The 121,896-nt window shown below is 39.1% G+C and overlaps 5 protein-coding genes, 2 non-coding genes and 1 pseudogene across 8 annotated transcripts; 5 read left to right on the top strand and 3 right to left on the bottom strand.

Annotated features, from left to right (window-relative positions):
* The first annotated feature begins 493 nt into the window (after positions 1-493).
* On the top strand, positions 494-21,190 carry LOC145217465 (growth factor receptor-bound protein 14-like). Its single transcript, XM_080084736.1, has 18 exons — positions 494-728; positions 1,309-1,403; positions 6,524-6,622; positions 9,308-9,434; positions 10,311-10,413; positions 10,818-10,865; positions 13,045-13,210; positions 13,984-14,105; positions 14,653-14,742; positions 15,281-15,415; positions 16,525-16,638; positions 16,926-17,021; positions 17,401-17,490; positions 17,897-18,044; positions 18,644-18,709; positions 18,769-18,856; positions 19,240-19,333; positions 20,175-21,190. The coding sequence occupies exons 2-18, from the start codon at positions 1,349-1,351 to the stop codon at positions 20,319-20,321; spliced, it is 1,788 nt and encodes a 595-aa protein (XP_079940862.1). The 5' UTR covers positions 494-728; positions 1,309-1,348; the 3' UTR covers positions 20,322-21,190.
* Positions 19,721-19,794, bottom strand: Trnas-gga (transfer RNA serine (anticodon GGA)). Its single transcript has one exon. It is a non-coding gene; the product is annotated as a tRNA-Ser (tRNA).
* Positions 21,191-21,848: 658 nt separating the features above from the next.
* Positions 21,849-27,643, top strand: LOC145217466 (MKI67 FHA domain-interacting nucleolar phosphoprotein-like). Its single transcript, XM_080084737.1, has 7 exons — positions 21,849-23,294; positions 23,743-23,889; positions 24,953-25,061; positions 25,619-25,746; positions 26,023-26,112; positions 26,314-26,365; positions 27,177-27,643. The coding sequence occupies exons 1-7, from the start codon at positions 23,064-23,066 to the stop codon at positions 27,608-27,610; spliced, it is 1,191 nt and encodes a 396-aa protein (XP_079940863.1). The 5' UTR covers positions 21,849-23,063; the 3' UTR covers positions 27,611-27,643.
* A 2,071-nt stretch (positions 27,644-29,714) lies between these two features.
* LOC145218595 (protein S100-B-like) lies at positions 29,715-31,297 on the top strand. The gene is made up of 3 exons (XM_080086001.1): positions 29,715-30,423; positions 30,690-30,783; positions 31,041-31,297. Exons 1-3 carry the CDS (start codon positions 30,365-30,367, stop codon positions 31,191-31,193), a joined length of 306 nt encoding a protein of 101 aa, XP_079942127.1. The 5' UTR covers positions 29,715-30,364; the 3' UTR covers positions 31,194-31,297.
* Positions 31,298-32,098: 801 nt separating this feature from the next.
* On the top strand, positions 32,099-69,669 carry LOC145218681 (uncharacterized). The gene is made up of 16 exons (XM_080086088.1): positions 32,099-32,257; positions 33,447-33,551; positions 35,465-35,548; positions 36,075-36,238; positions 36,837-36,978; positions 37,559-37,679; positions 39,225-39,397; positions 39,745-39,894; positions 40,929-41,015; positions 41,167-41,801; positions 41,860-41,993; positions 43,040-43,125; positions 43,629-43,844; positions 67,748-67,877; positions 68,247-68,393; positions 69,201-69,669. Exons 1-16 carry the CDS (start codon positions 32,185-32,187, stop codon positions 69,394-69,396), a joined length of 2,643 nt encoding a protein of 880 aa, XP_079942214.1. The 5' UTR covers positions 32,099-32,184; the 3' UTR covers positions 69,397-69,669.
* Positions 69,670-69,934: 265 nt separating this feature from the next.
* LOC145218682 (E3 ubiquitin-protein ligase RNF181-like) lies at positions 69,935-71,881 on the bottom strand. The gene has a single exon (XM_080086089.1). It carries the CDS (start codon positions 71,822-71,824, stop codon positions 71,372-71,374), a length of 453 nt encoding a protein of 150 aa, XP_079942215.1. The 5' UTR covers positions 71,825-71,881; the 3' UTR covers positions 69,935-71,371.
* A 32,673-nt stretch (positions 71,882-104,554) lies between these two features.
* Positions 104,555-109,360, top strand: LOC145218920 (uncharacterized; annotated as a pseudogene). The gene is made up of 2 exons (XR_013857787.1): positions 104,555-105,756; positions 106,126-109,360. The product of XR_013857787.1 is annotated as an uncharacterized LOC145218920 (transcript).
* Positions 109,361-114,407: 5,047 nt separating this feature from the next.
* Trnas-gga (transfer RNA serine (anticodon GGA)) lies at positions 114,408-114,481 on the bottom strand. Its single transcript has one exon. It is a non-coding gene; the product is annotated as a tRNA-Ser (tRNA).
* Between the last annotated feature and the right edge of the window lie 7,415 nt (positions 114,482-121,896).

Below are 121,896 nucleotides of genomic sequence, written 5' to 3'. Positions count from 1 at the left end.
TTACAATTGAGAGTGGCTTATAATGGAGAACGTTTGCAATCAGGTAAATACAGTATATATGTGATTGTTTTTACAAATTAATAAAATTTAGAACAATTGGCTATCAGTAAACTACTTCTTAATTTGCTTTTTTCTCACAATATCACCTTTAAAACTGTTTATAAGTCAACAGGATATCTGAATTAAGCCTTTTTAGGGTCTGGACAATTGGTGATGTGAAAAATTGATGTTTTTTGGGGGGAAAGTTTAGAAACTAAATGAGTTTAAATAATTGCATGTTGTTACAATTTGCAGATTTTCTTGATAGAACGTGTGTATTTTTCACAACATGATACAGGCAGTAGTATGTTTTTTTGTTGTTGTTTAGAAATATGTTTTTATCTAACTTTTATATCCTTAGATTTCAAATTATCCTGGAATATTCTGTACTGAAACTGTTATTTATATCAAGGTAATTATCAAAGCATCTATTATTTGTTTTTGCAGAATATAGATAGATTATTGTTATTTCAATCTTGTGTAAAAATTTGTTATTTCAACTGATGCAAGTTCTTGTTAAAAAACCTGAAGCTTCATTGCTTGAATTTTTGTCCAGTATTTCACCAATGACTTTCTTCGCCTAAGGCCTTTCTTTTAAGGATTTAATTGTGGGTTTTCATTATTGTGTGGGCTGTTTATCGTTCATCAAAGTGCTTAAACGGCGACGACACTACGCCGCACTATACACGGTGAGTAGCGATTAACAAAACCTGATTATTATGTCACGAAAATTACCTCTTATGCTTTGTACTATAGCAGGTCATTAAAATATTGCTGTAATTTTGTGTTAAATAATAATTATGTAGAAAGGCAAATTTTAACTAGCGTCAGTTTATGCCAAAGTTTGAATTGTTGTTTATGTTTTTGTATATTTATATTAGCCTCTTACATTCAGGTTCATATATATGCATAATGGGAGATTTTCTGCAAAAATGTCTGTTTAATTAAAAGGTTTTGAGCAAAATAAAAACTTTTTGGTGCATTAAACATTAAGATTAAAGTTTCAATTAATTTACAGTTGCCCGTATTTCAGTGATGGTCAAACTTAAAAAAAAAAGTTGTTGCCCACATCATATATATATATACTGTATCTTTGCAAACTTTTGTTAAGTTAGGAAGGTAATGTAATGTGTTGTTACAACTCGTGTGAATATAAAGTGAACAAGGTGATAATGACTTAACCGTGACCCAACAAATAACTTCATCTTTGCAAACTTATGCCAAACTGTATCTTGCAATATAACAAACATTGAGTTTTATACTTAACAGGTTAAGTGTAATCGAAGCAGAGTGACATTGTGGTGGTAAAATGGAGCCATGCTTGGTTGTTCGTAAAGAAGACATCAATACTCTTGGAGTGAAAGGTAAGTGGGTATTGACGTAAATCATTCGGTGTCGAAACACTCTTGTCAATGACCCAAGTTGTTTGGTAAACAATACACTGTTATTCTCACTACTGTTCAGCCCTGTTTCTATTCATTGTCACTTCAGCAGTTGTGATTTGAAGTGAAGTGGTTTTTGGTTGTAAACGGTAGAGTGCACTTTTTAGCCGACAAAACAAAAGGTCTGTATAAACAATACTCTGACTGTAACAATTTTTATTGGTTACATAAAAAAATGGAAAGCTGCATTTTCATCTTAATTATGGAATAAATAATAACTACAGAACCGCATTTAGTTGAGTTTTAGGGTCTGGGAAAACCATATTTATTAGCCTATACCTTACCATATGTGGGAATGCTTTGGAGACCGGCTTGACAGTATGGTGCCTTTAATCGGCCTGTTGTATTATGATTTCTATATGAGTGTGCTGTGATCGCTGGTCTGCATGAACACTTCAAAGTTGGTCCCAGTTGGGTCATTCCATGTCAACTGCCCAGGCCAGTTAACCCACCCCCTCAGATTTTTATGAAATTTAAAATGTAAATGCAGCTAGTTACACTGATTTCAACAACAAAATTTTTTTTGAAAACTATCAATGTTTCACGAAGTTATGACTTTTTGAAAATATGTCAAAAATGTGATCACTGCAGTGACGCGCATCAATGATTTTTAAAATGCTGTGTTTAAAATGTCATATTTCTTTCTAAATTGTGTATTGTGGTCATTTTGGTAGGTTAGGTGAACCTTTAGGTCATTCTCAATCACCTCATTATAGTTATGGGTTTTTCCGTCTAACGCGGTTTTGTTCCCACGTTTTGGTCAAGAAAGAATGGTTCAAACTTTTTCAAATTTACACACATTACAGATGTTGGTCTAAAGATGGTCCATGTGAATTTTGACCCCGTTTGATCCCTCGGTTCACCCACAGCCCCCCAAAACGTGAAATTTTTAGCGCGGATTTGTTCCCACGTTTTGGTCAAGAAAGAATAGTTCAAACTTTTTCAAATTTACACACATTGCAGATATTGGTCTAAAGATGGTCCATGTGAATTTTGACCCCGTTTGATCTCTCAGTTCACCCACAGCCCCCCAAAACGTGAAATTTTTAGCGCGGCTGTTGTTCCCACGTTATGGTCAAGAAAGAATGGTTCAAACTTTTTCAAATTTACACACATTACAGATATTGGTCTAAAGATGGTCCATGTGAATTGACCCCGTATGACCCAGAGGTTCACTCACAAGCCCCCGAAACGTAAATGTGTCTAACGCTCGTTTGGTCAAGAAAGACACTGTAGGCAGAAGTACCAAGAGAGTAACTCACTGGTTTACGATAGCGGGAGGGCTCAGCTTGACGTCGGACAGACGTTTTACGAGACGTCGTTTCAGTGATTAGAAATCAGCTGTTTTGCACAGCAATACTATGTCGTTTTATTAAGTTATCACTCACATTTTTAGTTTTGGCGAAGGTTTCACACCTATGACGTGATTTAAACCTAATAACCGTGCTTCGGTTTCGTATATGTCAAGAAAAACTTTGTTAATAAAAGTTAAGATGGAAATATTAACTTGACGTTTTTGCCAAATACATGTTTTTATATGCTCGTTGTCAGGTTAACCGCCGCATAATCAAGGGTTACTTAAGGTCAACTAGTCGGTATTACAAACACAGCTCAGAACTTTCTTCATAACGTAGCGTTTTTTGACAATCAATTTAGGAGTCAATACTCAAGGCATGTATAAATTAGGCTTAACAGTATTGTTGAACACGAATGACGGCGTGCTATTGAAAACGGTGTCAAAAGGTCAAACAGTCGTTTGGCGTGTGCACCCTGAGAGGTTACTACAGGTCAATGGTACTCGTTTTGCGAAACAAAGTTAAATGAAAAACAATTTGTTATGTATACACTTGTAGCAAATTGCTTTTTAATTTAAAGTGTCTGTAACACAACTGTTACAGCTTTCTAAAAAAAATTGTGTTCAAAACTTGACCTTGGACAACAATATCTGGGTCAAAGCAAGAGATTAGATTTAAGCCTTTGTTACGTTTTTTTAATGTTTTTGTAATTACATGACAATAATAGTGCAAAAAGAATACGAACAATTTTTTTTATTGTTGGGTTAATGCTTTCTAAAAATTTGTCCTTAAGAATCTGAAAATCACCGCAACATTTGTTTACTGTAAATCCGCACAAACGCGCGTGTGGGTACCCATTAGTTTTTGTTTACAAAAACAATCATATGTGTAGATCAAATGATGTGTATAGTAAATTGGTAAATATCGTATAGAATAAATAAAATGGAAGTATATCAGAAAGCCACTCTTCTAGTTTTTCATGTTTTTGAAATATGGGTCAGTAATTAAAGGGGGTTCAGTTTGGGGGTATGCGAATGTGCATTCATGCGTAACGACAACTTTAAAAGCTCATATCTTGAAGTGCACACTAGCTAGAAAGTTAAGTAATGGCTCAAATGAAAGCTCTTGCTGAGTACTTTACTTGTTCTTAATTTTGTGATGCTTTTCTGTAATTTGTTTGAAGCAGGGTCATAATAAAACACAGGTTCATTTTTCGGATATTTTTGTGATACTGCTTCTATTATCTATACTTTATGTGCCCTAATTTGTGATTAAAAGTTGTTAAGATGCAAAAGTTTAGTGTAGGTGTCTCACTGGATACTTAATGCCACAAAAAGACATATCCAACACAAAACAAGGTATTTTACCAATTGACTCTCTAACAGATGAAGAGCAAATGCTTCTGAATATTCGAGTTGCTGCTGATAAGGGTAATGAATGTTGTTTGGAGAACGGATGTATTTTCCACAAGTACAATTACATTGGTTGGTACCCTTCCTTGCAGAAGAAGTGTTGTGAGAATGTGTCCTTTTCAAGTCCACACCAAACCAGTTGAAAACCGTAGTATACGTTCTATCACTTGGGAATGTTACCAAAAATATAAAAATTACAATTTGAACATTGTACCGGGAAATAAGGTGTGTGTCAACTGCAGTACAAGACTTAAAGAAACTCTCCCACAAAATGTATCATCAAATGAAGAAGCTTCGAGTTCGACTGACAGTGATATATATAACATTGCATCTACTGTTGAAGAAAACGAATCTTTCAGCAGACTTAATAAAAGTTTACAGAGCGTTGAGGTGATTACCTGTGAAGTTGCACAGTGTGCCTTCAAGAAGTAAAATTTTCTATGGGAAAAGAAAATTATGTCAAATTCATGATACCTTTCATGCAAAGAGTCCATTTTTTTTAATGTCAGTGACGTAGACCTATAGCAAGACCAACCTGACACTAAAGATGAAGACAAAATGAAAATAAAATCTTTTGACAACATTATCTCTAAAATGAAAAAAATTAAGAACAGTGGCAGTACGATAGCAGAAAAAATACAAGTCCCCACAATGATACCCAAGCAACTGGTCAAGAGAAAAGACTACCTCAAACGGAAAATCACACCTTTTTTCACTGTACAATGTTTAAATTGTAATTTTTATATTTTTGGTAATATTCCCAAGTGATAGGACGTATATTACGATTTTTGACTGGTTAACTGTGAACTTGAAAAGGATCACAACACTTCTGCAAGGAAGGGTACCAACCAATGTAATTGTACTTGTGGAAAATACATCCGTTCTCCAAACAACATTCATTGCCCTTATCAGCAGCAACTCGAATATTCAGAAGCATTTGCTCTTCATCTGTTAGAGAGTCAATTGGTAAAATACCTTGTTTTTGTGTTGGATATGTCTTTTTGTGGCATTAAGTATCCAGTGAGACACCTACACTAAACTTTTGCATCTTAACAACTTTTAATCACAAATTAGGGCACATAAAGTATAGATAATAGAAGCAGTATCACAAAAATATCCGAAAAATGAACCTGTGTATTATTATGACCCTGCTTCAAACAAATTACAGAAAAGCATCACAAAATTAAGAACAAGGAAAGTACTTAGCAAGAGCTTTCATTTGAGCCATTACTTAACTTTCTAGCTAGTGTGCACTTCAAGATATGAGCTTTTAAAGTTGTCGTTACGCATGAATGCACATTCGCATACCCCCAAACTGAACCCCCTTTAATTAATGACCCATATTTCAAAAACATGAAAACCTGTAATAAGGTGATTGAGAATGACCTAAAGGTTCACCTAACCTACCAAAATGACCACAATATACAAATTAGAAAGAAATACAACATTTTAAACACAGTATTATCGAAAAGCATTGATGCGCGTCGCTGCAGTGATCACATATTTGACATATTTTCAAAATGTCATAACTTCGCGAAACATTGATAGATTTCAACAAATTGTTTTTTGTTGAAATCAGTGTAACTAGCTGCATGAACATATAAAATTTGATAAAAATCTGAGAGGGTGGGTTAACTTTTGCCATTTTTCTGGGACGTTTGACATGGAATGACCCAGTTTATGAATTTGTCATCATCTTGGGGGCCCCTTACCTAAAGGGAAGTCAAAAACATGAATTTGGTCAAGAAAAAGTGACTCAAACTTATTCAAATTTGCACACATGTTAGTTAGTCATCCAAAGTTGATCCCAAAACAAGAAAATTTAAAAACATCTGTGCTTACTAAAACCTTTTTAAGCTTGAGTTGATGCTTTGTACTGATTTGTCCTCAAGAATATAAAAACTTTGCACCATCTTTATACTGTAACCAATTCGCTTAGCATGTGTGTGGGGGCCCATTACATTTTGCGTCAAAAACAATCATGTGTGTATATTATATCAGTTAAATGTGATATAGAACCAGTGGTGGGATTCAGCCGGTTCGCACCAGTTCTATAGAACCGTCTCACAAAATTTTAATGAGATCAGCGAACCGGTTAGCGTTAGCATTACTGGTTACTGTTAATGGACCTTTTGTAACAGAACCGTCTGAAAAATATAAGACTTTTGTGATAGAACCGGCTGAAAAATATAACTTTTGTCATAGAACCGGCTGACAAAAAAATTAAATCCCACCACTGTATAGAACATATAAAGGAAAGCCACCTGTCTAGTTACTTGTTGTTTTTTGCCTAAAATGAAGGTATATTGTTTGACAACAATCCTTTCTCTTTCAGCTGAAGATGATGTTGACCTTGAAACGCTGATGCAGCAAATCGACTGTGGAAATGATGAGTCATCAACGACAGACATGAGCAGTTCATCGGGAGGGGGAGGTGAGTTACAATGTTACAAAGAAACTTAAAAACTGGCTCGGTCTAAACCAGATGACGTTTAATTTTAGTTTGTTACAGTCCTTCAAAGAAAACTGTTAAATTATTAAAATTAAAAAGTAGCTTGAGATAAACCAATGGTTCTTAACCTTTGGTTAGTTACAATAGTTCAAAGTAAACTGAATTAAAATGTAGCTCAATATAAAAAAATGTTGCACACCCCTGGTTTACATTGACAAAAGGAACTCTGAACAAACATTTTATTCACTAGTTTGCAGATTTTCTCCCAACTGCTGTAATATTATTTCAATCATGCTTTTTATGGGACTCATGTTGATTTTACTCGATTTTTTTTTTGTTTGTTTGTTTTCTTTTTTTTTTTTTCTGTTTTTTTCTAACCTGAAGTTTGTCCACCCTCTTTTGCCATGAAATCTTTGATGGATTTGAATGAAACTTTCACAGATGGTAGATATAGTTATGTAGATGTGCCATCTGCCTTGTTTCACTTGATAGCCCCAGTATTTACCCCGCCAGCCCCCAAAGTGTAAAACGTTTTTGTATGTTGCTGCGCACCACAAACAGAAAATTTCTGTGGTGTAATAGTATATTAAAGGCAACATAACATACCTTGCTTGTGTTTGTGCAATACTTGGTGGACGATTTTGCACATACCAACCAGAGGGGTGTTAACAGCCTTATGACGTCAGAAGTGTTAACGAATGTTGCTAATGACACCTCTAGTGGTCAGAATTTTAAACATTGGCCGATTTGGATGAAATTTTACATGATTGTTGATTGGGTCATTGTAATTTCATATTTTATACTTTTGGGTGTAGAACCCCATTAGTTGCCCCACTCACCCCCTAAAATGGGTGAGTTTTTTAAACAGTGTCGGAATTACATGAAATTGGACACCTTGCGGGAAGACTTGGTGGACGTTCCTGCACATGTCAGTCAGAGGGGTGTTAACAGCCTTGTGACGTCAGAAATGTTACAAATGTTGCTAATAACACCTCTAGTGGTCAGAATTTTAAACATTGGCCGATTTGGATCAAATTTTACAGGACTGTTGTTTGGGTCAATGTGGTTTCATATTTTATATTTTTGGGTGTAGAACCTCATCAGTTACCCCACTAACCCCCTAAAATGGGTGAAATTTTTAAACAGTGTCGGAATTAAATGAAATTTGGACAGCTTGCAGAGTTTGTCATTTATAGGTGTCGATTGTTGTGTTTAACCCTGTAGTCCCAATATTTACCCCTCTTGCCCCCTAAAATGGGTGAATCTTTTAAACAATGTCTGAATTGGATGAAATTTGGATAGTTAATATATTATGTCATTTTTGGGTGTCGATTGTTCGGTTTCACCCTATAGATTTAACATTTACCTAACCAGCCCCCTAAAATAGGTGTTTTTTTGAAACAGTGTCGGAATTGAATGAAATTGGACAGCTTGTACAATTTGCTATTTGTAGGTGTTGATTGTTGTGTTTCACTTTATTTTGCCACTATTTACCCCTTCATTCCTACAAATAGAACACTAAATAGGAAATAGTACAATGTGTGAATTGAATCAGATTTGCATTACTTTTAATAGCATGATTATTTAAGCCAGGAACTGACCACAGTGTTTTCTTAAAGCACCAAACTTACTGATGGTTATCTTATAAAGTGCATTGTTTTTAATTTTGCATGTGTGGGGGACCCATGAGTTTCTGCCTGCAGAAACAAGTAAGGTTATAAAAGTCAGTAGGTGATATGGGACCCAATATAAAATAAGTGTAGGGAGTATATTAACGTTTCAAAATAGGTTAAAGTGTATGTGCAATGGCAATATGTGCTGAGCCACCCTTCTAGTTTAATGAAGTATTTTTGCTAACGTTTCACCCACCAATCATCTTACACAAAAGTGTTGTCACCTCAAGTTATTATCACTTTAAAAGAATTTGCCATGTGGCGTTCACAATGTTGTCGAGTTGACCCCCACATTTAGGTTTTATCGAGTGTTTTTGAATCTAAGAATTTGTATTTTTGCTATTATTTCACTCACCAATATGATGGCTGTTATCAGAGCAGTAATGTACAAACCATTTTGTTACTCATGTACTTATCACTTAATACCATGTAAAGGCCTTTCTCCCAAGCAACATAATATTTACTTTGACATGTTTATGACAAACACAACAGTACAATTACAGGAAAGCATTTGTTTTTGCATCTGTATTTTATCTTAAGCAAAAATGAAAAAGTTTTACAAAATGTATTTTAACCAGATTTATTTTTGTCTGCTTGCCAATTTTATCGTGGTTGATTTCACAATGATATTAAACTGTGTGTATTGGACTGTTAAAAATAGCTGGGTAGTTTAAAATATATGAGGGTTAATGCTCTACAGCTAACTAGTAACATTTGATTTTGCACCTGTTGTAACAATTTTTACTTTATTTTCTGTTTATGAACATGTAGATTGCTTGAAAAAGTAAATTGTATTTTATCTGGATTAATTTGTATCAGCTTAGAATGCTTCAGGGCTGATCCCAGTTATAAATAAATAAAAAGTTGTGTCCAAATTGTCCATGTTCTTTTCTATTTCCAAGTATTAGTGGTTTCATCCAACCAATTATTTTACATTTTTTTGCAAAATTAGAGTTATTCTGTTGTTTATTTTATCGCAATTTTGTGTTATTAGATACTCATGTCCTGCATGCCAGCAATGAATCGATAGCAAGTGAGGAGGAATCCCACACATCGAGCAAAACGAACTTTTTCGAAAAACATTTCCTTAAATCTCTCCCTGTAGCAATCTTAAGTAAACGGTGAGTGATGGGGTTTATCTGTTCACATTGTTTGGTCTGAGGAGTGAATGTCTGGATTATATCACTTGTCAGCTTGGTATGTGTACTCCCATGTGTCTGTTGTCACTTTTCACTGCCATTTTATGTTGTTATGTCAGCTAAACAGCTCAATTATATAGGTACAAGTGCTGCATGTGATTCCAGAATAGCAAAACAATTAAAAAAATACTTGAAAACAGAAAAGACCTGAAAAAATGCTCCAAACTAGCAAAACCTTTAAAAAAGACTTTTAAAGAGCAGCACTTTTACAAAAAGACTTCTACACAACAAAAACTTAAAAAAAGACTTTAAAATAGAAAAACCCTTGATAAAAAAAAGAATTTGAAATAGCAAAACATTTATAAAAAGACACCAAAATAGCAAAAACCATTGCCTTTACAAATTAATAAGAAATGGACATTTTGTTTTTTTAATTAAATTTATGAAGCATGCAAAATGTAAAGTTTTGAGAAAAATCATCAAAAAAATTGGCTCTGCACATGTTGTTTGGCCTTTGTTGTCTATTTAAAATTATCAAACATAACATAAATGACAGAGTTTATGGAGTTTATCTTAGTTTATCTTCTGGCAAATGTATTTTTATTCCGGCGTTTTCATGTTGTGATGTGCGTTTTTCCTTTGTTTATCGTGCTCTGCACTACCGTATTCAGTGTTATTTACCCTGATGAAGGCGACCTGTATAGGACATCAGGATGTCGAAATAATAATACAATTGCCAGAAGAGCTCTATAGACTTCATATTATGCCTGGCAGCTACAGCTTATTTCTAAAAAACAGAACTTGCTTTAAAATGGCCAACCTATGTCACTTGCGTAAACAAGATGTTTTGTTTTGTAGAAAATTATTTGGTTCCCATTCCGACCTTGCATCATCTGCACCCCAGCCTTCATCGCCACTCTCTATTGCCGCTTCGTCCCACCAAAGTTATTCAAAACGAAAGGTAAACACAGAAATTAAGACTAAAAGAGACTGTTTTGTGCAGTGCAGTGCTTTTCCAAATCTGTTCTGTTCCTGCTAAATTTTTTCTCACAAAAGAAACATTTTTCAGCCGGTTCTGTTACAAAAAGTCGATTGACAGTAATCAGTAATGTCAACCGGTTCGCTGATCTCATAAAATGTCGTGACATGGTTCTATAAAACCGGTGCGAACTGGCTGAATCCCACCACTGAATATAAACCTGTTTGGAATATTAACCTCCAATTTTTTCCCCCTTTTTACTGAAAGAAAGACATTAGAAGTTTTTTAATTCCATTTTTTCTGCATTTTCTTTTGAAAAAAATTCCGTTGTATATTAACATGATTTAGGCAATTTAAGTTTAATAACTTTATTCTTTTGTGAACAGAATGAACGAACATTGTCATGCAAAATACAAAGAAATGGAACAAAACAGGTAAAAATAAAAAAAATAAAATAAAAAGCTATTAAAAAGTGTGATGTATGCATGTATAAATTTATCATGAAAAGTTACTGTAAAATTGTACATTATTAAAGATGGACAAAAGTATGTAAAGTATTTACATTTTTAGTTCAGAATAATTTTTATTTTTAAAATGAGACATTTAGCTCAAAGTAAAAAAGATTATTTTGCAGTTTTTTTAATCAGCCCAGAATTGTCTTCTAATCGTGGCCCGAGAAATACGCGTTATTTCTACATCTGATGCATTTAACAAAACAGTCATTTTTTTAAAACGGGTCCATTGCAGAGCAGAACTCTGTAGTAAAATAAGCTTTTACCATCCAATATGAAGATAAAACTTTATAGAAAGGCAGCACTAACCTAGTAGAAGCATTTGGAGAGTTTTTCTGTCTCAAACTGTGTCCTATTGTACACCTGTAGACATTTTGTAAACCCTGTGTTAGACATACCAGATTATTTTGTTGGACAAGAAACTTATATAGGATTGAGGTGGGATTAGAACTCACAGCCTTTTGTGTTTCATGCTTTGTTGACGAATGAATTTTTAACCTGGATTAATAGCCCCCCCTTAGGATGATTTGCAAATTAGTTAGCAGTACAAAGTAATGCAATGCACCAGTACAGAGGTTCCCAACAAGGGAGGAATTTTAAAACTTGAGGGGAGGAATTTACTTTAATATTTACATGTGTTTTATAACTAGACACTTTTGCTCTGGAAGTATAGCCTGTGAAGTTGATAAAAGATTTTTTAAAAGATGTTGTATAGTTTAGCATCTTCTATGTAGTATATTAAGGGAGGAATGAACATTTAAAAGCATGGAGCCAATAAATGATAAGCTGCAGACAGTGGACACTGTACGGCCATTCTCTCATCACCAGCTGCACTAATGAGACCTTTTAGGCAGTGGTGGGATTCAGTCAGTTCGCACCGGTTCTATAGAACCACCTCACAAAATTTTATGAGATCAGCGAACCGGTTAGCATTACTGGTTACTGTCAATGGACTTTTTGTAACAGAATCGGCTGAAAAATATGACTTTTGTGATAGAACCAGCGGTTAAAAAATTGGAATCCCACCACTGCTTATAGGTTGAGTTTATTTCGCTTAATGAAAGAACACCTTATAGAGTGGAAACAGTGTGTACTGTCTGCAGCTTAAGAATGAAAATGTTTGAAAGGAATTTGTCGATAAAAGTTGGGAACCACTGCATCGGACTATGCCTGTTATTTGGACTTTAATACTGAAGAAATCGTTAAGAAAACAGTTTGACAAGCATTAGTTAAGAATGAAGTAGGAAATGGCACAAGTACAAGTATTAACTGTTAAGTGAAATTTCAGTTTTATTGTTTCAAAGTTACAGACAGTTCCAGAAGAATTTCAGATGCAGAGTGAATTTTTCCGTCGGTCGTGCAGATGTGAAAACCATTTTCGACCCATCGCTAGATGGCATCGTTACAAAGTAACTTTACTGCAGAGAGATTTGTAATCGTCAAATTTTAGCTTGAAGCATCACTGGTAGCCACAGAACAGAAATAAATTCTGGTTTATGATAATTTTGACAAGTTTAAGTTTTTTTTGTCAGTGTTACTTTACAGAATCAAGTAATGTTCATTTGTTTGAGAAATTGCCAGTTTTTGTTCTAAGAAAAAACACCTTGAATGTCAGTTAGAAAAAGTTTGTTTTTCTATTAAGTTTACTGAAAAAACGGGGAAAAAATAGAAAGTTAATAGCAAGAAGCTATTACATTATAAGTAAGCTGCAGACAGTACCCACTGTTTGGTCCAATAAGATCTCATCAGTGCAGTTGGTGACAAGACATAGACCATATTGGCAAGTGGAGTCATCCAAAGGTGCTCCAGTTTGTTGGGAGTAACAGGCTGAAAAGCTGTACCTTACCAACCTGTTCGATGCCACAACTGGGCACACAATGGCCAAGCAACTGTTTAGAAACAAATCTATAACTCATACAGCCGCTGTCTTGTCACCAGCTGCACTGATGGGACCCTATGGCTGAATCTGTGTGCACTGTCTGTCAATCAGTTCAAACACCCAATTATTTTGTCTCAAGTGTATAATAAACTACAAATATGATTTGTGGGCTAAACTGTTTTAATGTTACCTCCAAGTAAAACTGTCAATTAATTCTTGTAGGTCTTCTGGAACGTTTGGGTGACTGACTTGGGTGTTTGGAAGGAGGTAGAGCTTCCTCATTCCTCCACATGTGCTATGCTGCTGCACAGCATACTTCTAAAGTTACAGAGAACTCCGGACACCACTACTTGGTCGGTTATAGAACAGAACACAGATGCTATGCTGGGTAAGACTTGCTTAAAAATCTTTGAAGAGTTGGCTGTAAGTTTTTTTCCTGGTCTACAGATTTACACCACATAGGTATGATCCAAATGTGGTTTGTTACGTCACAGACAAGAGCAAAGAATAGTATTTGTGCACAAACAATTACCTTACTTTGTCACTTGTGATCAAATAAAGGAGCTTTAGTTGGTAGATAAGACACTTATCCAGGGTTCCCGACACTTATCAAGGTTATGGAATTTAAATTTGTATTTTTAAGGCCTGGAAAAGTTTTTGGTAAATTGGCTACATATACCAAAGTCTTTTTTCTAGTTTTACTATGGGAATTGCTCGATTTTTTTTGATTAAGGTTATGGAAATTCGGAGATTTTTTCTTAAAAAGTTTTGGAAAGTCATGGAATTTGTAAATAAAAATTCCCTGTTTATAAATTCTTCATAATACTACAATTTGACAGAAGCACCATCTGAATACAAATAAGTTTGTGGAAACGTAAGCACTTGGTCTTCCTGTCAAAACAGCCTTGCAAGTTTTTCCAGTTTTGAAAACGCTGCATCAGGGCTTATAAGCATAATTATTAAAATTATCCAGCCCGTTGTGAAAAAAGGTGAACCTTGGTCAACTCATAAACTTATTGCTGAGCACCTGGCAATATTTCATGAAAAGTCAGATTGAAAATTACTGCAATAAATGTTTTTTTTTCTGAATAATTTCTACAAATTTTACTGCTTAAATAAAATCCAAAATGTTTCTTTAAAAAATTGATGTTTTTGTTTTAGAACGATTTATCGAAGATTATGAAATTATGGATGACGTTACGTTGAATGAAGAAGAAGACACGCTCTGCCGATTATGTCTCAACAAAACACCAGCAAAATACAGCATACTTCAAAACCCAGAGGTACAAACGTTAATCTGAGCACATATAATGACAAATCAGTGTTGTAGTATTGCCGAAGTGTATTTTTAATGTTTGGATTTTTATTGATAACCACATAGTAAATGCAAACGGCAATCTGCTTTGGTTTAAGGGTGAGGGTCTGTCAAAAACTGAGAAAAAATATGTTGGAAAAATGATGTAATAGTGTTACGTGTAAAACAGGGACCTGTGGGGTGACTTTTCCTGGCACGCCAACCGATTTGTGTGTTTATAAATGCTAATTTAACTTGTTACACTGCTTGTTTAACGTTTTTATCATGCCGTTGTTTCAAAATCCAGCACAAAACACTCTTCTTTCTGCTTCTTTTGTTATCAGCTGGCATAAACCTCTATTATTTAGAAAATCATTGGCATGCAAGATCATTAACACATGGAAATAACAAGTAAATGGGCACGTGCCACATGAAAGATGCCAAACCCAGAAATAATTACTGTTTTTGCTTAAAAATTCCAGAGAAGATTTTCAGAACTGCAGTGTAGCAACATTACCATTGTGTGATTGTTTCAGTTATGCCTCCCAGCCGACATGCTGACGTTTCCAGCCAATTCTTGCCCTGCACATGAGACTGCAGACAGCGTCAGGAGACTACAAATGCAGGTGTGACCACTAGAGGGAACCAAACTAATTTCTAGGGATGGGCCAAAACTACAAATGTTCTGTTTGGTCAAGCATTTATCTCATTAAAAAACAATCATTTTTGTTCTTGTATACCCTTTCAAACATAAGTTTCGTATGTTAGCAGGGCATGAATATGCAAATTTAATGCTCGGGTAAGTTTGTGCAACTGCTCGGTCGAGCACCGAGCATCAAAAACAGCGATGCTCGGTGCCGAGTACTCAGGTTCTGGCTCGGCTCAGCCCATCCCTACTAGTTTCTTTAACTGGGATTTTTCCTCAAATTTAGTTGTGCAAAGTTCTTTCTGCATTTTATTTGACCAAAACTATTTGGAATTAAGTGCCTATTTAGTAGTTCGAGAACCTGCACAATAAACTAACCAAATGTATCAATTTAAAGGTCTTGTAAAAAAAATGCTGACAGTTTGGGCTATTATGGTTGATCTGAGGTTTTATGATAATGACAACTATTCAACTCATTCCAATTTTCTGGTGGACATTTTGCCGATTTCTTTTTGCAGCATATTTTGACGAAGACCGCCCCTGAAATGTGTGGATGGCTTCATGTGAGAGAAGTGGGAAAAAGTAGATGGAAAAAAGTGTTTTGTATTTTACGAAACTCTGGACTCTACCATAGTAGCAAAGGCACGAACAAGGTCAGTAATGTAAACCACAATACTCTGCTAATAATGTGTATCTGTTTTAGAAAACTCTTTTTTATTTAATTTCTAAAATATAAATTGGTTGAACGTTTTTTAGCTGACAAGGCAGTCTTTTCTGAAGGGGTTAATCTTCAATTTAAACGTTTGTTTTTGTTTTACTTGTGAATCTGCTTTTATGTCTTGGTTAAGAACTAGACCTTTAAACTTTTTTGCTGTTTTGCTGTATTAAATTTCAAGTTTTCACATGCTGTCGTTAGATATCTAAAATTGTGCGCTATAAATTTTGTCCATGAACGACCCAGATACCCCCAAAATGACCCACCTGCCCCCACAAAAACGTTTACTTAAACAGCTATACTTGCTCAAATACATGGCTGTGAATCTGATTCTATATATTGGCCAAATAAGAGTGGTTCAAATTCTTAAACATTAGGTTATGTTTTGCAGAATTTGACACCAGTAAGCAACTGATAATAGCAAGAGGATTTTTGTTTACCTGTTTAGCATTAGATTGTGTTATGATATACATTGTGTGTTTTTGACAGTAGATATATTTGTGCAACTGTGGATTTTTTTTTCAATCTGTTTCTATATATTGGTCATATAAGAGTGGTTTAAATTCTTTCAAATTTACAGACATGATACATATTATCCTAGAGCTGTTTTCTATAAATTTTGACCCCAAATGTCCCAGAGGTTCACCGACAGGCCCCCAAAAAGGATGTTTTTAAACCTCCAGACATGATAGATATTAATCTGCAGTTGTGTTCTGTAAATTTTGCCCCCTGATGTTCAAAACGTTTCCTAGACAAAGGGAAATATATTACGTCACATTCGATAAAGTACTTGCAAACTGCACCGGTTGTAAAACTCTGGTTTAACTTGTACTTGCCATGTATAGTATAGCAACTTAGGTGGTTTAACACAAACTAGTGAAAAATTTTGTTAAATTCCCAGAAGTATTACATTTTTCTCGGAATCAGTGTGTAGCTAAGGGCCACACTAAGTAGATGCTGGTCAGATTGTGGTCCACGGACTGACGGTTGCACACCCCTGCTTTATCTAATACAACTGTAAAAATTGTTATATGTTTTTTTTTTCAGGACCCTCACAACCTTATTTGTCTTGCTGAAGTTCATTCAGCCCACGTCTGGTTTCCAATCGGTAACAAGAAAATCTGCACCAATTCTCCAACTAATTTTGCCTTCTGCCTTAAAGTGAGTAAATTGTGACCAGAAAAACAGTTAACTTTTTTTGGACTAAAACACATTTTTTGAACAAAACTATTTTTTTCATTATTCTCTTTTTATTTATTTTTTAACTTTTTTTGGACTAAAACACATTTTTTGAACAAAACTATTTTTTTCATTATTCTCTTTTTATTTATTTTTTAACTTTTTTTGGACTAAAACACATTTTTTGAACAAAACTATTTTTTTCATAAATATTTTTTTTGTCTAAAACTCAATTTTTGAGTGTAAAACATTATTTCTGTTATTTTCAGCCCCGTTCTGTTACAAGCGGTGCGCTCATCCGATGGTTTTGTGCCGACACCAGCCACTTGAGGTCAGCATGGATCGCCGGTCTTCGCCTTACCATGGTAACAATAGAAATATTACTATGTGTAGAAATAATACGCTTCGCTTAACGCTAAGTGACGTCACATACACATTATATATGACGTCATAAACGCAAATAGTGACGTCACATATGCATTACATTCGACGTCACACACATTAAATAAGTCAGCATATATTTTCACGGATTTTTTTCGGTGTATTTATTTTTATTTATTTAGGACATTTCTTTAAACATATTTTGAAATCGCCGCTGGAACTGGCATGTTGCTGCTTTAAATTTAAAACCGTATCCCTGAAGAAAATATAATTTAGCAGTTTTGCAGTCCACAGTCTAAATGTTTTTCTGAACTTACATCCATAATTTTTTTGAATTATAATTTAGAATTTTTTCTTTTGTAGAATGGCAGCAGATTTTATGAATCTTACATCAGCGCCCGACGACAAATCCCCTCAAACCTGATGAGGTCATCTAGTGACAGAACTATTAGTGTGAGTGTTTCACTTAAGTATGAGTTAAGTTGTTGGTTGCACTCAAATATTTCGCTGACTCGACAAAACTTTAAACCTTCTTGTGAGTTCTGCTGACTCACCCAAAATATTTCAGACATAGATTTTGCAGAGTCAGCCAAATTTCGGCTTTGATTTGCTGACTCAGCAAAAACTGGGGCTGTTTAATTCGCTGACTCAGCAAAAATTGGGGTTGTAGATTTTGCTGACTCAGCAAAAATTAGGGTTGTAGAATTCGCTGACTCAGCAAAAACTGGGGTTGTTAACGTTGCTGACTCAGCAAAAACTTTAGCTGTAAATTTCGCTGAGTCAGCAAAACTTAAAAACTCACAACACTAACACTTTTGTGACGTCACAAACCTGACAATTCCGCACCCTTGTGTTTTAGCGTCAGGACGGAGGCTACTTGGTACCGATGGATTTCCGGGGGGCGACAGGACGGGTGATAAAAGACCCCAGGGAAGTAGCGATGGTCGAACTCGAACAACAGACATCATGGAGGAGAAAACTGATTAATCGGACATTAGCTTGTTCAGGTGATATGGAAAAACGTGTGTGTAGTGTTTTTGGTAAAACAAACGTCTGTGTAAAACACAAGTTGTCCAACCCATTGTTAAGATATAAATTCCTAACTGGGATCAGCCAAGCATTCATGCAGACCAGCGATCACTGCATATTCATGTATAAATCACAGTACGCCGGGCCTATTAAAGGCGTTATACCAAATCAGCTGATCTCCCAAGCATTTCCATATGGCAAGGCATAGGCTAAAAAAATCTAGCCTGTGATGGGATTCGAACCCACGATAGGAGTCTTTCCGGAACTCGCGCTCTACCAACTGAGCTGTACATATGTTGAAGTCTTGGTGATAGGCAGATTCGGTGTGGCGTCTTCAATGGGCCTGGCGTACTGTGATTGACACACATGTTCACGGCCGCATAAATTCATCTCCGCGACCGCAGGTTTTGCACCCCTGGTCCAAACCAACCTAAACGAAATACCCAAGCGAGGCAAAATGATTTGAATGACAATGTATAAGCCCTAGTTACTCAAAAAAAAAACTTGGAGGAAATGGCAGAATTAGAACCATGAACCTCTAGACTTCGAATCCGATTAACAATTATGTTGTGTTCAGGAATGGACCGAGCCGGTTACGTTGGCAACTCAGCACCACCACGCGAAGCAGCTTGGTTCACTAGAGGTCAGTAAAGGGTTGTTTTTGTAGCGACTTAGTGTCATGATTGGTTTTTATTTTTGCAGCCATCCACCAAACGCAACCGTGGTATTATGGGAAAATTTCGCGTGAAGAAGCAAATGAGGAAATTCAGAGAAACGGAAATATTGACGGGTTAGTACGCATGACTGCATGAAGCTCGTTAGGAAACCCGCTTGTAACAAGCGCTATGGTTGACTGCACGAAGTTCGTTGGGAAACCCGCCTTAAGCTTGTAAAGTCGTACATGTAACAAGCCCTATGGTTGACTGCACGAAGTTCGTTAGGAAATCCGATTTAAGCTTGCAAAAGTCGTGCATGTAACAAGCGCTATGGTTGACTTCATAAAGCTCGTCAGGAAACCCGCTTTAAGCTCGCAAAGTTTTGCATGTAACAAGCGCTATGGTTGACTGCACGAAACTCGTTAGAAACCCGCTTTAAACTTACAAAGTCGTGCATGTAACAAGCGCTATGGTTGACTGCACGAAACTCGTTATGAAACCCGTTTTTTCCTCTTAGAACTTTTCTAATACGTGAGAGCCAGACGATTGCCGGTGGGACCGTCGTTACCCTTTGTCACAATCAAAAACCGAGACACATTCCAATAACCAGGGTAAGTTATAAAAACAGAGAAGTAATGACACAGACTTTCAAACGGAGCTTGATTGGGAACAAATGCAAGGAGAACTTGTATGTAGTTAAACGCATGTTCGACCATGATCGTTTTCAGATATGTTAACTCACTGTTCCAGCAAATCTTACAGTCGCATTTTGTGGATTTTGCTGACTCAGCAAATCCAAGCATTGCCAGTGGTTTTGCTGAGTCATCTTAACTGAGATCGGTTTCAATAAATGGCTTAGCTGGATTTTAATGAGTAATGAATTGTGAGCGCTGATGATAGAAAAAGAGTAGTACACCAGGCCCATTAAAGGCGCCATACCGAATCAGTCGGTTTCTCAAGCATTTCCATATATGGCAAGGTGTAGGCTAAAAAAATCTAGCCTGTGGTGGGATTCGAACCCACGACAGGAGTCTTTCCGGGACTCGTGCTCTACCAACTGAGCTACACAGGCTTGGAAAGACTGCCGTGGGTTCGAATCCCACTGCAGGCTAGATTTTTTTAGCCCACACCTTGCCATATGGTGGTGAAAGCTTGATGACTGGCTGATTCGGTATAACACCTTCAATAGGCCTGGCGTACTGTGATTTATATATGAGTGTGCCGTGATTGCTGGTCTGCATAAACGCTTCAGGGCTGATCCCTGTTATCAATTTATGTTCACCTTAACTAGGCGTTGAAAGTCTGCAAAAACTGAAAATACGAACCAAAAGTTTTATTGACTCATCAAAATCGGACCAACAGGGGTTTACGTTTTGCTGATCCAGCAATCCACATTGCTTCTACAACATGAAATTCCTAACTTTGCAACTAACATTTTATTTTTTTGTTTAGGTTGAAAAGAACGGCCAGTGCTTCTACACAATCGACAATGGGGACACGAGATTTATAGATCTCATACAGTTCGTCGATTTCTACCGTCTAAACCGAGGTTCTCTGCCTTGCCAGCTAATTCACGAATGCACAAGGAGTTATTCGTAAACTTTCCACCTACACCACAACAACTACCTTATTTATTTCACGTCTGCTCGGCGCCAATTTCAAAGTGGTTTGAATTTTTTACGACCAATCACGACTAAGGAGTGACGCATTGTGGGTTAAAAAGTTTGAGATACATGTTTTAAGGTGTTGGCTGATGTTTTTTATCTCTTTTATCCCAGTAAAGTCCGATGTCCTTTTCATTTTTTACATCTACAAACGTTACAAAAAGTATAAAACATATAAGAAAATGTAAAACGGTTGACTTTAAAAAATGTTTACAAGAATTTCATAAAACGTTGTTTTTTGTTGATTTTTAAATCGTGGACACACGAAAAAAACTTTTATGTCGGGATAGCCACTTGGGGGCGCTTTGCCTAGCAACCACTGTCGTCCAACAATCAGCCTCTTTTCATTGAAAAATCTACTAACACCATAACTCGCGGCAGTCGCACATTTCTTTCGATAGGTGGCGCAAAGAGCACAAATCGCTATTGAAAACGGTATATCTCAAAATATGGTGACGGCTATTAGGGTTGGGGTTGAGTATTATCATTAAAAATTCAATTGCTTCCCAACCCCTATTTAGCAGCTGAATAAATAATTCAGCTCCTGCGCCACCTATCGAAAATTAGCTAAATGTGCTGCTGGCGTATGAGTTATGGTGTCAGTAGTTCTGCCTTTTTCGTTGGATCCCACTGTTTTTCAATTTCGCGATGACCCATACAGTGCTTTTCGTTTTTTATTGTATTCCCTCCCTGGAATAAGTGATGATGTAAAAATGACTTTTTGTACGCGAGTTTTGTTCGTATTTCCTCTGCATTGTGCTAAGAAATGAGCAATTGTTCAAAAAAATAAATTTCACAAGTCAAGTGGTCGTCGTACGATCTTCACGCTTCAGTAAACACAAGCGGTTAGTACATAAGTTAAAAAGTGTTTAATTTTACTCAGGCCTGAAAGCGATTTCTATAATTCAAATTTTTTTATTGTTAATTTTTTCTTAAATTCACCTAATTTCATGTCATTCCTTCATTTAGGGCTAAACATCAGCAAAACTTCTGTTTAATAATATTTAATCGACGTTTTGATAACAGCCATAGTCTTACGCCTTTGTAATAATTAAAACGGCTTTAAAATTGTTATATTGGTTTGAAAATCATTCTAGTTTTACAACTGTTCGTTTGGTGATGTATATTGGGCTACTCTAAAATATATCTGAGTCAGATTTGTAAAAACAATAACATCAGAATTCAACATTTAGGTAAGAATATTATACCCAAGATTTAAAAAGCCTAAAAAGTAATTACAATTAACTTTTTGGGCTAATATTTCTTACAAGCTTACGACATGTGGTGTTTAGTAGGCTACCTTCCCAAAGAAATTAAGCCCAAAGGGTATCTGAGATTGATTTACAATTTTACTGTAATTACGAACTCTAAACGTTTCACCTATCAACAGTTTCAAAAGTTTTATCGGTAAATAGCGCATTGATATGTTTGCAAGTTATGACTTAAATCCAGTAAGACTAAGTATTGCTCATCCAGCAGTTTTATTGTAAACAATCGACGTTTCGACGTCCTATACAAGACGCCTTCATCAGGATAATGACATAACTTGCAGGACAAATTTCTTTTAAAGCGACAAAATGCAAACCACACACATGTAAAACAGCGATAACAAGATCACGCGGCTGCAAACTCGCACCACCGTAGCGATAAAACAAGCTCAGTGGTGTAAAAGCGACCGATAATTTATCGGCATTAGAACATCTGTTTTAACGTTCATTGTGTTGGCGCGTGAATGGATGTTCCAAGACTCTAGGAAACTTCGCTTGTGAAAATCAGTTTCCTTCACCAACACTTGAGCAGCAGAAAAGTTAATGCTGTGATGGTGAGTGGTTGCATGGTTTGCCAACGCTGATTTCTTCGCATCCTTCTTGCCCACATCCCTTTCGTGCTCCTTCCGGCGCGTATTTAGACTTCTACCAGTCTCACCGATGTATATTTCGTCACACTCCCCGCACGGTATAGCATACACCACACCCCTAGTTGCAGTAGCATCTAGAGGATCTTTTGGGTGCGACAGCATCTGACGTAGGGTGTTTGCTGGTTTGACCCCAACCGATACTCCGAAATCGGTCAACATACGACGGATTATGTCTGTTAATCTTGGTATGTAAGGTAAGGTGACGAAGGCACGTTCTTTGTACTGGATTTCTTTCCGTGAAATCTTTTTGTGATCACGGAGAATCCAGTTCGGGTAGCCATTTAACCGCAGGGCCTCATGTACCCTGTGCAACATGTCGCTTTTACACCACTGAGCTTGTTTTATCGCTACGGTGGTGCGAGTTTGCAGCCGCGTGATCTTGTTATCGCTGTTTTACATGTGTGTGGTTTGCATTTTGTCGCTTTAAAAGAAATTTGTCCTGCAAGTTATGTCATTATCCTGATGAAGGCGTCTTGTATAGGACGTCGAAACGTCGATTGTTTACAATAAAACTGCTGGATGAGCAATACTTAGTCATACATTATGCCTGGCAGCAATAGCTTATTTCATTAAATCCAGTAAGTTAAAAAACGTGGTTCTCAAGCGGGTCACCCTTTATTACAGACACCTATGAATGTGCACATGATAAAAAAAACTAATTTGTAATTTTTGAGCATTGCGAAACGCAAAGTTCTTTATTTAAAATTTCTTGAAGCTAAAAGAAAATACGTTTCAAACATCCTAAAACATATCATAGAAATGTTACATTTGCACGTGTGCACTTCGCTCATTGGACGAATTTTGGCAGCGTGGAATTTTGCGTCGTGGTTTTTAGTTTATTTGGATTTTCTGATTGAAAAGATATTTGACAAAAACAGAAAAATGACCGAAGCAAAAGGATTAAAAGGAAAAAAGAATTTGGAATTTATAGCTTTGGATCAAACCCAGCAAGATGCCTTGTCAAAAAAGATGAAAAAAATTAAGAAAAAAGTAAAAAAAAAACTAAACATTTTATTTTGACTGCAGAAAACGATTCAATTGATTGGAATACATTTTTAACAATACATTAAATTTAGGCTAAAGTGTATTTAATCTACCATAAAAACATTCTGTTACCAAACTGCAGAAATTTTTAATCTAGTTTGTAAATAAAATCAATACAGATGAAGATATTAGTTCCAAAATCTTGTCGGGAACTTCCATGTTCTGCACCTTTTGTGGTGTGATATCATTTTAATCTGCATTACAAAATTGCTATATTATTACTATTTGACTGATACGGTCTGGTGCACTATGATTTATATCGTTAAGTGTGCCGTGATTGCTGGTCTGCATTGTGGCTTCAGGGCTGATCCCAGTTATGAATGTATTCATCCTAGTTAATAGTATTTTATTTGGAATGCTTAACTTTCACTAAACTTGTGTCTTATTGTCTCAGAAAAAAGAACCAGATGTTTTTGATTCAAATGAGCGGGGTGTAATTTTCATTAAGCGATTACCGCATGGATTTTTTGAGCCGCAACTGAGACGATATTTTGAACAGTTCGGGACCGTCACAAGGCTGCGACTTTCAAGAAGCAAAAGAGTAAGTTTTCTATGTTTGTTAAAATATTCGGACAGCAGTCACATACAGTGGATTGTGCTGTATGCCGTTCCGTTTTTTAAAACTGGTTTGTACTTTACTAAAACAAAAATGCCTGTGGTGTTAGCAGAGTCATTGTGTTAATGTGATGTGCTGACAAAACAGTTTTCACCAGAAATGTGCTAAAGCAAAAACTATTACCTTTACCATTTAAACCATTGTAGTGAAACTTTTGCTGGTTAATTTGTGGCAATCAAACTCAAATTTTATGTAAAACACGAGTTGTTCAACCATTGTTACATGGTAAACCCTTCATTGGCCTTATGGACACTAAATGACACAGCGGGACCCCAAAGTTTGAACCAATCAAATTGACGGTGAGGCTCTCCAGTTTGCAAAAATCTCCCTAGTTCATAAAAATCGGACAATTTTTGTGTTTTTACACTATACCCACAGTAATATTTTGGTCACAAATGGGCTCCAAAAGGCTCTATTGCATAACAGTGGGTTGGACAACTTGTGTTTTTTACAGAATTTGATATATCCAATTTTGTTACTGTAATTTGTTACTGTAGTAAATAAATAATAAGTTACAGCGGTAAATGTACAACGCCCATGTATTAAACAAATTTGTAGCAGCGTGACTGTAGTTTTTAGGAATGTGCCAAAACTGCAAAGGTTCTGTTTGGTAGAGCACGCTCGGTGTATTATGACGTCACAAAAAATCCCCTTTCTACGTTTTAGCTCTACTAGGCCTGTTACGTCACCGGCGATGTTTTGTTAAGCTGTACATGCCCATAAAGTACGCGTTTTTCCACCATCTAGTGCATTTGAATCATTCGTTTTTGTTCATAGACACCCTTTAGAACACTAGTTACGTATGTTAGCTGGTCATGAATATGCAAATTTAACGCTCGGGTCAGTTTGTGCAACTGCTCAGCCGAGCACCGAGCATTAAAACAGCAGTGCTCGGTACCGAGTACTTGGGTTCTGGCTGGGCTCAGCCCATTCCTACTAGTTTTCTTTACCACACAAAAGTAATAACCTTACTTTGTTTCCGGTACAGACTGGTAGATCAAAATGTTATGCCTACATTGAATTTGAATGCAAGGCAGTTGCAAAAGTTGCTGCAGAAACCATGAACAACTATCTTATGTTTGAACACATCCTGAAGTGTAAGTGTTGTTGTTTTTATTATTGGCATGTTGCCATAAACCTTATTTAAGCTATTGCTGCCAGGAATAATATCAAGTTTATAGAGCTTTGCTGGCCAATGTATTTTTATTCTGATGTTTCGACGTCCTATACAGGTCGCGGTAAATAACACTGAATGTGCCTAGTACAGTGCACGATAAACTTGCCATAACCTTGTTGAGATCAGTTAAGTCTTATCTTTTACAATACCTTCAGAAATATTTTGTAAAATTGATTTTTGAAAAAGTGTACAAATAAAATGTATGAATATCTTGTATGCAGTAGGAGAATGCATTTAGTTTTGTTTTTGTTTTTATGATGACCTGATTGTTACAAAAAGTTTTGGTTGCTATGCTTTATTGCAAAGAATAAAACTTATAAACATTAATTGTTGCATTTTATTGCTATACAATTGCCAGAAGAGCTCTAAAAACTTGATATTATGCCTGACAGCAATAGCTTATATGTTTTAGCCATTTAGTTCCAGGTAATACAGACACGGACACATTGCCATAATCTAGTTTATTTTTGCTTTTAGGCGAGCTGCTTTCCGAGAGTGATCTACACCCCGAAACTTTCAAAGGTTGTGATCGAGTATTTTACAAACCCTGCACAAGAAAGAGAGCTATCATTGCATACAACACGCCAAACATGGACCCAAAAAATGTGAGGAAAACTAAATAAAACTAAAAAAACTGCTTTTTTGTAACAACTACTGTGGTTGACTGCGGCACGAAGCTCGTTAGGAAACCCGCTTTAAGCTTGCAAAGTCGTGCATGTAACAAGCTCTATGGTGGCTGCACGAAGCTCATTAGGAAACCGACTTTAAGCTTGCAAAGTCGTGCATGTAACAAGTGCTATGCCAAGTATTACTTGCCACAAATTTGCGTGATCAACTTGATTTTTTGATTGATGTACTGATAGTTTCAACTTACAATGCAGGTTCACAAACGAGAATTAAGAAAAAAGAAGTCTCTCAACAAACTGAAAAATAAACTACACAATTTGGGAGTTGACCTTGACTTTTCAAATGTAAGTTACTTAAGAATATTTCCCCTGAAAAATATTCTGGGCCAGCTCGGTCTCTAAGATGACGCAGTGGTTAGTGTAACCGCCTTAAAATCGTAAGGTTGGTGGTTCTAACCCCAACCCAGCCTCTAAAACCGTCCAGTGCTGTACCTCTATTTTTTAAGTTTTACGTTTTTGTCAAATTTTTCCAATTTTGTTTTATAGTTTGGAGTCAAGAAAGATTGGGTAGCACCAAAACGAAAACTTGCAAAAACAGGTAAAATATTTAAATTAAAACAAATAAATTGCAATATTTACATTATGTTGTATTGTTGTTCTGTTACTAGTACAACAAATTTAGTCACACTTCGTTTGTGGCATGCTGCCAACTGAAAAACGTGGCATGCTGCCAACTAACGAATGAATATTATTTCAAATAATACAGCCAGTGAAAGTTGGTGTGTGTAAAACTAAAAATGTTTCATTTGCATCCCCTGGATAATTTCAAACTTTCCTATAAAGTTAAGTATGAATGAAATGAATCAGCCAGACACCAAGTATTCTATATTTTTCTAGCCTACTCCTTGCCATATGTGAAAATGTTTGGTGACCAGCTGATTCTGTATAAGGCCTGGCGTTCTGTGATTTCTTAGTATTTTTTGGCGAATTTTTAAAACAAAAATTTTGTGAAAGTGCTAGGCTATTTAAAGCTACTTGCACCATAACTTACGTCAGCCGCACATTTAGCTAATTTTCGATAGGTGGCACAGAAGCTGAATTATTTATTTAGCGGCTAAATAGGGGTAACGTTGGGAAGTAAGTTTTTGAAAATTTTACATTAGGAATAAATTTTTGGGTTATATTCATTTAAATTTAATTATAATACCTAACCACAACCATAATAGCCGTCAGCATATTTTGAGATATACCGTTTTCAATAGGATCTGTGCTCATTGCGCCACCTATCGAAAATTAGATAAATGTGCAGCTGACGTGAGTTAATGTTTTATTTAATTTTTCTAAAAATAATTCCTGCATAACTGCTAATTCAAAAACCTGTGCTCTTTACGCCACCTATTGTATTTTAGGTGAAAAAACTCTTAACAAAACTGAACCGCTAGATGTCAGCACAGAGATGCTTGTCGATCTTGATGATGACGAAATCAAGTTTAAAACCCCGCCAAAATCGGCCAAGGTCAGAACAAGGTCAGTGCATTTGTCCAAGAGAGACCAGTCGGCCAATCACCATGGAGACCAAGCTAAGTCCACCAATCAAAATAAAGAAACTGAAGTTTCAACCAATGAAAAGAAAGAAGAAAAATCTTTAACCAATCACGTCAAAGTAAAAGGAGTATCAACTAATCAGATTAAAGAGGAATCCATTTCGACCAATCAGAGCGGGTTATTGGGTGCAACGCCTAAACGTAAAAGAAAAATTGAAAGTGTTTCAAAATCAGTAAAAAAATCGTCTAGAAAATCTCTACTTGAAAAAAGACGGGCTCTAATGAATAAAACTTTGTAAATTTTGCTGCAATAAACATAAAAAATACGAGAAGATTGTTTTTTTTGTAAATATTAGTGCTTTTTTGGAACTTTTATCGGACGTAGAAAAAGCCCTGAAGGGTTTTTCAAAAGTGAGTTAGGTTAAATTGTAATAGAGCTCTATTCACTGTTTGTTAAGAAGTAACAAACAAATCTAAGTTTTGTGGTACCCTCTCTGAAAGTGATATCAATATCCAAGGTTGCTATACCGTCCTTATTTCTAAGAAATGTCCTTATTTTTGGCCTGAATCCTTATTTTGTCTTATTTTCAACACTTACTATAGTCAAATCCCTATTACAAGTAAAAGTAAACCTAGACCTGTCGTGAGATGCACGAAGTATTTTCTATGAACAAGGAGTTGCTGCAACAGATTGTTTCTGGCAAAATATATGGCATGTGATCAGTGGTGGGACTCGAGCTTTTGTCAGCCAGTTCTATCACAAAAGTCATATTTTCACCCGGTTCTATCACAAAAGTCATATTTTTCAGCCGGTTCTATCACACAAGTCATATTTTTCAGCCGGTTCTGTTACAAAAAGTCCATTGACAGTAACAAATAATGCTAACCGGCTCGCTGATCTCATAAAATTTCGTGAGACGGTTCTGTAGAACCGGTGCGAACCGGTTGAATCCCACCGCTGAATGTGGTATGTTATGGCTCGAAAAATGTAAAGATTTATTCAAACGTTTCGTGAGAAATGTAATTTTTCAGTTGTCCTTTTTATCCATGTCGATGGCAACCCTGGCAATATCTAATTTAGACTGAAAACCTTTAGTCGTTGATAGGCACTAATCACATAATTGTTACCAGAGTAATTATTATGTGGCTAGTCACCACAACTACCATGACAGATGCGAATAAAATATTAATGTTCCCTTTCACAAACCCGAGTCTAACCACGTATTTGTTGCCTAGGTCGCAAATCCGAACACACAATCCATGAATAATTAATTCAATTATGCGCTTTGTGTTAAAAATAGCTACCAGGTGCCGGTAGGTTGTGAAAAAGTTGCGGTTTTCTTTAACCCAGCGCCACGATATTTAACACAGTTATACGTTGTTGGTGAACGGTAGGTGAAACTGTGTTAGGCAAAGCTTAGCATTAACCAGTGGTTCCCAACCGGGGAGGAATTTACTTTAATTTTTACATGTGGTTTGTAACTAGACACTTAGCTTTGAAAATATAACCTGTGAAGTTGACAAAAAAAGAAATTTTAAACGAACGTTGTATGGTTTAGCATCTACTATATGTAGTCTATTAGGGAGGAATAAAAGTGATTTAAAATGTTAGGTAAGGAATTTGTCGAAAAAGGTTGGGAACCATTGCTTCAAGCAGTGGCTATAGTAAAGTTTTATTGAACAATAATGATATATAGAGGGAAGTAGAGTTTATTTCGCTTGGTGAAAGAAAACATAGCGACACAATTGCACTAAAACAATCACCAAGCCGGAAATAGCTGCGCAACGTTAAGACGTTATGAAGCGCAATTGGTGGATAATGACGGAACGCGGTGCGGCTACACCGTATTATAAAGCATATACCTTCAAAGATATATATTAAACAATCTGGCCAAACTTGTGTATTGGATACATACGTGCTTTTATACAGCTTAAAATAGGCAAAGAAATAGTTTGAAAGCAATAATAATATTAAGGAATATAGCTTATAATTTAGAAATAAAAGCCCTAACAGAAAAGCGCTTAACCCTTTCAAACACATTTCCGCGTTTTAATGTGTTATGTATCGCAATAAATAAATGAATAAATATTCTCTACATGTTTTGCGCAGTGCGGCCTTTATGCATGGTTTCATTTAACAAATTCGAAATAAATTGATTATTTTTTCTTCTGACAAAAAATTAGAAACCAAAGCTATAATCAGTTAAATTCGTTTTCCTGTTTTTAAATAAATCTTTGAATAAATAAGCCAATGATCTGCGAATATAATTTTTGCACAATGCGTCATTTAATCTTTGGTGCGTTAGGATTCATACAAATCGGAAACCAATGCTTTTTTTGTAATTACAAACACTATATATCAGTTAAAAAATTAAATCAATTGAATCACTAATAATGGTACACATTTTTGCTGTAAAATGCGACTATGGTGAAGTCTTTTATCGCGGTCTTTTACATTCAAACCTCTATTTGTGGTTGAAATTTACCCAATTTATCAATTTGCGCACTGATGTATGGGGCCGAAATACAAAAATCGATAAATTATTTGCGACAAAAGACGCTGCGGCTTAAATGATTGATAAGTTGCTTTTGAAAAACAGTTCAATAAATTTTAAACTGCAAAAGAAATAAAAGGTATATTTTTGTTTCAGTAGAGAGTTTGTTTTATTTTATCCTCGGTGGGCGGGCAACGTCTGAATGCGTCATGCTCACAATGAGTCCGCCGTCGAGCTGCCTGTTTTATTGCAAGTCCGTTGAAATTTTTATTTAATTGATTTTTCGACTTGGGCAGTTGTTGTATTCAATTTAGTTCAACCCACTGGGTTTGGAGCAACTTCGCTGAAGTTTCTTGCTCAAGAAATCACAAACGAACCAGCCAGGATTAGAACTCATGACATGACGTTGTGAGCACAATACGGTTGCACTTACCACATTTGTTATACAATTGCTTTATTGTATTTTATCTCATTAAACTGAAATTAAATAAAATCGTTTCACGACTTTTCAGGCTTTTTGTAATTTTGTGATAAAATCGATTTTGCTTTTTCCGCAAGATGTCGCAATATACCAAGACCGAACAAGCTCTGATTCTTTTGGCCAAAACCTTTTTCGAGTAAGTGCTTATTGTGACGTTGAATTTATCTATTGTTGCGCCACAAGCCGGTTTATTTTATTAAATAACCTCTCTGTTACATATAAACAAGCACTATTTAAAAGTTTTAGTGACATAATAAGACTACATCGTGACGTAGATATGCCAAACACGTGACTTGTTTACCATCAGTTTTGCAGTAAGTAGAAATCCAAGCACTACATGAAAAAGTTTTAGTGACGTAACAAAAGTATTTAGTGACGTAACAAGAGTATATTGTGACGTAGATATGCTGGCAAGAGTGACGATGGGAATGACGAAGAACTCGAACAAGGAGAAATGGAAGAACTTTTAAACAACGAGCTGAAAAACTTTAGAGGGGTTTGTAAAGTTTGAGTTGGGACGAGCTGGGATTAGAACCACCAACCTTACGACTGCAAAGCGGTTGCACTAACCACTGGGTCATCTTAGACTTAGAGGCTGAGCTGGGATTAGAACCACCAACCTTACGATTGCAAAGCGGTTGAACTAACCACTGGGTCATCTTAGAGGCTGAGCTGGGATTAGAACCACCAACCTTATGATTGTATTAATCAATAGTCTTAACACGGAGATTAATTAGTTATTATTTGTTGCAGAAGTCGAATGCTTTGGACTTTAAACAATTTGATCAAGACCAAAGCGGATCAGTGACCTTCAACGAGTTCATGCGCCATCTAGCGGCAGTCAGCCAGGAGTTCAAGGGCACTGTGAAGCAAGCAGCCAAAAGCGGTTGCGATGCTGCTCAATGAAATGTTTGCGCATTAATATGTCGTGCATTTATTATTTGGACGTAATTTGGCATTGTTTTGCTCTAAATCAAACACTACGCAAATATACGTTTTGACAAATACAAAAACAATGTTGTAAGTTATTTGATTTGCTAAAACACTTTTTATGTAAGAAATACAATAGAAAACAATAGAATGCAAAAAATATTTTAAATGTTTGGACTTTTACATAAAAAAAACGGTTAAAACCTTAAATCCTTTTTTTAAACCAACAGAAATATAGATTTCGCCTTAAATAGACGTGGCCCCCTTGGAGGGTATTTTGGGTCTCGTGGCCCCCTTTAAATAACAAAGTAAGATCTCTGGCCTCCAGCAAAAATGTAAATGGCAAATCGTTTTGAACTTCGGTAATACCTTCTGCTTTAAACTAGTCGAATAGAGTAAACAACAAACTGTAATGCTGACAAACCTCAATATGGATAAAGAGTGTAAGGGAATTAAGATATTTGCAGCATACACTCAATTCCGCCCTTTAGAAAAGAAAATAACTCACTTATTTTTAGTGGGTGTTTCTGGTCAGCCTAGCCCCCCCTACGGCCCCCTGGAATACTTCACGTGGCCCCACTGTGGGACCATGGGCCCCGGTTAGGAACCACTGGTCCACTACATGTTTGCTTTTGCAGAAATACACCTGTCTAAACAAGGCGAAATAGAAATTTCTGTTGGTTTAAAGAAAATATTCATGCTTTGTATCTGTTTTTTTTTTTATAAAACTGTTCAAATATTCATTATATTTAAATTATCCGAACCTGTGAAACTAAAAAAAGTAAAATCGAGTTTGAAAACGTGAGCTTTGGTATGATCATTTGCATATGAAATCTCGAAAAATAATAGTGAAAAACTTTTCGGGTAAAAACGTTTCGGTGATGGGATAATTTTTCGCTCGGGTTCATCGTCTGAAAAAACGTAACATGACTGACTAAAAGCGAAAACTGGATTATTTTGTCAAAAAATGCAACACGAAAGAAGAGAAAGAAAAACACACAGAAGAAAAGAGGGCGGGCACCACAGGAGTCACAGGCAAGGTGAAAAAACCTTCAGATTGCTACAGAATAATAAAGTTTTCGACCTTTATCGTTATGACAAATTTGATTAAAATGCATAAAACAGACAATTTTGTTTGTTGATTTTAAATTGTGTAATGAGGTAGTGCAGCTCTAAAATGTGAGCAATTTGCAATTGAAACTATTAAAATTGTTGGTGGTCATGGCAAATATAGTTGGGGTAAGGGTTTGTAATTGCAATACCATTATAATTCAATCTCAAATAGCCAATTTGAATTTCATAAAAATCCACATTTTCCGACATGCCGTATCATGAGGTGTTTAATACAGTAAACAGAAAAAGTGGTTTGGTTTGCATAAAAGACTAAAGTAAAACGCATTTAAAGTCTGAGCATTGCATTTATATTTAAAATATGGCGTTTAAGTATATTTAAATAATGGCATACATAGAATGTGTCGATATTTTAGCCCTGTGTGGTATTGTATAGTTTGTTTCATATTTATCATTAGTGATCAGACAACAGCGAATGCGTTATGCTCTTGGTAATTTAAGTGTTTAACTGCCTGTTTTATTGCATTCTTTTTATTTATAAGAGGTGACTTAAATTTAGTTAACCAGATTTTCCTAGATTGCTTAGGTTTTTTTTGCACCTCACTTGCAAGATTAATAAAGCAATATAGGTTTAAAGTTTAAAAATTAAACTGTTTTTTCAACCTTTTTTGAGCAACGAAACACTTTTCACATAAAAACAATCTTGTAGAACACCAAACGAAATTGTATAATGATGCATTAAAGTAAACAAGCTCACACTTACAACTGTATTGTACCTAAGCAGCAACTGGACCATTTCTGTAAGCCCAAAGAGTTTTGTTGGTCTGTAATGTAAATTTCCTGTTTTCAAATATTGCACCCTGAAATGTAGCCAGCTGCACCCCCAGAAAAAGAAATTTATAAAATACAATCCTTAAAGTGAAATAATTAATTATTTCATACGACTACCAACACGGTTCCCAAAAATTGTGGTTATTTTATGTGTGAAAATTTTTAGAAACTCTTTTACAAATAAAGATGTGTTAGAAAAGTGGGTGTAATGCCATTTTCAGGATTCAAGTTTAACATACAATTATCTTCTAGTTGAAAACTGAAAAATCCAACTGTTCATTATTTCAACAATTTTTTGGAACTCTAGTTGAAAACATGCTTTTTTAGATGTGAAACACAGAAAGCAATCAACACCTATTCGCAATAAGCTGGCAGCCGCAGCTGTATTGGTTATAATTGCTGGTGGGATTGGAGCATTTCTTGTTCTTTACTGTGAGTTATAAGTGTTTATCTGCAATATTTGTCAGTATGGGCATACTTAATACATTTTTACTTAAAAATAGTTTTTGAAATAAAGCTTATCATGAAAGATTTCACTTAATTGCAATTCTGTCAATACCAACTTTGTGTAAATGCATCCTGAATCCCAAACTGAATATATTCCAGTTTATTGCATACTAAATTTTAAACTACAGCCATTTTAACTTTAAACTACAGCCTATCATTAGTTGAGAATATATTCCAGTTTATTGCATACTGAATTTTAAACTACAGCCATTTTAACTTTAAACTACAGTCTATCATTAGTTGAGAATATATTCCAGTTTATTGCATACTGAATTCCAAACTATAGCCTGTCATTAGTTAAGAATATACTCAGTTTATTGCATACTGAATCCCAAACTATAGCCTATCATTAGTTAAGAATATACTCAGTTTATTGCATACTGAATTCCAAACTATAGCCCATAGGTGGGCAACCTTTTTGCATGCGCCATGAACCATGAACATGCAATAACATAGCAGTGCTAGACAAAGTCCCACACTCAATGATTTTGTCTTTGTACGTAACCATGCCTATTCTCAGTAATACACTAATAACTCTCAACGTTTAATGTAACAACCCTTTGGTATAAAAATGGTATTTAACACATATATATATTCCGTCCGGCCGATCAAAATAAAATACTAGTCGCGGGCCGCTCAAAAGTTGCTCGCGGGCCGGATGCGGCCCGCGGGCCGTAGGTTGCCCGCCCCTGCTATAGCCTATCATTAGTTAAGAATATATTCCAGTTTATTGCATACTGAATCTCAAACTATAGCCTGTCATTAATTAAGAATATATTCCAGTTTATTGCATACTGAATCGCAAACTATAACCTATCATTAGTTGAGAATATATTCCAGTTTATTGCATACTGGATCTCAAACTATAGCTTGTCATTAATTAAGAATATATTCCAGTTTATTGCATACTGAATCTCAAACTATAGCCTGTCATTAATTAAGAATATATTCCAGTTTATTGCATACTGAATCGCAAACTATAGCCTATCATTAGTTGAGAATATATTCCAGTTTATTGCATACTGAATCTCAAACTATAGCCTGTCATTAATTAAGAATATATTCCAGTTTATTGCATACTGAATCTCAAACTATAGCCTATCATTAGTTAAGAATATATTCCAGTTTATTGCATACTGAATCTCAAACTATAGCCTATCATTAGTTAAGAATATATTCCAGTTTATTGCATACTGAATCTCAAACTATAGCCTGTCATTAATTAAGAATATATTCCAGTTTATTGCATACTGAATCTCAAACTATAGCCTATCATCAGTTAAGAATATATTCCAGTTTATTGCATACTGAATCTCAAACTATAGCTTATCATCAGTTAAGAATATATTCCAGTTTATTGCATACTGAATCTCAAACTATAGCCTGTCATTAATTAAGAATGTATTCCAGTTTATTGCATACTGAATCTCAAACTATAGCCTGTCATTAATTAAGAATATATATATTCCAGTTTATTGCATACTGAATCTCAAACTATAGCTTATCATTAGTTAAGAATGTATTCCAGTTTATTGCATACTGAATCTCAAACTATAGCCTGTCATTAATTAAGAATATATTCCAGTTTATTGCATACTGAATCTCAAACTATAGCTTATCATTAGTTAAGAATATATTCCAGTTTATTGCATACTGAATTCCAAACTATAGCCTGTCATTAATTAAGAATGTATTCCAGTTTATTGCATACTGAATCCCAAACTATAGCTTATCAAAACCATGCGCTCATAATGGCTAAACCAAGTATAAACTGTACAAAACTGTTCAAATAGATGTTGTGTGACAACAAATGCATGTAAATATACTTTGCACTTTAGCGCCCTCTGGTGAGGAATCAAGTTGTGGCACAAATCAGAACGTACCCAACTTTACAGATGTGATTGATTTGAATGATTGTTTATGTAAGTGTTTGAATATTTTAGTTAAATTTTTCAAGATAAGCGGAATATTATTGAATCAACAATTGCTAACAATTAAACTGTGATGTAAACGAAAAATTTACAAATGAAATTTTATTTGAATTTATAAACACTTGTGTCATTGACAATTAAATGTGAAGTTTATTTTGCTTGGTGTAAGACAGCATAGCGATACAATTGCACTGAAACAATCACCAAGCCTGAAATAGCTGGTCAACGATAAAACATAATTGCGGAAAAATGATGAGCACAATTGGTGGATCATTGCTTAACGCACTGCAGCTACACCCTGTTATGAAGTATTATGTCATATAATGATACGAAAAGCATTTTGATTTATATAAGCTATTGCTGCCAGTAGCTCTCTTCTACCAAATGTAATTTTATTTCGACATTTCGGCGTTCTATACAGGTCGCCTTCATCAGGTTAAATAACACTGAATGTGACCTGTATAGGACGTCGAAACGTCGGAATAAAGTATTTTATTGTTACAAATAATTTTTTCAGCAAAGTCATGCACATTTGATGTTTCTTCCTGTGCTTTTCCCTGCCCCTTTGGATTTCAGCAAGATGAAACTGACCAATGCCCGATAAATTGTGAATGCGCTGAAAGTGGCACAAATGAAGGGGACATGTTTTTTACTCAAAGCGAACTACCCCATCTTCTCGAAGTAAGACACATTTTTAAATTTACAAGTCAGTTTTCTCTGTAGTATATGCTAGTGGGATGAGTGCCCGGTACTCGGTATCGATTGATTTCAGTGGTATCGATACTCATACTCGGTATCCAAATATTTTACCTCAGTTTTCGATACCAACATTAGATACTAAAGGCTGGTTTACACTATTTTGGACAGCACAGTTCTTCCAGACTAGGTATATTGTTTAAGCTATCATGTGGAGATCACATTTTTTACATGTATGTACCCTGGCCATGACAGATATATCTAGTAAAATACAACTAAGTACAACACTTTATTTAAGTACTCGGTACTCGGTATCGAAGGATATACACGTGGTACTTGTACTGGGTATCAGTATTCGCTTTAAAACCTGGTATCGTCCCATCACTAGTATATGCCCAGTTGTGGCTTCGAACATCTTTATGAAAAAAAAAATCTTATGAAATGTTTAGGCTTGAAAAAAGGCGTGCATGAGGCTCTATTATGTAACAATGGGTTAGACAACTTGTGTTTTATTCAGACGTTGTTCCAATCCACTAAGCTCTTTGGAGTAATACAGATGATTAATAAAATGTTCTTGTTTCAGAGCTACGGGCTAGCAGACAAATCAGACGACCCTTTTTCCCTCTTTTCTCACAGCACGGTTACAAAACGTAAAAAGGATTTGTGGCACCACAAGCTTCAAGGCGGACGTTACAAGATCAAATACAAAGTTCAATCGGGTCTAGGTAACTATAGTATGGCTGGATGGCCTATTGAAAGCGTTTTACTGAATCAAGCCGGTCACCAAGGCAAGGCATGTGCTAGAAAAATATCGCACTCTACCAACTGAGCTACACAGACTCAGTGGAGAACCCGCCGAAAGCCAAATCACAAGCACCGTTGCCTGTCTTATATGCTGCACTTTGTAGTAGGCGACCACAAATCAGCTAAGATTAACATACATTTATCACCAGAAACACTACACAGTCATATATAAATCAAAGTACGCCAGGTATATAAATACGCTTCAAGAACAGCATAATCGGCAGAAACGTTTCGACTGACCAAAACTTCGGTGCATTGCCTCTTTTTACTTTTTTATAGTTGTTACAAAGCGCAAGTTCTCACTAAAGATGAAAACAAATCTTTAAACCTACAGGTGTTTTTAGTCTGAAAATGTTGCACAGAACAAAAATATGGTTAGTTGGTGTATTGCATGCTGAAAATGTAACAAGCAATGTTGTGCAATTTAAAACATTAGGCATTGTTACACTCCAGTCAAATTTTCAAACTTTAGTTTCGACACAACTTTTCATTATTTTTCAGACCCGAGCAATGTGAAGATATTGAAAGAAGTGTCGGACACTGTTAGGAAGGTTACTTGTGTTGATGTGGATCGGGATGATCGGAATTATGATTTTGTTGTCCAATCAGGGCCTGGATGCACGTGAGTTGTTTGTTTTTCTTGCAGAACAAAATTCTACAATCAAAGGCGCTTTAGTCAATATAGAATTACTGGTCCTTGTTTTTATATGATTATTATTTCTTATTCGAATAGAATCATCGTTCCTTATTCAAATAGAATCATCAATCCTTATTCAAATAGAATCATCAATCCTTATTCAAATAGAATCATCAATCCTTATTCAAATAGAATCATCAATCTTTGTTTCAATATAATTATTATTCCTTATTCAAATAGAACGGCCACTCCCATTGAAACATAATTATCAGTTTTTTTTTTCATCATTGTACGCCAGGCCTATTAAAGGCGTCATACCGAATCAGCTGGTCACCAAGCATTCACCATTATATGGCAAGGCACAGGCTAGAAAAATGTAGCCTGCGGTGGGATTCGAACCCACGACAAGAGTCTTTCCTAGATTTGGTTTTGGATCAAATTATAGCACCTCAGGCCCATTGAACCTTGAATCAGACGGTCTCTCTGGCATTCACCATCTATGACAGGGAAAATCTAGCCCGTGGTGGGATTCGAACTCACGACAGGAGTCTTTCCGAGACTCGCGCTCTACCAACTGAGTTACACAGACTCAGTGGAGAATCCGCCGAATGTCGAATCACAAGCACCATTGCCTGCCTTGTATGCTGCACATGTCAGCTTTGTTGTAGGGAATCGCTAGATTTTCCAGTAATCAGTTAAGATAAACATATATTTATACCTGGGATCTGTCCTGAAGCGTCTACACCAGCAGTGGTTCTCAACTCGTTTCAGGCCATGGACCACCTCCCCAGTAAAAATAATATCGTGGACCATTTTCTGTTTGAACAAGATCGAACTACGCATACAAAACTACTATTTGGACATAATTGTTTAAAATCGACTTTCAAGAAGTGAGATACAATTATTATTAGCTAACATTTGGTACTTAACATGTAATATGCAATCATCTCTAGTTTATTAACAAATTTAGTGGACCACCTAAAAAGTCATCATGGACCACCAGTTGAGAACCACTGGTCTACACCAGTGCTCTTCAACCTGGAAACCCTCAAGGTGGTTTGTCAAACTTTGCGGAACCCCCATAAAATAATTTTAACCAATGTAATAGGATACACCAAAGAAAAAACATGCATTTTTAACACACCCCAAGCACACAATATAAGTTGACTTCAATTAAACGATTCACTGAAACGCATTGCCATGTTACTTGTAGCCGTCGTTTCTTTACTTATCTGGCAATTTTGCCTGAGGGAATTAAGGCTGTGTTTATTACGTCACAATTGATCAATGGTGCAACCAAGGTTAACTACTAGATTGTACGGGCGAGCATTGCTGTTCGCAACAGCGATATTGTTATGATTCATATTTGTACAACAAACCGCTACGAACCCCTGAGCAACCCTTCAAGATCACGGAACCCCTGTAAGGTTAGTACGGAACCCTAGGGTTCCGCGGAACCCCGGTTGAAGAGCCCTGGTCTACACAGTTGTCTTTCAAATACAATTTTCTTTATTTTCTGTTTGTTTTCAGAGCATCTGTTGGCAAAACCGATGGTTGGGATTCAAAGATGTCTTTGTCGAAATACTGTAATGCCCACGTGCTAATACTCCACGAGCTCATGCATATTCTAGGATTCTGGCACGAACAATCATCACCTGCACGAGATGATTACGTAACAATCAATTGGCAATATATTGATAAAGGTATGTTTGAATAGCATAAACTTTCATAGTTGCACTAACAACTGGGTCATCTTAGAGGCTGATCTGGGATTAGAACCACCGACCTTACGATTGCAAGGGTGTTTCACTAACCACTGGGTCATCTTAGAGACCGAGCTGGGATTAGAACCACCAACCTTAAAATTGCAAGGCCGTTGCACTAACCACTGGGTCATCTTAGTGGCCGAGCTGGGATTAGAACCACCAACCTTACGATTGCAAGGCGGTGCACTAACCACTGGGTCATCTTAGAGGCCGAGCTGGGATTAGAACCACCAACGTTTTGTCCACTTTGATGTAAAACAATCCATGTTGGTTTTCTTTTTCAGCCAAGGTACACAACTTCAAAAAAAGAGTCTCCGATTATTTCTGGAAAGGCACAGCAGAGTACAGCGCCGATTCTATTATGCATTACACCTCATACTCTTTCACGACGCTTGTAAACGGCAAACCAATGATGACCATCGTAAAGAAGGACGGTAGGAACTTTAACACTTAAACTCAAAGAGAGTTTAGTTGAGTATAGTGAAGCTAAATAAAAAAAATTTGAGATATTAGGTTTCGTGAGTTAAGTTGAGTTAAGTTAAGTTTGGTGGGGTTAAGTTGAGTTTATTCAGGTCAGATTGCCATAAGTACAGTTTGATTGAGTCAGGTAAAATTAATTTAAGTCGAGTCGAGTGAACTTGTGTGAAGTTGAGTAGAGTAAAGATGATTTTAATTGAGTTGAACAAAGTTGAGACGAGTTGAGGGAATTTGAGGTGAGTAGAGTGTAGTCAAGTCAGGTTAAGGCGGGTCGAGTGAGGTTGATTTAAGTTGATATAAGTTAAAAATAGATCACATGTGAAATGAGTTGGGTTAGAGAAGTATCATTGAGTTTAGTTGATTCGGGTAAAGTTAAAATAAATAAAAATTTAGTTGAGTAAATTTGAGACAGTTTAAGTGATGTTAAATTAAGTTTGTGAAATTGAGTAGAGTTAAGTCGATATTAGTACAAATTTAAGTTGAAATTAGAGTTTAAGTAAAGTCATTTGAAGTTGAATTCAGTTAAGTAGGGTTAAGTTAAGTGGAGTAAAGTTAATTTGGATTGGGTTGAGTTGAGACGAGTTGAGTCAGGTTGAGTTGAGTAAAATGAGGTTAAGTGAATTTGAGTTAAGTCGAGTCAAGTAAAATTGAGTAAAGATTGAGTTGAGTTGAAACTTAAGTTTGCTTTGATTGGCGGAAGAGTACACAGTAAAGTAAAAGCGATACCTGAAATAAGTTTTTGTGGAGCTCTTAGTTAGTTTAAATGAGCTGCACCGTCTTTTATCACATAAAATGGGTTTAGTGCAATTTTTCGCAAATACAACTGGAGGTTGGATTGCTAAAGAAAAGAATACTACTAAATGATGCACAAACCAACTTTTTTCTGCATTCTTACTAAGGCTATATATTTTTGTCACAGTTTTGCACAGAATGTGTTCGAATGGCTGAGTTGTTTTTGTTGCTAGCTTGCATTTGATAGTTTATTTCGCAGGTGGAAAAATCGGCCGCTCACAAGATATAGATGTGGCTTTCCATAAAACCGACAGACAAGACATCAATGACCTTTATCCGTGCTCGGGTAAGTAAACCACATATCCCATATTTTGCCCAAACTCCATCATGGGAGATTATTGAACAATTATTTTGATGTGTTATAACAGTCACTGTGATGTTGTTCGTTCTGCTGAATCATAACACTGAATTTATCCTGTTTAAACACTGTTTCACAGGTTCAAAACAAACTACAGGGTCAACTGGTTCGTCAGGTTACTCGGGGTCAACTGGTTCGTCAGGTTACTCAGGGTCAACAGGTTCGTCAGGTTACTCGGGGACAACAGGTTCGTCAGGTTACTCGGGGTCAACTGGATCGACGGGTTACACTGGGTCAACAGGTTACTCGGGTTCATCTGGATCGACAAGTTATAAGGGGTCAACAAGTTACACTGGGTCAACAGGTTACACGGGGTCAACAGGTTACACGGGGTCAACAGGTTACACTGGGTCAACGGGTTACACGGGGTCAACAGGCTACACCGGATCAACAGGTTACACTGGGTCAACGGGTTACACAGGGTCAACGGGTTACACGGGGGCAACGAGTTACAAGGGATCAACAGGTTACACTGGGTCATCGGGTTACACTGGGTCAACGGGGTCATCGGGTTACACTGGGTCAACAGGCTACACCGGGTCAACGAGTTACAAGGGATCAACGGGTTATACTGGGTCATCGGGTTACACGGGGTCAACTGGCTACTCTACAACGGCAAGAACAAATTGGGGTACCTGGGGAAAATGGAGTTCTTGTTGGAAAACGTGCGGAACTGCCGGCACAAGGAGTAGATATCGTTCCTGTCAAACACGGGTACGGAGTTTCCTTCACCTAATAGTTGCGTTGTAACCTCAGTAAATAAATGTTGCAGGGTTGCCCAGGCAAGTGGTCACAAACAGTGAGTTGTCCATCGCTTAGTCCTTGCACCACTGCCTTGCTATCATGGAGTTCCTGGGTGGATTACGGATCCTGTACAAAAACATGCGGCAGTGGCTGGCAGTATAGGTGGGTTTGAGGAATAATGTTTTTGTTGTTTCTGTTTAGTTTGTTTTTCAATTAAACTTAATTATCAAGTTTGTAGAGCTCTTCTGGCAAGCATATTTTTATTTTGACGTTTCGACATCCTATACAGGTCGCCTTCATCATGGTAAATAACACTGAATTCGTGTAGTACAGTGCACGATAAACAAATGTATTCAGTATTATTTACCCTGATGAAGGCGACCTGTATAGGACGTCGAAACGTCGGAATAGAACTACAATTGCCAGAAGAGCTCTATAAACTTGATATTATGCCTGACAACAACAGTTTAAACTTAATTATTTTGTGTTTATTTATGCATTACTGGTTTTATTGCCTGAGAGAGTTTGTGTATGTGGCAACTTGCTAGACCTCTTACTCAGCATGTTTAGTTCAGTGGTTGTTGATTAGACTTATGTGGCTTGCCTATGTAAATTACTTGTATGTTTTTTGTGTATTTACTAAAAACAGAACTACCAGCGATGTAGAATAAAGTGTTTTATTAAGCAAACGTTTCGACAAAAACAATTATCATCATCAGTGGAATTGAATCAGTCGTTTTGCGTTTATTAATAACTTGTTTATTATTCTATTTGAATAAGGTAAATTAACAGTTTTAAAACTTAAACGTACAGATTTGTTTAAACTTGGTTCAGCTACCAAAACAACTTTGAAGGGCTTCAATGCTTTGCACTGCAAAATGGATCAAGTTTATCATTTTTCATTAAACTGACGAATTACAATTGTGTAGATACAATTGTTAAATTGGACATCGAACTTATTGTTACGTCATATATAGACGTGACGTCATAGTAGTATTCGATGCTTGCAGCAAAACTGGGGTAAAACATGAAAAAAGGTTCCAAAAACATGACGAAAAAAGGTCTAAAAACATGACGAAAAAAGGTCTAAAAACACTAACTAATGTTGTTTTGAAACTACAAAAACACGTGCTGGAAAAAATGGTTTTAAAACATGGTGAAAAAATAATCTAAAATTACAGTTTAATTAAAAACATTGCTGTTTTCAGATATCGACGTTGCCCTCAATTTTCTAAATGCGGCTCCGGAAAAACTTTTGCTGCTACAGCTTGTAACACTCAGTCATGTCGGACAGGTGCGGTTTTGTCACAAAATCTGTCTCATATAAAACAATTCCAGTTGTAGGGAGCGAATTTGACCTGGTTTTTAAAATAAATGGTTTTTAGTGCATTTTTGCCTGGATATTCCAGTTTTAAAATGGTTTTGGTTTCTACCTCCTACCGAACCTCCAAACCGGTTTTGTGTAGATTTAACATGTTTTGGGGTAAAAGTTTGTATGTTTTGAGGTTAATACTCTATGGTTTGGGGTAAATTTAATATGGATCGGTCTAACTTTCTATATATAACCGAATATACGATTAAACATTCATTTTGTTGCCAATGTAATATGTTTAAATCACAGCAATTTTCAAATACTGCATTTTGTGTCGACCAACGATTGAAAGCTCGCGCATCTCATACAATCAAACGGAATATGCAAATAAATATATTACAAATTTAATATTATAAATATATTTGGTTTACGATTATAACAATTTGCCATCTGTGTGCAATTAACTGGAATATGCCATTAACCAGAATTGTCTGTGCCAAGTTGGACATCGTACGGATCTTACACCTCCTGTACATTGTCATGCCGTGGCGGTTACCAATATCGGGTGCGGAGATGCAGGAAAGATGGGAAACCTGCCACTGGTTGCCCGGGAAAGAGCTACCAACTCGCCCGATGTAACACCCACCAGTGTCCTGGTGCGCCCTCCAGTGACAGCATCGAATTTGACGATACCATACCAGGTATCTGATGCTGAAATTAATTCAAATTATGTAACATTGGGATTTACAATTTCTGCACAATTGCTCCGTATACATTAGCTGATAATGCTGTGTACTAAACTGTATCAGGAACTCGAACCAGAATTGAACCCGAACCCGCGAACCGGTTTGAGCGGTTAGTTTCATTATACCCGAACCGCTAATTACGATTTTCTGAACTGGAATTGAACCCCATATTTTGTTTGGCGTTGGACCCGAACCGGAACGGAACCAGTAAAAAATGCAGTCTGTTTTATATTTTGTGATTTTTTTAAAACAGCGCAAGTTCTTTTAGAGTTTAATAAGGCCAGGTTAGTTCGAACCTAATTTTACTTTAATTAAACAACTTTAAATGTTTGTGACCTACTGACCCCATAAAAAGTTTGTAATCCCACCCACCGACCCCATGAACTGTTTGTGACCCCACCCACCGACCCCATGAACTGTTTGTGACCCCACCCACCGACCCATGAACTGTTTGTGACCCACCCACCAACCCCATGAACTGTTTGTGACCCCACCCACCGACCCCATGAACTGTTTGTGACCCAACCACCGACCCCATGAACTGTTTGTCACCCCACCCACCGACCCCATGAACTGTTTGTGACCCACCCACCGACCCCATGAACTGTTTGTGACCCACCCACCGACCCCATGAACTGTTTGTGACCCACCCACCGACCCCATGAACTGTTTGTGACCCCACCCACCGACCCCATGAACTGTTTGTGACCCAACCACCGACCCCATGAACTGTTTGTCACCCCACCCACCGACCCCATGAACTGTTTGTGACCCACCCACTGACCTCATGAACTGTTTGTGACCCACCCACCGACCCCATGAACTGTTTGTGACCCACCCACCGACCCATGAACTGTTTGTAATCCCACCCACCGACACATGAATTGTTTGTGACCCACCAACACAATGAACTGTTTGTGACCCCACCCACCGACCCCATGAACTGTTTGTGACCCAACCACCGACCCCATGAACTGTTTGTCACCCACCCACCGACCCCATGAACTGTTTGTGACCCACCCACCGACCCCATGAACTGTTTGTGACCCCACCCACCGACCTCATGAACTGTTTGTGACCCACCCACCGACCCCATGAACTGTTTGTGACCCCACCCACCGACCCCATGAACTGTTTGTGACCCAACCACCGACCCCATGAACTGTTTGTCACCCCACCCACCGACCCCATGAACTGTTTGTGACCCACCCACTGACCTCATGAACTGTTTGTGACCCACCCACCGACCCCATGAACTGTTTGTGACCCACCCACCGACCCATGAACTGTTTGTAATCCCACCCACCGACACATGAATTGTTTGTGACCCACCAACACCATGAACTGTTTGTGACCCCACCCACCGACCCCATGAACTGTTTGTGACCCAACCACCGACCCCATGAACTGTTTGTCACCCCACCCACCGACCCCATGAACTGTTTGTGACCCACCCACCGACCTCATGAACTGTTTGTCACCCCACCCACCGACCCCATGAACTGTTTGTGACCCACCCACCGACCCCATGAACTGTTTGTGACCCCACCCACCGACCCCATGAACTGTTTGTGACCCCACCCACCGACCCATGAACTGTTTGTGACCCACCCACCAACCCCATGAACTGTTTGTGACCCCACCCACCGACCCCATGAACTGTTTCTGACCCAACCACCGACCCCATGAACTGTTTGTCACCCCACCCACCGACCCCATGAACTGTTTGTGACCCACCCACCGACCCCATGAACTGTTTGTGACCCACCCACCGACCCCATGAACTGTTTGTGACCCACCCACCGACCCCATGAACTGTTTGTGACCCCACCCACCGACCTCATGAACTGTTTGTCACCCCACCCACCGACCCCATGAACTGTTTGTGACCCACCCACCGACCCCATGAACTGTTTGTGACCCCACCCACCAACCCCATCAACTGTTTGTAATCCCCATGAACTGTTTGTGACCCACCAACCCCATGAACTGTTTGTAATCCATGAGTTGTTTGTGGCCCACCAACCGACCCCATGAACTGTTTGTGACCCCACCCACCGACCCCGTGAACTGTTTGTAATCCCTGTGAACTGTTTGTGGCCCACCCACCGACCCCATGACCTGTTTGTGGCCCACCCACCGACCCCATGAACTGTTTGTAGCCCCACCCACCGACCCCATGAACTGTTTGTCACCCCACCCACCGACCCCATGAACTGTTTGTAATCCCACCCAACGACCCCATGAACTGTTTGTAGCCCCACCCACCGACCCCATTAACTGTTTGTGACCCCACCCACGGACCCCATGAACTGTTTGTGACCCCACCCACCGACCCATGAACTGTTTGTGACCCCACCCACCGACCCATGAACTGTTTGTGACCCAACCACCGACCCCATGAGCTGTTTGCGGCCCTAAGCCTTTCCATTTTTTCGGTTTTTGGGGCTCAAAAAATCGAAGTAAAATCCGGTTTTGGGTGGGTTTTTGCCGGAATATTCCAGTTTCAAACTGGTTTTGACCGGTTTTAGCCTCCTACCGAACCTCCAAACCGGTTTAAACCGGAATCGAAAATCAACAATTTTGACCTGATTTTTGCAAAAACCCTAAGGCTAGGGGGTGGCCAACCCGCGGCTCGCGAGCCGCATGCGGCTCTTTGCCTGGTTTATGCGGCTCTTGCGTTGTTGTCGAAGTTTGGGGCCACGGTTAATTTTGGTTAGATTGTGGCGATCTGGTTCAAATTCGTTAAATGTAAATTGAACCTATTATAATTTTGCTTTTGAACAAACTTACTATCGGTATGGCCACAAACCTTGCCTGGAAACTGTAACCTGGCAAATGGCCTGATTATGACGACAAATATCCAATTGTTAAACAATGAATGATTGCTCATTGTTGCGTACAATGCGAATGAGACACAACGCAGCAGCAATATTTACAACACCGTGTTCCAAAATATATAATGTTTTAATCTGTTGTTTTTCGGGTTATGACCAACGTTAAATTTTATGGGCAGTTTATTGTCTCCAGGTTTTGGGTCTGAATTGAGCGATTGTTGGTGTTACATGCATTAGTGACGTCGCATTGAACTTAGTTTCCGCACCTTGCATTTTTGAAACATCGACGCCTAAGCTTGGGACACATGCGCGTTAGATGAAAATTCCGCAAAGTTTCTCATCAGGGACGATCTTTTGAGCAAACAATTTCTATTAATTTAGCCTTCAAAATGGCAGAGAAAAAATATTTTAGTACCAAACCATTTTAGTACCAGTTTCAAACTGGTTCTGACCGGTTTTAGCCTCCTACCGAACCTCCAAACCGGTTTAAACCGGAATCGAAAATCAACAATTTTGAACCGATTTTTGCAAAAACCCTAAGGCTATAGCCTTTCCGTTTTTTCGGTTTTCGGGGCTCAAAAAATCGCCGAAAAATCCGGTTTTGGGTGGGTTTTTGTCGAAATATTTCAGTTTCAAACTGGTTCTAGCCGGTTTTAGCCTCCCACCGAACCTCCAAACCGGTTTAAACCGGAATCGAAAACCCAAAATTTTCAACCGATTTTCGAAAAAAAACCTAAGGCTATAGCCTTTTCAGTTTTCGGGGCTAAAAAAATCGAAGAAAAATCCGGTTTTGGGTGGGTTTTTGTCGGAATATTTCAGTTTCAAACTAGTTCTAGCCGGTTTCAGCCTCCTACCGAACCTCCAAACCGGTTTAAACCGGAATCGAAAACCCGAAATTTTGAACCGATTTTTGAAAAAAAACCTAAGGCTATAGCCTTTCCGTTTTTTCGGTTTTCGGGGATCAAAAAATCGACGAAAAATCCGGTTTTGGGTGGGTTTTTGTCGGAATATTTCAGTTTCAAACTGGTTCTAGCCGGTTTTAGCCTCCTACCGAACCTCCAAACCGGTTTAAACCGGAATCGAAAACCCAAAATTTTGAACCGATTTTCGAAAAAACCCTAAGGCTATAGCCTTTCCGTTTTTTTGGTTTTCGGGGTTCAAAAAATCGCAGAAAAATCCGGTTTTGGGTGGGTTTTTGTCGGAATATTTCAGTTTCAAACTGGTTCTAGCCGGTTTTAGCCTCCTACCGAACCTCCAAACCGGTTTAAACCGGAATCGAAAACCCAAAATTTTGAACCGATTTTCGAAAAAACCCTAAGGCTATAGCCTTTCCGTTTTTTCGGTTTTCGGGGATCAAAAAATCGCAGAAAAATCCGGTTTTGGGTGGGTTTTTGTCGGAATATTTCAGTTTCAAACTGGTTCTAGCCGGTTTTAGCCTCCTACCGAACCTCCAAACCGGTTTAAACCAGAATCGAAAACCCGAAATTTTGAACCGATTTTCGAAAAAACCCTAAGGCTATAGCCTTTCCGTTTTTTCGGTTTTCGGGGATCAAAAAATTGCAGAAAAATCCGGTTTTGGGTGGGTTTTTGTCGGAATATTTCAGTTTCAAACTGGTTCTAGCCGGTTTTAGCCTCCTACCGAACCTCCAAACCGGTTTAAACCGGAATCGAAAACCCGAAATTTTGAACCGATTTTCGAAAAAAAACCTAAGGCTATAGCCTTTCCGTTTTTTCGGTTTTCGGGGATCAAAAAATCGAAGAAAAATCCGGTTTTGGGTGGGTTTTTGCCGGAATATTTCAGTTTAAACTGGTTCTAGCCAGTTTTAGCCTCCTACCGAACCTCCAAACCGGTTTGAACAGGAATCGAAAATCAACAATTTTGAACCGATTTTCGAAAAAAAACCTAAGGCTATAGCCTTTTCAGTTTTCGGGGCTCAAAAAATCGACGAAAAATCCGGTTTTGGGTGGGTTTTTGCCGGAATATTTCAGTTTAAACTGGTTCTAGCCGGTTTTAGCCTCCTACCGAACCTCCAAACCGGTTTAAACCGGAATCGAAAATCAACAATTTTGAACCGATTTTTGCAAAAACCCTAAGGCTAGGGGGTGGCCAACCCGCGGCTCGCGAGCCGCATGCGGCTCTTTGCCTGGTTTATGCGGCTCTTGCGTTGTTGTCGAAGTTTGGGGCCACGGTTAATTTTGGTTAGATTGTGGCGATCTGGTTCAAATTCGTTAAATGTAAATTGAACCTATTATAATTTTGCTTTTGAACAAACTTACTATCGGTATGGCCACAAACCTTGCCTGGAAACTGTAACCTGGCAAATGGCCTGATTATGACGACAAATATCCAATTGTTAAACAATGAATGATTGCTCATTGTTGCGTACAATGCGAATGAGACACAACGCAGCAGCAATATTTACAACACCGTGTTCCAAAATATATAATGTTTTAATCTGTTGTTTTTCGGGTTATGACCAACGTTAAATTTTATGGGCAGTTTATTGTCTCCAGGTTTTGGGTCTGAATTGAGCGATTGTTGGTGTTACATGCATTAGTGACGTCGCATTGAACTTAGTTTCCGCACCTTGCATTTTTGAAACATCGACGCCTAAGCTTGGGACACATGCGCGTTAGATGAAAATTCCGCAAAGTTTCTCATCAGGGACGATCTTTTGAGCAAACAATTTCTATTAAGTTAGCCTTCAAAATGGCAGAGAAAAAATATTTTAGTACCAAACCATTTTAGTACCAGTTTCAAACTGGTTCTGACCGGTTTTAGCCTCCTACCGAACCTCCAAACCGGTTTAAACCGGAATCGAAAATCAACAATTTTGAACCGATTTTTGCAAAAACCCTAAGGCTATAGCCTTTCCGTTTTTTCGGTTTTCGGGGATCAAAAAATCGCCGAAAAATCCGGTTTTGGGTGGGTTTTTGTCGAAATATTTCAGTTTCAAACTGGTTCTAGCCGGTTTTAGCCTCCTACCGAACCTCCAAACCGGTTTAAACCGGAATCGAAAACCCGAAATTTTGAACCGATTTTTGAAAAAAAACCTAAGGCTATAGCCTTTCCGTTTTTTCGGTTTTCGGGGATCAAAAAATCGCAGAAAAATCCGGTTTTGGGTGGGTTTTTGTCGGAATATTTCAGTTTCAAACTGGTTCTAGCCGGTTTTAGCCTCCTACCGAACCTCCAAACCGGTTTAAACCGGAATCGAAAACCCGAAATTTTGAACCGATTTTCGAAAAAACCCTAAGGCTATAGCCTTTCCGTTTTTTCGGTTTTCGGGGATCAAAAAATTGCAGAAAAATCCGGTTTTGGGTGGGTTTTTGTCGGAATATTTCAGTTTCAAACTGGTTCTAGCCGGTTTTAGCCTCCTACCGAACCTCCAAACCGGTTTAAACCGGAATCGAAAACCCGAAATTTTGAACCGATTTTCGAAAAAAAACCTAAGGCTATAGCCTTTCCGTTTTTTCGGTTTTCGGGGATCAAAAAATCGCAGAAAAATCCGGTTTTGGGTGGGTTTTTGTCGGAATATTTCAGTTTCAAACTGGTTCTAGCCGGTTTTAGCCTCCTACCGAACCGCCAAACCGGTTTAAACCGGAATCGAAAACCCAAAATTTTGAACCGATTTTCGAAAAAACCCTAAGGCTATAGCCTTTCCGTTTTTTCGGTTTTCGGGGATCAAAAAATTGCAGAAAAATCCGGTTTTGGGTGGGTTTTTGTCGGAATATTTCAGTTTCAAACTGGTTCTAGCCGGTTTTAGCCTCCTACCGAACCTCCAAACCGGTTTAAACCGGAATCGAAAACCCGAAATTTTGAACCGATTTTCGAAAAAAAACCTAAGGCTATAGCCTTTCCGTTTTTTCGGTTTTCGGGGATCAAAAAATCGCAGAAAAATCCGGTTTTGGGTGGGTTTTTGTCGGAATATTTCAGTTTCAAACTGGTTCTAGCCGGTTTTAGCCTCCTACCGAACCGCCAAACCGGTTTAAACCGGAATCGAAAACCCAAAATTTTGAACCGATTTTCGAAAAAACCCTAAGGCTATAGCCTTTCCGTTTTTTCGGTTTTCGGGGATCAAAAAATTGCAGAAAAATCCGGTTTTGGGTGGGTTTTTGTCGGAATATTTCAGTTTCAAACTGGTTCTAGCCGGTTTTAGCCTCCTACCGAACCTCCAAACCGGTTTAAACCGGAATCGAAAACCCGAAATTTTGAACCGATTTTCGAAAAAAAACCTAAGGCTATAGCCTTTCCGTTTTTTCGGTTTTCGGGGATCAAAAAATCGCAGAAAAATCCGGTTTTGGGTGGGTTTTTGCCGGAATATTTCAGTTTAAACTGGTTCTAGCCAGTTTTAGCCTCCTACCGAACCTCCAAACCGGTTTGAACAGGAATCGAAAATCAACAATTTTGAACCGATTTTCGAAAAAAAACCTAAGGCTATAGCCTTTTCAGTTTTCGGGGCTCAAAAAATCGACGAAAAATCCGGTTTTGGGTGGGTTTTTGCCGGAATATTTCAGTTTAAACTCGTTCTAGCCGGTTTTAGCCTCCTACCGAACCTCCAAACCGGTTTAAACCGGAATCGAAAATCAACAATTTTGAACCGATTTTTGCAAAAACCCTAAGGCTAGGGGGTGGCCAACCCGCGGCTCGCGAGCCGCATGCGGCTCTTTGCCTGGTTTATGCGGCTCTTGCGTTGTTGTCGAAGTTTGGGGCCACGGTTAATTTTGGTTAGATTGTGGCGATCTGGTTCAAATTCGTTAAATGTAAATAAACCTATTATAATTTTGCTTTTGAACAAACTTACTATCGGTATGGCCACAAACCTTGCCTGGAAACTGTAACCTGGCAAATGGCCTGATTATGACGACAAATATCCAATTGTTAAACAATGAATGATTGTTCATTGTTGCGTACAATGCGAATGAGACACAACGCAGCAGCAATATTTACAACACCGTGTTCCAAAATATATAATGTTTTAATCTGTTGTTTTTCGGGTTATGACCAACGTTAAATTTTATGGGCAGTTTATTGTCTCCAGGTTTTGGGTCTGAATTGAGCGATTGTTGGTGTTACATGCATTAGTGACGTCGCATTGAACTTAGTTTCCGCACCTTGCATTTTTGAAACATCGACGCCTAAGCTTGGGACACATGCGCGTTAGATGAAAATTCCGCAAAGTTTCTCATCAGGGACGATCTTTTGAGCAAACAATTTCTATTAAGTTAGCCTTCAAAATGGCAGAGAAAAAATATTTTAGTACCAAACCATTTTAGTACCAGTTTCAAACTGGTTCTGACCGGTTTTAGCCTCCTACCGAACCTCCAAACCGGTTTAAACCGGAATCGAAAATCAACAATTTTGAACCGATTTTTGCAAAAACCCTAAGGCTATAGCCTTTCCGTTTTTTCGGTTTTCGGGGCTCAAAAAATCGCCGAAAAATCCGGTTTTGGGTGGGTTTTTGTCGAAATATTTCAGTTTCAAACTGGTTCTAGCCGGTTTTAGCCTCCCACCGAACCTCCAAACCGGTTTAAACCGGAATCGAAAACCCAAAATTTTCAACCGATTTTCGAAAAAAAACCTAAGGCTATAGCCTTTTCAGTTTTCGGGGCTAAAAAAATCGAAGAAAAATCCGGTTTTGGGTGGGTTTTTGTCGGAATATTTCAGTTTCAAACTAGTTCTAGCCGGTTTCAGCCTCCTACCGAACCTCCAAACCGGTTTAAACCGGAATCGAAAACCCGAAATTTTGAACCGATTTTTGAAAAAAAACCTAAGGCTATAGCCTTTCCGTTTTTTCGGTTTTCGGGGATCAAAAAATCGACGAAAAATCCGGTTTTGGGTGGGTTTTTGTCGGAATATTTCAGTTTCAAACTGGTTCTAGCCGGTTTTAGCCTCCTACCGAACCTCCAAACCGGTTTAAACCGGAATCGAAAACCCAAAATTTTGAACCGATTTTCGAAAAAACCCTAAGGCTATAGCCTTTCCGTTTTTTTGGTTTTCGGGGTTCAAAAAATCGCAGAAAAATCCGGTTTTGGGTGGGTTTTTGTCGGAATATTTCAGTTTCAAACTGGTTCTAGCCGGTTTTAGCCTCCTACCGAACCTCCAAACCGGTTTAAACCGGAATCGAAAACCCAAAATTTTCAACCGATTTTCGAAAAAACCCTAAGGCTATAGCCTTTCCGTTTTTTCGGTTTTCGGGGATCAAAAAATCGCAGAAAAATCCGGTTTTGGGTGGGTTTTTGCCGGAATATTTCAGTTTAAACTGGTTCTAGCCAGTTTTAGCCTCCTACCGAACCTCCAAACCGGTTTGAACAGGAATCGAAAATCAACAATTTTGAACCGATTTTCGAAAAAAAACCTAAGGCTATAGCCTTTTCAGTTTTCGGGGCTCAAAAAATCGACGAAAAATCCGGTTTTGGGTGGGTTTTTGCCGGAATATTTCAGTTTAAACTCGTTCTAGCCGGTTTTAGCCTCCTACCGAACCTCCAAACCGGTTTAAACCGGAATCGAAAATCAACAATTTTGAACCGATTTTTGCAAAAACCCTAAGGCTAGGGGGTGGCCAACCCGCGGCTCGCGAGCCGCATGCGGCTCTTTGCCTGGTTTATGCGGCTCTTGCGTTGTTGTCGAAGTTTGGGGCCACGGTTAATTTTGGTTAGATTGTGGCGATCTGGTTCAAATTCGTTAAATGTAAATAAACCTATTATAATTTTGCTTTTGAACAAACTTACTATCGGTATGGCCACAAACCTTGCCTGGAAACTGTAACCTGGCAAATGGCCTGATTATGACGACAAATATCCAATTGTTAAACAATGAATGATTGCTCATTGTTGCGTACAATGCGAATGAGACACAACGCAGCAGCAATATTTACAACACCGTGTTCCAAAATATATAATGTTTTAATCTGTTGTTTTTCGGGTTATGACCAACGTTAAATTTTATGGGCAGTTTATTGTCTCCAGGTTTTGGGTCTGAATTGAGCGATTGTTGGTGTTACATGCATTAGTGACGTCGCATTGAACTTAGTTTCCGCACCTTGCATTTTTGAAACATCGACGCCTAAGCTTGGGACACATGCGCGTTAGATGAAAATTCCGCAAAGTTTCTCATCAGGGACGATCTTTTGAGCAAACAATTTCTATTAAGTTAGCCTTCAAAATGGCAGAGAAAAAATATTTTAGTACCAAACCATTTTAGTACCAGTTTCAAACTGGTTCTGACCGGTTTTAGCCTCCTACCGAACCTCCAAACCGGTTTAAACCGGAATCGAAAATCAACAATTTTGAACCGATTTTTGCAAAAACCCTAAGGCTATAGCCTTTCCGTTTTTTCGGTTTTCGGGGATCAAAAAATCGCAGAAAAATCCGGTTTTGGGTGGGTTTTTGTCGGAATATTTCAGTTTCAAACTGATTCTAGCCGGTTTTAGCCTCCTACCGAACCTCCAAACCGGTTTAAACCGGAATCGAAAACCCAAAATTTTGAACCGATTTTCGAAAAAAACCTAAGGCTGTAGCCTTTCCGTTTTTTCGGTTTTCGGGGATCAAAAAATCGAAGAAAAATCCGGTTTTGGGTGGGTTTTTGTCGGAATATTTCAGTTTCAAACTGGTTCTAGCCGGTTTTAGCCTCCCACCGAACCTCCAAACCGGTTTAAACCGGAATCGAAAACCCAAAATTTTCAACCGATTTTCGAAAAAAAACCTAAGGCTATAGCCTTTTCAGTTTTCGGGGCTAAAAAAATCGAAGAAAAATCCGGTTTTGGGTGGGTTTTTGTCGGAATATTTCAGTTTCAAACTAGTTCTAGCCGGTTTCAGCCTCCTACCGAACCTCCAAACCGGTTTAAACCGGAATCGAAAACCCGAAATTTTGAACCGATTTTTGAAAAAAAACCTAAGGCTATAGCCTTTCCGTTTTTTCGGTTTTCGGGGATCAAAAAATCGACGAAAAATCCGGTTTTGGGTGGGTTTTTGTCGGAATATTTCAGTTTCAAACTGGTTCTAGCCGGTTTTAGCCTCCTACCGAACCTCCAAACCGGTTTAAACCGGAATCGAAAACCCAAAATTTTGAACCGATTTTCGAAAAAACCCTAAGGCTATAGCCTTTCCGTTTTTTTGGTTTTCGGGGTTCAAAAAATCGAAGAAAAATCCGGTTTTGGGTGGGTTTTTGTCGGAATATTTCAGTTTCAAACTGGTTCTAGCCGGTTTTAGCCTCCTACCGAACCTCCAAACCGGTTTAAACCGGAATCGAAAACCCAAAATTTTCAACCGATTTTCGAAAAAACCCTAAGGCTATAGCCTTTCCGTTTTTTCGGTTTTCGGGGATCAAAAAATCGCAGAAAAATCCGGTTTTGGGTGGGTTTTTGCCGGAATATTTCAGTTTAAACTGGTTCTAGCCAGTTTTAGCCTCCTACCGAACCTCCAAACCGGTTTGAACAGGAATCGAAAATCAACAATTTTGAACCGATTTTCGAAAAAAAAACTAAGGCTATAGCCTTTTCAGTTTTCGGGGCTCAAAAAATCGACGAAAAATCCGGTTTTGGGTGGGTTTTTGCCGGAATATTTCAGTTTAAACTGGTTCTAGCCGGTTTTAGCCTCCTACCGAACCTCCAAACCGGTTTAAACCGGAATCGAAAATCAACAATTTTGAACCGATTTTTGCAAAAACCCTAAGGCTAGGGGGTGGCCAACCCGCGGCTCGCGAGCCGCATGCGGCTCTTTGCCTGGTTTATGCGGCTCTTGCGTTGTTGTCGAAGTTTGGGGCCACGGTTAATTTTGGTTAGATTGTGGCGATCTGGTTCAAATTCGTTAAATGTAAATAAACCTATTATAATTTTGCTTTTGAACAAACTTACTATCGGTATGGCCACAAACCTTGCCTGGAAACTGTAACCTGGCAAATGGCCTGATTATGACGACAAATATCCAATTGTTAAACAATGAATGATTGCTCATTGTTGCGTACAATGCGAATGAGACACAACGCAGCAGCAATATTTACAACACCGTGTTCCAAAATATATAATGTTTTAATCTGTTGTTTTTCGGGTTATGACCAACGTTAAATTTTATGGGCAGTTTATTGTCTCCAGGTTTTGGGTCTGAATTGAGCGATTGTTGGTGTTACATGCATTAGTGACGTCGCATTGAACTTAGTTTCCGCACCTTGCATTTTTGAAACATCGACGCCTAAGCTTGGGACACATGCGCGTTAGATGAAAATTCCGCAAAGTTTCTCATCAGGGACGATCTTTTGAGCAAACAATTTCTATTAAGTTAGCCTTCAAAATGGCAGAGAAAAAATATTTTAGTACCAAACCATTTTAGTACCAGTTTCAAACTGGTTCTGACCGGTTTTAGCCTCCTACCGAACCTCCAAACCGGTTTAAACCGGAATCGAAAATCAACAATTTTGAACCGATTTTTGCAAAAACCCTAAGGCTATAGCCTTTCCGTTTTTTCGGTTTTCGGGGCTCAAAAAATCGCCGAAAAATCCGGTTTTGGGTGGGTTTTTGTCGAAATATTTCAGTTTCAAACTGGTTCTAGCCGGTTTTAGCCTCCCACCGAACCTCCAAACCGGTTTAAACCGGAATCGAAAACCCAAAATTTTCAACCGATTTTCGAAAAAAAACCTAAGGCTATAGCCTTTTCAGTTTTCGGGGCTAAAAAAATCGAAGAAAAATCCGGTTTTGGGTGGGTTTTTGTCGGAATATTTCAGTTTCAAACTAGTTCTAGCCGGTTTCAGCCTCCTACCGAACCTCCAAACCGGTTTAAACCGGAATCGAAAACCCGAAATTTTGAACCGATTTTTGAAAAAAAACCTAAGGCTATAGCCTTTCCGTTTTTTCGGTTTTCGGGGATCAAAAAATCGCAGAAAAATCCGGTTTTGGGTGGGTTTTTGTCGGAATATTTCAGTTTCAAACTGGTTCTAGCCGGTTTTAGCCTCCTACCGAACCTCCAAACCGGTTTAAACCGGAATCGAAAACCCAAAATTTTCAACCGATTTTCGAAAAAACCCTAAGGCTATAGCCTTTCCGTTTTTTCGGTTTTCGGGGATCAAAAAATCGCAGAAAAATCCGGTTTTGGGTGGGTTTTTGTCGGAATATTTCAGTTTCAAACTGGTTCTAGCCGGTTTTAGCCTCCTACCGAACCTCCAAACCGGTTTAAACCGGAATCGAAAACCCGAAATTTTGAACCGATTTTCGAAAAAACCCTAAGGCTATAGCCTTTCCGTTTTTTCGGTTTTCGGGGATCAAAAAATTGCAGAAAAATCCGGTTTTGGGTGGGTTTTTGTCGGAATATTTCAGTTTCAAACTGGTTCTAGCCGGTTTTAGCCTCCTACCGAACCTCCAAACCGGTTTAAACCGGAATCGAAAACCCGAAATTTTGAACCGATTTTCGAAAAAACCCTAAGGCTATAGCCTTTCCGTTTTTTCGGTTTTCGGGGATCAAAAAATTGCAGAAAAATCCGGTTTTGGGTGGGTTTTTGTCGGAATATTTCAGTTTCAAACTGGTTCTAGCCGGTTTTAGCCTCCTACCGAACCTCCAAACCGGTTTAAACCGGAATCGAAAACCCGAAATTTTGAACCGATTTTCGAAAAAAAACCTAAGGCTATAGCCTTTCCGTTTTTTCGGTTTTCGGGGATCAAAAAATCGCAGAAAAATCCGGTTTTGGGTGGGTTTTTGCCGGAATATTTCAGTTTAAACTGGTTCTAGCCAGTTTTAGCCTCCTACCGAACCTCCAAACCGGTTTGAACAGGAATCGAAAATCAACAATTTTGAACCGATTTTCGAAAAAAAACCTAAGGCTATAGCCTTTTCAGTTTTCGGGGCTCAAAAAATCGACGAAAAATCCGGTTTTGGGTGGGTTTTTGCCGGAATATTTCAGTTTAAACTGGTTCTAGCCGGTTTTAGCCTCCTACCGAACCTCCAAACCGGTTTAAACCGGAATCGAAAATCAACAATTTTGAACCGATTTTTGCAAAAACCCTAAGGCTAGGGGGTGGCCAACCCGCGGCTCGCGAGCCGCATGCGGCTCTTTGCCTGGTTTATGCGGCTCTTGCGTTGTTGTCGAAGTTTGGGGCCACGGTTAATTTTGGTTAGATTGTGGCGATCTGGTTCAAATTCGTTAAATGTAAATAAACCTATTATAATTTTGCTTTTGAACAAACTTACTATCGGTATGGCCACAAACCTTGCCTGGAAACTGTAACCTGGCAAATGGCCTGATTATGACGACAAATATCCAATTGTTAAACAATGAATGATTGCTCATTGTTGCGTACAATGCGAATGAGACACAACGCAGCAGCAATATTTACAACACCGTGTTCCAAAATATATAATGTTTTAATCTGTTGTTTTTCGGGTTATGACCAACGTTAAATTTTATGGGCAGTTTATTGTCTCCAGGTTTTGGGTCTGAATTGAGCGATTGTTGGTGTTACATGCATTAGTGACGTCGCATTGAACTTAGTTTCCGCACCTTGCATTTTTGAAACATCGACGCCTAAGCTTGGGACACATGCGCGTTAGATGAAAATTCCGCAAAGTTTCTCATCAGGGACGATCTTTTGAGCAAACAATTTCTATTAAGTTAGCCTTCAAAATGGCAGAGAAAAAATATTTTAGTACCAAACCATTTTAGTACCAGTTTCAAACTGGTTCTGACCGGTTTTAGCCTCCTACCGAACCTCCAAACCGGTTTAAACCGGAATCGAAAATCAACAATTTTGAACCGATTTTTGCAAAAACCCTAAGGCTATAGCCTTTCCGTTTTTTCGGTTTTCGGGGATCAAAAAATCGCAGAAAAATCCGGTTTTGGGTGGGTTTTTGTCGGAATATTTCAGTTTCAAACTGATTCTAGCCGGTTTTAGCCTCCTACCGAACCTCCAAACCGGTTTAAACCGGAATCGAAAACCCAAAATTTTGAACCGATTTTCGAAAAAAACCTAAGGCTGTAGCCTTTCCGTTTTTTCGGTTTTCGGGGATCAAAAAATCGAAGAAAAATCCGGTTTTGGGTGGGTTTTTGTCGGAATATTTCAGTTTCAAACTGGTTCTAGCCGGTTTTAGCCTCCCACCGAACCTCCAAACCGGTTTAAACCGGAATCGAAAACCCAAAATTTTCAACCGATTTTCGAAAAAAACCCTAAGGCTATAGCCTTTTCAGTTTTCGGGGCTAAAAAAATCGAAGAAAAATCCGGTTTTGGGTGGGTTTTTGTCGGAATATTTCAGTTTCAAACTAGTTCTAGCCGGTTTCAGCCTCCTACCGAACCTCCAAACCGGTTTAAACCGGAATCGAAAACCCGAAATTTTGAACCGATTTTTGAAAAAAAACCTAAGGCTATAGCCTTTCCGTTTTTTCGGTTTTCGGGGATCAAAAAATCGACGAAAAATCCGGTTTTGGGTGGGTTTTTGTCGGAATATTTCAGTTTCAAACTGGTTCTAGCCGGTTTTAGCCTCCTACCGAACCTCCAAACCGGTTTAAACCGGAATCGAAAACCCAAAATTTTGAACCGATTTTCGAAAAAACCCTAAGGCTATAGCCTTTCCGTTTTTTTGGTTTTCGGGGTTCAAAAAATCGCAGAAAAATCCGGTTTTGGGTGGGTTTTTGTCGGAATATTTCAGTTTCAAACTGGTTCTAGCCGGTTTTAGCCTCCTACCGAACCTCCAAACCGGTTTAAACCGGAATCGAAAACCCAAAATTTTCAACCGATTTTCGAAAAAACCCTAAGGCTATAGCCTTTCCGTTTTTTCGGTTTTCGGGGATCAAAAAATCGCAGAAAAATCCGGTTTTGGGTGGGTTTTTGCCGGAATATTTCAGTTTAAACTGGTTCTAGCCAGTTTTAGCCTCCTACCGAACCTCCAAACCGGTTTGAACAGGAATCGAAAATCAACAATTTTGAACCGATTTTCGAAAAAAAACCTAAGGCTATAGCCTTTTCAGTTTTCGGGGCTCAAAAAATCGACGAAAAATCCGGTTTTGGGTGGGTTTTTGCCGGAATATTTCAGTTTAAACTCGTTCTAGCCGGTTTTAGCCTCCTACCGAACCTCCAAACCGGTTTAAACCGGAATCGAAAATCAACAATTTTGAACCGATTTTTGCAAAAACCCTAAGGCTAGGGGGTGGCCAACCCGCGGCTCGCGAGCCGCATGCGGCTCTTTGCCTGGTTTATGCGGCTCTTGCGTTGTTGTCGAAGTTTGGGGCCACGGTTAATTTTGGTTAGATTGTGGCGATCTGGTTCAAATTCGTTAAATGTAAATAAACCTATTATAATTTTGCTTTTGAACAAACTTACTATCGGTATGGCCACAAACCTTGCCTGGAAACTGTAACCTGGCAAATGGCCTGATTATGACGACAAATATCCAATTGTTAAACAATGAATGATTGCTCATTGTTGCGTACAATGCGAATGAGACACAACGCAGCAGCAATATTTACAACACCGTGTTCCAAAATATATAATGTTTTAATCTGTTGTTTTTCGGGTTATGACCAACGTTAAATTTTATGGGCAGTTTATTGTCTCCAGGTTTTGGGTCTGAATTGAGCGATTGTTGGTGTTACATGCATTAGTGACGTCGCATTGAACTTAGTTTCCGCACCTTGCATTTTTGAAACATCGACGCCTAAGCTTGGGACACATGCGCGTTAGATGAAAATTCCGCAAAGTTTCTCATCAGGGACGATCTTTTGAGCAAACAATTTCTATTAAGTTAGCCTTCAAAATGGCAGAGAAAAAATATTTTAGTACCAAACCATTTTAGTACCAGTTTCAAACTGGTTCTGACCGGTTTTAGCCTCCTACCGAACCTCCAAACCGGTTTAAACCGGAATCGAAAATCAACAATTTTGAACCGATTTTTGCAAAAACCCTAAGGCTATAGCCTTTCCGTTTTTTCGGTTTTCGGGGCTCAAAAAATCGCCGAAAAATCCGGTTTTGGGTGGGTTTTTGTCGAAATATTTCAGTTTCAAACTGGTTCTAGCCGGTTTTAGCCTCCCACCGAACCTCCAAACCGGTTTAAACCGGAATCGAAAACCCAAAATTTTCAACCGATTTTCGAAAAAAAACCTAAGGCTATAGCCTTTTCAGTTTTCGGGGCTAAAAAAATCGAAGAAAAATCCGGTTTTGGGTGGGTTTTTGTCGGAATATTTCAGTTTCAAACTAGTTCTAGCCGGTTTCAGCCTCCTACCGAACCTCCAAACCGGTTTAAACCGGAATCGAAAACCCGAAATTTTGAACCGATTTTTGAAAAAAAACCTAAGGCTATAGCCTTTCCGTTTTTTCGGTTTTCGGGGATCAAAAAATCGCAGAAAAATCCGGTTTTGGGTGGGTTTTTGTCGGAATATTTCAGTTTCAAACTGGTTCTAGCCGGTTTTAGCCTCCTACCGAACCTCCAAACCGGTTTAAACCGGAATCGAAAACCCAAAATTTTCAACCGATTTTCGAAAAAACCCTAAGGCTATAGCCTTTCCGTTTTTTCGGTTTTCGGGGATCAAAAAATCGCAGAAAAATCCGGTTTTGGGTGGGTTTTTGTCGGAATATTTCAGTTTCAAACTGGTTCTAGCCGGTTTTAGCCTCCTACCGAACCTCCAAACCGGTTTAAACCGGAATCGAAAACCCGAAATTTTGAACCGATTTTCGAAAAAACCCTAAGGCTATAGCCTTTCCGTTTTTTCGGTTTTCGGGGATCAAAAAATTGCAGAAAAATCCGGTTTTGGGTGGGTTTTTGTCGGAATATTTCAGTTTCAAACTGGTTCTAGCCGGTTTTAGCCTCCTACCGAACCTCCAAACCGGTTTAAACCGGAATCGAAAACCCGAAATTTTGAACCGATTTTCGAAAAAACCCTAAGGCTATAGCCTTTCCGTTTTTTCGGTTTTCGGGGATCAAAAAATTGCAGAAAAATCCGGTTTTGGGTGGGTTTTTGTCGGAATATTTCAGTTTCAAACTGGTTCTAGCCGGTTTTAGCCTCCTACCGAACCTCCAAACCGGTTTAAACCGGAATCGAAAACCCGAAATTTTGAACCGATTTTCGAAAAAAAACCTAAGGCTATAGCCTTTCCGTTTTTTCGGTTTTCGGGGATCAAAAAATCGAAGAAAAATCCGGTTTTGGGTGGGTTTTTGCCGGAATATTTCAGTTTAAACTGGTTCTAGCCAGTTTTAGCCTCCTACCGAACCTCCAAACCGGTTTGAACAGGAATCGAAAATCAACAATTTTGAACCGATTTTCGAAAAAAAACCTAAGGCTATAGCCTTTTCAGTTTTCGGGGCTCAAAAAATCGACGAAAAATCCGGTTTTGGGTGGGTTTTTGCCGGAATATTTCAGTTTAAACTGGTTCTAGCCGGTTTTAGCCTCCTACCGAACCTCCAAACCGGTTTGAACCGGAATCGAAAATCAACAATTTTGAACCGATTTTTGCAAAAACCCTAAGGCTAGGGGGTGGCCAACCCGCGGCTCGCGAGCCGCATGCGGCTCTTTGCCTGGTTTATGCGGCTCTTGCGTTGTTGTCGAAGTTTGGGGCCACGGTTAATTTTGGTTAGATTGTGGCGATCTGGTTCAAATTCGTTAAATGTAAATAAACCTATTATAATTTTGCTTTTGAACAAACTTACTATCGGTATGGCCACAAACCTTGCCTGGAAACTGTAACCTGGCAAATGGCCTGATTATGACGACAAATATCCAATTGTTAAACAATGAATGATTGCTCATTGTTGCGTACAATGCGAATGAGACACAACGCAGCAGCAATATTTACAACACCGTGTTCCAAAATATATAATGTTTTAATCTGTTGTTTTTCGGGTTATGACCAACGTTAAATTTTATGGGCAGTTTATTGTCTCCAGGTTTTGGGTCTGAATTGAGCGATTGTTGGTGTTACATGCATTAGTGACGTCGCATTGAACTTAGTTTCCGCACCTTGCATTTTTGAAACATCGACGCCTAAGCTTGGGACACATGCGCGTTAGATGAAAATTCCGCAAAGTTTCTCATCAGGGACGATCTTTTGAGCAAACAATTTCTATTAAGTTAGCCTTCAAAATGGCAGAGAAAAAATATTTTAGTACCAAACCATTTTAGTACCAGTTTCAAACTGGTTCTGACCGGTTTTAGCCTCCTACCGAACCTCCAAACCGGTTTAAACCGGAATCGAAAATCAACAATTTTGAACCGATTTTTGCAAAAACCCTAAGGCTATAGCCTTTCCGTTTTTTCGGTTTTCGGGGATCAAAAAATCGCAGAAAAATCCGGTTTTGGGTGGGTTTTTGTCGGAATATTTCAGTTTCAAACTGATTCTAGCCGGTTTTAGCCTCCTACCGAACCTCCAAACCGGTTTAAACCGGAATCGAAAACCCAAAATTTTGAACCGATTTTCGAAAAAAACCTAAGGCTGTAGCCTTTCCGTTTTTTCGGTTTTCGGGGATCAAAAAATCGAAGAAAAATCCGGTTTTGGGTGGGTTTTTGTCGGAATATTTCAGTTTCAAACTGGTTCTAGCCGGTTTTAGCCTCCTACCGAACCTCCAAACCGGTTTAAACCGGAATCGAAAACCCAAAATTTTGAACCGATTTTCGAAAAAACCCTAAGGCTATAGCCTTTCCGTTTTTTCGGTTTTCGGGGATCAAAAAATCGAAGAAAAATCCGGTTTTGGGTGGGTTTTTGTCGGAATATTTCAGTTTCAAACTGGTTCTAGCCGGTTTTAGCCTCCCACCGAACCTCCAAACCGGTTTAAACCGGAATCGAAAACCCAAAATTTTGAACCGATTTTTTGAAAAAACCCTAAGGCTATAGCCTTTCGGTTTTCGGGGATCAAAAAATCGAAGAAAAATCCGGTTTTGGGTGGGTTTTTGTCGGAATATTTCAGTTTCAAACTGGTTCTAGCCGGTTTTAGCCTCCTACCGAACCGCCAAACCGGTTTAAACCGGAATCGAAAACCCAAAATTTTGAACCGATTTTCGAAAAAACCCTAAGGCTGTAGCCTTTCCGTTTTTTCGGTTTTCGGGGATCAAAAAATCGCAGAAAAATCCGGTTTTGGGTGGGTTTTTGCCGGAATATTTCAGTTTAAACTGGTTCTAGCCAGTTTTAGCCTCCTACCGAACCTCCAAACCGGTTTGAACAGGAATCGAAAATCAACAATTTTGAACCGATTTTCGAAAAAAAACCTAAGGCTATAGCCTTTTCAGTTTTCGGGGCTCAAAAAATCGACGAAAAATCCGGTTTTGGGTGGGTTTTTGCCGGAATATTTCAGTTTAAACTGGTTCTAGCCGGTTTTAGCCTCCTACCGAACCTCCAAACCGGTTTAAACCGGAATCGAAAATCAACAATTTTGAACCGATTTTTGCAAAAACCCTAAGGCTAGGGGGTGGCCAACCCGCGGCTCGCGAGCCGCATGCGGCTCTTTGCCTGGTTTATGCGGCTCTTGCGTTGTTGTCGAAGTTTGGGGCCACGGTTAATTTTGGTTAGATTGTGGCGATCTGGTTCAAATTCGTTAAATGTAAATAAACCTATTATAATTTTGCTTTTGAACAAACTTACTATCGGTATGGCCACAAACCTTGCCTGGAAACTGTAACCTGGCAAATGGCCTGATTATGACGACAAATATCCAATTGTTAAACAATGAATGATTGCTCATTGTTGCGTACAATGCGAATGAGACACAACGCAGCAGCAATATTTACAACACCGTGTTCCAAAATATATAATGTTTTAATCTGTTGTTTTTCGGGTTATGACCAACGTTAAATTTTATGGGCAGTTTATTGTCTCCAGGTTTTGGGTCTGAATTGAGCGATTGTTGGTTACATGCATTAGTGACGTCGCATTGAACTTAGTTTCCGCACCTTGCATTTTTGAAACATCGACGCCTAAGCTTGGGACACATGCGCGTTAGATGAAAATTCCGCAAAGTTTCTCATCAGGGACGATCTTTTGAGCAAACAATTTCTATTAAGTTAGCCTTCAAAATGGCAGAGAAAAAATATTTTAGTACCAAACCATTTTAGTACCAGTTTCAAACTGGTTCTGACCGGTTTTAGCCTCCTACCGAACCTCCAAACCGGTTTAAACCGGAATCGAAAATCAACAATTTTGAACCGATTTTTGCAAAAACCCTAAGGCTATAGCCTTTCCGTTTTTTCGGTTTTCGGGGATCAAAAAATCGCAGAAAAATCCGGTTTTGGGTGGGTTTTTGTCGGAATATTTCAGTTTCAAACTGATTCTAGCCGGTTTTAGCCTCCTACCGAACCTCCAAACCGGTTTAAACCGGAATCGAAAACCCAAAATTTTGAACCGATTTTCGAAAAAAACCTAAGGCTGTAGCCTTTCCGTTTTTTCGGTTTTCGGGGATCAAAAAATCGAAGAAAAATCCGGTTTTGGGTGGGTTTTTGTCGGAATATTTCAGTTTCAAACTGGTTCTAGCCGGTTTTAGCCTCCTACCGAACCTCCAAACCGGTTTAAACCGGAATCGAAAACCCAAAATTTTCAACCGATTTTCGAAAAAACCCTAAGGCTATAGCCTTTCCGTTTTTTCGGTTTTCGGGGATCAAAAAATCGAAGAAAAATCCGGTTTTGGGTGGGTTTTTGTCGGAATATTTCAGTTTCAAACTGGTTCTAGCCGGTTTTAGCCTCCCACCGAACCTCCAAACCGGTTTAAACCGGAATCGAAAACCCGAAATTTTGAACCGATTTTTGAAAAAACCCTAAGGCTATAGCCTTTCCGTTTTTTCGGTTTTCGGGGATCAAAAAATCGAAGAAAAATCCGGTTTTGGGTGGGTTTTTGTCGGAATATTTCAGTTTCAAACTGGTTCTAGCCGGTTTTAGCCTCCCACCGAACCTCCAAACCGGTTTAAACCGGAATCGAAAACCCAAAATTTTGAACCGATTTTTGCAAAAACCCTAAGGCTATAGCCTTTCCGTTTTTTCGGTTTTCGGGGATCAAAAAATCGCAGAAAAATCCGGTTTTGGGTGGGTTTTTGTCGGAATATTTCAGTTTCAAACTGATTCTAGCCGGTTTTAGCCTCCTACCGAACCTCCAAACCGGTTTAAACCGGAATCGAAAACCCGAAATTTTGAACCGATTTTCGAAAAAAACCTAAGGCTGTAGCCTTTCCGTTTTTTCGGTTTTCGGGGATCAAAAAATCGAAGAAAAATCCGGTTTTGGGTGGGTTTTTGTCGGAATATTTCAGTTTCAAACTGGTTCTAGCCGGTTTTAGCCTCCTACCGAACCTCCAAACCGGTTTAAACCGGAATCGAAAACCCAAAATTTTCAACCGATTTTCGAAAAAACCCTGAGGCTATGGCCTTTCCGTTTTTTCGGTTTTCGGGGATCAAAAAATCGAAGAAAAATCCGGTTTTGGGTGGGTTTTTGTCGGAATATTTCAGTTTCAAACTGGTTCTAGCCGGTTTTAGCCTCCCACCGAACCTCCAAACCGGTTTAAACCGGAATCGAAAACCCGAAATTTTGAACCGATTTTTGAAAAAACCCTAAGGCTATAGCCTTTCCGTTTTTTCGGTTTTCGGGGATCAAAAAATCGAAGAAAAATCCGGTTTTGGGTGGGTTTTTGTCGGAATATTTCAGTTTCAAACTGGTTCTAGCCGGTTTTAGCCTCCCACCGAACCTCCAAACCGGTTTAAACCGGAATCGAAAACCCAAAATTTTGAACCGATTTTCGAAAAAAACCTAAGGCTATGGCCTTTCGGTTTTCGGGGATCAAAAAATCGAAGAAAAATCCGGTTTTGGGTGGGTTTTTGTCGGAATATTTCAGTTTCAAACTGGTTCTAGCCGGTTTTAGCCTCCCACCGAACCTCCAAACCGGTTTAAACCGGAATCGAAAACCTGAAATTTTCAACCGATTTTCGAAAAAACCCTAAGGCTATAGCCTTTCCGTTTTTTCGGTTTTCGGGGATCAAAAAATCGAAGAAAAATCCGGTTTTGGGTGGGTTTTTGTCGGAATATTTTAGTTTCAAACTGGTTCTAGCCGGTTTTAGCCTCCCACCGAACCTCCAAACCGGTTTAAACCGGAATCGAAAACCCGAAATTTTGAACCGATTTTTGCAAAAACCCTAAGGCTATAGCCTTTCTGTTTTTTCGGTTTTCGGGGATCAAAAAATCGAAGAAAAATCCGGTTTTGGGTGGGTTTTTGTCGGAATATTTCAGTTTCAAACTGGTTCTAGCCGGTTTTAGCCTCCCACCGAACCTCCAAACCGGTTTAAACCGGAATCGAAAATCAACAATTTTGAACCGATTTTCGAAAAAAACCTAAGGCTACAGCCTTTCTGTTTTTTCGGTTTTCGGGGATCAAAAAATCGAAGAAAAATCCGGTTTTGGGTGGGTTTTTGTCGGAATATTTCAGTTTCAAACTGGTTCTAGCCGGTTTTAGCCTCCCACCGAACCTCCAAACCGGTTTAAACCGGAATCGAAAATCAACAATTTTGAACCGATTTTCGAAAAAAACCTAAGGCTACAGCCTTTCTGTTTTTTCGGTTTTCGGGGATCAAAAAATCGAAGAAAAATCCGGTTTTGGGTGGGTTTTTGTCGGAATATTTCAGTTTCAAACTGGTTCTTGCCGGTTTTAGCCTCCCACCGAACCTCCAAACCGGTTTAAACCGGAATCGAAAATCAACAATTTTGAACCGATTTTCGAAAAAAACCTAAGGCTACAGCCTTTCTGTTTTTTCGGTTTTCGGGGATCAAAAAATCGAAGAAAAATCCGGTTTTGGGTGGGTTTTTGTCGGAATATTTCAGTTTCAAACTGGTTCTAGCCGGTTTTAGCCTCCCACCGAACCTCCAAACCGGTTTAAACCGGAATCGAAAATCAACAATTTTGAACCGATTTTCGAAAAAAACCTAAGGCTACAGCCTTTCTGTTTTTTCGGTTTTCGGGGATCAAAAAATCGCAGAAAAATCCGGTTTTGGGTGGGTTTTTGTCGAAATATTTCAGTTTCAAACTGGTTCTAGCCGGTTTATCAAGAATTAGTTGAGCTGTAGTTCTGACCAACTTTTGCGTTTTTGCAGCGATGTTCAGTTCGTCAAGGATTTCCATTCCTTCTATTTGTCCTTCATCGCGTAATTCTTGGGTTTTCGGAGATTATAACGCGGATGGAAAAACTGATGTTATGTGCGGATCCGCTGATGGCGGGAAATTGTAAATAAACACCAACGGAAAATACTAATAGTTGCTAAATAATAATGGAAACACTAATATTTGCTAAATATCAATGGAAATACTGATTAATTGAAATACTTATAGTTACTAAATACTGATGGAGATAATGATATAGTTACTTAGTAGTAATGAAAATACTAACAGTTGATAAATAACTAATGAGAAATAGTTGGTAAATTCTGATGGAAATGCTGATAGAAAGTTGTGATTTATTGATTTGCCTTCAATTTAATTTAACCGATCGGGAACCACTGGGTTGAACACAAGGCGGTTGCACTATCCACTCGGCCATCTTATCTTCGTCTTAAACTCAGTCCAAGTTTACCTATCTCAAGTTTTGTTGTGCAGGAAAGTCAGCTTAAGCAGCCCCACTTCACAAGCCAGCGGAGCGAACTCAGAAGCTGACGTAAATGATTGTGCCAGCCTCAATAAAATAGCCGGTGATTTTGATGGGAATGGCTATGATGATTTACTTTGTCTTGATGAAACGAGAGGGTAAGGTGTCGGTCTGTACGTATATTTTGCCGTGTATTTCATGGTTAACAATCTTGGTAAATTGATTCTGAGAACCTTTCCCTGTTCTATTGCCATTGTTGTCACGATTTCCACCTTTCATCAGTTTAAAGGGTTGTAAACACAAATTAATTTCGCTAAAAAGCATCTTCGGTGTCTGTGGAGGACAATAAAAGGGATTATAATAAGAAAAAAAATACCCAACTTTGGTGTATTTCTCAGGGTGGTATTTTTATCCGCCGTTTTGGAACACACTATGAGATATTAACATGTGCATTCGTGTTTTGTTATTACATGCTGTAAACAGTGGTTATGATGAACATATGTATTGTCAGCACACTGAAATTATTTGTATTTAATACCTTTTTAAATATCCCGCTAAACAAAACTAATAATGTGATTAACCAACAGAAAAATATGGAATTACCCATTTATCATGGAAGATAATAATGAACTACCCCAGAAGCAAAAGGAGTTTTATAATCTGTTGTAATGAAAGTACTTTAGTAACTTTCCTCACTTAACAATTCAAATTTTTTTTATTCCTCCCTAATACTACTTATTAGATGCTAAACTGAACCATACAAGATCATTTATAAGTCTTTTATCAACTTCACAGGTTATATTCCCAGAGCTGAAGTGTATATTTACAAACCACATGTAAAAACTCAAGTTTTAAAATTCCTTCCTGGTTGGGAACCACTGATTTAAGGGCTTATACTGGTGCATAGCGATAAACTACCCAATAAATTTAATAAGTTGAAATTTAATAACAGTTTATTTTTGCAGAAAGTTCCAAGTAAAAATATCAGACAATGGCCTACTGCGAACCGGTTTCACTTACACTGGATCATTTTGTTCTTCAAGGGGAGATATGATGTTTGTGTTGGACTCGAACGGTGACAACCTCGACGACATTCTGTGTTTGCATGGAAACAGAGCTCAAACATTTGGAGTTCTTATTAATCAATACATTTTAATATGAAAACAAAAATGCTTTTCACTGGTTTATTTTATTTTTTGAAACACTGATTTAGCAGGAATTTGAACCAAAGTTGTCGTTCTGAAGAATGACTACTAAATAATTTGTTTCTTGCTTTGCTTTTTACATATTTTTTCATTTATCCACATTTTGTTTTTGACACATTTTAAGAGTGCAACATGTATCTAGGATTTGAATAAATTGTAACCACATAATATATCGTACTACAAAGTCTGTTTTGAATAAAATACTTTAAATGGGGTTTGACTAAAAGCCTGACTGCCTGACTGGGCTGACTTTGGCGGCAGTGTTTCACAATATGTTTTCGGACTGACTCTAACACTGACCCCAACCCTAACCGCACACCAATTCTCAATCACCCAAGTCAGGACTTCTGTGTTGCAGTCAGGCCTTTCCCAATCGTCGAAAATCGGAAATATATTTTGTGAAACACTGCCGCCTAAGTCAGGCCGGTCAGCCCAGTCAGGCTTTTAGTCGACCCCCTTTAAATGCAGCATAGAAAAAACTTTAAGAAAGATAATACCTTAAATCGTTTTATTCATAATCTTCAATAAAGTTTACCAACACAAAATAGTATCAATAGTAAAATGTTACGTAAAAAATCAACATAATACAAACACAATGTAAACAAATTACACAAAAAACAACACATTTTGCCAAATTATCAATCAAATTGCATTTTCACGCTAAATAAAAGGTGATTAATTGCTCAGCCGTTTTGTCAAACTTATGAATGCAATCGCCCAGTAACAAACAACCAACATGTGCATTTGAGTTGAGTTTATGAAATGAAAAAATCTGAATAACATGTTTTAATTCAGAAACTTAAAATTCATGAAAGTAATATGTTCACAGTAATTCATTTAGGCTTATAGTGGCAAAGTCTTAAACTAGTTTGGAGGAGTATGAGTTGAGAAATTTGGTTATTTTTCGCTTGGTGAAAGAAAACATAGCGACATTATTGCACTAAAAAATCACCAAGTCGAAAATAGCTGCACACCTTTAAATGTGGGGCCGACTGTGCTACACTGTATCGAGAAGCAATTAGCCGAAATCAGTACAAACTGTTTAAGTTTTTTCATCCCTTTACAATAAACTACAATCTTCTGTATATATATATAGTTCATAAATAAAGGCAATTCTTACAGATAAAACATATTACAAAGTGTTTGTTGATAACAATAAAAAAAACATTAAGAATCTTACCAACAATGGCATAAGATACATGACAGTAGTTCCCAACCTTTCAGTTGCAACAAACTAATTAAGTAAGTTTACTCAGATTGGGGATCCCTACACAAAGTGTACCAAGGGCTATGTTTCAAAAAGATGTGTAAATTTTTGCCTGAATTGACCCTTGAAAATATCCCTTAAACCTCTAGGTTGAAAACCACAGCTTTTTATAGAATGTATAACAAAATAGAATGGAATTGTGTTGACTGATTTTGACACAGAAATACTGATGCTGCATCACTAATGTCAATGACAAAAATATAGTTAAGATATAAATACTATTATAGGAAACGATGTTAAAAATCCTTGCATATATTAGTTTCATTTGCAAGTTGCTTCTCAAATATTTTTATCCGAACATTAACCCCATAAACTTCTAGGTTAGAAACTACTGCTTTTTAAAATGAATAACATTTAAGGATACTTCACTAAAATCAATTTCAAAATGTAGTTTAAGTTAATGGCTTTAGATAAAATACACTATTATAAGTCCATCATGAACAAACTACTGTTAAAAATCCTCAGGAACATGAAAAGCACATGTTGCTCACAAAACCATCGCTTTTTAATAAGTGCTGATGATTCTCTAAATCAGTGCCAGAATATAGTTTAAGGTAATGGACTTAGATATAAGAAATGTTCCTACTATTATAGAAAACCATCATGTACAAACGAATGTTAAAAATCCTAGAAAAAAAAGCATATGTTGCTACTAAAACATTTTTTATCCAAACATTGAATTGTGAAGTTGTTCGACCCGAAATTGTCGGTCTTTTTCCTTTTCTTTCTGTTTCTTATATTCCTCGTACGCAGGGTCATCGGTCAACAATTCATGTCGGCACATGGGGCAGTTGTTGGTCTTCTGTAACCACGGCAACAGACAGCCTTTGTGAAAACAATGCTCGCATGGCATGTCTATTATGACATCATCATAAGGAAGCAGGCACACAGGGCATTTTGTTTGTTCAAGGATTTCTTTTTCGGTGGGTTTTCTTCTGGGGAGTTTGTCGACAATTTGTTTCGACGCTGGGGGAGCCAACTTTTCTCCAAAGGGAAGATGGTCGTCAAATTCATCATTGCTAAGCAACCGTCTGATTAAATCCAATAAGTCTTCTTCCTGAGTGGCAGGGTTTGATTGTGTGGGAACACAATCATGTTCATCAAAGTATGATGTCATTTTATTTATTTTAATTTACTCCATGATTACTTTGAAACACTATGTATGTATCTGTCCATAAGATTTATGATAAAATAATGGCCAACATGCACATAAAAAGTGACATGCTTTATTACTTAAACGTTTCAGGTTTCAGCAAATGTCCCTGCCATCATCAGCGATATGAAGTGCCACATCAGTTACACCCATTATTCAATTCACTGATAATGGCATGAGCATTTGCTGAAACGTCTAAATAATAAAACATGTCGCCTTTTTAGGTCTATTTGGGTCTTTATATTCATCGTTAGTCCATAAGTGTACCTGGCCATCAAAAGCCAATGTATTTTTTATTCAGTTGGTTCTTATATTTGTTTTATGCTTAGTGTAAGAATTCAAAACCTTCACCTACAAAAATTATATTTATATTATGTTTCATTCTTTTTAACTTCAACTAAACCATCGTTTTTGCAAATACCTGTGTTGAACTGAACCTCAATTATTAAACAATCTTTATTTTAAAAACAACTACTGACATTTATTTAAAAATGATAGTACTGCAATTAAGTTGTAGTTAAATGTTATAGTGTGCCCAACGGTCAATAAAAAATCATTCTTTTTTCCTTCCAAAAGCTGATATCAACTAGTTCAGTAATTTAGTGTATAAATTCTGTCTTGTGGTGTGTTCTCTTCGAAACTTAGCTAAAATATTTTACATTTTCCTAACCACATATGACTGCTTTGACTGATGCAATATATTTCGATCTTTCGAGATTTTACAAAACATTGTGACAAAGCAAAAATGAAAATTGCACTTAGAAACGGGAAATGCCCTACCCGTTCCGCTTGGATAATTTTATTTATCCGCTATTATTTCTATTGAAATTTGCATTTAAGCATCATTTTTACACATTAGTTAAGTTTAATTTTAACAAACCTACACACTCAATTTATTTGTCAAAAATTTAACCCTGTATTGGTCATATTTAACATTTTATTTACGTAGCTATAACTACTGTTTGAAACAAATTGTTGCATTGAAACGACTTTTACAATTTTGACATTGTTTATATTTAACATTGATCCGGTTTAAAGTTAAAAAAGTGCGTTACAACATCGAGACCTTCTTACAAATATAGAACGACCACTTCTCTACAGAAACCAAATTAGGTGGGTAAGTTTTGTATTAAAACAGCCACACACAATAAACATGTAAAGGAATCTGTTTATATGAACAATATATTAATCAGTTTTTGAGTTTTTTTGTCTTTTTATTCCATTTTCTCTCTTCCTATTTTTCTTAAATCTCCACCTTCTTTGCGTCTTTCCTCTTTACAACCATGACAACAGTCAGAACGAGAATGATTAAAATTACCAGGCAGAGACTTGTAACGAGAGAAACCTCCATCAGTGTCTCAATGTTTTGGTTGACTTCTGCCAAACAAATATAAAAACAACTTTTTAAACTCCGATAAAACATTCCCAAAATGGCCGAGTGGTTAGTGCAACCGCCTTGTGTTCACAAGGTTCTGGGTTCTAATCAGTGGTTGAATAGAATTTTTTTGTCAGTCGGTTCTATCACAAAAGTCATATTTTTCAGCCGGTTCTATCACAAAAGTCATATTTTTCAGCCGGTTCTATCACAAAAGTCATATGTTTCAGCCGGTTCTGTTACAAAAAGTCCGTTGACAGTAACCAGTAATTGCTAACCGGTTCACTGATCTCATAAAATGTCGTGAGACGGTTCTATAGAACCGGTGCGAACCGGCTGAATCCCACCACTGGTTCTAATCCCAGTTAAGTAGGTCGTTTGTGTTTCGCTGAGCAATCAACTAAATTGAAGTCACCAACTGCCGGAGTTGAAAAAAATTCATTATGACTTGATTCAAGGGACTTGCAATAAAAAAGGCAGCTCGACGGTGGACTCATTGTGAGCATAATACATTCAGGCGTTGCCCTTAAAAATGAAACAAACGAACAAATGCAATAGCGGTGACTTTGCTGGCTGTTTTTTGATAAATCATTTCATGTTCTTCAAATGTATTTTTAAATGTATGGCTAAAATATAAGCAAGTCTTACCAACACAAGTCTTTCCATCTTTTATCAGGAAATATCCTTCAGGACAAATACAGCGAGCTGCACCTGTCGTGTCGATACCACACATGTGAGAGCATCCCAATTCCTCCTAGAAAGCAATTTATGGAGGTTAGACTCAACATATTCACACGTAAAGTAACAATTGAAGTTTTACCTTGTTGCAAACAAGTTGGTCATCACTACCAAGTTCAGGTGCAAGGACGAAAGGTCCGATAGATATTTTCTTTGTTGAGTCATCAGTTTCGTCAGTGATTGATCTTTTGACTGAATGAGCCACTGGTCCCATAGGTGCACAGTCCTTAACAAAGAAAGTTTTAATGTGCAATATATATAATAAGCCACTGCGTTACTGGTCGCATTTAACCTTACGATTCGAATGAGATGTTGTTAAAACATCACTTATTATGTGTTCACAAGTTAATAAAGTAGCAAGCCTGGATATACGCAGTTAACAACACATCAGATGGAAAACTTACTATTTTGCATTCGTTGTCGTCGGTTTTGTCGCAGACTTTCATTTGGCACGTAACCCATATCTTCTGTTCCGAGTGTTCAACATTAGACCAAGTAAATCCCAGGAACGAAAAGAGAAATTTGTGAGAGTCGGTCACGTTGTAGATGACATTCCCGTCCATATCAAGAGGATCAGGTACGGCACAACTGAAACAAAAAACAAGTTGAAGTGGAACTTTCCTCATCCTAAAACACAAGCGCTCACCCTTCGATGACAACAGGATAAACAGTTTCAGTATCGTTTTCATTGTCTTTTACCAAACAGTCTATTCCCTAAACAAGTAATGAGGCAGTGGTTATAATGAAACTGAGTGGGTATTAGAGTGTTTATTTGACATTATACCTGCAAAACCAAGTTGTTCTCGGCTGCTACAATAATCCTAACACCAATGTAAACAGGGGACCCAATTGTTATTGTTTGTTCAGTTTCAATTGTAGCAAAACTGTCCGATTGGTAACGAGCCATTTCCAATTTGATTGACGTCGCTGTTTTGCCCAAATCCATTTTAACTTCGCTGCAAAATTTAGTTTTGCTTGTTAATATTTGACCCACAGTGACAGACAGACCTGCTTGAGGCCTGCCAGACTCAAAAATTATTTAATGGCTTTTGTATATTATTTATATATAAACACTGGTATTCTGCAGACAATGCACACTGTTTCGACCTACAAGGTCTCATCAATGCAGCTAGTGACGAGAGATCGGCCGCATTGGCTAGTGTAGCCATCCAACAGCACTCATTTATTGGCTCTATGCTTTTACATTGATACTGTGACACTGAGCCGACTTCACTGTGGTTCCCAAGCAGTTGCTTGGCCATTGTGAGCCAGTTTCATTTGTGCTGTATGCCCAGTTGTGGCATCGCACAGACTAGGTGATGGGGTTGTACCCTGTGGCATCGCACAGTGATGGGGTTGTACCCCAGTTGTGGCATCGCACATACTAGGTGATGGGGTTGTACCCTGTGGCATCGCACATACTAGGTGATGGGGTTGTACCCTGTTGCTCCCAACAAACTGGAGTGCCGTTGAATGGCTACACTAGCTAATGCGGCCGTTCTCTTGTCACCAGCTGCACTGATGAGACCTTATAGTTAGAAACAATGTGCACTGTCTGCAGCTTATCATTTATTGGCTTGATGCTTTAACATTAACACTGGTAATAATGCCAAAGCGATTATGCCAGTGGTTCTCAAACCTTTTTAGCATGCTGCACATTAAAGAACTAAAATTTTCATGTCAGATTGACCTTAGTAACTTAAAGTGTGTTATATAATATAAGAACTAAACTGGATGTACATATTACGGACCTGATCATTGACACTAGAGGTTGATCCATTGTCGCTATTCCTGTACGGTTGTAGGCGCATTGAAACACCACAACTGACAGTTTAGCAGTGCGAGTTATTATGTGTGGTGACGAACCAGCAGCAACACCAAGCGAGACTTTGTAAGTTACCACAATTTCTGTGTCGCTCTCCTGGAATTGACAATTAATTAGAAAAAGAAAACTCTTTTAAGACCACTATGAGCAGAGTTGCCATTATTTCTAAGATTTGTATCTATTTTGCAGACAGGTCTTCGTAAAATTTATTGCCTATATTTCTAAGAAATGTCCCTGTTTTTGACCTGGGTCTTATTTTTAACAGTTACAAGTCAAATCCCTGCTACAAGTAAAACTAAACCTAGACCTAAGGTGTGGTGAGATGCACAAAGTATTTTCTATGAACAAGGAATTGCTGGAACAGATTGTTTCTGTCAAAAAATATGGCATATGATATGTCATGGCTCGTATAAATGCAAAGATTTGTCCCAAAAAGTTTGCTCCGCTTCGTATCCATGTCGATGGCAACCCAGATTATAATCAACAAATTTGGTTCTTACGTTGATGTTTGCAGCACATTGGCCAATTCCAGGCGGGAATTTCATCTTATATTCGTCAGTCTCGTTGCACTTCACTGCAAAGCAATTGTCAAGTGGTGTCGAATCGTCACCGATCATTTCAAGCTGTTCGCCGGCTCCGGGGAGCAAAGATCGAACGTAACTGCCAAGAAGCCTGCGTGAACATAGAAGATTTGATTCAAGTATTAACAAAGAAAGACCAGTAAAGATGCTGTTATTCGACCCAAGCATAAAAATCTCTTCGCAACTGTTTGCTAAAAAATAATTTTGAAACTAACCTTGCTGAAACTCCGGTCAATGAACAGTTGGTGGTGATCACTGAATCTGAAAACATAGCGTGAAAATGTAAATTACAGCTACAATGGGTTGACTGATCATCTTTTAAACGTTTATAAGATTAATGTTTTAAATCTACTGCCATGTAATCGTAAGGTTGGTGGTTCTAATCTCAGCATGGCCTCTAACATGACCCAGTGGTTAGTGCAGTGGTTCTCAACCTTTGCTGGACCGTGGCCCCCTTCATGTAACCCTGTAATACCTGTGTGTAATACCTACATCCGTGCTCAACATGGCCTTTAAGATGACCCAGTGATTAGTACAACCGCTTTGCGATCGTATGGTTGGTGGTTCTAATCCCAGCTCGGCCTCTAAGATGACCCAGTGGTTAGTGCCAGGTTTTTTTAAGGTTTTGGTTTGGGTGATCGCTAAGTAGTTTTAAGAGACCGCAAGTGTTTCATTTAAATACCAAAAAATAGCCATATTTAACTTTGGGAAACCGCTGCAGAAGTTTCACGGTCCCCCAAAACACCTTAAAAAAACACTGGCTAGTGTAACCGCCTTGTAATCGTAAGGTTGGTGGTTCTAATCCCAGCTCTACTTCCAAATCAAACACTTTCTAACTGCACAAACCTGTTTGCGGACAGTTAGCTTCGTCATCGTCAACATCAGAACAGTCATGAAATCCGTCGCATACATAATGTTCCGGAAGACAGTAACCAGATCTGCATTGATAAAAGCCAGGTCCGCATTCTCCTGTAATGTTTAAATGGAAAATAATTAGTTTAAAATAAAAGCACAACTAATTTAAGTGATTTCACAAGCTACTGAGTCCAACAGATATTGTAAACAGTGTTGGGAATGGGCCGAGCCGAGCCAGAACCCGAGTACTCGGTACCGAGCATCGCTATTTTTGATGCTCGGTGCTCGGCCGAGTAGTTGCACAAACTAAACCGAGCGTTAAATTTGCATATTCATGACCAGCTAAGATACGAAGTAATAATGTGAGATGCTCGGTGTTCGGCCAAACAGAACATCTGCGGTTTTGGCTCATTCCTAAACACTATGTTGCAAAATAAAAAAGAGTATGCAAGTATGGAGCACAGCTAACAACATCTTTGACACAAGTGCGGTTTGACTCTTACTGAAGCAATCCTCGGCCAAACTTGTATGACAAAAAGCTTGATGGCAAGCTTCGTACAAAGGAGTGCACTCATTTTGACAGCTGAAAAGATGCGGGGGGCAACCGTCAATATCTGTCAGTGAAAAATAATGTTGTCAACCACAGCGCTTGTTACATGCATGACTGTGCAAACTTAAAGCGGGTTTTCTAACGAGCTTCATGCAGTCAACCATAGCGCTTGTTACATGCACGACTTGCAAGCTTAAAGCGGGTTTCCTAACGAGCTTCGTGTAGTCAACCATAGCGCTTGTTACATGCACGACTTGCAAGCTTAAAGCGGGTTTTCTAACGAGCTTGCGCAGTCAACCACAGCGCTTGTTACATGCACGACTTTGCAAGCTTAAAGCGGGTTTTCTAACGAGCTTCGTGGAGTCAACCATAGCGCTTGTTACATGCACGACTTTGCAAGCTTAAAGCGGGTTTTCTAACGAGCTTCGTTTAGTCAACCATAGCGCTTGTTACATGCACGACTTTGCAAGCTTAAAGCGGGTTTTCTAACGAGCTTCGTGCAGTCAACCATAGCACTTGTTACATGCACGACTTTGCAAGCTTAAAGCGGGTTTTCTAACGAGCTTCGTGGAGTCAACCATAGCGCTTGTTACATGCACGACTTTGTAAGCTTGAGGCGGGTTTCATAACGAGTTTCGTGCAGACAACCATAGCACTTGTTACATGCACGACTTTGCAAGCTTAAAGCGGGTTTCCTAACTAGCTTCGTGCAGTCAGCCACAGCAACTTACCACTTTGGATTTCATCGCAGTCAGCTTCATCATCAAAATTTTTACAGTCAACACCTCCATCGCATCGATAATGTTGTGGAATGCAGGCTCCAGAATCGCACATAAATTCATCGGGGCCGCAGTTACCTGTGTCGTAATTATCAAATGTCGTTCAAGGGTTACCATAACAGTGTTTACTAAAATATTTTTCGCCAAATAGTTAGTTTGATAAGCCTCATAATCAAATGTCGAACACGTCCAGCAGTTACCATAACAGTGTTTACTAAAATATTTTAACAGAAACGTCGATTTGGTAAGCGTAACAATCAAACGTCGAACACGTCCAGCAGTTACCACAAAAGTGTTCACTAAAAATTTTTTTACCAAATAGTTAGTTTGATAAGCGTTATAATTAAATGTCAAACATGTCCAGCAGTTACCATAACAATGTTTACTAAAATATTTTTACGGAATCGTTAATTTGGTAAGCGCAGCTTAGTTATTGCGAATTATTCCAAAGTATAGTGAACATTCTATTTCAAATTAAACTATTGTTCATTTTGTACACACAATTTTCAAACAGACTTTTTAATTAACCGGTTATTTTAAACCGTACGTTACACAAAGATATACTCGCGTATGCCACCTAGCGGATGACAATAGAGATCTTACCATCGCATGTTGGTTGTTCGTCACCAGCTGGGCAGGGCGAATCGCACATTGTAAGCATCGGTTCGCACGACATAGAGGGAAAGCACTGGAAAGCATGGTATCTGCATTTTTCCGAATCTGTATGAAAGAGTGGACCAAATTAATAATTTGGACCGGATTCCACATCAGTGGTTCTCTAAAAAAAATTCGAAGCAACCAGGTGGACCAAAAGATAACAAAAAGTTGGTTTGTATGACTGAATACATAAAATTTATTGCAGTATTGTCACCACAAATATTTTGGTTATTTTAAAGTGTCTAAGTGCACCCTGGGGCAAAAAAAAATTTGAGAAACACTGGTTTAAACTAACAGCATAACAGTTTAAAAAGTTATTTTTTTACTAAACTACTTTAGATAACAAAACGTACAACATGGTGAAAATTTGCTGCCACAACAGAACGTGGAATGTTAGTATAAAAAGTATTCCGTTTAATTTGTTCCTCTAACCCAAAAAATCCAAATGGTTTTGCAAATATTGTTTCCAAATTGCACATCTACACTGCAGTTATTATCTACACAAAATGTGCATTATTACCTCATAACAGTTAAGATAAACATAATTTCATAATTGGGATCAGCCCTGAAGCGTCGATGCAATCACAGTATATAAATCACAGTACACCAGGCCCATTGAAGGCGCCATAGCGAATCGGTCATATCGTATAAAACTTAATGGGCACTTTTATTCAGTACGATATATTTAAGACTGCGGCTCCTGCAGTCCACTATAATATTGTCATTCTACGATTGTATACAAAGCATTATCGAGCCTCATGTGGTCTGTGTGACGACTGTAGACTAGATTAACTTGTAAATTACTGCAAGTTTATAAATCTCTTCTGGCAAATGTAGCCTTTTGAAATTTACCCGACCTGTATAGGAGGTCGAAACGTCGGAATAAAAATACATTTGCCAGAATATCTCTATGGGTTATGCCAGGCAGCAAACGGTTTATAAATAACATAAAAATGTTGCTTCCGGGCATAATATCATAATTATTGAGCTCTTCTGGCAAAACTCGCGTCTAATTTTCTTTCCTTTGTTTATCGTGCACTGTTCTAGTCGCATTCAGTGTTATTTACCCTGATGAAGGCGACCTGTATAGGACGTCGAAACGTCGGAATAAAATCACATTTGCCAGAAGAGCTCTTTAAATTTGATAATATGCTTATATATTGCAAATTACTTGTACAGTGTTGTTCATCGTCCTCGTCATCACAATCTTGTCGTCGGTTGCATTCCATGTGGGCAGGAATACAAGCTCCAGATTCACATTGAAATTCCTCAGCGGTGCAGTTTTCTGCAACTGTTTGTAGATACGTGTATTATTCTAACTGTTATAAACTACTAAAAAAGCTCAACTCCTGGGCACCATATGAAGAAGCACATAGGAAATACGGCTTAAACCACAGTTACAAGTCGGGCCGGGTTTGGGGTTAGTTTTTTTTTCAAAAAACAGGCTTGATTCAGGCCTGCAGGCCCATGACTTTAAACTAGCTAAGTAGCCAGTTTCTGGACCTGACCTAATGTCAAACAGCCCCAAACCGCTTTGTTTAAGACCAATTGTCTATTGTGTTTGTTGTCTTGTCTTTCCTGAGGTTTTATACGCATGTTAATCAAACTTTCGGGCCTAAACGGGCTTCTCAAAAACGAATCGGGTTTCGGGACCTTCTACAACTTTGATTGTAAGTTATTCAATTATATGATAGTCCATAACATCAGAACACAAGGTTTCAACTTACTGTCGCAATTTTGCTCGTCATTGTCACATTGAGGAGTTCCGTCGCATATTGTGAAGTAAGCAAGACAAGTTTCGTCTCCACATTGAAATTTACTGAACGGGCAAACTCTGTCGATCACTGTCAACAAAAATAGTTTCAGGGGGATCTACTAATATAAAATCTCACACCAGGCAAGGTTTACAGGAAATACAAATGTTATTTTACGGGCAGACTCTGTCAATAAAAAATAGTCTAAGGAGCAACCGTCCTGCAATCGTAAGGTTGGTGGTTCTCATCCCATTTCGGCCTCTAAGATGACCCAGTGGTTAGTGCAACCGCCTTGCAATCGTAAGGTTGGTGGTTCTAATCCAAGCTCGGCCCCTAAGATGACCCAGTGGTTAGTGCAACCGCCTTGCGATCGTAAGGTTGGTGGTTCTAATCCCAGCCCGACCCCTAAGATGACCCAGTGGTTAGGGCAACCGCGTTACAATCGTAAGGTTGGTGGTTCTAATCCCAGCCCGACCTCTAAGATGACCCAGTGGTTAGTGCAACCGCCTTGCAATCGTAAGGTTGGTGGTTCTAATCCAAGCTCGGCCCCTAAGATGACCCAGTGGTTAGTGCAACCGCCTTGCAATCGTAAGGTTGGTGGTTCTAATCCAAGCTCGGCCCCTAAGATGACCCAGTGGTTAGTGCAACCGCCTTGCAATCGTAAGGTTGGTGGTTCTAATCCAAGCTCGGCCCCTAAGATGACCCAGTGGTTAGTGCAACAGCCTTGCAATCGTCAGGTTGGTGGTTCTAATCCCAGCACGGCCTTTAAGATGACCCAGTGGTTAGTGCAACAGCCTTGCAATCGTCAGGTTGGTGGTTCTACCAAGGTGTTGTTGGGCCGTCCCACTCAGCCATTGGTTAAGTCAGTGTTTCTTAACCTTTTTAGCGCTCGTAGCCTTTTAGCTTTCATAAAATTTTCTCGTACCCTCTGTCTAAAACAGCCGACGAAAGTTAATAAAATCGTAATAATTGGAATTAACATAATTTTAATAACAGCTATTTATAAATTGCGTGTTGGATGCATGCATTAAAACAGTATTGTAAGTAGTACAAAACCAACCTGTTTTAGCCACATAACAAAGTAACTTGTTACGCATTCTTCATAAATATGCCTGAATAGCTTATAATTTCACACTGCATGTGTTACCCCCTGCTTTGGTGCTTCGTACCCCCAAGGGGCACACGTACCCCTGGTTAAGAACCCCTGGGTTTAAAATGTAAATACTTTAACAGTTTTGAAACAAACCTTGAACAGGAGTAGTACAATTGCCTTCGTCATCGTCAAAGTGCCAGCAGTCATGAATCCCGTCGCAAACATATTCTTGTGGAAGGCAATAACCAGATTTACATTTATAGAAGCCAGGGTCACATTCTCCTGTGATAAAAGGTACAATGAAATAACTGTAACAGCTATTGCCTGGTGTATAGACCAAGATGTGATTTCACTAGATTGAATACAGCATTAATTTGATGATAAATAAACTAATTGTTTATTTTAAACTTTAAAATGTTACTGCAAAAATTTATTCGTTGCTGAGACTACACGATGCAAAACATGATTCCTTTGACATTATAAAGTAGGATTGAACAGATTTTTTAACTACTGTAAACCACTATTAAATCGGATTCGGTTAATCCGGATCTTCGCCTAATCCGGACAAAACTTAAATTGCAAATGATTTGTAATGTGGTAAGGCTTTAACTAATCGATATCGGGTAATCCGGATCTTTGCCTAATTCGGACAAAACTTGAGGTACAAATGATTTGTAATGTGGTAAGGCTTTAACAAATTGACATTGGTCAATTAGAATAGCCAATATTTGCTGTATTAGCAATAAACAAATGATTTAAGAAAAATACAATCAACACGTTTAAATTCCTAGACTTATTTCATTACAATCTAACATAGTTCGTTACCAAGGCATTCACTTGCGAAGTCATTATAGCAAAATGAGTTGCTGCAAGCATGCTGGATCGGAAAACACTCCCCACTGCAATTGAACTGGTGAGGAGGACAGTTGTCAAAACCTGAGAAGAATGTTCTTTCACAAAATTGACAATAGCGCTTGTTACATGCACGATTTTGTAAGCTTAAAGCGGGTTTCCTAACGAACTTCGTGCAGTCAACCATAGCACTTGTTACATACACGATATTGCAAGCTTAAAGCGGGTTTCCTAACAAGCTTCGTGCAGTGAACCATAGCGCTTGTTACATGCACGACTTTGCAAACTTAAAGCGGGTTTCCTAACGAGCTTCGTGCAGTCAACCATAGCGCTTGTTACATGCACGACTTTGCAAGCTTAAAGCGGGTTTCCTAACGAGCTTCGTGCAGTCAACCATAGCGCTTGTTACATGCACGACTTTGCAAACTTAAAGCGGGTTTCCTAACGAGCTTCGTGCAGTCAACCATAGCGCTTGTTACATGCACGACTTTGCAAGCTTAAAGCGGGTTTCCTAACAAGCTTCGTGCTGTCAACCATAGCGCTTGTTGGATTCAGCAGTTCACCTCTTTTAATTTCACTCGGAGTGCAACTCTCATCTTCGCCTCGCGAACAATCTGCATCCAAATCACACTGGAATATTCGAGGAATGCACGCTCCATCTCCATCGCACTCAAACTCATCTGCTCCACACGAACCTGAATCATGCAAACCACTTGTACTTGTTAACTATATTACTTAAAAGTTATTGTGACTTTTTATGGAATGGAAATGGAAATGGAATTCCCGAGTAGATTTGTAACCAAATGTAATTAATAATACCCACAACAGTGTTTACGTAATTACCACAACAGTGTTTACCCACAAGTTTTGAGATAAAGCAAATCAAGTCTAAATCTAATCATTCAAGTAACAAGGATTCGCGCCTTTATTAAACCTTGCTACCCCCGAAAGTCTAACTTTTAGCAAATCGAGCATTATAAAAACCAGAAAAGCGGGCTGGATTCGGGCCTGACCTTAAACTCTGTGTCATTATTTTTTAAATGAATTTACCTAACTAAGTAGCCAGTCGCTGGACCTGACCTAATGTCAAACACCTCTAAAACGCCATGTTTAGGACCAAATGTATATTATATTTGTTGTCTTGGTCTTTCCTGAGGCTTGAATGTATAAACATGTCAATCAAAATTTTGGGCTTAAACGGGCTTCGCAAAAACGATTCAGGTTCAGGCTGAGTTTCAGGCTTGTACTTTTGGGTTCTGGCTCTAATTTCAGGCCCATTTACAACTCAGGTGCCCAGTCTTGTTCGTTAAAAACATGTCGTTTTTTTCAGGAGTTTCGAACCCAGGACACTCCCAGGGATGAATCCCAGGACCCTTCGACCCTTAAAATATGTTTTCATGCTGGTGGACGATACGCTTGTTCGGTATTTTCTAACATAAGCCTTACCATCACAAAGAGGTTGTGTGTCCTCCGCCCTGCAGCCAAAAGAACACTTACTCCGGTTAGGAATGCAGACCATTGACGGAAAACACTGATATTCGTGATATCGGCAACCAAGAGTATCTGCAAGTAATCAAACTTTGTTGTTATCTTCATATAATTCGCAGTCATGTCTGCCAGAGAACTTTTGTATATAGATTATGCAGATGGGGGTTCACCTTTCTTTCTTAATTGCTTTATACACTGATGATGACAACAGTGATTGTTGAAACGTCTGCATGATATGTTGTGCATACACAGGTTCCCTGGGAGCTATGTTTTTAATTAAATTGGTTTTCAAATCCGTGTATAGTGTTCCAAAGTATAAAACTGGTGCTTTTTTATACTGTGTTGATAACAGTGATTGTAGAAACACTATACAGGGACTTATGTATATAGAATACATCGTTCAGACGTTTTAACGATCACTGTTGTCATCATCAGTGCAGGTTGTTCAAACGTCTTATGTATTCTATATACACAAGTTTTCTTTGGTGCTATGTTTTGGGGGTAAATTACTCTTCAAGTCCGTGTATCGTGTTCCCCAATTACACCTGTTATCCAAATGTGATCGCGTTTTGATAAAACTTAATACAAGTGGTTTACTTCACATAAAAACAGTAAACATCGGTTAAATCGGATTCGGTTAATCCGGATCTTCGCCTAATTCAGACAAAACTTGAGGTACAAATGATTTGTAATGTGGTAAGGCTTTAACTAATCGACATCGGTTAATCCGGATCTTTGCCGAACAATTTTTTGGGCGAAACGGGTTCAGATTAACCTTGGTTTACTGTATTTGAGAATAGGCAACCGGTTTGAATCATGAAACAATGTTCGATTGGTTTCGTCTTGAAATCGTTATTTACATGTTAATTTGTGTGGGGACCCATGAGTTTCTGCTCGTAAAAAGGCTATAATAACGTTGGATGTACAGCCCAATATAGGGAATGAATGCATGTTTCAAAAATGGTAATACTTCGCTTAGTCCATAGAAGGCGTCATACCGAATCAAGCCTGTTCTTAAGCAATTCGGTATAACGCCTTCAATGGGTCTGGTGTGCTATAATTTATCAAAGAATATGCCGTGATTGCTGGTCTGTTCAAAACTAATCCCAGTATGAAAGTATTTATCTTAGTTATTTCAAAGTAGGCCAACGGGTATGTTGATTAGCAATAAGTTCAACCGTTCCTATTTACTTATGCAGTCAGTCTCATCATCTCCGTCAATACAGTCCCACTCTCTGTCGCATATTTTATCAAGGGAAATACAAGCTCCAGACTGGCATTGGAACTCGTCAGGTGCACAGTTTCCTACAAGAAAGGAATTAAAATGAATTATTCAGTCTTTGTAAAATACGACACCATGTTCATTTAGTCCGGTGGCTCTCAAACATTTTTATTGCGACGCCCCTGGAAAAGTTTTCTGGACTTGCGACGCACCAGCAAATAAAAGTTAATGAGGAAACTTATTATTAAAGTTGTGTTTATTGATACAACAACAAAAAGCCACGAAACGAAATTATTCTGCGACGCCCTTGGAAAACCGAAACGCCGCACCAGGGCATCGCGACGCACAGTTTGAGAACTATACTCAATTAGCCTAACGCCACTGGTCGTTAAATTTCAAATTTCTAAAAGTTGCAGTTTAGTATTTTGCTTTGTTATCCTATTTCACGGGGTTCGAACCCAGAATCTCCCAGGACGAACTCCGATCAAGGTTGTGTATGTCCTTATATAGGTTAGGCACACGAGACCTTCCGAAAAAGTTCCTGCCCGTGGTACTATGTCAGTAGTTCTCAATGGGGGTCTATGGACCACTACTGGTCCATGATGACTTTTTGGGTAGTCCAGAGGGCGTCAACTTTTTAATGCCAGTGCGGCCTTCAAGATGATCCAGTGGTTATTGCAACCGCCTTGCAATCGTAAGGTTGGTGGTTCTAATCCCAGGTCGGCCTCTAAGATGGCCCAGTGGTTAGTGGAACCGCCTTGCAATCGTAATGTTTTTTTACTGGGCCGTTGGTCCATGGCCCGAAACGATATGAGAACCACTGTACTATGTTATCGCAACATTGGTAAATTTCAAAAAAACTGACCCAAACCCAACTATCGGGTTTGTTTTTACTAACCGTCACAATTGCTTTCATCCTCATCATTCAGACACGTAGATTCGCCATCGCACAGTTCACGGTAACTAACACACAGTTCGCCACATTGGAATTGATGAAAGGGACAGATCCTCACTAAATGGCAATAAATATAGTTTAGATTGCGTTTCAACTAAAAACTGTTCTGAAATTACAATTTAAACAATTTTGTTTGTTAAGAGCGCGCTGCAATCGTAAGGCTGGTGGTTCTAATCTCAGCTCGGCCTTTAAGATGACCCAGTGGTTAGTGCAACAGTTTTACAGTCGTAAGGTCGGTGGTTCTAATCCCAGCTCGGCCTCTAACATGACCCAGTGGTTAGTGCAACTGCTTTGCAATCGTAAGGTTGGTGGTTCTAGTTCCAGCTGAAGTTGCTAATGAGCGATCGGAACTGCATTAAATACATTTGGGTTGAAACTTACCACAATTAGCTTCGTCATCGTCAAAGTCAAAACAGTCATGAAATCCGTCGCAAACATATTTTTCCGGGAGACAGTAACCGGATCTGCATTTATAAAAACCAGGTCCGCATTCTCCTGCGATGTAATATTAGTTTGAATGTATTAAGTTCGAAAATGCAAAATGCTGTTGCATTGGTTGGTAAATACCGCAAAAACACGCTAGCATGACCTAGTGGTAAGTATAACAACCTTGCAATCGTAAGGTTGATGGTTCTAATCCCAGCTCCGCCTCTATATTAGGTTAGACCAGCGGTTCCCAAACTGGGGTCCGCGGTCCTTTAGGGGTCCGTGAGGCAATTTAAGGGGGACCGCGAAGCGGTTGAAGTAATTCTATGATCTTATTTGGCGTCAGTTTGTGCCACTAAATAAGTTTAAATCAAAGTAGAATTGAGAATGGACCGTCTCCATTGATAAACAATGGCCTTTATTGAAAGACAACTATCAAAAATGCAATTGTTCGCGCACAATCGTAATGTTTTTTTTCCTGTTTGTGATGTCACGTGCTGTCTTTGGACAACTAGCTAAAATCCTGCAATCAACTTTCGTTTTTATGAAATACACATTTAGGCTTAAGGGCCGCGAGCCCTCGAAATGATGGCAAAGGGACCGTTTTGAAAAAAATATCAAAAAGTTTGGGTTAGACAATGCAAAATGCATACTAATTGAACACTATCTACAGTTTGTAACAGAATAAGTCCTACAACGTAGAACGGCTGTGCAACAAACCACACTCTACTTACAATACACAGTTCTAAATACTCTAAAAAGAAAGACACAAGCCACTATTTTAATGTAAAACGTAACAACGTTTTCACAGTTTCTATTGTCATCGTCAGGTTCGGAGTCTCAAAAACAGACTAGTCACATTTTTTCCGACCAAATACCACATTTTCTTTCATAATTCACCGGAGTATCGAGGTTACAACATTCTCTCACCGAGGCATTCAGCAGTAAAGTTGGAATAACATGATTCAACAGTGCAAGCAGTTGAAAAAATATTGCATGTTCCTGAGCAGCTGTACTGGTGGAGAGGACAGTTGTCCACATCTGCAACAAGATAGGCGTTTTCAACCACAGCGCTTGTTACACGCACGACTTTTCAAGCTTAAAGTCGGTTTCCTAACGAGCTTCGTGAAGTCAACCACAGCGCTTGTTACACGCACGACTTTGCAAGCTTTAAGCGGGTTTCCTGACGAGCTTCGTGCAATCAACCATAGCAACTTACCAGTTTGGATTTCATCGCAGTCTACTTCATCTTCGCCATTAAAACAATCCCAACCGCCGTCACAGCGGTGATATGCAGGAACACAGGCACCAGATTGGCATGCAAACTCATCGGGGCCACAATTACCTAAAATCAAAACCTTGTTTCTAATGGTTGATGTGGTAATGTCTAATTTATCGATTAATTCAGCGGTTCCGAAACTGTGGTAGACGTACCACTAGTGGTACGTCAGTCCTTATCAGGTGGTACGCAAGTAGCTTTCTTTGATACTTAATTCAAGCCACACCGAGAATTGCTGCTCAACTGACCCAACTGATCAGTCTTGTGTTTTTATGCAGAACCAATGTCTTGGGCGTTTTTTTCAGTTACGGACAAGTTAAAATGCAGTGCTGTGGAAAATGTACAACAAAATGTTCTTAATATATAAGCTGTTGCTGCCAGATTTAATATCAACTTTATAGAGCTCGTCCTATATAGGTTTAATTTGTTTATCGAGCACTGTACTACAGAAATTTAGTGTTATTTACACTAAAGGCACACTTGTATAGGACGTCGAAACGTCGATATAAAGTAGCAATTGCTGGAAAAGCTTTATTAATTTGAAAAAGTTTCTAATTTTGCCTCGCATTACCTGTTTGTTGACTTGCAGTAGCCTATGGCCGGGCCGTTTGATAAACTTGTGACGAAGCGTTCGGTTTTGGGCATTAAATATTTTATGTTCAACAACACATTGCATATGTCTCTTTAGTCTGTTATATGACAAAATGTAGAAGCCACGTGGCAATCAAAGGTGACAGGCAGTGTGTTTTTTGCAGCATCTACATGTTGACCTGCACCAACCCCTGCGATATCTACAAGTTGACCTTCAGTAACCCCTGTAACATCTACATGTCGACCTGTTGCAACCTCTGCAACATCTACATGTTGACCTGCTGTAACTCCTGTGACATCTACAAGTTGACCTGCAGTCACTCCTGTGACATCTACAAGTTGACCTGCAGTAACCTGTGCAAACATCTACAAGTTTACCTGCAGTCACTCCTGTGACATCTACAAGTTGACCTGCTGTAACTCCTGTGACATCTAGAAGTTTACCTGTAGTAACCTTCTGGTCACGTGGTAACCTAGCTAGAAACGATAGTTCATCGTAGGTTCTGGAGACACCTAGTCCATTTTTTGACCTTTATGTTCATTGCCATTATTTTTTGTTAACATAAACGCAACCTTAACAATTTTATAGTTTGACAAAACCATAAGGCATAAAACCATGCTCTAAAACTACAAATCTCTAAACACAGATGATCTCTAATAACTGGGACTGCTTGGAGAACACGTTTGTACGTGCAGGAGATATCCCTCTCTGCATAAAATCGCCCCCATTGTAAACCAGTGAATCAATCCCAGAAGGTTTGTAACCAAGTATTTAGGGCTGTCTGGGTAACCTCTAGATCAGTGGTTCTTAACCTTTTTTCCTTGCTGCACCCCTTTCGAATCACCAACCAATTTTCGCACCCCCTTCTGTAACTGCTTAAATAGAATAGACCTAACCAATCTTAATGATTCAGCATCCCCGCACCCCCTAGGAACAGTTCTCGCACCCCTTGGGGGTAATACCTGGTTAAGAACCCCTGCTCTAGATTGAGTCGGGTTTAACTTTAAATAGCAAACAAAAACACCCAATGAACAACTGTTAGAATTCCAGTACATTTGAGGGTTGTATGGGATGAAAAAAGGCGGATCCAATGAAAGTTTACAAAACGTAGGGAACAAAATAATACGGACGACAACAATACCTGTCCTGTGTGTTAAAGGGCAGCCTATAACTGCCATAGCAGTGTTTACTGAATATTTTTTACAGTGCATAAAACTGAATACCAACTGAAAAATGTTTGTGCCATTGAACATTTTGGAAACATGTTTGTGGCATCCCACTGTGTACTGTGTCGCTAGGGGCGCACTAGTCAGCTTAATGCCTACTTAACAGTTTAACAGAACAGTGTTTACTGAATAATTTTTGGAAACATGTTTGTGGCACCCCACTGTGTAAAATACGTACCGTCGCAGATAGGCTGTTCGTCCCAGGAGTAGCACTGGTCCGGCTCGCACATCAAATGGTTTTGGATGCAAATCATGGAAGGCTTGCATTGTGTCCAGTGGTAACGACAACCTTCAGAATCTGAATGGAAAACAAATTGATCAGAATCATGAAATTAAATGCACAGAATACAACTAGAGATGTACCGAATCGGCGTGTATTTTTGGGTTCGACCTAAACCGAATATTTAGCTGTTTTGCCCAATACATTTGGCCGAATCATTTATGACATCACGCAAAGTTGTATGCTATGCGTTTGACATAAAAACATAAGTCTAACTACCAGGCAATTAGTGCAGAATGGTTGTATTTTGTCCTCATTTTAATTCTGTTGGGATTTAACATTGCCTCAAGCAAGATTGCCAACCTGCCAATGAATTACTGTGTTTTAGAAAATACTGAACAGGCGTTTCGTCCACCAGGTTGCATATTTAATAACTTATTTCGTTGAACTGGTGTAATGCTAAACAAAATACTGGTTGTGTTCTTGAAAACAACAACTAGTATTTTGTTTAGCATTACACCAGTTGAACGAAATAAGTTATTAAAAAATTGCTGTGTTTTGTCTAAAGTGGGAAATACCTTATTGTTTTGAAAAAATATAATAATTGACGGGATATTAGTTATGGTGTAGTTTAAAGAATTTCATGGTACCTAACTAAGCAGAAAAAAGCACGTTTTACCAACTCTCCAAGCTGATTTGGGCTTCGTTACCAAAATAAGGTTCTGGGCGGGTTTTCGCGCTTGTACTTTCGGATTCATACCCGCTTCTGGACAACATATCAACACAGAGGTTGTTTAGAGGGCCAGGGCGCCGGTTGTGATTTTGCAACAAGAAATGCTTTGCGCTCTATAACGTTTCAACGTTGCGCAGCTATTTCCGGCTTTGTGATTGGTTTAGTGCAATTGATTCGCTATGTTGTCTTTCACCAAGCGAAATAAACTCAATCAACATGGTAAACTTTATCTACAAACTGGCAAATAATCACCTTTCCAAGGTGTAACAAGACTTGAACCAAAACATTTTTAATGGATAAAAATAACGGCCTAAATACAATTTTAAACGTGACTCAAGTGTATATGAACTAGTGTAACTGATGTGGCCTTCACACCACTGATGATGGCATGAGCATTTGCCGAAACGTTTGAAATACAAAGAATGCCGCTTTTTACGTCTATTTGGGCCGTTAATTCCATCATTAAACTTACAAACAGATCTGCAACATAGGGGCCGAGTTTTACAAAATGCAAGGTGGTGAAATTAAACCTAACTTTTGCGACATCACTCAAGTAATAAACGACAAGAAGTGCTATCACTGAGATATGCATTTATAACAACACATTCGCAATGTTAGCAATAATGCTCATTGATTTGCTGTCAAAAAATGTGTTTTGTGTCAACAAGGCCCCAGCCCAAGCAGGTTGCCACTTTTGTTGCCGTATAGCAAAGTTTTTTCATATTTTCTTTTTTAAGGTTTTACAGATTTGTGTAGAAAACTATACGAAGTAACAAAAATATCCACGGTCGCCGCCACCGCCTACTCGGCGCCCATAGATCTGTACACAGTGTTCCTAAGCTTTTCCCTTAAATATGATTACAATATCAAAGCCAGAAAGTCGGGAGTTTAGCTTTTACGTACTCCTAGTTTACCAAAGCAAAGAAAAGCGGAGCGCAGAACACAAAACATATTTTAGATCAAATCACAGTACGTCAGGCCTATTAAGGGCGTCATATTGAATCAGCGGGTCACCCAAAAAAATCTAGCTTGCGGTGGGATTCGAACCCACGGCAATTCTTTTTGGGTTTCGTAAAGGCTGATTTGGGATGACGCCTTGAAAGAGCCTGAGCTGCTATGATTTGATCGAAAACAAAATATAGCCCTGGAAAGATTCTTGTCGTGGGTTTAAACACCTTGTCGTATGAAAATGCTTGGGATGACGGCGGCCTGATTCGGTATGACCTCTGCAATAGGCCTGGAGTACTTTAATTTATAAATGGGTGAGACGTGATCACTTGTTTGCATGAACGCTTCAGGGCTTATCCTAGTGTAAATTTTTGTCTTAGCTGATCAATGATCGAATTGGCGATCCCCTACTACGAAGCTGACATGTGCAACATACATGGCAGGCAACGGTGCTTGTGATTCGACTTAAACCTGTGTAGCTCAGTTGGTAGAGCGCGAGTCCCGGAAAAACTTCTGTCGTGGGTTCGAATCCCACCACAGGCTACATTTTGCTAGTAAATGCCTTGCCATATGGTGGTGCATGCTTGCTGACCGGCTGAACGACTTCAATGGGCCTGGTGTACAATGAAAAATGACAGTGTTGTGATCGCTGGGCTGCATAAACGCTTTAGGGTTGATCCCAGCATTAAATACGTAAAGGCGTTTAGGGAATCATCCTGTCACCAGGCACTCTCATATGACACCAAGAGTAGGCAAAAAAATCCAGCATGCGATGGGATTCGAACCCACGACAATTCTAGATAAATTTTTAATTACTTGTGCAGTCGAGTTCGTCTGATTCATCCCAGCAGTCACGCCTTCGGTTGCACTCCATGTGAGCAGGAATGCAAGCTCCAGATTCACAATGAAATTCATCAGCACCGCAGTTACCTACAAGAAGGGATAAATCGATAAGACTTGGTAGGAAATGGTGAAATTATGTTTTGCAATCAGCCAACAAGGTACATCTAAAATGTACGGAATCACTTGGTACACCTTTACATCGCTTGGTACACCTTCACATCGCTTGGTACACCTTTATATCGCTTGGTGCAACTGTATTTTGATTGGTACTTAGGAGATATGGATATGAAGGTGCACCAAGCGATATAAACATGCACCAAGCGATTCTGTATATTTTAGATGCACAGAAACAAAATCAAACAGCGATGATTTTTAGTTACCAAGCCAAACAGACCAAGCTTCTGCTCTACGCCCTAGTTTGAAACGTTTATAAATCCAATATAATGTACAAATGTGCATAAAACCCTTCACCCCACAAACGGACATTGTATGAACATATAGGCATTTAATACGTATTTAACATGAGCGTTTGTTTTTACACCATAAGTATGGGAAAACGCTTTCCTTCACTTGCAGACGGGTAGCTAATAATAGGAAACTGGCCGCATTGACTGGTGCGGTCACTTTACGTAACTCCAGTTTGTTTAGAGCAAGGGTGCACAACCTTGCGGCCGCAGATACGAGTTTGTGTGGCCGTGAACATGTTTAATATATGAACTGGCGGCCGTGACGTAAATAAATCTCTTTTGCAAAATATTTTTATTTTTAAAACTGCTTTAAACAGATTTTGTAAGACTGGAAAAACAATTACCAGGCTAGTAACCATATGCTCCACAATTTATACATGCCAATTGTTTGCAAACAATGAGAAAAAAACAGGCACCCAAATCGTCACTACCAAGATTATGACGTTATAAACAGTTATATCTGTTCAGCTCAAACTATGCCCCAAGGTAGAAATTATTAATCTGGGATTTTTAGGCGGCTTAAAATGGTACATATATAAGATAAACCTATTTCTTTACACCATAAATTTTAAAACAAAAACAAGCAAGAAATTGGCGGCCCTTTATGAAATAAGGATCTACGATGCGGCCGTCATCGCAGAAAAGGACGAGCACCCCTGGTTTAGACCAGTAGTTCTCAAACTGTGCGTCACGACGCCCTTGTGCGTTTTCCAAGGGCGTCGCTGAATAGTTCCGTTTTGTGGCTTTTTGTTGTTGTATCAATCAACACAACTTTAATAATAAGTTTCCTCATTAACTTTTATTTGCTGGTGCGCGTCGCAAGTCCAAAAAACTTTTCCAGAAGCGTCGCAACAAAAAGAAGTTTGAGAATGACTGGTTTAGAGTAACAGGCGAACTTAATCTTTAGATCCTACCATCACAGTCGTCGACGCAAACATCAAAAAGTCCGTTGCACTGGTCGTAAATCTGAAGGCAGGAACTGTCTTCGCATTGTATTCGGTTAAGAGGACAGACTCTTTCCGGGACTGTAAAATAATATTCTTGATTATTACCCTTCGTACTCTAGGTTTAAGATAGCCTTGTGGTCAGTTCAACCTCTTAGCAATCGTAAGGTTGGTGGTTCTAATCCAATCTCGGCCTATAAGACGATTTAGTGCTTAGTGCAACCGGCTTGCAGTCGTAAGGTTGGTGGTTCTAATCCCAGTTCGGCCTCTAAGATGACCCAGTGGTTAGTGCAACCGGCTTGCAGTCGTAAGGTTGGTGGTTCTAATCCCAGTTCGGCCTCTAAGATGACCCAGTGGTTAGTGCAACCGGCTTGCAGTCGTAAGGTTGGTGGTTCTAATCCCAGTTCGGCCTCTAAGATGACCCAGTGGTTAGTGCAACCGGCTTGCAGTCGTAAGGTTGGTGGTTCTAATCCCAGTTCGGCCTCTAAGATGACCCAGTGGTTAGTGCAACCGGCTTGCAGTCGTAAGGTTGGTGGTTCTAATCCCAGTTCGGCCTCTAAGATGACCCAGTGGTTAGTGCAACCGGCTTGCAGTCGTAAGGTTGGTGGTTCTTATCCCAGTTCGGCCTCTGAGATGACCCAGTGGTTAGTGCAACCGGCTTGCAGTCGTAAGGTTGGTGGTTCTTATCCCAGCTCGGTGGTTAGTGCAACCGCCTTGCAATCGTTTGGTGGTTCTTATCCCAGCTCGGCCTCTAAGATCACCAAGTGGTTAGTGCAACCGCCTTGCAATCGTTTGGTGGTTCTTATCCCAGCTCGGCCTCTAAGATCACCAAGTGGTTAGTGCAACCGCCTTGCAATCGTTTGGTGGTTCTTATCCCAGCTCGGCCTCTAAGATCACCAAGTGGTTAGTGCAACCGCCTTGCAATCGTTTGGTGGTTCTAATCCCAGCTCGGCCTCTAAGATCACCAAGTGGTTAGTGCAACCGCCTTGCAATCGTTTGGTGGTTCTAATCCCAGCTCGGCCTCTAAGATCACCAAGTGGTTAGTGCAACCGCCTTGCAATCGTTTGGTGGTTCTAATCCCAGCTCGGCCTCTAAGATCACCAAGTGGTTAGTGCAACCGCCTTGCAATCGTTTGGTGGTTCTAATCCCAGCTCAGCCTCTAAGATCACCAAGTGGTTAGTGCAACCGCCTTGCAATCGTAAGGTTGGTGGTTCTAATCCAAGCTCAGCCTCTAAGATCACCAAGTGGTTAGTGCAACCGCCTTGCAATCGTAAGGTTGGTGGTTCTAATCCCAGCTCAGCCTCTAAGATCACCAAGTGGTTAGTGCAACCGCCTTGCAATCGTAAGGGTGATGGTTCTAATCATAGCTCGGCCCCTAAGATCACCAAGTGAGCTATTCAAGGCCAATTCCTCTAAACACATATAAACCAAACATACTGCATCTGTCTCCTTCATCGTCGTCGAAGTCCAAACAGTCATGAAATCCGTCGCAAACATAATCTTCCGGGATGCAATAACCAGATCGGCATTTGAACTCATCAGGTCCACAATCAGCTGTAATGTTGAAAATTAATTTATTTATTTCGCCTGTGTTGGCAGAGTGCTACTGCTTGCAATAGGAATCGCCCAATGGAGCTGTTCTACTGCACACAAGCCATTGTGTCGGGTTACACTTCCCAATCAGACGTCACAGTGCTGTCTGTGACGTCATTTACCGCTCAACAACTACTGGTTACCGATAAACAGTGGTTTTAGTCCCGTAGGGTCGCAAAAATGTTTATCAGCAAAAGAAAATAAAAACATGTCAAAACAATCAAACCGTTTGGTTTAAACTACTTTGTGCTCAGTTATGAAAATTACAAAACGAAACATTGCTTTGTGACGTCACGATGTAGAAGATAATTCAATGCAAGTGCCACAGCAAGGCATGGGCAAACGAACGTCAAAACACTTTTAGTAGATAAAGCTTGTCAGTGTGTCGTGACTAGATACTATGTATGAAAACTCTGAACGGACCAACTAGCTTAGACCCTTTCTCTTTGCCAGAGTGAGAGTTTATTCTAGTGGAATAACCAAGAGGCTAGCGAGACAACCATGGGGTTAGTTAAGAAACCTGGGAGATAAACATAGAGTCTATACCAGGAGTGGGCAACTTTTGTTACTGTGGGGCCAAATACATCTGCGATAATTAGATCGCGGGCCGCACCTTTACATAACACAAGGTGATTTTACTTCATTGCGTACCAAAAATGCCGTACTACAAGTAAAATTCGCATTTGATTCTAGCAGCATATTGTCAGGTCGCAGAAAAACAGCATCAGGCGCACTAACCTGCTCAAAAAAATATCATAAATGGACTCGTTTGCCAGTACATTTGAAATCCAAGAGTCTCTGCGGGCCGCACAACTTTAATCAAAGGGCCGCATGTGGCCCGCTAGCGGGATTACCGTTAGGCTAAACCCATTCGAATAGGTCTCTTTGCCGAGAGTTTATTCTAGTGATTATGGAAATTTTTATTGGAGGTCGCGAGGAATATTTGGTTGCTTAAAAGATTCACGGGATGGAAAAGGTTCAAAACCACTGTAATAACAATATCTCAATTATAAACAACACAATGCTAGTTTATTGTTATCTCTACATTACATAACAAAGAATAAGGAACCGATTGATTCTTACCAAAGCAATCAGCCGAAATGTCGTCGTGGCAGAAAGGCTCACTGCAAGCCTGGTGGATTGGGTTACAATGTCCAAATTGCGTACAAGTGTAGGTATGGGTATTACAACCATCAGGACCTGAAAGAAGAATCATACCGCTTGTTACATGCACGACTTTGCAAGCTTAAATCGGGTTTCCTAACGAGCTTCGCGCAGTCAGCCATAGCGCTTGTTACATGCACGACTTTGCAAGCTTAAAGCGGGTTTCCTAACGAGCTTCGTGCAGTCAACCATAGCGCTTGTTACATGCACGACTTTGCAAGCTTAAAGCGGGTTTCCTAACGAGCTTCGCGCTGTCAGCCATAGCGCTTGTTACATGCACGACTTTGCAAGCTTAAAGCGGGTTTCCTAACGAGCTTCGTGCAGTCAACCATAGCGCTTGTTACATGCACGACTTTGCACGTTTAAAGCGGGTTTCCTAACGAGCTTCGTGCAGTCAACCATAGCGCTTGTTACATGCACGACTTTGCAAGCTTAAGGCGGGTTTCCTAACGAGCTTCGTGCAGTCAACCATAGCGTTTGTTACATGCACTACTTTGCAAGGTTAAAGCGGGTTTCCTAACGAGCTTCGTGCAGTCAACCACAGCGCTTGTTACATGCTCGACTTTGCAAGCTTAAAGCGGGTTTTCTAACGAGCTTCGTGCAGTCAACCATAGCGCTTGTTACATACACGACTTTGCAAGCTTAAAGCGGGTTTCCTGACGAGCTTCGTGCAGTCAACCATAGCGCTTGTTACATACACGACTTTGCAAGCTTAAAGCGGGTTTTCTAACGAGCTTCGTGCAGTCAACCATAGCGCTTGTTACATACACGACTTTGCACGCTTAAATCGGGTTTCCTAATGAGCTTCGTGCAGTCAACCATAGCGCTTGTTACATGCACGACTTTGCACGCTTAAAGCGGGTTTTCTAACGAGCTTCGTGCAGTCAACCACAGCGCTTGTTACATGCACGACTTTGCACGCTTAAATCGGGTTTCCTAACGAGCTTCGTGCAGTCAACCACAGCGCTTGTTACATGCACGACTTTGCACGCTTAAAGCGGGTTTTCTAACGAGCTTCGTGCAGTCAACCATAGCGCTTGTTACATACACGACTTTGCAAGCTTAAATCGGGTTTCCTAACGAGCTTCGTGCAGTCAACCATAGCGCTTGTTACATACACGACTTTGCAAGCTTAAAGCGGGTTTTCTAACGAGCTTCGTGCAGTCAACCATAGCGCTTGTTACATACACGACTTTGCAAGCTTAAAGCGGGTTTTCTAACGAGCTTCGTGCAGTCAACCACAGCGCTTGTTACATGCACGACTTTGCACGCTTAAATCGGGTTTCCTAACGAGCTTCGTGCAGTCAACCACAGCGCTTGTTACATGCACGACTTTGCACGCTTAAAGCGGGTTTTCTAACGAGCTTCGTGCAGTCAACCATAGCGCTTGTTACATACACGACTTTGCAAGCTTAAATCGGGTTTCCTAACGAGCTTCGTGCAGTCAACCATAGCGCTTGTTACATACACGACTTTGCAAGCTTAAAGCGGGTTTTCTAACGAGCTTCGTGCAGTCAACCATAGCGCTTGTTACATACACGACTTTGCAAGCTTAAAGCGGGTTTTCTAACGAGCTTCGTGCAGTCAACCATAGCGCTTGTTACATACACGACTTTGCAAGCTTAAAGCGGGTTTTCTAACGAGCTTCGTGTAGTCAACCACAGCGCTTGTTACATACACGACTTTGCAAGCTTAAAGCGGGTTTCCTAACGAGCTTCGTGCAGTCAACCATAGCGCTTGTTACATGCACGACTTTGCACGCTTAAAGCGGGTTTCCTAACGAGCTTCGCGCTGTCAGCCATAGCGCTTGTTACATGCACGACTTTGCAAGCTTAAAGCGGGTTTCCTAACGAGCTTCGTGCAGTCAACCATAGCGCTTGTTACATGCACGACTTTGCACGTTTAAAGCGGGTTTCCTAACGAGCTTCGTGCAGTCAACCATAGCGCTTGTTACATGCACGACTTTGCAAGCTTAAAGCGGGTTTTCTAACGAGCTTCGTGTAGTCAACCACAGCGCTTGTTACATACACGACTTTGCAAGCTTAAAGCGGGTTTCCTAACGAGCTTCGTGCAGTCAACCATAGCGCTTGTTACATGCACGACTTTGCACGCTTAAAGCGGGTTTCCTAACGAGCTTCGCGCTGTCAGCCATAGCGCTTGTTACATGCACGACTTTGCAAGCTTAAAGCGGGTTTCCTAACGAGCTTCGTGCAGTCAACCATAGCGCTTGTTACATGCACGACTTTGCACGTTTAAAGCGGGTTTCCTAACGAGCTTCGTGCAGTCAACCATAGCGCTTGTTACATGCACGACTTTGCAAGCTTAAGGCGGGTTTCCTAACGAGCTTCGTGCAGTCAACCATAGCGTTTGTTACATGCACTACTTTGCAAGGTTAAAGCGGGTTTCCTAACGAGCTTCGTGCAGTCAACCACAGCGCTTGTTACATGCTCGACTTTGCAAGCTTAAAGCGGGTTTTCTAACGAGCTTCGTGCAGTCAACCATAGCGCTTGTTACATACACGACTTTGCAAGCTTAAAGCGGGTTTCCTGACGAGCTTCGTGCAGTCAACCATAGCGCTTGTTACATACACGACTTTGCAAGCTTAAAGCGGGTTTTCTAACGAGCTTCGTGCAGTCAACCATAGCGCTTGTTACATACACGACTTTGCACGCTTAAATCGGGTTTCCTAATGAGCTTCGTGCAGTCAACCATAGCGCTTGTTACATGCACGACTTTGCACGCTTAAAGCGGGTTTTCTAACGAGCTTCGTGCAGTCAACCACAGCGCTTGTTACATGCACGACTTTGCACGCTTAAATCGGGTTTCCTAACGAGCTTCGTGCAGTCAACCACAGCGCTTGTTACATGCACGACTTTGCACGCTTAAAGCGGGTTTTCTAACGAGCTTCGTGCAGTCAACCATAGCGCTTGTTACATACACGACTTTGCAAGCTTAAATCGGGTTTCCTAACGAGCTTCGTGCAGTCAACCATAGCGCTTGTTACATACACGACTTTGCAAGCTTAAAGCGGGTTTTCTAACGAGCTTCGTGCAGTCAACCATAGCGCTTGTTACATACACGACTTTGCAAGCTTAAAGCGGGTTTTCTAACGAGCTTCGTGCAGTCAACCACAGCGCTTGTTACATGCACGACTTTGCACGCTTAAATCGGGTTTCCTAACGAGCTTCGTGCAGTCAACCACAGCGCTTGTTACATGCACGACTTTGCACGCTTAAAGCGGGTTTTCTAACGAGCTTCGTGCAGTCAACCACAGCGCTTGTTACATACACGACTTTGCAAGCTTAAATCGGGTTTCCTAACGAGCTTCGTGCAGTCAACCATAGCGCTTGTTACATACACGACTTTGCAAGCTTAAAGCGGGTTTTCTAACGAGCTTCGTGCAGTCAACCATAGCGCTTGTTACATACACGACTTTGCAAGCTTAAAGCGGGTTTTCTAACGAGCTTCGTGCAGTCAACCATAGCGCTTGTTACATACACGACTTTGCAAGCTTAAAGCGGGTTTTCTAACGAGCTTCGTGTAGTCAACCACAGCGCTTGTTACATACACGACTTTGCAAGCTTAAAGCGGGTTTCCTAACGAGCTTCGCGCAGTCAACCATAGCGCTTGTTACATGCACGACTTTGCACGCTTAAAGCGGGTTTCCTAACGAGCTTCGCGCTGTCAGCCATAGCGCTTGTTACATGCACGACTTTGCAAGCTTAAAGCGGGTTTCCTAACGAGCTTCGTGCAGTCAACCATAGCGCTTGTTACATGCACGACTTTGCACGTTTAAAGCGGGTTTCCTAACGAGCTTCGTGCAGTCAACCATAGCGCTTGTTACATGCACGACTTTGCAAGCTTAAGGCGGGTTTCCTAACGAGCTTCGTGCAGTCAACCATAGCGTTTGTTACATGCACGACTTTGCAAGGTTAAAGCGGGTTTCCTAACGAGCTTCGTGCAGTCAACCATAGCGCTTGTTACATGCACGACTTTGCAAGCTTAAAGCGGGTTTCCTAACGAGCTTCGTGCAGTCAACCACAGCGCTTGTTACATGCTCGACTTTGCAAGCTTAAAGCGGGTTTTCTAACGAGCTTCGTGCAGTCAACCATAGCGCTTGTTACATACACGACTTTGCAAGCTTAAAGCGGGTTTCCTGACGAGCTTCGTGCAGTCAACCATAGCGCTTGTTACATACACGACTTTGCACGCTTAAATCGGGTTTCCTAATGAGCTTCGTGCAGTCAACCATAGCGCTTGTTACATGCACGACTTTGCAAGCTTAAAGCGGGTTTTCTAACGAGCTTCGTGCAGTCAACCACAGCGCTTGTTACATGCACGACTTTGCACGCTTAAATCGGGTTTCCTAACGAGCTTCGTGCAGTCAACCACAGCGCTTGTTACATGCACGACTTTGCACGCTTAAAGCGGGTTTTCTAACGAGCTTCGTGCAGTCAACCATAGCGCTTGTTACATACACGACTTTGCAAGCTTAAATCGGGTTTCCTAACGAGCTTCGTGCAGTCAACCATAGCGCTTGTTACATACACGACTTTGCAAGCTTAAATCGGGTTTCCTAACGAGCTTCGTGCAGTCAACCATAGCGCTTGTTACATACACGACTTTGCAAGCTTAAAGCGGGTTTTCTAACGAGCTTCGTGCAGTCAACCATAGCGCTTGTTACATACACGACTTTGCAAGCTTAAAGCGGGTTTTCTAACGAGCTTCGTGCAGTCAACCATAGCGCTTGTTACATACACGACTTTGCAAGCTTAAAGCGGGTTTTCTAACGAGCTTCGTGTAGTCAACCACAGCGCTTGTTACATACACGACTTTGCAAGCTTAAATCGGGTTTCCTAACGAGCTTCGTGCAGTCAACCACAGCGCTTGTTACATGCACGACTTTGCACGCTTAAAGCGGGTTTTCTAACGAGCTTCGTGCAGTCAACCACAGCGCTTGTTACATGCACGACTTTGCACGCTTAAATCGGGTTTCCTAACGAGCTTCGTGCAGTCAACCACAGCGCTTGTTACATGCACGACTTTGCACGCTTAAAGCGGGTTTTCTAACGAGCTTCGTGCAGTCAACCACAGCGCTTGTTACATACACGACTTTGCAAGCTTAAATCGGGTTTCCTAACGAGCTTCGTGCAGTCAACCAAAGCGCTTGTTACATACACGACTTTGCAAGCTTAAAGCGGGTTTTCTAACGAGCTTCGTGCAGTCAACCATAGCGCTTGTTACATGCACGACTTTGCAAGCTTAAAGCGGGTTTTCTAACGAGCTTCGTGCAGTCAACCATAGCGCTTGTTACATACACGACTTTGCAAGCTTAAAGCGGGTTTCCTAACGAGCTTCGTGTAGTCAACCACAGCGCTTGTTACATACACGACTTTGCAAGCTTAAATCGGGTTTCCTAACGAGCTTCGTGCAGTCAACCACAGCGCTTGTTACATGCACGACTTTGCACGCTTAAATCGGGTTTCCTAACGAGCTTCGTGCAGTCAACCATAGCGCTTGTTACATACACGACTTTGCAAGCTTAAATCGGGTTTCCTAACGAGCTTCGTGCAGTCAACCATAGCGCTTGTTACATACACGACTTTGCACGCTTAAAGCGGGTTTTCTAACGAGCTTCGTGCAGTCAACCACAGCGCTTGTTACATGCATATATTGTACAGGTGAACTTTATACTTTGTACAGAAATAGACAAAACGAAACATTTCGAGTTATAGACGCCGCTGAAACTTACCAAGTTGTATTTGATCGCAGTCATCTTCGTCGTCTCCGCCTGTACAGTCTGCTCTGCCATCACATCGATAATAGTCAGGAATACAGCCACCACTGTTGATGCATGTATACTCATCCGGACCACAGTTTCCTGCAAAAAAACTCGTTTCTAATGGTCGAAATCATTATTTAAGGCCTATTACCACAACAGTGTTCCCTAAAATATATATATTTATATTTCTATATTTTTTTATGCTGCAGACAGTGCACACTGTTTTAACCTATAAAATCTGACAAGTGCAGCTGGTGACAAGAGATAGTAGCCATCTAACAGCACTCCACTTTGTTGGGAGTAACCAACATGCAGACATGCCCACTATTTGACCAGTTCGCTAGACATGGCTTTTAAGCCAGTTACTCCCAACAAATCGTTGCATGACTACCTATGTCTTGTCACCAGTTTCACTAAGGCAGTATTTCTTAACCGTTTTTCCGGTACCGCCCCTTTTGCATCTGCGTAATTTCTAACCGACAAAAATCAAAACGTATTTATTTTACGTACAATATTAATGCGATAATTGAGAGCCGAATCTTTAATCTATATTTTAGCACTTAAAATATTAACATGCTAGTGGTTAATCAACATGATACCGCACTGCAGACGGTGCTTATTGCTTTTATGTTGGTACCAGTGTCGGGCCAAAACTGCACTCGTTCCGTTTGGTCGAGTATCTTCTTAACGCTTGGTGCTCGGTCAAGCACGCTTGGTGTATTTGTGACGGTCACACACCGTTCTCATTTACACAGTATTTTCTACTTATTTTACGCTCCTTTTCTAGCCCCTAGGGTCGTGTTTAAGCAGTAGATGTGCCTTCTGTAAAGCATGTGAGTCACTTTTAATCTTGTCGAGCCTAAGTGAAATAATTAAAAACCATTTTGAGTGTACGAGTTCTTCCAACTTGACAATTTTACAAAGAGTCGCTTTTAATCTTGGGGACCCAACTTTGGTATGTCAGCAGTTAACCCATATTCAGCGCCTCCTCAGTAATAGCAAACGCCCCTAGGGGGGTGCTGAGAACTACTGCACTTAAGTGACGTTATAGTTCAACAATGTGTTCAACATGGCTTGTTTAAATGGTCCCCAATACACTGCTGCATCTTATGTAGATTACTAAAATTGCATTGAAAGCAAAACATCACGTTTATTCAACCATGGGCATTTAAGATCGAACAAATCATTGTCCAAAGCCTATACCTGTTGGTATAAATAACTTATGCAAAGGAATTGGCCCAAACTGCAAATGTTTCGTTCCGTCAAGCACCGAGCATCTCACGGAATGTTCGGTGCATTATGACGTCACAATCATTCCCAATTCCACGTTAGTTTTGTAGTTTTCCAAGACTCTTACGTCACCAGTGGAGTATTAAGCCATACATACCCCAGAAGTACGCGTTTTTCCACTATATAAATTAAGTAAAATATTTTTTCTTGAATACCGTTTAAAACACTTGTTTCGTATGTTAACAGGGCATAAATATAACAATTAAATGCTTGGGTCAGTTTGTGCAACTGCTCGACCGAGCACCGAGCATCAAAAACAGCGATACGTGTTCGTCCGGTAAAATAACTAAAACATTATCGTTCCATTTGTAGACAGAATTTTGCTAAAAAAATATTCAAACTATTCCAGGCAGATAGATAGAGCTACTAACACAGAAACTCACAGTAGACAGGTTTGCCTAATTCCAGTAGGTGGCGCACGCAAATATTTTAAATGCAGTTTGTGTAAAAATGCTGACGGTCATTCCCGTCTGGCGCTCGTGGAGAAAGGAGTCATGAGCAAGCAGCCTAGTTATGCGCAAGCGGCAACTGAGAGTGCAAAGAGTGCACTAAAAAGGCCTAATTGTTTGAGTTTCAAGGCCTCTAGACAGCTGAAAAGAGATGAGTTATGGAATTTAATGAAAGAAATAATTTTTCGCTTACAAAAATTGTTGGAATAGCGGAAATGAAGGGGACCCTCGTGGATGTTACATGTACAACAAGGGAAAATGTTGTAGAGCTTAATAAAAGATTGATGGAAGTTACATATGTTCAAAACTCGAGACTCTACGAAAGTGATGTCATTAATATCGGTATTGGATGGGTACCTATACCCTTTCCTAACGAATTGATAGTAAAAAACCTGGAAGAGCAATACGGTGCGGTAAAAAAAATTACACACAGAAAAGATAAAGAGGGTCTCTTCTCAGGAATGAGAATCGCTACGATGAACAAAGTCGATTTGGAAAAACATCCCATCCCCAGCTACATACGTGTCATGGGAAACGAGTTCTATGTAACTTACAATGGACAAATAATAACGTGTAAATATTGTGGAGAGAAAGGCCATAAACAGTCTAACTGCTTGAAAAGACAAGAAGATTTTCCACACTTACAAAACACCCAGAACCAGCAAAGAACAAGCACCACATCCAGAGATAAGGGAACTAGGTCAAGCACGGAAGTTCGAAGTAAGCCTGATAAGGAAACTGGGTCACGCGTGAAGCTTCGAACTGACCCTGATAACCTAGTTGCGTCACAACTCGAATCAGGTGGCGACACTGCTCTCGAAGGAGCACTAGATAACGAGGAAAATACAGACCTGGAGACCGCTACGACTGTTCAGGCAGGGTCTAGAAAGCGTCCACGCAATAGCCCTACCGAATTTCCGGACAGCAAATCAAGAAGCTTATGTGAATTCACAATCCCCGTGGCTTGTCCGCAATGCAACACAGAAAGTTTGATTGACCCAGATTCCAAACTTTTCTTTTGTTGCAAATGTAAAGAAGAATATAAAGTTGTGAAAGCGTGTTGTGATGAGGCCGAATTATTTCTAATAACGATTCGTCAAACGGAAGCAAAGTGCCCGAAATGCCGAGCTGAAATGAAAATAATGCCATGCTGCGACGAACTGCAACCGGAATTCAGATTGGAAACTAACCTGTATGAGTGCATCCAATGCAAAAGGTATGCTATTGCTTGTACTTGTGACACTGTAAACCCTTTACCCAAAATCGCAATGAGCAAAGAATGCTCAAATCCGGCTTGTAAAAAAAAATTAATCCACTGTAGTTGTGGAAAAAAATCATCAGAAGAAGTAGAACCAAGCAGACCATACAACTGTAACTGTGGTCTGGAATATGAATGGGATATAGAACCTGGAGTACAAAAATACTAATATATCCTTCTGTATTACAATATCCTTTTTGTTTGTTTATTTTTATGTCTACTTTAAATATCGCTTCATTTAACGTGGGAGGCTTACGGAAACGTAGTAAACGCAGGACAATTTTCAACTTTCTTAAAGGGAAATCATATCACCTAATATTCCTTCAGGAAACGCACTGTTCCATTAATGAAGAAAAATTGTGGGAATTAGAATGGGGAAATGAAATAATTTGGGCACACGGCTCTACGCGCAGCAAGGGCGTTGCTATTCTGTTTGCAAAAAAATTCACTTTCGCGATTACCGAAATCGAAGCAGACCCTGAAGGGAGGTACGTTATTATCAACCTCCTGTTCAACAATTCAGAAATAAGACTCTGCAACCTATACGCTCCCAACAATGACAAACCAGAATTCTTTGACATGATTTTTGATAAGCTCGCTTCAGGAAATAATCCTAATTTAATTATCGGTGGCGATTTTAACGCTATTTTGCAAGAACGTTTAGATAAAAGCCGCGGGCCTCCACATCCCAATCGGAATTCTCGTCAGCGAATTCTATCGCACATAAATACTTATGACTTATGTGATGTTTTTCGTAGACTTCACCCAGCTACCAAAAAATACTCGCGACTTCAACTTAACCCTTTTTGTGCTACTCGTATAGATTTTTTCTTAACTTCGAATTTAATATTTAACAAAGTGACGTCATCCGACATCTCGGTGGGCATTAAATCTGACCACAAGATCATTTCCCTAGGATTAAGATTTTCCCAAAGCCCACGTGGCAGCGGGTACTGGAAATTAAATACAAATCTTCTCTCTGACAATAACTACATTTCAAAGATCCAAAACACAATAAGGGATTTTAAAATAAATAATGCTAGTTGTGGTGTAAACCCTCATGTTCGATGGGACGCTTTAAAAGCCGTTATCCGGGGGGAAACTATTCAGTACAGCGCGATTATTAAACGACGTAACTTTGCCCGACAACGGTCCCTGGAGCGGAATATAGAAAATGCGGAGCGTGAACTAACTTCAACACACCAACCAAATCCTGACCTTGCGGAAAAACTTGACGATTTCAAAACAAAACTAGATAAATTTTCGGAGATACAAACAAAAGGTGCTATGATTAGGAGTAGGGCAAGATGGGTAGAAAATGGGGAACGAAACTCCAAATATTTCCTCAATTTGGAAAAACGCCATTCTGCAAAGAAATCCATCGAGAAATTAAACATAGACGGTGTTACAAACACAGATCAAAATACAATTATAAACGAATTGGTTTTGTTTTAAGAGCAGCTGTATCAACAGCCTAATAATCCTCTTACCCACCCAGAACTGTTATCGCGCCTCTCGAAATTACGCTTGCCCTCCCTGAATCAGGCACAACTAGAGGATAGCGAGCTACCAATTACAGAAAAAGAGTTTTACGCGACGCTGATATCTATGCCCCTAAACAAATCGCCAGGTGGCTTTCCAATTGAATTTTTTAAAACGTTTTGGGACGACTTTAAAGACCTGTTTTGCGACGCATGGCAATATTCGGAGAAAATGGGGCACTTCAGCCCAGTTCAACGCCAAGGTGTGGTGACCCTGATTCCCAAACCCGGTAAAGATAAACAATACGTCACGAACTATAGACCGATAACTCTTCTGAATGCCGATTATAAAATAATGTCCAAAGCTGTAAACAATCGCATCAAACTCAATTTACGCCATCTTGTCAAAACAGACCAGAACGGATTTATTAAAGGAAGATTTATTGGTGATAACCTTCGCCTATTATTTGACATAATTGATTATGCGGATTTCTATAAATGCCCAGGCGCTATTCTCTCGTTGGATATTTATAAAGCGTTCGATACGATCGCGTGGAACTTTATTTACGCGGTATTACAAACATTCGGATTTGGTGAAAAACTTATTCATTGGATAAAATGTTGCTACTGCAACCCCACAAGCAAACTAATTAACAACAACCAGTTGTCACGCGAATTTGAAATCGAAAGAGGTGTAAGACAGGGAGATCCCCTATCTCCTACTCTGTTTGTGCTTTGTATAGAATGCTTAGCCGCGGCGCTTCGCCTAGATGATGAAATTGGGCTTAACTTAAATGGTATCGATTTTAAGGTCTCACTCCTGGCGGATGATACACTTGTTTTTTTAAACGGGGACGTATCAAACTTTGACAAAGCCTTTTCAATTATTAACGAATTTGGCCTGATGTCTGGTTGTAAAATTAACATCCAAAAGTCAGTGGCGTTCTTTATTGGCTCAAAACGCTCATCGCTTGAGAAACCATATTTAGATAAAGGACTATCGTGGCCCCAAACCTATTTTCGTTACTTAGGAATTAACTTCCCTATTACCGGCTCGCCAAAAAAACTGTTAGAATTAAACTTCGCAGGACTAATTGATAAAACTAAAGCCATACTAAACATTTAGTCAGGGAGAGGGCTAACGCTAATTGGGCGGGTCTGCATTTTAAAAAGTTTAATTATTCCCACCTTGACCTACAAAGTCAATGTTGTACCTACCGAATTACCAGAAGCATTCGTCAAAAACCTTAAAAGATTTTTTTTTAAATTCATTTGGAACTCAAAATGGGAAAAAGTTACACGAGCAAAGCTCTGTTGTAATATTGAGGATGGGGGAATCAATATGTTTGACCTGGACGCATATCTGGTGTCATTAGATATCAAATGGGTCAATCGATTATTTAACAACTCGTATGCATCTCCATGGAAAGATCTCGAAACCTCGGTCGGGAGCCCCAGCGAATTCAACTCGTGGTTAAACAGCAGTGTGTCTCCCAACTCAAAACTCTTCCTTCAATCAATCCCCTTACGAACATTAAGAAAGGCAGTCTCTGCCTGCAAAAAATTCGCAAAACTTACAAATCTCCCCGCTAATGTTTATAGACCCCTTTGGTTAAATAAAGAAGTCCGATCCCGCCTAAAACCCTTTTACATGCCACCTCTAATTCGCGCTGGTATTCTCAGTCACCTTGATCTACTTAACAATGATGGTGATTACTATACATACGACGAACTTGCCCTCAAATTTAACTTTCAGCCAACAAATCAAGATTTCGCCTATTTTATCAAATTAGTCGCCGCAATTCCAGACAATTGGGATATAAACGACCCACAAACCAATAGAGTACCCCCTGAAACTAAACCATCTTGGCTGCATACCATAGCCCTGCGTGGCACAGTTAAAGAAACTTACAACTTCGTAAAAGAGCACACATCAGAACCGCCAACACAAGAACAGAAAAAATGGGAAACCGACATAGGGATTAGTACAGAAAAGCCCAACTGGAGGGAGGTGTACAGGAACACGTATAACTGTACCTTAGAAACAAAATTAAGGGCGTTTCAAATCAAATTAAACTTAAGAGCGGTAATAACAAATAATAAACTATACAATTTTGGCATAGTAACTTCAGAAAAGTGCGTTTTCTGTGAAAGTTTCCCTGAAACCATTTTTCATTTGTTTTACACTTGCAAAGTTGTCGCCCTATATTGGGAAAATGTTACTTCTTGGATCTCTCGCAAACTGTTACTGAATATTAAACCGAATGTAGCGTTATGTTTATTTGGAACCCACTCGTACAGTTCTGTTATACCATTGTTAAATTGTATATTTCTATGTGCCCGGTTTGTAATATACCAATGTAAATATGCACAAAACAAACCTACTGTGAACAGATTTATTAACGCATTAAAAATGACGAAACAGTCCGAACTAATTATTGCTACTAAAAGAAAAAAACGTGCAGAGTGCTTAGTAAAGAGGTCTGGCCTCTGAATGCCGTTAAATACTTAGCGTTTGTCTGTTTGTTCTGTTATACTTTCATGTATCTGTCTTTCTTCGTGTCTTAGTTATCGCAATAAAAAAAAATAAAAAAATAAAAAAAATATAAAAAAAATGCTGACGGTTAGGGCTATTACGGTTGGTCTAAGGCAGTGGTTCCCAACCTTTTTTGTTACATTCCTCCCTTTGTCCATTTTCGAACTGTTCATTCCTCCCCATAGGAAGAACAAATAGAACATACAAAATTATAGCAAATTTGAATAAGACTTTATAATTAGGGATGTCCATTCAGAACCCTTGATCAAATGTGAACCGGGTCCAAATTATAATGGACATAATAATGTATGCACAAAAATATTCTGCAACATTTCCAATGTAATTTTTTGCAGTTTTTATAAAATTCCTCCCCTGAACTCAAAAAATTCCTCCCAAGGGGGGAATTCCTCCCCGGTTGGGAACCGCTGGTCTAAGGTTTCTTATTAATAATAATAATAAAATCAATCTAAAAACCTAGTTCTTTATGTTAAATTTGGTCCTAACCCTATCTCAGTCTCACTGTTAAATTAAATAAATGAGCTCTTTACGCCATCTATCGGTATTTAGCAAACATTTTCTAACGTGAGTTTTATGTTCGTAGCTGTACAGGCACACGCTAGCGCCATCCAGCGGAATAGCATAGAAATCTTACCGTCGCATACTGGATTTGTGTCGCCATCAGGGCATTGGTTGTTACACTGGTAAGCGTAGAAGACGCAAGTCCTCGAAGGCAGGCACATGTATTGGTGATATCTACATCCTTCCGATTCTAAAAAACAACAAAGGGTTAGGGAAGTATAAAGACATTCAGCGTTTGTTAAAAAGCTGTTGCTGCCAGGTGTAATGTATTCGTTGAGTTGTGTTTATTTTTCTCGACAATAGCAACACAATTGCATTAAAACAATCACCAAGCCGGAAATAGCTTTGCAACTTTAAAACGTCATGGAGCGCAAAACGGTGGAGGCCACAATAGGTGGATAATGTTAAAACGCGCTGCAGCTACATTGTATTTTGAGGCGTTATGCGACTTGGGCTCACAAGAAAGTTAGGTTGGCGCATTGGGGGTAAAAACGACTGCGGGTGGGACCAGTCGAGGGGGCCAAGGAGCCAACCCAGAGTTGTGAACGGGCCTGAAATTGGAGCCCGAACCAGAATCGTTTTTGAGAAGCCCGTTTAGGTCCAAAAGTTTGATTGACAGACCTATAATGTACATTGAAGCCTCAGGAAAGACCAAAAAACAAACACAGTAGACAATTGGCCTTAAACAAGGCGTTATAGGGCTGTTTGACATTAGGTCAGGTCCAGCAACCGGTTACTTGGCTAGCTGAACTTACTCAAAAAATACTGACACTGAGTGTAAATTTAGGCCCGAATCAGCCTAAATTTGCACTCTGTGTCAGTATTTTTCCAGCCACCCATGTTATGAAAGTATTACCAAATATATAGATCTTCTAGCAGTTTTTATTGTAACAAGCCGACTTTAGGCTAGCTTTTATCATCCAACTGGTCCTATTGTATTATTCCTTTTTTGTGTTTTCATCGCCTTTGTTGCTTTAAAAAACTTCTGTGTTTTAATTTATGCCATTACTCTGATGAAGGTGTCTTGTATGGGACATCGAAACGTCGGTATATTATAATAAAAAGTGCTGAACGAGCTATATTTTGTTAATTCATAGCATACAGCAGGGTTGGGGAAACTGCGGCCCGGCAAAGGAGTTTATGCGGCCCACCAAATGTTAGTAAATTTTAAAGAGAAAGTTATCGAGCAACGCTGAATAGTATTATAAGCACAGGCGTAGAGTTTTAAAAAACACCGGGGATGCGACTTGCCGATACCTACACCATGTGCAGTACCTGTACCGGCACGTACTTTAGAACTAAACACGTAAACCTTTTACATGCACAGAGATACTTTAGCCTGTTGTTTCTGCCACGTTATTTTGCAAATCATCACTTAACATAGTTTCTTGTTCGAGAAAAATAAAAAACAAAGTAAAAGCGATTCACGTTTCCAAATACAGCCCACTTTGCACTGTTGACGGCGAAACTTTGGTCAGCACTTTGGATCAAGTTTAAGTCGTTGCAGTGCTTTGCAAATGGACATTAAACACGGCTTTAGAATCGTTAGCACAGACCAGCACAACACCTAAAGATGGATACTAAAAGCGGCTTCCATTGTTTAATGCTGGCGCAAGGAATTTATTAACAAAAAAACGTGCTTGTTTAAATGCTTGTTTATTTTGAAACAAAATGTTTGAATAAAAATGTTTGTCTTATCAAGTGACAACAAACGTATTTGCACATAGCTGAAAATATGGTATGTTAATATTTTAGGATAGATCAGGCTTGCAACCTGCGGCCGCGGAGACGAGTTTGTGCGGCTGTGATCATGTATATTGAAATACGTGCACTATTTTGCAAAATATTTTGATTTTTACACTGCTAAAAACAGATTTCGTGGGACTGGAAAAGATATATTACCACCAAGTAACTATATGCGTCAGGCTTTTTATCCGTTTATTGCGTGCAAACAATGCGAAAAAACAGGCACCGCAATCGTTACAATACAGATTATGACGTCATAAACAGTTAACTTCGTTTAGCTAAACTTATGCACCAAGTTAGAAATTACTAATCTGAGCAATTTTAGGTGGCTGTAGCCACCTATATATATATAGTATCTATATATATGATATAAACCTAATTCTTTACACCAGTTATTTTACAACAAAAAACAAGTAAGCAATTGGCGGATGTTGGTGAAATACTATGCGGCCACATAAGATTAAGAACTTTTGAATTCGGCCCTTGCACTGAAAAGTTTGCCCACCCCTGGTATACAGTATGCATTGTGTTGTATGCGGAATATTATGCAGTAGTAAAAGCTTTTACATTGTTTTTCTGTTTTCAAATTCACAGTTCACCAGTCGATATTGTGGCTTAAATGACAATTACTTAAATTATTTCGATCCTAACGTGAAATTTCTGCTGCTTTCAAGGAAAATATGTCAGACAATGAAACTGTTACTGTACACAAGCCATTGTATCGGATTTCAATTCCTAATCAAACGTCACAGTGCTGTCTGTGACGTCACATACCACCCAGCAGCTACTGATTCTTACAACAATGCCACAATTGCAAACAGATTTAGTGCCAGTAATCTAGCATATTGTGAACTCTATGTTATATCACAAAGAATAAGAAATCAATAAAAACATTTTATTCAGATTGCCAAAGTTGTAAGTGGTAAAGAAACTACTTTGTGTTATTTAATATTACAACAGTTTAATACTCGGCTTGATTTTATCACATAAAAAGCTCAGTTTCAGTTAAAATCGATAAAAAATTTTTACTTTGGAGTGGTAGAGTGGGAGGGGGGCACTAGAATAAAGCACTAAAATCTTTTTGGATAATGTACTAAAGTAATTTGCTTTTGTTTTCACTATTGTACAAATTAAGTTTCGTGAGGCCTTCGGGTTAAAACATTGGGTGAAAATGTACACTCTGAAATTTCAGAACCCAATCTAATACTTGATATAACTATCAAACAATATTTCTATAACTATCAAACAATATTTCCTAATAACTTAGTCCAAAAACCAGCGTAAAACAGCAATAACGCGACCACTAGTCTGTTAATAGCTTGTTAACTCGAAAACGAGACCAGCACAAAACAGAGAAAAAGCGTTGATAAAAACAGTAGGTAAGTGATGTAAAAGCGACCGATAGCTAATCGACATTAGAACATATGTTTACCCCGAAACGTCGGATCAACCAAATTTAAAAGTACATGTTATGGAATATGCCAGTCAACAAGACTATATTTTTTCTTGCGTTCGTTTCAACTTAAACCCACTATTTCTTGAGCAAAACTACGTCAGAAACCTGCATTTGTGATTTACAAACAGCGACTAATTTGTTAGTTTATTTAAAAAACGATGAAAGTGAAAACTCCTGGACTGTGCTCACGCTTAGCTGTTATAAACAAAACGTTTTGGGGGCCCGTGGGTAGATCCCTTCTATGTGAGGGTGGTACAACCATTCGCTACTACGGGCGCATCGCAGATCCTTATTTCAACGACGGTCGCCAATTGTTTGCTTGCTTTTGTTTTAAAATTACTGGTGTAAAGAAACAGATTTATATATATACCATCGACTGGCGCCTGAAAAGTCCAGATTATTTTCTAATTTGATGCACAGATCATGCTGAACAGTCTGTAAGACCATCTGTCTTAACTGTTTATGATGTCATCATATATATTGTGACGCTTTTGGTGCATTATTTTTCGCATTGTTTGCACACAGTAGGCGTACAAAAGTCTGACGCATATAGCTACTAGGCTGAAGAACCTCTTTTACAGGCCCAAAAACTGTTTATAGTAGGAGTTCTTAACCAGGGGTACATGGAGGGGGTACGAAGCACCAAAGCAGGGGGGTACGACAGTCAGTGTGAAATTATACATTATTTAAGCATATTTGTGAAGAATGCGTAACAAATCACAGTACGCCAGGCCCATTGAAGGCGATATACGGAATCAGCCGGTCACCAAGCATTCACCACCATATGGCAAGGCGTAGGCCAGAAAAATCTAGCCTGCGGTGGGATTCGAACCCACGACAGGAGTCTTTCCGGGACTCGCGCTCTACCAACTGAGCTACACAGGCTCAGTGGAGAATCCGCCGAAAGTCGAATCACAAGCACCGTTGCCTGCCTCGTATGCTGCACATGTCAGCTTCGTAGTAGGGGATCGCCAGAATGCGTAACAAGTTACTTTGTTACATGTAGTTGATTTCAATTTAATAATTGTTGGTGTGCTGTAAATATTGTTGAACTTACAAGACTATTTTAATGCATGAATTCAACACGTAAGTTATAAATACACTGAGTTTGTCCGTCGGCCATTGTAGACAGGGGGTACGAGAAAATTTCATGAAAGCTCAAAGGGTACGAGCGCAAAAAAGGTTAAGAAACACTGGTTTAGAGGAGTTGAAAAATCAAAATATTTGATAAAATAGCATTAGTTACGTCACGACCATAGCTGACGGCCGCCGGATGTGCACACTTGCTGTAAGTCAAAACTAACCCTACGCAATTACATATATCGCACTATTATTAATGTAAATTCGTTTCAACCGATTTTTCTTGCCCAAAAGTGAGGGGAAAACCCACATAAGACAGAAATAAGACATCTACTAATCTGATACTTACTTATACAGCCAGCTTCGTCGTCCGTGTCATGGCATTCCCTTCTTCTGTTGCACTGCATATAGGAAGGAATACAGGCACCAGACTCACATGCGTACTCATTGTCAGCACAGTTGCCTGCATGAAGAAACAATAATCCGGTTAATCGCAAATCCCCTTTAGTTTCGTTTTGTTGCATACTGAATTCTGAACCTTAGCCCAGTGGTTCCTAACCTTTCCTGGTCCAGCCCCCCTGAAAGTACTTTTTGGGCCCTGTGGCCCCTTCAAGTAACTCTGTAGGACCTGTGGCCCCCTTAAAAAATGCAATTGGCAATCTCGTGTTGGAATTCGGTTCTAATTTCGGCTTTAAACAGGTCGAAACGAGTAAACAAGAATCCGAAAATGCAAAAAACTTAATTATAGACAAATAGTATGTGAAATAGTCGATTAAATTAGGGAATAAAGTTAAAAAGAAAATGTTTTTTAGTGGGTGTTTCTGGTGAATCTACACCCGTGAGTCTCAATTGGCAAGAATTTGCTGACTCAGCAATTACTGTCACCGTAAACGCCTACGCTCTGTTGCGCCACCTACCGGAAACCTGGCTACTGTACGCTCTACCGCCTCACGGGAGACCCACATGTAGCTAATTTTCGATAAGTGACGCAAAGAGCTAAATTATTTATTTAGCAGCTGAAGAGGGGCTGAGTTAGGATGTGAGATTTTCAAAATTATATGTTACGAACTTAATAGCCCTAACCGTGAGCATTTTTAGAGAAACATCGTTTCAAATAGAAAACGCCTTTTGCGCCACCTATCGGAAAAGTATGGGCTTATTTCCATAGAAAACGTAAAGAAAACTGTACGCAGGGGTCGTAACCCTACTAATTTATAAAAGGGATACCGCTCAAGCGAAATCTCGGGACTCAGTGTGATAATGGAAAGCGAATAAAACAACATTAATTTATACCAGTGGTTCTAACCTGGGTTCTGATTCAGGGGTTCGACGAAGGTCTTTTAAAATGTTTTCATTAAACTTTTGGGGGTGAAGTCGTTAAAATAGGAATTTTTGTTTGCTGGATGGCAAAACACTAAAAGGCTGTGGTTATATTTGACGTAACAAAAAACACTGTGCCTTATGTTGGTAAGCAGCAAAATCGTACAAAATTAGGAGGTTCTACCAGTTGTGGGATTCAGCCGCTTCGCACCAATTCTTTAGAACCGTCTCACGAAATTTTATGAGATCAGCGAATCGGTTAGCTACAGGGGTTCCCAACCTTTTTACGTTCCCGTACCATTTGGACGCTCTACACTGCCACGCGTACCACCATAGAGCACTAATGTGCTCTATGGTACCACTTCTTGCAGAAAAACTAATTGGTTCGAATCATATTTCATTCAACGCTAGCATAAGCTCCAAAACAGTAGATGATATCTATCTATCATTTGACATAATTAACGCCCACTGTGCCACAGCGTTGTTCGGCTTTTCATATAGCAACTTTGCTTTTTGTTGAGAATTGACAGGACCTGTATTTTGAAGATCGTAATGATACGAAACAACAGGAATAGTTACGTAACAATGACAATAGGCATGGGGAATGTTTTTTTGTAAACAAAGCCAGATAAACAAAAAAAGTTACAAATCAATGTTTTTTGGGAACAAACTTACTCGCGTACCACTAGTGGTACGCGTACCACAGGTTGGGAATAGCATTACTGGTTACTGTCAATAGACTTTTGTAACAAAACCGGCAGAAAATATAACTTTTGTAACAGAACTAGCTGAAAAATATGACTTTTGTAACAAAACCGGCAAAATATATGACTTTTGTAACAGAACCGGCTGAAAAATATATCTTTTGTAACAGAACCGGCTGAAAAATATATCTTTTGTAACAGAACCGGCTGAAAAATATGACTTTTATAACAAAACTAGCTGAAAAATATGACTTTTGTAACAGAACCAGCTGAAAAATATGATTTTTGTAAGAGAACCGACTGAAAAATATGACTTTTGTAACAAAACCGTCTAAAAAATATTACTTTTGTGATAGAACCGGCTGAAAAATATATCTTTTGTAACAGAACCGGCTGAAAAATATGACTTTTATAACAAAACCAGCTGAAAAATATGACTTTTGTTACAGAACCAGCTGAAAAATATGATTTTTGTAAGAGAACCGACTGAAAAATATGACTTTTGTAACAAAACCGTCTAAAAAATATTACTTTTGTGATAGAACCGGCTGAAAAATATGATTTTTGTAAGAGAACCGACTGAAAAATATGACTTTTGTAACAAAACCGTCTAAAAAATATTACTTTTGTGATAGAACCGGCTGAAAAATATATCTTTTGTAACAGAACCGGCTGAAAAATATGACTTTTATAACAAAACCAGCTGAAAAATATGACTTTTGTTACAGAACCAGCTGAAAAATATGATTTTTGTAAGAGAACCGACTGAAAAATATGACTTTTGTAACAAAACCGTCTAAAAAATATGACTTTTGTAACAGAACCAGCTGAAAAATATGATTTTTGTAAGAGAACCGACTGAAAAATATGACTTTTGTAACAAAACCGTCTAAAAAATATTACTTTTGTGATAGAACCGGCTGAAAAATATATCTTTTGTAACAGAACCGGCTGAAAAATATGACTTTTATAACAAAACCAGCTGAAAAATATGACTTTTGTTACAGAACCAGCTGAAAAATATGATTTTTGTAAGAGAACCGACTGAAAAATATGACTTTTGTAACAAAACCGTCTAAAAAATATTACTTTTGTGATAGAACCGGCGGACAAAAATTTGAATCCCACCACTGGGTTCGACCATAGGCTGAAGAATATCGTAGGGGTCCGGGTGTTATAAAAAGGTTAAGAACCACTGATTTAGACTCACCATTGCAGTTCTGTTCGTCATTGTCACAGTTGACATGTCCATCACAGCGCAGGTGTAGTTCAAGGCAAGTACCATCACCGCATTCAAATTCGTCCCTTAAACAGACCCGTCCACTCCCTACAAAAAAATCAAGATGGTAGAGCTACTAACACAGGAACTCACACCAGAGGTTTGAGAATTTCCGTTAAGTGGCGCAACGGAACATAGGCGAATACGATCACAAAAATTGCTGAATCAGCAAATTGCTGCGAACAGCTGACTGAGCAATAATTGCCATTGCAAACGCCTATGCTCCGTTGTGCCATCTACCGGAAATTCTTAAACCCCTGGTGTGAGTCCTTGTGTTAGTAGCTCTAACAATAAAGTTAACATATCTACAAAACGTGTCAGAATCTAATTAACAGATTATTTCTTGAGTCATGGAATATTCACCAACGGGGCAACACACTGAACATCAAAACAGACGTGATGCTTTCAGTGTGCTACACGCACAAAATATTAGAGGCCCAATCGTTCGTTATCGCGCAGTGTTTTCGTTGCGTTGTGACGTGCTTGCGTTTCATTCTTTTCCTTTGTTTATCGTACACTGTATTATACGCGCATTTAGTGTTATTTACCCAGGTGAAGGCGACCTGTATAGGACGTCGAAACGTCGGCATGAAATCACATTTGCCAGAAGAGCTTTATAAAGTTGATATTATGCCTGGCAGCAACATGTTATACATTTAATCAACAGGATTTAAATTCGCAGTGGCCGAATGGTTATCGCGCAGACCTGGTGTTTACGAGGTCGTCAGTTCAAATTCCGACACACTCTGTTCTGTTTTGTGCACTAAAGAAGTCTTACTGGACATGACTATTGTTGCAGGAGCGATCTTAAATGGGCAAATTAAAAGAGGAGTCTTCCTGGGACTCGCGCTTTACCAACTGAGCTACACAGGCTCAGTGGAGAACCCGCCGAAAGTTGAATCACAAGCACCGTTGCCGGCCTCGGCACGTTAATTTAAGTCGCAAAAAGCACGGAATAATGATATCTGATCATTATGGGAGTTTAAATAAAGGCGTTGTATATTCTTACCGGGTTTTATAAAGAAGATGACAAAAATTGCAAGAAAATCCCAGTAGAACAAATACATAGTTGTATTTCGTAAAACACAACCTGTAAATTCTGTGGAAAAAAACGAACATAGTAAACATGCACGAATCTACTTTAACCAACAAACAAAAATCGTCTACAATTCTTCGGGAATCAAACTTAATAATTATTTTACTTTCTTCAGGAAGAAATCAGAACCACTTAGTTAGTAGCGCATTTTAAGTACTTAATTAACTCCTAAACAAACATATAGGTATAAACTACTAGCATCTCCACTGCAATAAACCACACACCTTACTGTGAAGATACACACTGACAAGCGGCACCGAACAGGAGCGGAATTTATCGTCAGATACGGAACCACCAGGAAACCGCGTTGCGATCGTAAAACAATTGTTGAGTCACAATCCTGATCAAGCTGCTTGGAGCTAGGATGCAAAAACAAGGTGTCCAAAGTAGAATGTCGAATCCTTTGGATTCAAATCCAATCTTGTCGCATTTATCGGGTAATTGGAACCGATATAAATGAGTTTGACCATTTGTAATAATGTAAACACATGCATTACGGTTTCACGTCAATGCTCGGCCATTTAAACGCCGCAAAAGTCGGTAAAGGCTCATCGGCGTCGTAGGCGTTACAACACTGTAACGACGGCGCTGTATTGGAAGGGCATGCTTAGCACGTGACGCTTGTACGCATCAGTAGTTACGTTTATGCGGGGCTGTTTGCTACGTCTTGTCGGCGTTTAACTGTTTTCCGATTTCGACAACAAAAAAGCAATCAAAGCTTATTGCGTTATGTGCAGTAGTGTCCAGAAACATGTAAGTTTGTGACATTTGTAAGCATTTAGATGCATATTATGTTACTAATGTATTAAACTGGATTTTATATATTGTTGTCCACATTTGATACTGCCACGTCAAAAGTGACATTAGAACTGGATTCGATTGTTGTATTGGAAACAATTATTCTAGAATACCTACTCATTCTACTTTCAACATCCCTAGTGTTGATATTAACCCGTAATTGGACTAGTGTCGGATTGGCAAACAACTAAAATGCAAATTAAAACGCTGTAGCGACGAAAAACAGGAAACCATGGTTCCCTACATGAGGCTCTGTGCTCTGTTTTCTAGGACCTGTTTGTTAGAGGGATTTCTAAGTAACGTTTACAACTTGATGCAAATTGATCGCTGCAGTGCTAAAAACAGGATATAACTATTGCCTTATATGGCAAGCCGTAAGCCCTGATGATTCGCAACTCATAGCTGCCGAGCGCTACGATTTCCGCACTCTACCTGCGAAGACCTGCGTTGGAATTTGTATGCAAATAATATATTGCATGGTTGTATGTTAGTACATGCCTGCAAATAACATATATTGCAAGCTCCTGTGTTAATACATGTGCAATTAGTATATTGCATGCGCCTATCTTAGTACATGTGTGCAAGTATTACATTACATGCTCCTATGTTATTAATGCGTGCAAATAATATGTTGCATGCTTGTATGTTATTACATACATACAAATAATGTATTTTATGCTTCTATCTTAGTACATGCCTGCAAATATTGCATTGCAAGCTCCTATGTTAGTACATGTGTGCAATTAGTATAACCCCAAGTGTATTAAACTATGGAATGCAGAAATATATATTGCATGCTCCTATGTTGGTACATAAGTGGAAATAATACAAAGCATGCTCCTATGTTAATATAATAATGCATGTGCACAGTTAGTATAAGCATCCAATGTCTCAACATGTGCAATGACAAAAATATACACTGCCACATTTTTCTTTGGAATGTTTAAATTGTCAATTTCAATATTGTGAATTCCCTGAAGGCATGTTCCAGTTCTAAACAAAGGCTGTTAAACCCTTGTTGCTCAGATTTCCTCATGGAAATTTATCTGCTTGTAGTTATGTAGTTAAAACTTTAAATTAAAGGATCACCTTACCAGGACAAAAAATTGCTGGTGGGAAAATATTATCTCTATGGACATTTGCATATCGCTCATTGGATTTAGCTGAATCACACAAGGCTGGTGCAAAGGAAGAAGGCGACAGAGTGATTGAGATCGTCGGCTGTTTCATAATTACTAAAACAAATGCAACTACAATTACACAAATGAACTCATTGTTTGATTTTACAATAACAGTTTATGAATTATTTGTTGGACTTTTACATGTGTTATGTGTATTTTTACCACTTATCAACCAATCCAAAATCCTAATGCAAATTCAAACCTTTACCTCAGTTAATAAAACAAGGCCTCTATCTTTGAAAGTGCAAAAAATTCACAGACTTAACACTTTGCACAAAGTAAAAAAAAATGTTATTCAAAGTTAGTTAACTGTGTGTATCTCTGCTACTTATTTTACATAAAATTTGGCAAAAAAAAAACGCTCAGTTTCTCATATATGTACATATATGCCAGTATTAATGCATGCTTAATGTAGTTTGTATCAGACAAAACTACACACAGCACATGGCAAGACAATTATTCAATATATTACATGCATATAAAAAAAAACATGCAATTTGTTGACACAATTGAACAAGGAAGTACCTGTCATCAGTAATTTCTTGGATTGTTGCACTTTTGAGCAATGGTGCTCTTGTATACTCTGTTCAACAACATGTTTCAGCATTTGACCTTATTGTTTATCACAGGAAACTACAAAATAACAAACCTGAACTGTAATTGTAACACATTTGAAAAAGGCCAGTATATATACTAAACATTTCACTTCGGTAGTAAAAATTAAATGGTTTCAATTAAAGTTTTATAAATTACAAATTCCTCTTTTATTACCCATTAAAAACCAATTATCACAATATCAATAGTTGATGGCATAAAAACATTTATTTAAGTAGGAACTCATT

This window comes from Phallusia mammillata, chromosome 3 (assembly GCF_965637545.1).
Source record: "Phallusia mammillata chromosome 3, kaPhaMamm4.hap1.1, whole genome shotgun sequence".
In the NCBI taxonomy this organism is placed as follows: Eukaryota; Metazoa; Chordata; class Ascidiacea; order Phlebobranchia; family Ascidiidae; genus Phallusia; species Phallusia mammillata.
The sequence above is the reverse complement of the archived record's forward strand: the minus strand, read 5'-3'. Positions and strand labels throughout refer to the sequence as shown.

Bases quoted from the DNA above. Each gene is read 5' to 3' on its own strand.
- LOC145217465 (XM_080084736.1), top strand. From the start codon at position 1,349: ATGGAGCCATGCTTGGTTGTTCGTAAAGAAGACATCAATACTCTTGGA. The intron at 17,022-17,400 runs GTAACAATAGAA...TTTCTTTTGTAG, and splicing joins CCGGTCTTCGCCTTACCATG to AATGGCAGCAGATTTTATGA. The intron at 17,491-17,896 runs GTGAGTGTTTCA...CTTGTGTTTTAG, and splicing joins CTAGTGACAGAACTATTAGT to CGTCAGGACGGAGGCTACTT.
- LOC145218682 (XM_080086089.1), bottom strand. From the start codon at position 71,824: ATGACATCATACTTTGATGAACATGATTGTGTTCCCACACAATCAAAC.
- LOC145218681 (XM_080086088.1), top strand. From the start codon at position 32,185: ATGCAACACGAAAGAAGAGAAAGAAAAACACACAGAAGAAAAGAGGGC. The intron at 33,552-35,464 runs GTGAGTTATAAG...TTTGCACTTTAG, and splicing joins AGCATTTCTTGTTCTTTACT to CGCCCTCTGGTGAGGAATCA. The intron at 68,394-69,200 runs GTAAGGTGTCGG...TTATTTTTGCAG, and splicing joins TGTCTTGATGAAACGAGAGG to AAAGTTCCAAGTAAAAATAT.
- LOC145217466 (XM_080084737.1), top strand. From the start codon at position 23,064: ATGTTACATTTGCACGTGTGCACTTCGCTCATTGGACGAATTTTGGCA. The intron at 23,295-23,742 runs GTAAAAAAAAAA...TTATTGTCTCAG, and splicing joins TGAAAAAAATTAAGAAAAAA to AAAAAAGAACCAGATGTTTT. The intron at 25,062-25,618 runs GTAAGTGTTGTT...TTTTGCTTTTAG, and splicing joins GTTTGAACACATCCTGAAGT to GCGAGCTGCTTTCCGAGAGT.
- LOC145218595 (XM_080086001.1), top strand. From the start codon at position 30,365: ATGTCGCAATATACCAAGACCGAACAAGCTCTGATTCTTTTGGCCAAA. The intron at 30,424-30,689 runs GTAAGTGCTTAT...ATTGTGACGTAG, and splicing joins TTGGCCAAAACCTTTTTCGA to ATATGCTGGCAAGAGTGACG. The intron at 30,784-31,040 runs GTTTGTAAAGTT...TATTTGTTGCAG, and splicing joins AGCTGAAAAACTTTAGAGGG to AAGTCGAATGCTTTGGACTT.